The sequence below is a fragment of the Rana temporaria genome, chromosome 9 (genome assembly GCF_905171775.1).
Source record: "Rana temporaria chromosome 9, aRanTem1.1, whole genome shotgun sequence".
Lineage (NCBI taxonomy): Eukaryota > Metazoa > Chordata > Amphibia > Anura > Ranidae > Rana > Rana temporaria.
This window is the reverse complement of record NC_053497.1, coordinates 109,011,443-109,136,530: the sequence shown is the minus strand read 5'-3', so window position 1 is coordinate 109,136,530 and position 125,088 is coordinate 109,011,443. Positions and strand designations below refer to the sequence as shown.

At 44.8% G+C, this 125,088-nt stretch overlaps 4 protein-coding genes across 6 annotated transcripts; 2 read left to right on the top strand and 2 right to left on the bottom strand.

The window, feature by feature from the left end:
- The first annotated feature begins 13,337 nt into the window (after positions 1 to 13,337).
- On the top strand, positions 13,338 to 15,271 carry LOC120914576 (E3 SUMO-protein ligase ZBED1-like). Its single transcript, XM_040325255.1, has 2 exons — positions 13,338 to 14,576; positions 14,784 to 15,271. Exons 1-2 carry the CDS (start codon positions 13,338 to 13,340, stop codon positions 14,841 to 14,843), a joined length of 1,299 nt encoding a protein of 432 aa, XP_040181189.1. The 3' UTR covers positions 14,844 to 15,271.
- A 7,158-nt stretch (positions 15,272 to 22,429) lies between these two features.
- MRPS2 (mitochondrial ribosomal protein S2) lies at positions 22,430 to 30,436 on the bottom strand. Its single transcript, XM_040324099.1, has 4 exons — positions 30,305 to 30,436; positions 28,198 to 28,314; positions 24,868 to 24,997; positions 22,430 to 23,130 (listed from the first exon to the last, which is right to left on the bottom strand). Exons 1-4 carry the CDS (start codon positions 30,339 to 30,341, stop codon positions 22,587 to 22,589), a joined length of 828 nt encoding a protein of 275 aa, XP_040180033.1. The 5' UTR covers positions 30,342 to 30,436; the 3' UTR covers positions 22,430 to 22,586.
- Positions 30,437 to 31,266: 830 nt separating this feature from the next.
- On the top strand, positions 31,267 to 37,397 carry C9H9orf116 (chromosome 9 C9orf116 homolog). The gene is made up of 3 exons (XM_040324098.1): positions 31,267 to 31,553; positions 33,586 to 33,664; positions 37,141 to 37,397. Exons 1-3 carry the CDS (start codon positions 31,414 to 31,416, stop codon positions 37,327 to 37,329), a joined length of 408 nt encoding a protein of 135 aa, XP_040180032.1. The 5' UTR covers positions 31,267 to 31,413; the 3' UTR covers positions 37,330 to 37,397.
- Positions 37,398 to 46,128: 8,731 nt separating this feature from the next.
- Positions 46,129 to 114,462, bottom strand: PPP1R26 (protein phosphatase 1 regulatory subunit 26). Of its 3 annotated transcripts, XM_040324096.1 has the most exons (5): positions 114,322 to 114,462; positions 108,268 to 111,679; positions 90,645 to 90,753; positions 81,171 to 81,271; positions 46,164 to 46,246 (listed from the first exon to the last, which is right to left on the bottom strand). In XM_040324096.1, the coding sequence occupies exons 2-4, from the start codon at positions 111,621 to 111,623 to the stop codon at positions 81,206 to 81,208; spliced, it is 3,531 nt and encodes a 1,176-aa protein (XP_040180030.1). In that variant the 5' UTR covers positions 111,624 to 111,679; positions 114,322 to 114,462; the 3' UTR covers positions 46,164 to 46,246; positions 81,171 to 81,205. The 3 variants fall into 3 exon arrangements, with proteins under 3 accessions (XP_040180029.1, XP_040180030.1, XP_040180031.1); XM_040324095.1 differs by lacking the exon at positions 81,171 to 81,271 and having other exon boundaries at positions 46,129 to 46,246; XM_040324097.1 differs by lacking the exon at positions 46,164 to 46,246 and having other exon boundaries at positions 81,220 to 81,271; positions 90,593 to 90,753.
- Between the last annotated feature and the right edge of the window lie 10,626 nt (positions 114,463 to 125,088).

The window sequence follows — 125,088 nt, the reverse complement described above, 5'->3', positions numbered from 1 at the left end:
CTCTTCCTCATCTGTTTCACAGAGTAGAGGCCGAGGGGATTATGAGAATTCTAATTGCCCCAGATTGGCTTTGTCGTCCCTGGTACGCCGCTTTAATACGACTGGTGGTGGATGTTCTTTGTGTACTGCCAATGCGGGAGGACCTTCTATCGCAAGGTCATACATTTCATCCTGCTTATAGTCACTGGCCTTAATGACATGGCTGTTGACAGTCGGATACTAAGTGACCGAAACCTGTCGGTTTTGGTGATTTCCACCATGTTGAGGGCACGGAAGCCATCTTTTCGGAAGATTTACCATCGCACATGGAGGGCCTACATCTCTATGTGTGGAGATGGGGTGGCGTTCACGTACATATTCAGGTCCCAGGATCCTGCTGTTTTTACAGCGTGGAGTTGATCAAAGTCTTGCTTTTAGCTCCATTTAGCAGATATCAGCTTTGGTTGTTTTCTTTCAGCGACCCTTGGCGGCTCATTCACTGGTCAGTACGTTTGTCCAAGGGGTTCGACATGTGGCCCCTCTGGTTCAATCACTTCTCCTTTCGGGGGATTGAATCTGGTACCTTTGGTGTTTCAGAAACCACCATTTGAAAAAATTAGAGATATTCCCCTGGTGACACTCTCTTGGAAAGTAGCTTTTCGGTGGCTGTTACCCCAACCAGAGGGTTTCTGAGTTGGCTGCCTTGTTTTGCAAGTCTCCCTACTTACTCCTCCACAAGGATAAGGCGGTTCTGCGCCCGCAGCCTTTGATTCTTCCTAAAAGTTTTTCGGCCTTTTATCCAAATGAGGACATTGTGCTTTCATCCTTGTGTCCTCGGCAGTCGCATTCCAAGAGGTTGCTTGCTTTCCTTGAGCTTGGTACGAGCTCTGCGGGTGTATCTGTCTGCTACGCCTCTGTTTCGGAGGTCTGACCCCCTTTTTTTGTGTCGGTGGTTGGCCCACAGAAGGGCCTAGCGGTCTTGTCGGCCACCGTTTTTTTTTATTATGCCCGGACAGGGTGGGCGCCTTCCTTTCCTGTCACGGCGCATTCAGCCAGGGCAATAGGTGCCTCTTGTGCTTTCGGCAACAAATCTGTTTCCTAGGTGTGTAGGCGGCGACCAGGTCGTTCGTTCACACTTTCACTAAAAATTATAAGGTGGATCAGAGTGTATCGGCGGATGCTTACTTCTTAAATATTCTTTATTTATATTTTCAGAATAGAGGGGTGTACAGGTAATTCATTACAAAGTTTTCTGTTACATATATATATATATATATATATATATATATATACACATACATACATACATACATGTAGAGCATTCCCATCAACTCTCACATTTACATATCCCTGCCCTGCCTATATCCTCCAGGACCCGGCTGGCTGGGTCCTATGCCCTCCTTATCTTATCTTCAAATATCCCTCTGTATCCACATGATCGTATACTTTGATTGTAAATGTACCTCCTACTCATCCCCCTTGTTTTTTTTCCCCCTACCCCAGGCCAAGGTCTTAAACAGCCTCAGTCTAACAAAACAAACCCAAAGAAATTACCCCCAACAGAACAAAAAAAAAAATCCCACCTCCCCCATCCTTGCCTCCTCCCCAGGCCCCCCCACTCCTTGAAGGAACAGGGCCTCCAAATTATAGTAAGTCAGGCGGACTTATTCCTCATTTATATTCCCCAACAGTCTCTTCCCCTCCTCTGAGCATACGAATACATTCCATGATGTCCAAGTTTCATTGTATTGCTCTTTTCTATCTTGGGCCGAGAGCACCAAGTCTTCTATGGCCCCCACATTTCTAACCCTATTAAGCCATTCTGCAATCAACGGTGGCCTTGGGTTTTTCCAGTTTCGAGCAATACCTGCTTTAGCCTCATTAATTAAATGACAAATAACCAAATTTTTATATATCTTTGTTGGTATTTCTGAGAGATGTAACAAATGCAAGGCAGGGTCATACAATACTGGATAAACTCTAAATTTTTGGTAAACCCTTTGTACTTCCAGTCAGTATTGTCTGATCCTAGGACATGTCCAAAATATATGGAACAATGTTCCCTGTTCCTTGTTAGTCAAGAAAAGAAGAGAGATCCCCTGGTGGACTTTAAAGGCACAAAAGATATATATATATATATATATATATATATATATATATATATATATATATATATATATATATAAACAATAAGTTCAAAAAAAAATATTTTTTTAGGTATAAATATAATTTATTCTGCATATACCAAAAAGTATGTTAATACATTAAAATTAAGTCATATATGGAAGTTATAAAACAACATGAGAACAATAACCTAATACAAGTATACGGGAAATGATTGTCCAAATAGAACGTTTCTGAGAATTATCTCTCTTTCCTCAGGGGTAAAGGGACGGATCGGCCCGTGATCTACAGAATGTATAATAATGCATTAGCATGTATAAAATGTAATAAGATTGGTTATTGCAGCAGAATTAATCATCGCAATACTCACAGCTTGGTAAATGTTCTTCATATGTAACATTCCATATATATATTTAAAAACAAAGAAATAAGCAATGAAGCGCCCTGAAGTTGATGGTATATTCAGAGAATGGGTCAATATGGCTGAATTAGCGCTAGATGCCTGCAGACGTTCCCATACACCAATGTTGGAGTCGACACAACTAGACCCTGAAATTTAATAAAATAAATGAATGTATGGTTCACCAACCTTCTGATGAAAAAGTATTAAGTATGGAGGGAGACTACCTGCAACTTAATAAGATTAGATATATATTTCTAGCTGCAAGCCACTGCAACCTGAAATAGCATATGCGGTGTAGTGGTTTGCTTAATGCCATAGCAAATATGCTATGGAAAGCTTTTACGCCAGAGGAACTACAGGCCCTTGACCATTTGAATTTCCTCCTGCAGGAAAATGAAACAGGCAACCTTAGGGATCCTATGGATCTCTCTCCAAAATCTAAAAATGGAAATTAACTTATTTCCTTGTCAAAGATCGACGGCACTAAACTCAAGAAAAAATCTGATCTTTGTCCGGCACCAGGTACGAATCCCAATGCAGCCGCCTTTCTCAGATTGGTTAACCAAGATATTGCCACGCTTAGACCAAAAAATAATTCTCAGAAAAATCTTAATATTGAAGAAAAACAGGCACTTGACAAGTTAGCCTCTAACCATTCAATTACCATCAAACAGGCTGACAAAGGCGGCAATATTGTGATTCTTGATAACGAACAATACATGGCAATGTGTAACAAAATACTCAAAAAACAGTTCTGGTATAGACGAATAACTTCTGACATAATAGAGAAATACAACAGAGAATTCTATACACTTGTCGATGTTGCCTATGCGACTCACACAATTAACAAAACCACATGGGATTTTTTTCGGACCAAATTTCCCATCATCCCCACCTTTTATGCACTTCCTAAAGTGCATAAGAACATGACGAATCCTCCAGGCAGACCGATTGTCTCCGGTAGAGAAGCGCTTAGTGACAATGCCAGTAAACTGGTTGATGAATTCTTGAAACCACTGGTTAGTGAATTACCCTCCACTTCCTGCAAATAATTGAAACTCTTTTCATCCCAGAGCATGCAGTACTCGTGACGATTGATGTAGAGGCCCTCTACAGTTCAATTCCCCATAATAAAGGGATTGCAGTTATCAAACATACTGTAGAAGCACTAGCACAAGGTGTTCCATCTTACCAAGAATCCATCATTTCCCTTCTTGAGTTCATTTTGACTCATAATGTTTTTTCTTTTTCCGGCGCCCACTACCTCCAGATACAGGGGGATGCGATGGGGACTTTGTGTGCCCCATCGTATGCCAACCTGTATCTGGGGGAGTGGGAGAAAGCGCTTTACAAGGATGAGTCGTTGGCTATGTATACAGACCATATTACATCCTGGTTCCCTTACATAGATGACGTTTTCTTGATATGGGATGGTCCTACAGACCTCTTACAGTTAATTAATTAATTCAATTTGAATTTCACCATGAATTTTGAAACACAACGAATTGCATTCCTGGATGTTGAAATATATAGAGATGAGGGTCACAAACTAGGCAGCAACCGGTATAGGAAACCTACTGCAGGAAACAACGTTCTACACGCTGCCAGTTTTCACCCTCAGGCACTCAGTCAACTTAATCCCCTACGGACAATATTTGCGTAGTTGACGCAATTGTTCAGGTGATATAGACTTCAAGGAACAGGCCTCCAAACTGCCAGAGAGGCTTCTACGCAGGGGCTACTCACACTCTTTTTTTAACAGAGCGTACCAGCGGGTAGCCATACAAGACAGAAATACAATCCTATATTCTAAGAAGACCAAAAATGTTAGTGTAATGGATGTAACGGGAGTCACTTTTGGGCACAGGGTGAATGAGAACCCCACTATGGTCTGTGCTAGTCACATTTAATGCGCTATAGATATTGTATATATTGTATATATATTATGTGTTGGCTGATGTGTACTTTAAAGCTTGCTGTGGTAATTAAGTCTGCTACTGTGATGTAAATGAATCTAGAATGGCTTCTAAGGATCTTCCATTGTGTTGTGCTAATTGACCCTGTATTGTGTGAAGGTCTATTGATGATAATGTGTGTATTGCAAGTTAACAGACAGTCTAAAGGTCAGGTGTCTGAGACATCAGCTGTAGTTAATTAGCTCATGTAAATTATGTCAGAGCTGGTGCCAGAATGTCTACTAAAAGAATGTGTATTGTATAGCAGGTGAGAGGAACCGGGATGTCTACCTTGAAAGGTCATATCTCAGAGTCACCTAGTCTGGGTAAATGATTAGTTATTTAACTCAGGTTAATTTATGTTCTGGTTACCTCCTCTAACTGTATATAATAGCCTGATTTTCTCATTAAAGAGCCTATTCGTGTGGAACCTCAAACAGAGCTGTGTCTCGTTATTGAGGTTTGTTTGCCTGACTGTGGAGTGTCGATAGCTGTCTTGGGTTCGGAATGGAATATCTTAAATGGCTTTAACCCCTGTCCCATTTGGGGTTCCGTTACAGTTAGTAACCCAGTTAGAATTATAACTCATTATAATAGCCAACAGAGTACTGTGAACAATATCATTAACAAATACTGACATCTTTTACTCTTGGATTCAATCTTAGGTCAGTTTGTACCCAAGCGTCCCCTGTTCTCATTGAGGAGGGTTAAATCCATCAAAGATCAATTGATCACAAGCGAGTACAAGGGAGAATTACGGGCAGATCCTTGCAAAGCTCGAGGGACTTTCATGTGTGGGGCTTGTAAATATTGTTGATACATGTATACGGACAAAAACCCTCTCTTACCAAACGGACAGATTTTTCGCCCACAACATTTTGCAAATTGCAAAACCATTGGCATTGTGTATATGCTTTGCTGCGACTGTGGTTGCTTTTATATTTGCAAAACCAAACTACCACTCTGGCAGCGGGCATACAGACACATTAAAAGCATGAAAACAAATGATGTAGACCTCCCTTTAGGACGACATACACAGCTATTGCATGGAGGTAAATTTCCCACTGTGAAATTTCTTATCTTGGATCGTATCCATCCGAATCCCAGAGGAGGAGATTGGAACAAAAGTCTCCTCCAACTGGAATTACGGTGGATTTATACATTACAGGCAACCTTGCCCCCAGGGTTGAATGAAGCAATTTGCTTCAAACCATTCCTGGATGGATTTTCCTCTGGAGGAATGGAAAAATAAAAGCATTTACTTTATGTTTTGACTACCTATCCTAGTTTCCTGGTTTAAATAAATGTTGAGTTTTGCCCTCTGAATAATGTCCTTAAACTCCCATTTTTCCTTTCTTCCGGATGTATACAATTTTGTGGCTAGACCAATATGAACATCACTCCCTAGATAGCGAATAAAAGTGTGAGGTTACTCAGCTTGTTACGTATCTCTAGGGTTTTATATGTAATTAAATAATTTTATTATCTTTATGACTCTTTGGGGGTTTGAATATACCATGTCACCTGTTTTTTTCAAAATATGTTGTATTTATTTCTATTTAGAATGTTGTCACCCACTATCATCCTTGTTTAAAATCCAAACATGTGACTGTTTGCTGTCTACGTATTTAATTTATGCTTAATTTTTGTGCTGTTATGTTTCATTTGTTAGATTTGCAAGATGCTCTGCTATTCTATGTCACTGTGCGGTGAGTAATGAATGCGCCCTATCGCCGTTATGGCGATATTTAACCACTAGGAGGCATTGCAGGCTAGCAATTCCCTTAGTGACACTATACATATTTCCCTTTTGGGTTTATTTTTTGCCATCTAGCTCTGCTGCTTAGTTCCTTCATTTGCACCCATGCCCGGCACACCCCACCGCCCGGATTGCCATTCCGTGGCGGCACTCTGTGGCGATTCTGGCACAGACTTTTTGTCCGCTCCGGCCGCCATCTTGCTTCACCCCCGCACATACTCAGTGCGGGGATGAAGTCTCTATGTTGGTGGGAGGCGGGTGCAGGCCGTCACTCCGCCGCGAGGAGGCGCGCATGAGCGGTGCGGCAGGGGATGTGCACCTGCGGCTCAGGGAGTCAATTGACACTGAAGACTCGGTTCCTCCCCCTTGCCAAGCGGTCACAGCTGCAGTTCATTGCGCTGTGCTTGCTGAATGGCTGGGGGAGGTATTTAAGGCATACAGTAGGGTGACCACATTTCCAAACTACCATTCATGGACACCCCCCTCCCAAAAATCAGCTTGTGCTGTAACGAATCACAGAACAGTAATTGGACACAAGAGGTGGGATTTATGATTTCTCCAATCACAAGCAGGGGGGCAGGGATTGTGCTCCTCCAGGCATTCCCAGCCAGGGCAAGTACTGTCTGAGTAAAGCAATGATGTGGCAGCCTTTTTTGGGGGCATCAGATTGGCCCGGGGGGGGGGTAGCTGTGTCAGTTTCATTCCGGGACACTGTATTGTCCTGGAATGAAGGTGCCCGGGACAGACCTGCAAAATGCGGGACTGTCCCGGGCAATCCGGGACATGTGGTAACCCTACTGATGACAGGTAACCGGAAGGAAGACCTGGTCGCTTCCATCTTCACCGGGACCCACAGGATTGACCACACTGCAGCATGGAGGGCTTGTTTGCCATTTGCCATAATGTGCTAAATATCCTGTGCATACTAGCACTTTATGGCATATACCTGCAGGGTCTCTGTCTCAGCTTGGCTGTGGGCTTATTCTGCTGTACTGGGGTGTTCTTCCAGCCCCGGTGCTGCAGGTGGTAGCAGTGGAGTGGAGGTTTGGTTGCTCTTTCCCAGCAGCCAATCAGGAGGGTTTGACCTCGCTGTGCATGCTGAGAGGGGTATTTATGAGGCAGACGCCATTAGTTCTGGGTCTTCTTCGTCGAGTGTGGCACCCACCTTTAGGGTGACCACATCACGGCGCCCCAGCGTTATGGCCTTCCTGGCCGGGGGGTGCGTGCCATACGGTGTTCCTTGTTCCGGGGCCATCCTGGCCCGGAACATCTGAACAGCGATGGGGACCCAGTGAGTGACTGGGTTCCCACCTTTGAGGATCCCAAGCTTTACTGCTGTTCGGGGTGGAGTCTGTCTGAGGAGCGACGTTGAGAGGCTGGCAATCCAAAAGGGTCTCGACAAACCACTGGGGATCGAGGTGAAGGAGATCCAGGCTTAATTCATCTAAGGAGGGATATCTCCGGAATTTCAATCCAAAGAGGGCCTGTGGCGGAGGTATCTTTCTGGGGCTCACCGGGGAGGGTCTGTGGCAGAGACTTTTCCTCAAGTTCAAGTTCACCAAGGAGGGTCTGTGGCAGAGACTTTTTTCATTTCTGTTTTTCTCTTATGCAGGATAAGACATTGAGCATTAGCTCATGGAATATACGAGGTTTGGGGGATCCCATTAAGCGAGCCTTGGGTCTGTCAGCAATGGAGGGGAGGGGGCCGAGGATTCTCTGTCTGCAGGAGACACACTTAGGCCGCGTACACACGATCGGTCAAAACCGATGAAAACAGACTGAAGGACCGTTTCATCGGTCCAAACCGATCGTGTGTAGGTCCCATCGGTCAGCACGTCGTGTGTTTTACGTCACCGCGTTCTTACACAATCGTTTTTTTAACCGATGGTGTGTAGGCACATCAGACCATCAGTCAGCTTCATCGGTTAACCGATAAAAACGGTCCTTTAGAGACACGGCGACCCAGTTGGGTTCCCTGAAGTTTCAGACCCGCTACCATTCGGTTCGCTCCTCAAATTCAAGGGGGTAAGCAGAATGGTGGGGAAAGGGGTGGTGTTCTCCTGTAGGGAGAGTTGTATCGATGAACATGGGCACTATATATTCTGTTTTGTCTTATCGAAAATAAACCATATGTTCCTCCTAATATCTATATTCCTCGCCCATTTAATTTTGAAGTCCTACATAGACTGTTAGAATTTATGCTGGACAAGACGGGTATTCCTTTAATAGCTGTGGCTGATTACAACAAAGTTCTAGATAGAATTCTAAATAGATTGCCCCCAGGACCCGAATCGAGTACATTACGAGGGGGTCGATTGGCCCAGTTCTTGGAGGAAATGGGGTTGAGGGATATCTGGCGTACTCACTATCCTCAGTCTCACCAATATGCCTGTTTCTCCAGCACCCATTCTACTCTTTCTAGAATCAACATTGATTTAGGGAATGAAGAAGCGCTGAATATGGTGAAGAAGATATAATATGGCCCGAGAGGGGTCTCAGACCTCTCACCGGTAGAGCTGACAATTAAAACAGGGGATATAGTTTATCAAAGAGAGTGGAAAATCAGCCCATGTTGGCTTGAGTTGATTGGCGAACCAAAGGAATTAATGGATGGTTTGCAAGATTATGTACAAATCAATGCAGGTTCGGCCCCCGCGGGAGTGGTCTGGGACTCGTTGAAGGCTTATTTAAGGGGTCTGTTGATCCAACAGGTAGTAAGGGTAAAGAGAGAATCTGGAGAGCAGGAGGGAGATCTTAGAACTGAGGTGATGCTAGCAGAAAAGTGTTATATTGAGAATCCATCTTTGACTAGGCAAAGAGAACGGTTGGATAAACAGCAAGGGTACATAATGGTTACTATGAGAAAGGCAAAAAAAATTAAATCGCCAAATTTTTCAGAGACAAAGTCAATTTGGAGAAGGTGACAAAGTAGGACGAGTGCTGTCTCTCTTGGTTAGGGCCAATACTCCCCCCTCTAATGTCCTGCCAATCAGGACATCAATAGGGGAAATTTCCACTGATGGACCAGAGATAATGCACACGTTTCATGATTTCTACAAATCTTTGTATAAATCCAAGAGAGGCAAAGAGAATGGAGGCATGGATGCCTTTTTCCAGGGTATCAAAGTACCGATGTTGTCAGAGAAGGATAAAATAAATCTAGAATCCCCTGTTACGCTGGAGGAACTACAGCAGGCAGTGGCGGGGGTGGCTAGTCATAAATCGCCTGGCACAGACGGGCTCCCAATAGAAATATATAAAAGGTACAGTGAAATATTGCTTCCAGAACTACTGAAGACATTGGAATGGGCATTAACTGAGGGTAGGCTCCCCGCCTCTATGATGGAAGCGACTGTCATTGTGATTCATAAAGAGGGAAAAGACCAATTCGATCCTTCTTACTGTCCAATTTCACTGCTTTGTACTGATGTAAAAATTCGACTAAAGTGCCGGCAACTCGTTTAAATGGGTGCATTAACAATCTTATCCACCCTGACCAGTCGGGTTTTATCCCAAATAGGTCAACAAGCATCAACATTAGAAGGGTATTTTTAAATATGCAGATTCCAACGGATAATGAGGGCCCTAGAGCGCTGTTAGCCTTGATGCCGCAAAGGCATTCGATAGCCTTGAATGGCCATACTTGTGGAAGGTACTAGAGTTTTGGATTTGGCCCATCCTTTATTAGGTGGGTCAAACTATTATATAGGGAGCCAAGAGCAAAAAGGTAAATAAATAATGAACTCTCAGAAGTGTTTAAGCTGGAGAGGGGAACGAGGCAGGGTTGTCCCCTGTCCACCCTGTTGTTTGCGCTTGCTATGGAGCCCCTGGCAATCAAGACCAGGGGAGATATCCTGGGGTTTACAAGATTGCACTATTTGCAGATTATGTTTTGTTCTTTTTAGGCGATGTTGATGCTTCACTAGCTATAGTGATCCAAATGGTCAGGGAATTTGGACAATTCTCGGGCCTGGCCATTAACTGGGAAAAATCGGCCTTGCTACCAATAGACCCATTAGGGGCTCAGCTACCACCTGGAGCCTTCCAGTTAAATGTTGTTACAAAACTAAAATATTTGGGGGTTTGGATTATGAATGACATCAAGAAATATGTGGACAATAATATAGCCCCACTAATCCTCAAGTTAATACAAAAAAAAGGACATCTGGAACCGCCTCCCCCTCTCTGTAGGTGGGCGGTGTAACCTAATAAAAATGATATGGCTACTAGGGCTGTCGAATATAATCGATGCAGCGATGCATCGCGATTCGACCCCCGGCGATTCTGCATCGATGCGGTTGCTTTAAATAATCGATGCATGTTGATGACGTCAGCGTCGCGTCCGCCGTGCAGAGCCGAGTCGGAAAAAAAAGTTTTTTGGCGCCTTCTTTCCCGCCTCCCGCCTCCCGCTGACGTGACGACAGTGACACCCCCCTCCCCCTGTGTCGCACGCGTGAGTCGACTCGTGAGGAGGACTGGAGAGGAGACGGACGTGCTTCCAGCAGCACTGAGCACAGCGGACCCGTCCTCGTACCCCCAAGAGCGCTCAGAGTGCACAAAAGAAAAAAAACAGGCTGTCTTGCAGGGGGACAGAGGAGGAGGAGACCGCAGGACTGGAGTGAAGGAGACGAGTGAGACCCGAGCTAGGCCGCAGCCACCGCCTGACAGTGCCACACACTCAGACACAGTGAGCAGCAGTGGCAGGCAGCACATGCCACATGGGAGCACAAACTGGCTGTCTGAGAGCCGAGGAGACCTTACCTGGCTCACAAGACTGGAGTGGGCTCACTGGGCTGGAGAGTGACCCGAGCTAGGCCGCAATCGCCAGTGCCACACAGACAACAGCAGCACGCAGTGACTGCAGCAGCACACAGTAAGTTAGTAAGTTACCCTTTCTGCATTTTTTTGGGGGATTTTTATTATTTTTGGGGGGGAGATGATGATCTGCTTCTGCACAATTGCACACTGTCTGAGTGACTGTCTGGCATATCTTTGTATTACTGTGATGCATGTGATCACTCACTAAGACCTCTAACTTAGTTTACAGCATTGCAAAAAGCTGCAAGTCAAATACACTATGTGTATTGAATACACTACAGTCAGTGGCAGCTTTTTGCAATGCTGTAAAGTTAGAGGTCTTAGTGAGTGATCACTGATCACATCATTTACAAAGATATGCCAGACAACACTGTCTGCAACTGTGCAATACTGCTGTTCTTGGGATTGTCATGTGGTTTAAAGCACAACTATTTAACAATATAACATGCCTGCCTGCCTGTTTGGTTACTTAAAAAATAAAACATTTTGACTGTTCTTTGTTCTGTCCCATACATCTTGAACTGGGTATTTTACAATTTTTAATTTTACCCCCCTTTTCACTTTCCAGTTTCGTGATGCAATCAATCAATCAATTGCTATCTTTTTTTTTAGGAGAGGGAGACCAGCCCATCCGTTACCCGGCTCGCAGGACAGGGAGCTAGGCCGCAGCTGCCAGTGCCACACACTCCGAGTCCCTTCATCATCACAGGCAGCAGGAGAGGAGACCCGCAGGTGCCACGTGCCAGCCAGACTCTGCCACCTTGTTGTGACAGGTAGGTGACCATCACACAGATACACCACTCACAGAGACTGCAGCTGCTCACTGCCTGTTACCGTACCTAAAAAAAAAAATTGTCACTTGTGTCACCTCACCTGTCCGTTTTTCCTCACTCGTCCTCAGGCTCAGTCCAGTCCACCACAGGCAGGAGGAGAATCGCTCCACCACCAGCAGCCAGCAGTGCCACCACCACCACCAGCACCACCGTCGTCGTTATCATCGTATCATCATTAATCAGGTAGGAAAACTAATAAACATCATCTTTCACATTATATTAAATAACTATGTCCTGAAAGGTTTAATGAGTTTAAGTGACAATCACCAGACCATACCATTGCCATTTAATTAATTATGGTTATGTTTATGACTGTAGGTCTGCAGTGCTGGTGCTGGTCTAGGTCTATATATCTCTATCTCTAATCCATTGAAATGAATGTTCTGTCCTGACCATTTGTCCACTTGTCCAGTGTGACTGTCTTGTTATAGTGATGAATGATGATTGTTTGATCACAACTTTATTGATACTTTTTGATTTATGGTTTTGCTCATCACTGCCCCAGCCCCACACATGCTGCAGCTGCACTGCAAGGCAAGTGCATTGTGTGTGGGGCAGTAATGATGAGCAAAACCAAAAAGCATCATATTACAATACAAACAAGGTAAGTATGAACTTGTGAATTGTGAATCAATCACCAAGACAAGACATTGAAATGATGCATAAAACCAGAATTAATGAAATGGGTGGCACTGGCATTATGTCATTGGGGGGGGGGATGTTGGCGGGACATGTTGTTGTTGTGTTGTAGCAGCCAGTTTGTGATCTCAAATAATGCCAGTGTACCAGATTGGAGAAGGAGAGAGAGTGCGATATAACGTGACCGGCTGTCGCTGACTCTCTGAGACTGTGACCATTGCAATGCCAATGCATTGACCAATGACCATGACCACACCAGTTGAGTTGACCAACCACCGGCGGCAGACGAGATGAGGGGCCAGGGCGCATTTTTTCTTTTACACATGATGAATAATGATAGTTGACACTTGACAGCGACTGCGACTAACTGCGTGTGTGGGGGGTAGAATAATAAATGAGGATTTTACATATCATACAATTACATACATACTAGGAAGAAACGTGTTACTTTTTCTGTTGATCTCGTGGCAGGCTTTAGGCTTAGTCACTCAAATTTTTTTTTTTTTTTTTAAACTGACAGAGTTTGACAACATCATCGTCACGTCAAGACTTGTGTCATCCCTACTCACAAATTCACATAGATGCCTGGCATGCATTGCATTTGCTAGTAAATAAAAATGGCAGAAGTAGAACAAAAGGAACGAGAGATAAAAAATGCACCTAGTTTTTTAAAAGCAAACATCTGGGAACATTTTGGCTTTTATGAAAAAAGTGGGAAGCACGAATTGGACAAGTAATACGCTGTGTGTAAAATCTGTCACACAAAAATTAAATATCTAGGGAATACTACTAATCTGAGAAACCACGTCAGCCGTTTTCACCCAGAAATGCTAAAACCTACCACCACCACCACCAAGGAAATGAACCCAGATCAGCCAAGAATTGATGCAATGTTACAGTCAATTTTGCCGCCCAACTCTGAAAAGGTAAAGAGAATAACAAAAGCTGTGGCAGCTTTCATAGCGAAGGACCTGCGCCCTTACTCTGTTGTGGAAAACAGTGGGTTTCGCTACCTTTTGAAGACGATAGAGCCGCGTTACAAGAACCCGTCACGAAGTCACTTTACAGAAAACGTCATACCTGCACTCTACCACGAAACCAAAGCTAAGATAATTGCATCAATGAGCCAAGCAAGTCGAGTCGCAATAACGTGTGATTCCTGGACTTCAGTCACGACAGAGTCTTATGTTACAATAACAGCACATTACGTTAGTAAGGACTGGCAGATTTTGTCGCATGTACTGCAAACGAGAGCCATTTATGAGTCTCACACGGGTGCTCATCTGGCAGAGCTACTTTCTCATGTTGTGGAAGAATGGCAGCTGTCCGATAAATCTGTAGTGCTTGTGACCGACAACGCGTCAAACATGATAGTTGCAGCTCAAGTTGGAAAATTCCCCCATGTGAAATGCTTCGCCCATACACTGAATCTTGCATCCCAGCGAGCGTTGAAAGTGGCCACTCTCTCTAGGCTTCTTGGCAGAGTACGTCGGATATCCACATTCTTTCACCGCAGCACTAGAGCAAGCCACTGTCTAAAAGAGAAACAGAAATGTCTTGGCCTGAAGAATCATAAGCTGATAACTGATGTGGCAACAAGATGGAACAGTGCATACGACATGGTCGAGAGGTTCTTGGAACAACAACCTGCAGTCTGTGCCACCTTGCTGTCTCCAGAAGTCAGAAGAGGAGAGTCCGATCTCTGCACTCTAAACGAAACAGATGTGTCAAATGCAGAGGACGCCGTGAGTGCATTAAAGCCAATGAAGGATGCAACCATGCTGATGTCAGAAGAGCGCAATCCAACAGTTTCTCTCATTGCCCCTATAAATGCACAACTTCTCCAGAGCATGACAGACACGATGGGAGACACACCCATGATCCATGAGATCAAGAATTCTATTAGAACAGATCTCCAGAAGAGGTACAGCAGTGAGGCCGAGAAGAAGATCCTTCATACAGCCTCTGCACTGGATCCTCGCTTTAAGGGACTGCCTTTCATCCTCACAGATGAAGAAAGATTGGAGATATTTAAAGGAGTCACTGAGGAAGCTGCATCCTTGGAGGTAATTAAATTAATTTGAAGAATTCCATCATGTTTCTTCTTGAAACGACAGTAGCACTACCACGCTTCTGAATCTGATGCGGTGCGGGAAGCGGGAACTGTACTGTCCGTTTCCTGTGCTTTTTCATCACCCCATCAGAATCAAAGGCATTGACATTTGTGTTTTTACTTATTGTTTTTTTTCCGTTTCTTTTTTGTTCAAACACAGATTACATCAGATGAGAGTGAGAGGACACAAGAGGATCATCAAGTGCCTAGAAGAAATTGAACTCTGGAAGAAGAGGACAGTTCACCCATCGAAGACAACCATTCTCCATCTCCACCATCTCCTCCCAAAAAGGCCAGATCGCTGCTCGTGAGTTTGCTGGGACAGTCTTTCACTGACACTGAAGGTACAATAGAACCCAAAAAGACCCCCTATGCCAAGGCTGAAGAGGAAATGGAAAACTATTGTAAAGCCCCACCTCTGCCTCTCACTGAGGACCCTTTGAACTGGTGGCGTGAGCATGAGGTCATATTTCCCCTCCTTTCTCGGCTGTCAAAGCAATACTTGTGTATCCCAGGTACAAGCGTGTCTGCAGAGCGGGTTTTCTCCACTGCAGGAGATGTGGTAACTGCAAAAAGAAGCGCCCTCAAACCAGACCATGTAGATCAATTGGTGTTCTTACAGAAAAATCTACATGTTCCCAAATGCTGAGCAGTTTTTTTTAATTTTATAGATTTTGTTTATAGCATTGTCTCTGCCACTGAAATTTTTTATTTCTCCGTCTCCCCTGCCAGACTCCCCTTTTCCCTTCCCCTCCCCTTCCCTTTCCCTCCCCTTTTCCCTTTCCCTCCGCTTTTCCCTTTCCCTCCCCTTTTCCCTTTCCCTCCCCTTTTCCCTCTCCCTCCCCTTTTTCCCTCTCTCTCCTCCTTTCCTTTTTTTTCCCTCTCTCCTCCCTCTCTCCTCATTCTTTCCTTCCTCCCTCTCTCCTCATTCTTTCTTTCCTTCCTCCCTCTCTCCTCATTCTTTCTTTCTTTCCTTCCTCCCTCTCTCCTCATTCTTTCCTTCCTCCCTCTCCCTCATTCTTTCCTTCCTCCCTCATTCTTTCCTTCCTCCCTCTCCCTCTTTCCTTCTCCAAGAGAAGGAAAGAAGGGGAGATAGAGAGAGAGAAGGAAAGGGGAGAGACTAGAGGAGGAAAGGAGGACAACTTTTCCTCTCCTCCGGCTCCTAGTCCTACTAGTCCTTTCCTCAATTTTACCTCATTCTTTCTCTCCTTTTTTCTGTCTTTCTCTATCTCTCTTTCCGTCTCCCTATCTCTCGTTCTGTCTCCCTCTCAGTCTCTCTATCTCTTTTTCCGTTCTCTGTGTCTGTGTGTATTGTCTGTGTCTTGTCTGTCTGTGTCTCTGTCTGTCTGTGTCTCTGTGTCTGTCTGTCTGTGTCTCTGTCTGACTCTGTGTCTGTCTCTGTGAGTGTCTGTCTCTGTGTCTTTCTTTCTTTCTCCCACCCTTTCCCTCCCCCCCTTTCCCTTTTTCCTCCCCTTTCCCTTTTTCCTCCCCACCCCTCCCTCACGACGAGTTACTCCAACTCCATCCCTGTCATTGTCAACAAGACCAGTTACTTAACGGTTAACGCCAGTTATGCCACTCTCGTCCTCAACGGAACGCACTCAGTCACTGTGACTGACTGACTGGTGGGGTGCCGTCGTGGCACTGGCAGTCAGACTGGCAGTGACCGCCTGCAGGTGACTGGCAGTGGTCGACAGGTCGTGGCAATTGCAAACGATCAATGAATGTAACATTTTGTTATAATATGTATATTTGTAATTGTATAATATCATATATTCTAAGTTCACTGTGATGATTAATCAGAATATATGATATTATTCTAGCTTTTAGCAGCACTGGAGTGGAGAGGAGATGGAGAATGGTTTTCTATTATGCGACTGTCCGTCCGATCCATTTTGTATTTTTACACTGACGTGTTTTCCCAATGTGTCTGTCATGCTCTGTGAATTTCTGACTCTGTTTAGGGGTTTAACCTTCAACCAAAAGAATTCTGTATTTAATTCCAGACAACTGACGCCCGCCAAGCCACCAGAGGAAGGCAAATCCTTGAAAGAATAAATTGAAACTTAAAACCTGGAGTAAATCTTTATTGGATCACACGAACCAAAAAAAAAAAAACCACACCTACCTGACCTCATGTTGTCTGTGGCTGTGCCACATTGCCCGCTTGTCTGTCTGACCTGCTGTGGCCTGCCCTTTACCAATCATTATTCAGTGTCATGTGTGTGTTTTCTTTTTGGTATTCTGTGGTGACTGTTTGTGATCCCATAAAGATTTGTCCAAGGTTTTCAGATTCAGTTGCCAATTTTTTCGGTCAAGGATTTTCCAGCTTCCTCTAATGGTGGCGTGGCTTGGCTTCAGTTGGTGTATGCGACTATGCGTGGTAGAGTGCAGGTAAAATTTTCTGTTAAGTCACTGTGTGACGACAAGCTTTTCAATTTCTAGCACTGGGGAGAATGGTATTATTTTTTAAGATTGTGTTGGACACAATCTTCAAAAATGTGTCCATTCCATTGAATTTTCTAACTTGATGTACTGTCTATCTTTTGAATGTCAATTTTTAGGGGGGCTCAACTTAAAACCTCAGCCAAATATTCTAAAAGTGTATTTATTTGATTAAAGACAACTGACGCCCGCCAAGCCACCAGAGGAAGGCAAATCATTGAAAGAATAAATTGAAACTTAAAACCTGGAGTAAATCTTTATTGGATCACACAAATACACATTCACACAAACCAAAAAAACACACACCGACCTTCTGACATCATTGTCTGACTATGGTGGCTGTGCCACATTGCCCGTCCTGTGGCCTGCCCTTTACCATTATGATTCAGTGAGGAGGATGTGTGTTTATTTTTTTTCTGGTATTCTGTGGTGTGTGTTTGTGATCCCATAAAGATTTGTCCAAGGTTTTCAGATTCAGTTGAAAATGTATTCTGTCAAGGATTTTCCAGCTTCCTCTAATGGTGGCATGGCTTGGCTTTAGTTGATGTATCGTGGTAGAGTGCTCGCTGAGTGCTCAGTGCAGGTAACGTTTTCTGTAAAGTGACAACTCTGAGAGCTTATAGCACTGATCTAGACGTACTACCCATCTGGTGCTGGTGGTGGTGCTGGTGGTGGTGGTGCTGCTGCTCCTGCTGCCAAAACAATCACGGTGAACCAGGAAGTTCTGCAACACAGACAACTTGAACACACTGTGTGACAGACAGTTCCTGACTGGCAAACTTTACAGTGAGTGAACCTATAACACAGTCACTGACTGTGTTATAGGTTCACTGACTCACTGTGATGTTTTACAGTCAGGAACTGAAGTGCTCCTTTTTTTGTAGGTACTGTTTAATATTATATAATATATATTATATGGTAAAACTATTGTAAAACTTATAAACTAACTGCACCAGCCAGGCCAGCACAACAGTTTAATGTTACAGAGACACTGACAGTACTGTTTTAAATAAATACTGTTGTCTGCTGCACTGTTGTTCATTCAGACTTTGCTATATGATATGCAGGGAACTTGGTATGATTTGTTTAAATAGCAGATACAAATAAATATTTTTGTGCAATTTCTGACTGATTGAATTAATTTTTTGATGTAAAATTGAAAAAAAAGGGGACTTGGGTAATAATCTTGATGCATCGTGATGCATCGCCGAATCGAATCGTGGACTTGATAATCGTAATCGCATCGAATCGTGAGACGAGTGAAGATGCGCAGCCCTAATGGCTACCTCAGATATTATACCTGTTCCATAACTCACAGGTCGGGATAGGCCAGACATGGTTTAAGAGAATAGAATCACTTTTTAGGGAGCCAATGTGGAAGGGGGGACAAGCCAGGATTAGTTTGCATACCATGCAACTGCCAAAAAAAGAGGGGGGGTATGGCGGTTCCACACCCGAGAATATATTTTTTGGCATCCCAGCTACAACATCTAGTGGGGTGTGGAACCCAAACCCGAGGGAATTCTAGCGGTAGATGAATGGTAGCAGGGGCTCCACATGATAAACTTGAAGAGGCCCTAGAGGTGGACTCTTATCTTTAGATGCCGACCATAAAATTGGTCAGCAAAGTATGGAAGACATCAAAGGCCCTCTTGGGGTATATCGGGGTAACAGAGTTTGCCCCTCTTTGGGACAATAAGAACTTATCGGAAGTAATAGGCATAGAGAAATCCCTAGAATGGGAGAGGCACGGAATCAAATCGGATAATCCATTTGTATGAGGGCAACCTCATGAAAACACTCAGATTTGAGATACGAATTCAACATATCAAATAAGACAGGGTGGGTTAGGGTAAATTAACTTAATGATGGCACTGCTATAATACACTGTATGAATTTGAATATTTGATAAATCCTTTGTATAATATGTGTTTTTGCATCTGTTGGGGAAAAAAATAAGTAAAAAGAATTCAATAATAATAATAAAAAAAAAAGTATAACCTGTGAAGAAGGAAATATAGGGAAGCAACTGGCGAGTTGCCTTTGGCAGACTGGCCGCCATTGCCAACTGCCTCCTGAAACTGCCAGTTGTCTGGCTGTCAAGATGATCCTCTGGGTTTTATCATTTCAAAATGACATAGGACAAAGAAATTTACTTCATTAACTACAAGCTTGTTCCATGCCAGGGACTCGGTGTGCGATAAAGAAAGAATGAGGATGGGAGGCCAAAAGGGGAGAAATTAACTCCTATATCAGTGATATGCAATTGGCAGACCTTCAGCTGTAGCAGAACTACAAGTCCCATGAGGCATAGAAAGACTGACAGCCACAAGCATGACACCCAGAGGCATGATGGGACATGTAGTTTTGCAACAGATGGTCCGCTAATTGCATATCCCTGCCCTATATAAACCATGCTAGTTTTATACAATTACTAGATTATAACTGCTTACCCAAAACCATTCTGTGTCAATTACACACCCATAAGGCGTTTCCAGCTTCTGAAGGAGACACAGAGGATTTCTGATCTTTGCACTTGTGCTATACAAATTAGTGGGAGTTTGTGTCTGTTTAAATGTATGTATAGCCAAATCTTTTTTTAGTTTCAGATAGAGTAGGGAATGGTTAAAATTGTATTTTTTTTTTTGCTGTATCCTACAGGAGAGATTTACCCTCACTTCCCGTGTCAGGAAATTACTACTATAGACAGTTGTTGCTGGAACATTTGTGCACATTGTATAAATCATAGGACTCATGCTCTGGTGACACCTCGAAAATGTGGGATCTTTTTTTCTTACTTTCTGTCTGGTGACAGGAAAAATATAAGGTCTAAGCTAGCCCTACCCTAGCCAAACCTAAAACAAAACGTTTGGCCTTTAACCGGTTAAGCCCCGGACCTTTAGGCAGCTAAATGCCCAAGCCAGGTTTTGCGATTCGGCACTGCGTCGCTTTAACAGATAATTGCGTGGTCGCGCGACGTGGCTCCCAAACAAAATTGGCGTCCTTTTTTCCCCACAAATAGAGCTTTCTTTTGGTGGTATTTGATCACCTCTGCGGTTTTTATTTTTTGCGCTATAAACAAAAATAGAGCGACAATTTTGAAAAAAAATGCAATATTTTTTGCTATAATAAATATCCCCCAAAAACATATATAACATTTTTTCCCCCTCAGTTTAGGCCGATACGTATTCTTCTACATATTTTTGGTAAAAAAAAAAAAATTAAAAAAAAAAATCGCAATAAGTGTTTATCGATTGGTTTGCACAAAATTTATAGCGTTTACAAAATAGGGGATAGTTTTATTGCATTTTTATTCATTTTTTTTTTTACTACTATTGGCGGCGATCAGCGATTTTTTTCGTGACTGCGACATTATGGCGGACACTTCGGACAATTTTGACACATTTTTGGGACCATTGTCATTTTCACAGCAAAAAATGCATTTAAAATGCATTCTTTATTGTGAAAATGACAGTTGCAGTTTGGGAGTTAACCACAGGGGGCGCTGTAGGAGTTAGGGTTCACCTAGTGTGTGTTTACAACTGTAGGGGGGTGTGGCTGTAGGATTGATGTCATCGATCGAGTCTCCCTATAAAAGGGACGACTCGATCGATGCAGCCGCCACAGTGAAGCACGGGGAAGCCGTGTTTACATACGGCTCTCTCCGTTCTTCAGCTCCGGGGAGCGATCGCGACGGAGCGGCTATAAACGAATAGCCGCGCTGTCGTCCCGGATCGCTCCCCAAGGTAAGCCGCCCGCAGCGGGGGGGTCCCGATCTGACCCCCAACCTGCTAGAAGGCAGGGACGTATATATACGCCCATCTGCCTGTACGTGCCATTCTGTGGACGTAAAAAGGCGTGCGTTAAATACACTTTAATAAACAATACTACAAATAGTTTGGATAGAGCAAGAGAAGGTTATTAACCCTGTAAGGTTAATTTTTGTCATGTTCACCCATTGGGGAGATTTATCTTCACTTCCTGTCCCATAACCAAACAGGAAGTGATCTGCAATCCTTGCAAAGTAATAATACCTCTTGAGGACCCCTAGGTAACCAGAACCCATTGGAAGATTTCCCTTCTAATACTTTTCTGAGGGCCAACCCAAAATTTGGGATTTTCTTTAACTTTCAATGATAATGGTAAACAAATAGAGGGGGAAATCTCCTGAACCGGGGCATAGACAGCAATAAAAACCAACAAGTATTCTAATCTATCTCCACCCTATCCGAAACAAAAAAAATAAAAATGTTGCCTTTAGATGTACTTTAACCATTGGAACTTCCCTTCTTTCCTTGTAATTGGGTTTGTTACGGGAAGACTGATGCATTCAGATTTGGTAGCCCATGAAGTCTATGAATGTGTAAGGAGGAACCCAATTTTTCTGGTATCCACTACATCAGAAGAATAGCCTTGTTAATTATTTTTCAACTAGGAGGCCACAAAGCACTTCAAGACTTTCTTAAAAAGTAAGAGGTTGAAATATTGCCTCTTCCCCAATGGTGGATGTCACATAAAGATGTTTTATAGTGAATGGTGGACCAAACTTTAGAACTGCCACTACTTTAGTGGACATTTGGGTAAATGCTATGGGAACATTTATTGTCAAGACTTTTTGTGACACTCCACTGGACATATGAACTATTTATTATTAGGATTTTTTTGTAATTGTTAAATATATTGTTACTTTGTTTATGTATATTTGACAGCCCCTATAAATCTATCTCGACAGGTTCCCCTTAAAACATAGGGCTGTCCAAATTTCAGCAGGCTTGATTTTCAATAAGCTTCTCCCCTGTGTGGGCGCTTCTTGACATTTCCCCAGCAGGGGGCACTGCAAATGAAATTTGTACCCACAGGTCCTGGTCTGGCTGGGACTCCAGAACTACAGGAGGACTGAAATATCCTAAATGTTTTTATCCTAAATGGAGACCCCCCTTTAGAAGAAACCTATACCAAGAGAAATATAAAATGTTGCCAATAAATGTTGCCATTAGAGTTTCTAAAAATGCCTGGCTTGAGTAATGCTCAGTTTCTGTATTAAACATCAATGACTAATGCAGCGTACATACGATTGGAAATTCCGACAAGAAAAGTCAGTGTGTAGGCTCCATCTGACCTTTTCAGGTCGGAATTTCCGACAGCAAAAATTTGAGAGCTGGTTCTCAAATTTTCTGACGGGAAAAGTTCTTGTCTGACATTCCGATCGCCTGTATGCAATTTCGACGGGCAAAATCAATCAATTCAAAGCATGCTCAGAATCGGTGAACTTTATTTTTCTCGGCTCATCGTAGTGTTGTACATCACCGTGTTCTTGACGGTCGGAATTTGGTGCGACAGTGTGTATGCAACACAAGTTTTGAGCCAAAATTCAGTCGGAAAAAAATTCAAGTTTTTCTTGTCGGAAATTCTGATCGTGAGTACGCGGCATTAGAAGTACTAAAGCAACTGGATCAATATGACAGCTAGCCATTTTCAGAATGAGAATACAGCAGGGGTAACCTGCACAGGAATCAATCTAGGAAGAGGCCATCTTCTCTCTCAGTCCATAGAGAATTTCCATCTGTTTCCGTTTGTCCTTGGCACGGGTGATGACTGTTTTCAGGAGGTGGCAGTACAGGTCCAAGGAGGCCGGGCTGTCGTCATTTCCAGGCACAGGGTAGGTGATCAGGCTGGGGTTGCAGTTGGTGTCCACTATACCAGCCGTTGGGATGTTCATCTTGGCGGCATCACGTATGGCCACATGCTGCTCAAACACGCTGTTCAGGGTGTTGAGAAAGATGATGAGGTCCGGCAGCCGCACTCCGCTCCCATACTGGATGTTGGCATTGGTCAGCAGGCCGCCCTGCCAGAAACGTGTATGGGCGTATTCCCCGCACTCGTTGGCTAACCTCTCCACTATGTGTGTGAACTGACGGCGGCGGCTCACAAACAGAATGATGCCCTTGCGGTAAGCGACATGAGCGGTAAAATTCAGCATCAGCCAGAGATGCTCCAGCGTCTGGTCCAGATGGATGATATCCTGGTCCAGACGGCATCCAAAGATGTATGGCTCCATCAGCCTGAAATCAACCAGACAGAGGTTAGTGAAAACAAAGATTATATGGCTGTATTACCATGTCACAAAATACTAATTCTTTCTGTGAAAAGCATGTACAATCTATGGTGTCCTCTGACTGCAGGATGTGCTGAGATTTAAAAGAAGAATTCTAGGCAAAGAAAGAAAATGGTCCTGTTTAATTCATTCTTATTTTAGTCATTAACTCTTTTTTTAAATAGTGCTTAAAATTCTCTTTCTACAACTCCGGGCACACCAAAAATCTGACTTAAGCCAACCATACACCGATAGAAACTTGGTTTGTCCAACAGGAACTTTGATGCGTGTGTGGCCTCCTCCACTTTACAGAAGTTGATTTAAAGCGGGAGTTCACCCAATTCGGTTTTTTTTCTATTTTCCCCTTAGCTTCCTGCTCGTTTTGTCTAGGGGAATCGGCTATTTGTTTTAAAATATGATCCGTACTTACCCGTTTTCGAGATGCATCCTCTCCGTCGCTTCCGGGTATGGGTCTTCGGGAGCGGGCGTTCCTTCTTGATTGACAGGCTTCCGACGGTCGCATCCATTGCGTCATTCGGAGCCGAAAGAAGCCGAACGTCGGTGCGGCTCTATACTGCGCCTGCGCACCGACGTTCGGCTTCTTTCGGAAAATCGTGACGCGATGGATGCGACCGTCGGAAGCCTCTCGGAAGACTGTCAATCAAGAAGGAACGCCCAGTCCCGCAGCCCATACCCGGAAGCAGCGGAGAAGATGCATCTCGTAAACGGGTAAGTACGGATCATATTTTAAAACAAATAGCCGATTCCCCTAGACAAAACGAGCAGGAAGCTAAGGGGAAAATGTGTTCGCTATGGGTGAACCTCCGCTTTAACGTACCTCTGTCAAAGGGGAATGTTGGAAGATTTCTGTGTTAGGAGCGTGCGCTCTCAGCACAGTATCCAAGCCGTTACAGACGGCTACTAGTCTCTATTGAACCCCTTTACGCCAACAGGTGGATGAGCTGCCCTATGTGTGATAATGCTACAAACCCCCCCCCCCCCCCCCCCCCCCGCAAAAAAAACAAAAAAGGCACGTGGGGATTCAAGTTCCCATTATGCAGAGATGTGAACGGGGCTTGACAGCCGAGTGTTTCTGTCCACTCCCTTCTATGTACTTGTATAAAGATGGCCATACACTGTGCAATCTGATTGAATATTGTGTATTTAGTGAGAAGTGTGATCACTGATTGATTACATCTCATTGGAGCTGGAAATGGGTGGGTAGGTAGGAGGGTGAGAATGCAGAGTGTGTGCTAATGAGGTCAGCTGGTCAACACCTTTCTGTTTCATGACCTAAAGTCTGATCAGGGAGTAAGACAGAAGCAATAGATATGTTTGGAAACATGGATGAGCACAGTAAGGTAAGAGTCTGTAGATTTTATGGAAAGCTTTTGCAAAAAAAGTACAAGAATGCTATATTGGTGCATAGGGGAGCTGGGATTTAGAAAAAAAAAAAAAAAAAAAAAAAGGTGAACTTATCCTTTAACATTTGTTTTACCCTTAGGCGGGAAGGGGGTTAAAATTGGGAGACAGCATGACAGGTTCCCAATCACGTGACCACTGTGCCAGCCTCCCAGTGTTAAGACCCACATAAAAGGGCAGCTGGGAGTTGGAGGGTTTTTAAATACATTTCATGATATTTTTAGTTCTGTCCCAAATTCAGCTTTGTTCTCCACTTTTGAGGTTAATATGTTTCAAAGCACACCTGTGACGGCATCCTTTCTTGTGACCGAGATGGACGTGGGAATCAAACAGTGACTTCACCGAGAGGAGCTCCTTCACGTTAAAGAAGTCGGGGTGCTTTAGGGGCTCAGAGATGAGCCACTTGTCAAAATCTAGAATCCAGGAAACAAAGACAGAAAAATAAAGACATTAAGCAATATTCTGCAGGAGGTAACATTGGGGGAATTGTACTGAAGAACTGGAGTTTGGGGTTCAGTTCCTCATTGAAATTTGTGTACTTCTTCCAGGTGCCTCGGTTTCCTGTACCAACCTAAAAAAAAATTGTTGGGGGGTAATCAGCTACCTCCCAAACTGAACCCATTGTCTTTAACCACGTGGCAACCGCACGCCGTCAAATGACGGCGGGCGAAATACCCTATTGTTCTGACAGGACGTCATATGACGTCCTGTCATTTAAAGCCGATAGGGGGCGCGCACGTACCCGTCGCGTTACTGGGAACACAATGCGCGTGCCCGGCAGCAGCGATGGCCGCCGGGCAGCCGCGATTGCCCAGTAACTGAACAGGATCGTGGATCTCTGTGTGTAAACACGGAGATCCATGTCCTGTCCGGGAGAGGAGGCCGATGCTGTGTCCCTTGTACATAGGGACACAGATCAGTCACCTCCCCCTACAGTTAGAACACTCACTAGGCTACACATTTAACCCCTTCCCCGCCCCCTAGTGGTAAACCCCTTCCCTGCCAGTCACATTTATACAGTAATCAATTCATATTTATAGCACTGTTCACTATAAATGTGAATGGTCCCAAAAATGTGTCAAAAGTGTCCGCTATAATGTCGCAGATCACCGCCATTCATAGTAAAAAAAAAAAAAATAATAAAAAAAAAAAATCATAATTATGTCCCCTATTTTGTAGGCAATATAACTTGTGCGCAAACCAGTCACTATACGGTTATTGCGATTTAATTTTTTTACCAAAAATATGTAGAAGAATACATACCGGCCTAAACTGAGATACATTTTTTTTAAATGGGATATTTATTATAGCAAAAAGTAAAAAGGTGTATTTTTCCCCCCAAAATTTACGCTCTTTTTTTGTTTATAGCCCAAAAAATAAAAACCGCACAGGCGATCAAATACCACCAAAAGAAAAAAAAATAGATGACGACTCCTTACTTTCAGACCCGGTGGAGATTAATGCCCAGTTCCAGACCTTCTATGCTAGACTCTACTCCTCCCGGGTGACGTACACTACAGATAGCTTACTGACTTTTCTGGAGACGGTTGACTTTCCGGAGCTCACCCTTGACAGTCGCAAAAGACTGGGTGCCCCCTTTACTTTGAAAGAAGTGCAGACTGCAGTTGCGTCTCTCCAGACGGCAAAGACGCCGGGTCCGGATGGACTCCCGGCGGAATTCTACAAAGAACATGGTGATGTTCTAACTTCCCATCTTCACTCCCTTTTTCTAACTGTGTTGGAGGCTGATCAAGTTCCGCAATCTATGTCAGAGGCGATTATTGTTGTTGTGAACAAAAAAAGGGGGGGGGGTCTAAAGCGCTAGCCAATAGTGAAAATGGGAAGTTGAGAGTGAATAAATCAAACAAAATGCTGCTCAAATCTAAATTGTGCTAACAACAAAAATTAGTGGTATGAATAAACGAGTGATGAGTGCAAATTGCAATGAATGGTGAAAATCAATATATAACAAAAGTGCAAACAAATGAACCATAAATAGCTAGGACCAATGTGCGCCACTTGGCTACTATGTACTGTGAATACACCCAATAATTGCCCCGACTACCACAAGTGCAACCAAACTGAATTCAAATGTGACAAAAAGTGTCCAAAATAAGTATAAATATGCATCCATAAACCGGTATAGTGATGATGTAGATGAATCCTCACAACAGCTGGACTCACAGAGCGCTTACCTCCCTGACATGGGAAAACCACTTTGAATGGATCCTCAGATGGAGTGTATATCAGGTAAACCGTCCTAACCGCTGGATGTGCAGTGCTGGTCTCCTACCTGCATTCCCTGTGGAGTCTCCATCTTTGTGAAGACCAGCACTGCACACCCACTTGTGGTAGTCGGGACAATTATTAGGTGTATTCACAGTACACAGTATCCAAGTGGCGCACATTGGTCCTAGCCATTTATGGTTCATTTGTTTGCACATTTGTTATATATTGATTTTCACCATTCATTGCAATTTGCGCTCATCACTCGTTTATTCATACTGATTATTGTTGTTGTGCCCAAGCCGGGTAAGAATCCAGAACTATGTGGGTCTTATCGCCCTATTTCCCTACTTAATGTGGAAGCAAAAATTTTCACGAAGGTTCTTGCTAATCGTCTAAATTCAGTGATCTTGTCCCTGGTCCACGAAGATCAAATCGGGCTTTATGCCTGGGAAGGGCACGGACATTAATGTCCGACGCCTGTACACCAACATTGAGCGGTCGAGGGACGTCGCCCCCTCCGGAGTGGTGGCGTCTCTTGATGCGGAAAAGGCCTTCGACTCGGTTGAGTGGCCCTTCCTTTGGCGAGTTTTGACCAAGTTTGGATTTGGCCCGAATTTTGTCTCCTGGATACAACTACTGTATAGATCCCCTATGGCCAGGGTTCGAACTAACGGGATCCTCTCCTCATCCTTCCCCCTCGGCCGAGGCACTAGGCAAGGTTGCCTGTTGTCCCCGGCCCTTTTTGGTTTGGCCATGGAGCCTCTGGCTCTCCTGATTAGGGCATCCCCATTGATACCTGGTATTCGAGGGGGGCCTGTTTGTGAGAAGATTTCTCTGTATGCAGATGACGCCCTGTTGTATCTGCCTGATGCCCTGGAGTCCCTTGATGCGGCTCTGACATTGATAGACCTCTTTGGGGTGTTCTCGGGCATCAAGGTCAACTGGTCGAAATCCCTTCTTTTCTCTCTCTATCCCCCTTCTCCCCAGCCCCCCGCTCGTACTGGGTCCCAGCTGTCATGGGTTCCCAGGTTTCGGTACCTGGGTATAGAAAAACAGGCCAATCCCTCCTCCTATCTGGTGGACAATGTATATCCAATCCTACAACACCTGACACTCAAATGTCAGCATTGGAAAACACTGCCCCTTTCCCTAGTAGGTAGAGTTAACCTCATAAAAATGACCTTTCTCCCTAAATTCCTTTATGTATTCCGGAACACACCAGTTCCTATTCCTAATGCCTTTTTTGTTAAAGTGGATCGAGTGGTTAGCAACTTCATCTGTGCGGGCGGCTCCCCTAGAATAGTCAAATCCAAGCTTCAGCTGCCGTTGATGAGGGGGGGGGGGGGGAGTTATAAAGAACTGACACCTTTGATGCTGCGCTCACCTTTGATGCTTGTCTCCTGCGTCTGTTCCACTGCAGTGGACTGGGCCGTTGCATACAACCTGCTGCATGGCAGTAGAGAAATCCGAGCTGGAAACTTCCAACATAGTCTTGGCAACCCTGACAACAAAAAACACATATACTGAAATGCAGAACGAAGGATAAAAAGTATATTGTTCAAGGAACAGAGGGTGTGGGATTTCAGCAAACTTTAAAATCATAAAAAACACACAAAACTTAAAGCGGAGGTTCACCCTAAAACAATGATATATCATTTCATCCAGCATACTGCCGACATGTGCAGTATGCTGTTTTTTTTCCCCCGCTGTACTTAACGTTTTATCGTTGTCTTTCTTTTCTGCCTCCCGCGGGGAATAGGCGTTCCTATGAAGAGGCGTAGATGATTGACGTGCGGCTAAGGCGCGTCACGCGTTCCGAAAATAGCCGAGCTGGGACTCGGCTATATACAGCGCCTGCGCAGTCAGCTCCTAGTCTGTGTGCAGGAGCCGTATAGCCCCAAATCCCAGTTCGGCTATTTTCGGAAAGCGTGACGCGCCTTAGCCGCACGTCAATCATCTACGCCTCTTCATAGGAACGCCTATTCCCCGCGGGAGGCAGAAAAGAAAGACAACGATAAAACGTTAAGTACAGCAAAAAAAAAACAAAAAAACAGCATACTGTACATGTTGGCAGTATGCTGGATGGAACGATATATAATTGTTTTAGGATGAACCTCCGCTTTAAGCCCCCTTGCACAGCTTGTCCCATCTCAGATGATTACTGAACATTCTGTACTGATAAGGACACCGCAATCATCGATCACTTACTACATAGGATCGGAAAAGACCTTTATCTGGTTCAGGCTAATTAAAATGTATGTAAACCCTAACTATGAACTTTTCTTGTTTGTTATGTGTTTGGCCTATTAATATACCATTGGAAGTGTTTTATTATATATGTTCAATAAATAAAAACAAACTGAGCTCCCCTGTGTCCTCTCTTGTGCTATGTCAAGGGGTCTAATTTGCCCTCCTACTTCTTATATTGGACAAGAGAATAATTAGTGTCCCTGTTGTAGAGATAATGAGTGGAAGGCTACTTTCACACTGGGGGCGTCGGCGCTATTTTAAGCTGTGCTTTACCATTGTTTTTGCGGCGCTTGCGGCCGGAAAGGGGTTAAAATTGCCTGCAAATCGCCGCTGCAGCGGCACTTTGCCAGCGGAGTTCATTTATAAGGCTGGGTTCACGTTATTGTGAATTGGATGCGGTTTCTCCACATCCAATTTGCGAAAGCCGAAGATTTTGACCGTCTCTCTATGGAGCCAGTTCACATATCTCTGCTGCGGCTCCGGTGCGAATTGCACAGGAGTCCTGTGCGTCTTTTGGTCCATTTCAGATATGAATTCAGCCAAAAATTCCGAATGAAATCGGACCTGAAACGGTAAACGCACCGGAACTCCTGCTGTGAGCCGCATGCGACTATAGTGTGAAGCCAGCCGTAATGTTTCGCACAAATTTCACCCAAGATTCAGGCATGGTTCACAGCGATGCCAATTGGATGCAAATTTAAAGCAGCCCACACTGCAATTTTTTTTTACATCTTAATGCAAATTCTACATAGAATTTGCAATTTCCATGCTAATTTAGTGTGAATTTGTGAGGGGAGTGGTCGCATCTGTAGTTTTATTTTCTATAAAATCTAGGCAAAAAAAAAAAAATATATATGTAAAATTTGCAGTGATGTGAGCCCTGGACGGCACCCACCCTACACTTAAAAATATCCACTTTAAGCAGCCCTTGTCCTATGATGAGGTCTTGTCAGTCCTTGTAGGAAAGCTCCTCTGCACCCTGTCAGGGTATGTGAACTGAACTGTGCAGTGAAGCCAATATGAATACATAAATAGAATATTACAAGCTGCAGCCTGACACTGATTGCTGTCACACTATTGGGGAAGATGACAAGGAGGATCATTGCTAGAGACATGATGCATGCACACAGCCCAGCACAGATTACACCCCCTGATAGGAGATGTGTGTGCGCAGCACTGAGGATGGCACTCACTACCAGGGACAGGAGCAGCTGTGGGTCACCATTAGCCGCTACACTCACCAGCCTTCAGCAGCCCAGACACTGCACAGGAAGCCATGCTGTCTCCTGGAAGGTCAGTCTACAGCTTCCTCTGTGTACTGTTTCCTGTCCCAGCCGCAGAGAGCTTCGGTGTCTAGTCAAATTCGGCCCCCCGTCACAAATTGCTCCGGAAGTGACGTCACGTCGCCGCCATCTTGGTGTGAAGGGGCAAGCGGACATCTTGTTACACCCACCGGAGTTTTACATTTCACAGTTATTTTCAACACAAAACTGAGTTTATATGCTTAAATATAGTGTTTGGAAATCCGACGGACTGTTTTCATGTTAACAGAAACCCGCTGACCTTACATGGTTGCTAATGTGACACAGCACCTCTGAATTTAAACAGTCCGTCGGATTTCCAAACACTGTATTTAAGCATATAAGCTCAGTTTTGTGCTGAAAATAACTGAAATCTAAACTCCGGTGGGTGTAACAAGATGTCCGCTTGCCCCTTTCTCACTCTATCATTACTGTGCAAGGGTGTGGGGTGTAGCAAGATGGCGGCGACGGAACGTCACTTCCGGAGCAATCTGTGATGGGGAGCCGAATGTGACAATACACCGGCGCCACCTGCTGGATAATCTGCATATTGCTAGCTGACACATTTAACTGATAGATAGCCATTATTCCATTCAAAATAATGATTTTAGAATTAAGCCGTAACTATTATATTAAAATAACTGAACCTACAATGAAAACATTGTCAGGAATTATTAATATTCACACAGATGACTTTTCATTGACTGCTTTATGTTTATCTGATTGGATTGAATTTGTTCATAAAGTCCTCGACTGCCATCATCAAATTGCTGGTTTCATAATCAGAAATCAGGTTGTAAGTGCAAAACATATAAAATAAAAAAAATGCTGATAATAATAGAAATCTGAAATCAGACGATCAGGTTGATCAGTATTAGTGTCAGTCCTGTAGGAAGCATTGCAATGAAAGCTGACACGTTGTTGCCCTCTAGTGGTTTCCTGGTAACGGTTTCCAGGGATTCCTAGTTGGCAACAACAAGAGGCTTTAGGTGTTGTGTGTGCTGGGCCTCAGTCTTCTCATTGCTCCACTTCTGTTTCCATAGAGAAAGATGGCTGACAATCCCCCTCCACACATCTCACCAGAAGAAGGGCAGGAGACAACCTACCCCCAAACCAGCGACTTTTATCGAGTGGAGCCTGACTTACCTGCCAAGTTTAATCACCCGGAGACATGGAGACCAGGATATAGGTATGTGGAATACATCCACACTGAAAGCATAATTAATTTATTATGAGTATACCTGCGACTTTCAAAATGAATAATGTTCCTAAATATGTGAGTAATTTAAAGTGACTAATCTGGCGTAGACAGTAATTATTCGTTTTGTTTCATAGCCAGTATTTGATCACTCCACCTAGAAATGATATTTTAGTTTCTGGTGGATGCCCAGTAGTAAGCCTACTTGGGGGTGACTTTGGAGCAGGTTTCTTGGACTTCTATTACATAAGTTGTTTGCAAGCCACACTGAAGTCGCGCTGTACAGGGCGGCTTCAGAGTTGCGCAACTTTGAAGCCGCCCCAGTGTGAACCGGCACTCCAAGTTTCTTGTTTTATTATTTATTTTTCTGGAAATGATAAACATGTTTTAATTACCTGCACTGTGCAATGGTTTTGCACAGAATGGCCCCAGACCTCCTATTCTGGGGTCCTCCACTGGTGATCTTGGCTCCTGCTCTTCTCCCAGTGCCCCCATAGCAAGCCGCTTGCTATGGGGGCACCTGTGTGGGTTCAAGCTCAATCCAGGCTGTGTATGTCTATTGACACACATAGTGCGGCTTGGTCCTGCCCCCCACTCTCTGCTCACAGGATCTGACGGACAGCAGCGTTAGCCAAAGCTGCTGCCGAGTCTTCTTTGAAAAGGGACAGAGGTGAAAATGGCGGTTGCAGATGAGCACAGCATTGGATCAAAATCAGGCTCAGGTAAGCCTAGGTTTACACATGTGGTATGGGAAACGCAGCGCTCCCTGCATGCAACATCCCCCCACTGTGTTTGCAATTCGATGCAGGTGTCAATACAAATTTAACAACACCCCCAAACGCAGTGGGGTTTGCCTGCACTGGATCGTATGGTACAAAATAACCATGCAATTCATTTGCGGTGCGGCTCCAAAAAAGGAAAACCCACATCCACATCACACTAGTGTGAACCCAGCCTGATTCAGCACATCACACACAGCTCCCTTTTTTTGTATTTGTTTGATCTTTATTTGAGTTATATAAAAGTATACTTCATTCATGGCACTGTGCTGCTGTATAGTGCAATGCAACTATATACAGTCTGCTGCGATAGAATGCAGCTCTGGGCTTGCAGTGTGAATGGGACACACAGGAAACAATTGTGACAGGCGTTTTACATTGTGACCGCACATAGTGTGAAATCACCCTAAACAGTCTGAAAAAAAACCTTCTCCACATTGCTATACGTCCTTTCCAGCAATCTTTGAACAAAACAGGGTTTTTAGTTCACATACAGTATATTGCAATCCATATTTAAAGCGAGAGTTCACCCTAAAAAAATGTTTTAACCTTAGATTGATGCTCATTTTGTCTAGGGGAATCGGCTAGTTTTTTTAAAATCGAAGTTGTACTTACCGTTTTAGAGAGCGATCTTCTCCGCCGCTTCCGGGTATGGTCTTCCGGACTGGGCGTTCCTATTTTGATTGACAGTCTTCCGACGGTCGCATCCATCGCGTCACGAGTAGCCGAAAGAAGCCGAACGCCGGTGACGCGATGGATGCGACCGTCGGAAGCCTGTCAGAAGACTGTCAATCAAATAGGAACGCCTAGTCCCGCAGCCCATACCCGGAAGCGGCAGAGAAGATCGCTCTCTAAAACGCTTGGATTTTAAAAAAACTAGCCGATTCCCCTAGACAAAATGAGCATCAATCTAAGGGTAAAAATTAACATTTGTGGGTGAACCTCCACTTTAAAACATAAGTTCACGTTTTTCTTTTAAATGCACATTTTTTTTGCAGGTAAAAAAATATACATTTATTTATTTATTTTATCTTTTCTAAAGAGTCTGCCGAGCATTGCACCCGCGATCATCAGATCGCATGTGCAATCTCATGCTCCTGCAGACTCTCAGGATAGTTGTCTACCTGTACATTGTATTAGCAGTAATGCCACTTAAGCTTAGCTTGCTACCCAGCACTATGTTTTATAAAGATCTCCATCTACAACTAATGTGACCTGATCTAATGGTTGTTTATGTTTTTCAGAACCAAGCCTGGCAACCCTCTGTACAGGACCACAAATCAAACATATGGTAGTAGGCCACCTACTGTGCACGAGATGCCGGTAAGATGCAGATTATTTTGCTTGTATGCGTCTGGTGGACTGTAACCATGTTGGACCACCTTTAACTAATAGCAGTTGCATACCACAGAAGGGACTCTACTAAGGGACATGTATGGTTCCCAAGAAATCCTCTCCAGAGAGAAATATGAAGGCTGCCATTGCTGACCTCCTTCTAAAAATGCTATTTTTCCAATCTGTCTCTGGCTTTAGTGCTTTGAGACACTGACCTGGGAAAGGCATGCAGATAAAGAAATTAGGAGTCCACATCTGCATATGTTTATTGGTTGAGAGATTCAGAAAGTACCAGAGCCATTAGACCAGCACTTCTGGAAGAGTAACAATGGCAGCCTACATGTTTTCGCTTCAACTTACCTTTTCTATAGTTCACTTATACCAGCTGCGGTGGGACTGTGTTGGGCAGATATTCCAGCACACCCCCACCGCAAGACAAGTCAGAATTCAGTGTCTACTCTGTGCTCAGTTCACACCATTGCATTTCTGGAGTGTGCACCGAAAAAAAGTACAACAGTCCTTACTGTTCAGTACAGCATGAGGCAATCCATGGCCTCACACTTATGTCACTGACACTTCAATCGTTTGTTAAAAAAAAAAAAAAAAAGTGAATAGTGTGATGCGCCCACATTTGGCACAGTGATCCCACCAAGCCACTGTGTTGTAATGCAGCAGCTGGAGTGGATAGTCCCTAAATGCAGTCATCACTGTGTTTCAGCAATGGCGCACCTTTCTATGGACGCGTAAAAAACCATCCGAAGTTTGCCATTGCACTGGTGAAGTTGGAGCTGTAAATCAGTGGAGGTGGCTTATTTCCAACCACCATCACCCCAGCCCTGCATGAATGTGTTCTCTGGTGTATCATGGAGGGGAGAGGTGCATTGCTTTGTGGTCAGCTATTAATCTCTTTGTACAGTCAAGAGGAGAATGCTATAACCTGGCTCCAATATATTGTGATGTTAATTGATGTGCTTGCTGTGAACTGGCAATCTGCCATTATAGCTGAAGTCCCCCAACATCTCTCCCTACATAGTAAACACTTTGATTGGAGTTTATGTTATTGGAAGTTCTAGCAATTCAATAGCCACAGAGATGCTTACACCCCTCTGAGCCTTCTCATGGTCTGTTGTTTCATTGAAATCTATTCTCTGTCATCTGTTCACATACAAAGTAAGGCCCCTTTCACACTGGGGCGGGAGGTGCGGTGGCGGTATATAGCCGCTAAACTGTCGGATTTGCCGGGGGTTCGGCCGCTAGCGGTGCGGTATTAACCCCCGCTAGCGGCCGATAAAGGGTTAATACCGCCCGCAATGCATGGTTTCCCATTGTTTTAAATGGAAAGGAGCGGTAAACATACCGCTCCAAAGATGCTACTGACAGATTTTTTTCTCTCCTGCCAGCGCATCGCCTTAGGACCACTTTCAGAGGACATGTTCGGTCGTCTGTACGTCCGACCGGACAATTTTCCGGCGGATCGGACAGGTTTCCAGCGGACAAATGTTTCTTAGCATACTAAGAAACATGTCCACTGGAAGCCTGTCCGTCGGACATGTTCGGTCGTCTGTACAGACTCACCGGACACGTCCGCTCGGCCGAAAGCCCTTGCATGCGTCGAAGTGATTCGACGCATGCCTGGAAGCATTGAACTTCCAGGGCCGCGCACGTCGCCGCGGCCACGTCACCGCGTATCGTGTCCGCGCGGATTTCTGTTTGATGATGTGTACAACCATCAGACAGAAATCTCCGAGCGGACATGTCCGCTGAAAACGCTGTTAGGGTGTTGTATAATAGCTGCTCTCCTATTGAAAGGACACAAAAAAAAACAACATAAAGACAGTACGTATAACCAATCCACTACCAGCAAAATATTTTAGAACGATCCAGTTTTATGTTCATGCTTATGAAGTTCAGTTTCTCAATGTACTATTCGAATTTTGATTCATTGGTCCATAAGACCCATATTTTGGGTTTGCCAGACCTGTTCCTGCCAGAGTGCCTTTTGTTGGTGTAGGAAACTGTACTTGCTGACACCTTGGCTTTCCACTAATAATGGTGTGTTGTTTTCCTTCCTGCCCATGATTTGTTCATTATACAGCCTCACAGACATTTTTTAGTTCTGGGAGGGCATCCTTGCATGTTCTCCTGTGTGCACACTTCCCACACGCCCCCTGGGGTGCTCATCGGGAACTCTGGGACCTTTGTGTGCCTTGGACACAGCACATCATAGAGGGTAAAAGGTCAATCACAATGCCCCTTTACCATGTGATCACTATGTTCAATCACAAGTGATCACAGATATAAACATAACCGTTTTTTGCCTGTTAATGGCTGTCTTTCCCTCACACAGGGACCTCCGCATGTGAGGGAAAGAGAGCCAGATCTGTGGGGAGCAGTGAGTAGTGTTTTACAGTGGTAAACAGTGCCTTATCATCAGTGAGGAAGAAAAATTACTTATTTGCTATTATAACAGATACTAAAAAAAAAAAAAAGTATTTTTTTTCAAAATGTTTGGTCTTTTTTTGTTTATTTAGCAAAAAATTCAATCCCCAGTTAAATACCACAAAAAAAAGCTCTATCTGTCTCACCAAATGAAAAAAAATGTCATTGGGTGCAGTTACTTGAGTAATTGTTGTTCAAAGTGTAACAATGTTAAAATCTAAAAATTGTCTTGGGCAGGAAAGAGGGGTGAAAGTGTCAAATATTGAAGTGGTTAAAGATGAAGCATGGGATTTTAAAAAATTTAAATATATACAGTAAATTCACCTGCATGCTGCTACATCGATGTGATGCTGCAGCTGTCTCTTGCCAGCCATACACCCAAGAAATTGAGAATTAAGCGGTCACAAGACCACTGATCACTCGGTTCTCGTTCTTCCTGGAGCAGAGCGATGACTGTCAGTGACCAGTCTCTGCCCTGCCCCTCCAGTGCTCACTGGAGCTCCAGGCTGGAGAGGGGATGGGAGCAGCTGGCCTAAGCTCTCAACAGTGCACTGAGAAGTTGAGCCAGCTGGGTGAATCCAATCAATATGGTCGAGGATCCTTCCAAATTCTGGAGTGGCCCTGTGATGTCGGCTGATTCTGGCTCTCAGGAAAACAAAAGTAAGTGCGCTCCTGTGACCCAGAAGAGAAGTAAGAAGTAGAATTTCTGATTGCCCCTTTTCTCTGTATTATAAGAGCTACTACTTTCTGAAGTGCAATAGTAACCAAAGTTGAGGATGTAGTAAACAGTTTGTTCACACATTGCCCTATACAGGGGATTTGTAACTCATTAAACGTTGTAGAACCTGTAGGAATTATTTGTATAAACATTGCTGCAAAAAAGCTCAAAGTTGTGAACCCTTACTGCTAACCTTACTGAAATTTACATTCTTTTTTAGTATTTGGTCACCTAATTTTTTTATGTTTGCTATGACGAAGCTGCAAAAAAAATGTTGTTTATTGGATATTTTTCTCTCTACTTACAGACAAAGTTTAAAGGAGTTTCTGACAAGTTTTCAGAAGCTGCTACAAAATGCGGCAATTATAGAAACAACGGACTCAACACACACACAGAGAAAAGTTTTGTGACGGGACCAGACAATCTAATCACCTTCCATGACAGGCTGAATTTTCACCGGAGCTACAACATCAGTGGGCCATCACAATCAGCTTGATTACCATTGATTTGACATAACTTTACTACCTGAGCTGGGAACTGAATAACTTAATATACAGATTCCTGCATTTGTGAAGGACCATTTCCTGTGTGTTAGATGGTGGTTCATAAAGGGTCAGTCTATCTAGTGATATTTCAGTTATATGTGGAGTCTAAAGGCGGCCATACACGGTTCGAATTTCGAAAATCGTATCAAAGAATTTTCGTACGAATTTCGCACCGTTAGTGGGCTGCAGCAACAGCCGGTTTTCGTGCGGCAAACAAATTTGAGAAATCCGACATGTTGTAAATTTTTTGAAAAACTAACGATTTTCTGATCAATGATGGGAGAATCATGCGAGAAATGTAATAGAAAAAAAAAATACGTGCATGTGCAAAAAAAGAATATTCCCAGAGAGAAAAGAATATTCCCGGAGAGAAACGAATATTCCCGGCAACATGAAGGTTTGGTCGGCCGAATTTCGAAAATCAATGGTGGCATCATCAGATCACAAAAAAAAAAAAAACTTTCTGATTTTGAAAAGAAACTTTGTTCGAAATTCGACCGTGTATGGCCTGCTTTAGTCTTTCTTTGATTTCTTTCTTTTGGGAAATTCAAAAGCATTCTTGTCCACCTTGTGATGTTGCCATTATTTTTATAATATAAAAGAAATAAAAATACAAACAAAGGGTCCCAAAGTGTGGAGCGCTCATCAATGGGGCCCCCAAAAGATGAAAGAAATGGTCACAGGGTTTACTTTCCAGAAATATCAGATCTGGTTGGATAAATATTGACCTATAAAAAAAAAAAAAAGGAAGAACACAAAATTACTACCTCAATATTAAATATCCATGGGTTTGATTACAGTACTAAAAGTAAATAGACTGTCCACTTTGCAAATGTAGTTGCACTCATTTTCCCCAGAACATAGTATATGTGGCAAAGCTCTACTGATTTCCATCATCCAATCACGTGCAAGCAAAAAATGCTGTTTTAAAAAAAAAATTGCACCTGATTGGGTATTGTTTATAAAGTGAAGCTTCACCACCTCACTAAGGCAAATGGGGAAAATGAGTGCAAATGCACTTGCAAAGTGCGCAGTCTATTTACCTTTAGTAAATCAAACCCTATGAGTTCACAAAAAGGAATGTCCTTAAAGCGGAGGTCCGCCCAAAAAAATAATCCAGCGATGTCGGCACCGCAGCTGATGTTCCATCAGCTGTCAAGTGCTGCCACCGCCAATGCAAGTAAGGGAACCTGGCAGTGTAGCCTTACTGCGCATGCGTGAGGCTCCACTCCTCTCTTCTACTCCTACAGGAGGAGGGAGCCCTGCAGTGACGTCATGGGCCACGGCGTGGAGTCCCGGAAGTGGGAACAGGATAAAGTACCTGTGGAGACAAATGAGTGGAAGTTCCAATTTTGGGTGGAACTCCGCTTTAAAGTGGTTCTAAAGCCTAATTGTGTTCTTTTTTTATTTTACCTTAATGCATTCCCTGCATTAGGGTAAAAAACACCCCACTAACTGTCCCCCATCCTTAAATACTTACCTGACTCCTCCACCAATCCAGCACTGTCCCATCTGCAGCAGCGCTGCTCTCACTTGCTGGTCTCACAGGAGACTCTGAGCCAGCCAAATCCTGTGAGAAGAGAGCGGGGTCATGGCTGAGCTGTGTGTGTCTATGGACACACACAGCCTTGCTAGAGTGCACATCCACATAGGTGCCCACTCAGCACATGGCTTGTTGAGGATGGACTCGGAGGAGAGAGAGGGAGCAGACAGTGCTGCCAGGCGACTCCAGAAGTAGAAGTAATGGACCTCTGTGCAATGCCATTACACGGAGCAGGTAAGTTTAGCATCTTTTTTTATTTCATTGAAAAAAAAATATTTACAATTACTTTATTTAATGTGATAAACTCGAGTTATTAACTTGCAGTCTCTGGCAAATGGATCTATTAAAACTCATGAAGTAAACCTCCTGCTGCTCCTTTGGTGAGATCCAGCTTGAACACTCATAAAACAAGGAAGAGAAGGGGGGCAGAAGAGCAAATAATATTGGTACAAATGTATTCAGTTAGATAGGTGCTGGTAAGGTCTGAGAAGCTTCCTTATCAACAGTGCAGTTGTCAGTGTGTGAGCCGATCCTGGTCTGCTAAGGCAGTGTTTCTCAACTCCGGCAGTCTTCAAGGCACCCCAACAGGTCATATTTTCAGGATTTCCCTTAAGATGAAAAGGCTGCGGTAATTACTAAGGCCCCTTTCACACAGGGCGGATCAGTAATGATCCGCCCCGTGAACCTCCGCACCGTTAATCCCCGCTGAGCCGGCGGATGACAGGGCGGTCCCTGCACACTGTGCAGGGCCCACCCAGTCTTTTCTCCGCTCTCCCCTATGGGGGAATCGGATGAACACGGACCATCTGTGTTCACCCGATCCGATCCGCCAGACGGACGCAAAAGTAGGTTTTTCCTCCGTCACACTTTGGCGGATCGGAGCGGGTCGAATGTCAGCCGGCATGTCACCGCTGACATCCGTGGCTCCATAGAGGAGCACGAAGCGGCCGTTCAGGTCCGCAAAAAAAACTGATCAAATTACCTGTGCTAAATAATGGAATGCCTGTAAACATGGCCTGTTGGAGCGCATTTAGGACTGGAGTTCAGTAACACTGCACTAAGGAACTGACAGGTGGAGCAGAGAGTTTTTCATGCTTTCCCAGCACCTGCTCTGCTGAAGTGTTTTTTTTTTCACTGGACGATTGCTTTACTAATTTTAATCACTCCTGTACCCTTCTCTTAATTGTTTTATAAATATTAACCTAAATAAACAATAATAAAAAGGATTTGCATCTCTGCTTTTGGTAACAATATAAAACATGCATTTTACCATGCTACCACAGCAAATGGTAAGACGCGATACAAGGTGTGCTGCAGTACTACTCCAATGTGAATCATCTGTATGTGGTGCACTATTTTGAAAATAAATAAATAAAAAGGGTAGGTCTGTTAAAAGCTGTGTTGCCAGTCTATTTAAAACAAATGGGCTGCTTTTTTGAAAGACATGTTAACGCGTGTGGCAATATATCCCACCAGTATTAATTCAGCTTTAAGTGATCAAGAAAATCTACTTGCTTGCAGTTTTGGTGGTGCTTATTTTTCGTTTTTTTTGTGGTGATGTACGGTAAATTAGTGAATACAAATTTCCACCAGCTGTTATTTATTTATTTTTCTTCACAACGTTCCCAGCACCATGTTCTGTCACAGCTGTGAAGAGGAGGGGCACTGCCTTTCTAGGCACCAAAGGGGTTACAATCTAATGTCCCTACTATACTAATACATTTATATACTGTATAATCTGCTCATATAAAACACCCATATGCTGTCACACTAGTGAAAATTGAATGACACAACAAGGCAATTACTAAATTCTGAATAAACCAACTTTATTATGCAAAACATGAAAATACAGAGAAGAGGACACGGTATACACACTACAATGTGAGACATGGATTTCTTGGTCCATAAACGGTTCTCATGTTTACAACGCATCCAACTAGCAGACTAGAAATGAAGGGCCAGATGAATTGTAATATCACCCTGAGTATCCAGTCCGATACTTCCATTTACCATGGGCAATATTTCTACTTGTCTTTTACATCATTTGCAAGAGACCTCAATGGAAATGACATTACCTTAACAAATGAACATAAGCTACTCAAGTGATTGTTGGTTGCATCTATTGTGCAGTAAATTACGGCAATCACTTACTATGTGTAAAAACTAACAGGCTTAACTCCAAACAACAGAGATGCCAATGATCCATAATCAGGTTCAGCTATTGAAGTGTCCAGTGTAAGAAGTGTGGTGTCTAATGTCAGCCGAAAGCTTTCACCAGCATCACAGAACCATGATTTATCACCGACGGGATGTTAAAGAAGAAGCTGCTCCCATTGGTTGATTCCCAGAAGTGGTGCTAGTTTCAGGCAGGGTGTGTCATTGTGCATGATGCTATGGGAGTGCTCTATGCTTGATACTATCACTGGATGCAATAGTAGTTGGGCAATGGCAGCCACAGTGCTTGATAGGAGTTTCACCTGCACCAGGTAACAGCTGTGCTGATAGGTTCTCTTTAACATGTCTGGGATAAGTACTTCTTACACAGACAGCCTCACAGCAACCATTTTCAAACCAGTTACAGCTGACAGCTAAAAACTTACAACTTACTATAGAGGCAACAGTACTGTTCTGATCAATGAATTCCAATATTAAAGCAGAAATACACCCTAAACTCCTTTACAGCCGATCTGATTGATCGGCAGTTGCCATGGTGCTGCAAGTGATCAGTTATGACACCGGCCATTTGATGGTTTTGTAGTTCAGTTGACAGCACTAGCAACTGTGACAGTTTTCATTCATGGCTTGCCTAGAATGTAACTGTTTTGGGGGAAAGTTAAAGTGGAAAAGTTCTATACAAATGTTTCAAACAGGTAAGCTTTTAATACTTAAGAGACAGACTATGAGGGGATTTACTAAAACTGGTGCACACACAATATGGTGCAGCTCTGCATAGTAACCAATCCGCTTCCAACTTCAGCTTGTTCTATTAAGCTTTGACGACGAGCCCCCGTTCACACCAGTGCAATTTGTCATGCAATTTAACAGTTCCAAATCGCATGACAAGTTGCACCCCATTGCTGGCAATAAAAAACTTTCATATCTTCACAGCTCATGTTTCAGCGATTATGAAAAAGGTTCCTGCACTACTTTTTTCCCCCGATTTCATTGCGACTTGCATAGGCTTCTGTTAAAGTCACAAGCAGCAATGAAATCGGCAGTGCAAATCTCACTGATCTGCGGCATTGGAATCACGCTAAAGTAGTGCGATTTCAAAGCCAAACCAGTGTGAACCAGGGCTAAAACCCAGAAGCTGATTGGTTACTATGCACAGCTGCATTAGATTCTGTGTACACCAGTTGTAGTAAATCTCCCCCATGTCTATTGAAGTATTGTTACCTGCCTGTTTGCAGTGTACGCAAACGCAGATTAGCGTATTTCAGCACCTGCAAAATAAATGCACTCCCACTCATATTTTGGAGTGACGTCATCTTGGCCCAGCCAATGGAAATGACCAGATTGAAACTCGAAAGACCAGTGACAGATGTCTATGGCCAGTAAGAGGTCAGGGATGAGTATATTTTCACTTGAAAGACAGCTCTAATATTCAGGATAGCTTGTTAGAAGATAATCTTCAATGAATGCTCTGATTGAGATCGCACCTTTCCTGTCACATGATACTAGTGAAGAGCATGCACATGCAGATTTTCCACCTCTCACATTTGTATGACAGGAGAATGAGGTCCTTTCATTTCTAAATGGAAGCAGCTCTATATGGGGGGCTGAAATCTTTCACCACTTATAAAGCAGAGAACCAGATTATTGTCTAACAGTTTTTGACCAATATCTGCAAGGGAAATTGCATGAAAGTCCCCTTAAATCTATGTTAACAATTACTAGTAACCCAGGACACACGTTTCTTTACAGTGTAACATATGAACACAACACTGACAAACTCATCTAAAAATAGATAAACAGTAATAACGGCTCCAACACTGGCATTATACACTGCAGCTCATAAAGCATTAGTAGAGATCTCTGGAAATAATTATTCAAGGTAATAAACTTCTTGGACATCAACAGTTGTAAATAGTTTCTCTTTTTGTTCAGGAGGTAAAATATATCAAAAGACAAAACTTGTTTTCAAGGAACCTCTGTCTGTGTCTCCACTGGCAAGATTAAAGTGGTAGTAAACTTTTTCATCTTGTACCTGCAGGTAAGCCTGTTATAAGGTTTACCTGTAGGTACAGGTAATATCTCCTAAACTTGCATTGTTTAGGAGATATTCTCACTGCAGTCGGTCACGTCACCGGCGCACATGCTCAGAAGGTCCGACATACCGTGCCAGACCTTCAGAGCCTGTGCGGTAGCCGAGGGCTCGCATGCGTGGAAGTGACATCATTGCGAGCCCTGGCCACTCATGTAGCCTTAGGCCGCAAACCCAGAAGGAAGATACTACCACATTATGACATTGCCTTGCAGGGGCGTTTTTCATATTATTATTTTTTTTGTAAGAAGCTAAGTAAAATCTACCAGTGAAGGAACAGATTCCTAAGAGGAATTAGTTGACTTGAAAATATTTCCTGCAGTCATTGGAAAAATCAACATTTAACTTTTGTCACAAGGAAAGGAAGAGAAGGGAAAACAGAACACAGACAGAAAACAAGCAAAAAAAAAAAACCCAATTCCATCCAAAACTAAAATAAAAATGTTCTCTCTAGATACTCTGAGAACATGGGAATACAGAGAAAGGTGTTGAACAAGTTTATCTCCTTCACAAGAAAAAAATAAAAACATTTCACTTAAAGCAGTGTTAACCCCAAACCACAAATGTAATATAGAACACCTTACCAATCCTTAAAGGGGTTGTAAAGGTAAAAAATGTTTCCCCTAAATAGCTTCCTTTACCTTGGTGCAGTCCTCCTTCACTTACCTCATCCTTCAATTTTGCTTTTAAATGTCCTTATTTCTTCTGAGAAATCCTCACTTCCTGTTCTTCTGTCTGTAACTCCACACAGTAATGCAAGGCTTTCTCCCTGGTGTGGAGAAAGCCTCTTGAGGGGGCGAGCAGGATAGTCAGGATGCCCACTAACACATAGCTCCTTTCTCTATCTGCAAAGTAGAGAGCGTCCTGACCCTCCTGCTCGCCCCTTCAAGAGGATTTTTCCACACCAGGGAGAAAGTGTCACATTACTGTGTGGAGTTACAGACAGAAGAACAGGAAGTGAGGAATTCTCAGAAGAAATAAGGACATTTAAAAGCAAAATGGAAGGATGAGGTAAGTGAAGGAGGACTGCACTAAGGTAAAGGAAGCTATTTAGGGAAAAAAATTGTACCTTTACAACCCCTTTAAATATGAAAATTGTATTAGTTTTCCATTTTAGGCTTTTTTTCCCCCTTTAATTTCACCTGGTGATCCACCCAGTAATACACTTAGGGGGTTATTTACGAAAGGCAAATCCACTTTGCACTTTCAAGTGCAGTCGCTGTAGATCTGGGGGACATGCAAGGAAAATAAAAAAACAGCATATTTGCTTGCGCATGATTTGCTGCTATAATCAGCAGAGCTTCCTCTCATTTCAGAGCTTCCCCCCAGATCTACAGCGATCTACAACGACTGCACTTACAAGTACACTTTCAAAGGCACTTGCAGTGCACTTGTAGAGCCGAGTGGATTTGCCTTTAGTAAATCAACCCTTTACTGTCTTAGATTGTCTCCTCTCTGAATAGAGGAGCAATGGAGACACCTTTGGACAGCAGCATTGCGAATCTGAGGAGAGGGTGTTGTTGGATGCACCAGAAGATTTAGATGGACATAACTATCAAATTAAAGCTAAACTCCAGCTAACACTTATAAGCAGCTAAATAGTTTGTCTCAACCCTCTGATGCTTCTGGTCTATTAAAGATTCCTGCTCGTTATTACTAGGGGAATCGGCTATTTATTTTAAAATATGTGCAGTACTTACCCGTTTACGAGACGCATCCTCTCCGTCGCTTCCGGGTATGGGCTTCGGGAATGGGCGTTCCTTCTTGATTGACAGGTTTCCGAGAGGCTTCCGACGGTCGCATCCATCGCGTCACGATTTTCCGAAAGAAGCCGAACGTCGGTGCGCAGGCGCAGTATAGAGCCGCACCGACGTTCGGCTTCTTTCGGCTACGAGTGACGCGATGGATGCGACCGTCGGAAGCCTCTCGGAAGACTGTCAATCAAGAAGGAACGCCCGCTCCCGAAGACCCATACCCGGAAGCGACGGAAGAAGATGCAGCTCGAAAACGGGTAAGTACTGCTCATATTTTAATATAAATAGCCGATTCCCCTAGACCGAACGAGCAGGAAGCTAAGGGGAGATTTTTTTTTTTTTTTTAAATGGGTGAACTCCCGCTTTAAAGGAAGATGAAGAATAAAAGACTTACTGGTCAAAAGACCAGATGAGAATAGAGAAAAAAAAAGCCTTGTAAAAAAGCTAATGCAGTCACCACATCTAAAAATAAATCAGTAAGCTGCACTATTAAACATTTTTGCTTTTGGGTTTAACGGCTTTAATGATGATCCTATTATGCAGTTTATAGACCTACGTGGACATATATGCAATTCTGCCATCAACACCTTGCAACACAAAATAAACAATTATTTCAATTTTTATCCGCTGATCTTCTCAGCACTGAGGTCCCCATACAAATAAGGCCGGGTACACACGGACAAACATGTATGGTGAAAGCGGTCCGTCGGACCGTTTCCACCATACATGTCTGCCAGAGGGCTTCTGTACGATGGTTGTACACACCATCGTACAGAAGTCCGCGCGTAAACAATACGCGGGGCGTGTCCGCGGTGTCGCCGCGTCGATGACGCGGTGTCGCCGCGACAATGACGCGGCGACGTGGGCGGCCCGCCTTTAAAATGCTTCCACGCATGCGTCGAAGTCATTCGACGCATGCGAGGGACGGCGGGCGCCTGGACATGTACGGTAGGTCTGTACTGACGACCGTACATGTCCGAGCGGGCTGAATTCCAGCGGACTGTTTTAAAACAAGTCCAGGAATATTTGTCTGCTGGGAAAAGGCCCGGCGGGCAAATGTTTGCTGGAATTCGGCCCGCTCGCGCCCACACACGACCAAACATGTCTGCTGAAACTGGCCTGCGGGCCAGTTTCAGCAGACATGTTTGCTCGTGAGTATGGGGCCTAAGAGGAACCGTTCTTACTTATTACTATTACTGATAATTATATAATACAGAAAACTTGCATCGGATTTTCATAGTCAGTGCCTTTAAGGAACGAGTGGAAAGAGAGTCATTTGGATGCAGCTGCGATGTAAACGGATTCTCCTGTAATAAAGAACAAAATGACATAGCACTCAGTATGACATCTACAGGATCACACCCAGTGTTATAGAGCCTGCTGCTGTTGTGGAGCTTTGAACTGGGAATTTCCTTCTTTAAGCACCAACACAGGTCAGTAATACATTTTCAGATACCTAACAAAAAGAACATAAAATTACACCTATTTTATATTGTATAGTTTAGAACAGTGGTCTCCAAACTGCTGGCCTTTATGGCAATATATTTTCCAATGACATCAACAATGGGGCACTATGCCTCCTACTAAAACCAATGATGGGGCACAATTTCTCCCACTCACTCCAATGATGGGGAACTATTCCTCCCACTGATACCAATGATGGGACACTACTCCCCCATTAATACCAAACACGGAGCACTATTACTCCAACTAATACCAATGATGGGACACTATTCATCCCGCTGATACTAATTATGGGACACTATTCCTTCCACTGATACAATGATGGGACACTATTTCTCCAACTGACATCGATGATGGGACACTAATTCTCCCACTAATACTAATGATGGGGTACTATTCCTCCCACTGATACCAATGATGGGACACTACTCCTCCATTAATACTAAACATGGAGCACTATTACTCCAACTGATACAAATGATGGGACACTATTCCTCCCACTGACATCGATGATGGGACACTATTCCTCCCACTGATACAATGATGGGACACTATTCCTTCCACTGATACTAATTATGGGACACTATTCCTCCCACTGATACAATGATGGGACACTATTTCTCCCACTGACATCGATGATGGGACACTAATTCTCCCACTAATACTAATGATGGGGTACTATTCCTCCCACTGATACCAATGATGGGACACTACTCCTCCATTAATACTAAACATGGAGCACTATTACTCCAACTGATACAAATGATGGGACACTATTCCTCCCACTGACATCGATGATGGGACACTATTCCTCCCACTGATACAATGATGGGACACTATTTCTTCCACTGATACTAATTATGGGACACTATTCCTCCCACTGATACAATGATGGGACACTATTCCTCCCACTGATACCAATGATGGGATACTACTCCTCCCCTAACACTAAACATTTCTTTGGGAAGTTTGGGAATCACTACAGAATTCTCCGGATCCATTACCTGGTTTATTTTTCTGGCTATGAGATCATCCATCTCCCTCTGTAGTGGTAATTATCAGTGTTTCTATATAAATCAACTTGATGTATAATTTGATATGTCTTTAGTTGTAAAATTGTCCCATGTATATATATTTACCCTGCACTATTGAATATCATGTTGTAAGATATAGCCAGCATTTTCTGTTTTCAATATGACATCGTCATTACATTAATAAAGAACTACTTACTGAATTTATCGGGGTATAGCGCGCACCCCAAGTTTAGAAGGGAAGTTTAAGGAAAAAACGTACATTTTGGATGTCTTGCCCGGCATCCATCAGCGGCCTTGTCCGGCGTCCGTCTGCGGCCTTGCGCGGGGTCCGTCCAGCATTGTCGGTGTCTGTCTGCTGTCTTGCCCGGCGTCCATTGGCGGCCTTGTCCGGCGTCCGTCTGCGGCCTTGCGCAGGGTCCGTCCAGCATTGTCGGTGTCCGTCTGCTGTCTTGCCCGGCGTCCATCGGCGGCCTTGTCAGGCGTCCGTCTGCGGCCTTGCGTGGGGTCCGTCCAGCCTTGTCGGTGTCCGTCTGCTGTCTTTCCCGGCGTCCATCGGCAGCCTTGTCCGGCGTCCGTCTGTTTGAGTTTGGCGCCTCGGTCGAGCTGTGCAGAGCTGGATTTCCGCCTCTCGCGTGACTGCAGGCGAAGCCGAGCGTGGCCAAGCCTAGCCGAGTGCCCAGTACACTCGGCTCGGTCTTTGTCGGCGGCGCTCTGAGACAGCCGACAAAGACAGGATCGGCATATAACGCGCACCCACGATTTCCCCCTGATTTTAAGGGGAAAAGGTGTGCGTTATACGCTGATAAATACGGTATCTATTTTTAAACAATTGTTCATCAGTGTTTCTATATAAATCAACTTGATGTATAATTTGTAGGGCTGTGCAAATTAACTTTTAATTAATCGATTAATCTTTAATTATTTTGATCGATTAAAATTCTTTTGATTGGTACTCACCTCTCCCAAGGCTTCTGGGCCTTCAGGGAGTTCCCGTCGGAGATCCAGTAACGTCACGGACACCGGCAGGGCTTGCCGTGTCCATCTGAAGGGCTCCTTTGCTGTGCCTTCATATCTGCATGCCAGCTGGACCTCACTATCTGCCACACGCAAGGGCTGTTACACTTCCCTCTATCACTTCCCTCTATCAACCTGGGATTCTACAGCCATCCACTGGGAGTTTTGATAGTTCCCTTCATGGGACATCTACATGCCGACGGACTGATGTTAACCTCTCCTCATCTGGATTCAGCAGTGGCATCGTTGTACACATTTTTATACCAGTATCATACTTAGCTACATGTTTTTATGACTGCTTTTTGTACCGTTTGGTATTACTCGCACCATCTTTACAGTTTATGTAGCTACATCGATTTTATCTCCAGTGCAATATTTATTTGGTTACCTACTTGAAGACTATAAAAGTTTTAATGCTATTCCCATCGAGCGCTGCCTTTCTGTGTTTTTTGTATCTGCTATCCATTTTTCCAGTTGTTGGTAGCTGAACTGGGAATCAGCCTGCAAGGAGATCAGCTAAAATTAGTTGGATCTGTATGTGCGTTATAATTAATCGAAATTAGTCGATTAAAAAAAAAAACGATTAATCGAACAGAAATTTTTTGATCAGTAACAGCCCTAATAATTTGATATGTCTTTAGTTGTAAAATTGTCCCATGTATATATATTTACCCTGCACTATTGAATATCATGTTGTAAGATATAGCCAGCATTTTCTGTTTTCAATATGACATCGTCATTACATTAATAAAGAACTACTTACTGTATTTATCGGGGTATAGCGCGCTCCGGCGTATAACGCGCACCCCAAGTTTAGAAGGGAAGTTTAAGGAAAAAAACTTACATTTTGGATGTCTTGCCCGGCATCCATCAGCGGCTGCGGCCTTGCGCGGGGTCCGTCCAGCCTTGTCGGTGTCCGTCTGCTGTCTTGCCCGGCGTCCATCGGCGGCCTTGTCCGGGGTCCGTCTGTTTGAGTTTGGCGCCTCGGTCGAGCTGTGCAGAGCTGGATTTCCGGTGTGTTCGGCTCCTCTCGCGTGACTGCAGGCGGAGCCGAGCGTGGCCGAGCCTAGCCGAGTGCCCAGTACACTCGGCTCGGGTCTTTGTCGGCGGCGCTCTGAGACAGCCGACAAAGACAGGATCGGCGTACAACGCGCACCCACGATTTCCCCCTGATTTTAAGGGGCAAAATTGTGCGTTATACGCCGATAAATACGGTACATATTTTTAATCAATTGTTCATCTATTATATCGCTGTTGCAAAGCCCCCTGGGGAAATTTTCCTATATAATACTAAACATGGGGCACTATTACTCCCACTGATGCCAGGAAATGTTCTACTCACACTGGCCACAGTCCAGCCCCCCTAAGGTATAACTGACAGTAAAGTGGCCCCTTGTTTAGAAATTTTGGAGACCCCTGGCTTATAACTTACAAGGGGTGCTGACAATAAAGCTTTAAAAATGTCTGTCAAATATTTAAAACACCAAATGTTTTCATAAACTCATAAAAATGTGCTCATTAATATTATGGGATTATATAGTACTAACAGTTTGTGCAGCGATTTACAAAATGGAGGGAATCAGTAAAGTTACAATTTTATTCAAAACAAATGGATTAGGAGGGCCCTGCTTGTAACAGCTTGCAATCAAATAAGGAGGATAATGTAAGAGTTCAGTTGTTAGTTTGGAGGTGGGATAACTCTTCAATGGACAGTTACGTTTCTGGGGATTGCCTAAAAGCAGACAGGGTAAAGCACCGTACACACGGGCGAATGTCAGAAATGTCAATAAAAAACATTCGAATGTCAGCAAAAAACAGCCAACATTCGGCCCATCTGTCAAACGAGCATACTGAAATACCAGCAGCCGACCGTCTCGCGATCAGTGCTCAGCCAACAGCTTAGCGGGGGAGATCGATGTACTAACTTTGGATGGTTAGTACAGCGTCTCTGATCGGAGTATTGTAACAATACGCCAAATTGGGTCTATGGATCGCAACTGCGGAGACTTCTCAGGTTCGAACCCAGGTTTCACTCTTAACTTTGTTGAGAGTTAGGGTTCTATCATCACAGCCTCAGTAAGGTATATGGCGCTTATTCCGTCATAGGCGACATTTAAAATAAAACTTGTATTTAGAGACATCAAAGGTGAAGGGAATTTACGTAGTTGCAGTACCAGGACGGTACACTAGGGGTCTCTCTGACCAGGGTGAGAGAGATCAGTGGTGTTTGTATAGTTTAGACTGATATGGAGTCCCTGTGGACTGCTTGGTCTGAGTATCACAGTTCATGGGTAGGTAGACAGTACCTGGTTGACTTGATTGGTTGCAAGTAGTATTTGACACCATTAGCACAGATTAATGAGATGCGCAATACTGAGGAGGAGTTAGGTGCAGTACAGTATTAATAGCATGTAAGGTACTGAACTGGCATGAGATGTGATCAGCAATACTTGTTGATATTAGCAGTGATCATATGCATGAGAGCAAGCGAACTGGCATAGGGAGAGCTCCATAATACTTGGTAACATTAGCAGTGAAGACAGACATGAGAGCTATAGATCAGGCTAGAGTAAAGCTCCATAATACTTGGTATCATTAGCAATGAAGACAGACATGAGAGCTATAGATCAGGCTTGAGTAGAGCTCCATACTTGGTAACATTAGCAGTGAACACAGACATGAGAGCAAACAATCAGGCATGGGGAGAGCTCCATAATACTTGGTATCATTAGCAGTGAAGACAGACATGAGAGCTATAGATCAGGCTTGAGGAGAGCTCCATAATACTTGGTATCATTAGCAATGAAGACAGACATGAGAGCTATAGATCAGGCTTGAGGAGAGCTCCATAATACTTGGTATCATTAGCAATGAAGACAGACATGAGAGCTATAGATCAGGCTTGAGTAGAGCTCCATAATACTTGGTATCATTAGCAGTGATCACAGGCATGAGAGCAAACGATCAGGCATGGGGAGAGCTGCACAATACTTGGTGGTATCAGCAGAGTACTTGCGGTTATAGGCTGCTGGGATCGGAGGGACGTTCTGAAGATCCAGTCCTGGCTGATGTGAGCACTTGAACCCAGCAAGAAGTCCTGGTGGTCCGGTACAGGGTGCTGTAGGTCAGAGCGGGTAGGTGTGGATCCCCAGCTGACAGTGGCGTCCTGACAGAATAAAGGAACCCCATACTGTCAGTGCTGGGGGTTTAAATAGGCCGCGCTGGAGCGCATCAGGAAGTACAGCTAGGTGGCGCACTTCCGCAAACCAGCGTGGAGCGCACGGGCGAAGAGGAAGTGAAAGGAAATTCAAAGAGACAGATCGCTGCTGTCAGAGAAAGAACCAGCTGTGGATGTGCTTAGAGCAAAGTTAGTAGTGTGGCGTTACAAGTATTAGCTGTCAGTTCTTTTTCATTCAACACAGAAAAAACTTGTAGTGTGTACCAGGCATAAGGCTCCATTCACATGGCGTTCTGTTTTGCGGGTGGAATCCCTGCGATTCTGCCCACAATTCTGAATCGCTGCAAATCGTGGTATGCCTTAGAGATCCCCGTTACTTTCAATGGCACCCAAGTCGTGGCGCGATTTTGACGTGGCTGTCGCCTGACAAATCACAGTAAAATTGCGCAAATAGAATCACAGGATGCCTGTCGCCCAAAAGAAGTTCCAGAACTTGGAATATGGATATATGGCAAGAACCCATACTCTGGAGTCCGTCCAAATTCTTTATTCGACATTCACCAAGTACAAAGTAACTGCTAACATGTTTCGGTGAAGAGCCTTGTTCACAGAATAGTTACCCACATAACCAGCACCAACATATTGTATATACAAAAAGAGAATAGAGCCACTCCCATTCAATAGTCAATGCCCCCCTTTTTGATCCCGAACTATCTTTACTTTCTAAAGGTCTCTCTTTTTCTCCCTCAATACACTTAGATATCTTTAACACTCTATTAGATGTCAATCGTTTTGTGAAAAATATAGTTTTGAAAAAACATTTTTCTTTTGCATCTGACCCCCCTATGGTCTCATCTGAAGGTGGCCAGAGCGACATACAGGACACATCACATAGAGATGAGTTTAATTTTTCAAGATGTAATGATAAGGTCAGCTTTGAAGAGCCTTCATGGGTGGGTCTCATGGGATAAATGAAAATTATGTTGTAGGAGGTAGGGGTGCAATGGATCAAAAAACTCACGGTTCGGATCGTTCCTCGGATCAGGAGTCACGGATCGGATCATTTTTCGGATCGGCAAATAAAAAAATAAAAAATCTCCTCCACTGTAATATACACATCTCCCCCCCCCCACTGTAATATACACATCCCCCCACTGTAATATACACATCTCCCCCCCACTGTAATATACACATCTTCCCCCCACTGTTCACCTCCCCCCCACCAACTATAGTACCCCCTCGGTGCAAACACCCCCCCTCCTCTCAGTACAAGAGACCCCCCCTCCTCTCAGTACAAGAGACCCCCCCCTCCTCTTGGGGCAAGAGACCCCCCCTCCTCTCGGGGCAAGAGACCCCCCTCCTCTCGGGGCAAGAGACCCCCCTCCTCTAGAGGCAAGAGACCCCCCTCCTCTAGGGGCAAGAGACCCCCCCTCCTCTCGGGGCAAGAGACCCCCCCTCGGGCAGAACAGACACTCCCAGCGTGTGCTTCTTCCCCATGAGTGCGGGCTCCTCCTCTGTGGGTGTAAACAGAGGAGGGCCGCCACCGGGTGTACCAAGATGGCCACGGCCCCGGAGCTAGGCCGAAGCCGCGGCCTTTCCTAATGTTATTCCTGCGGCTCCGGAGCTAGGCCGAAGCCGCGGACTTTCCTAGCGTTATGGCCGTGGCTCCGGAGGTAGGCCGAAGCCGCGGCCATAACGTTAGGAAAGACAACGGCTTCGGCCTAGCTCCGGAGCCGCGGACATAACATTAGAAAAGGCCGCGGCTTCGGCCTAGCTCTGGAGCCGCGGCAATCCGCGGATCACAGTGTGTTCCGATCCGTAGGGGGTGACCCGTTCGGATCATGGATCAACTGTGATCCGTTGCACCCCTAGTAGGAGGTGACAAATACTTCTATCCATTGCATACACATAGCAATGCAGTATAAATGTTCCAACTACTTGTAGAACAAGATCTTGTAGCCCTTAATGAGAGGGTATGGAGAACTTCTTATTTTCAATCACATAACTTAACTAAAGCAGAAAGGCTGGCATTGAAAACCCTCAAAAATCATAAAGGAATAGTGATCAGGCAAGCAGACATGGGTCAGTAGTGATCATGAGTGCCGAGGATTATAGGAAAGAGGCTTTACGCCAATTAATAGATTTAACAACCTATTGCACCCTGACTGCCAATCCGACCCCCCTTTTTCAAACAGCATTTATCTCACCTGCTAGATACAAATGTAGAAATGGGAGTTATGTCCCCCAAGACAGCAGGGTATTTGTTTTTACCTACCTAAATTGCAAAAAATACCCCTACCATCCAGGGACGGTCCCATTGTTGCCGGGATTGGTTCACTTTTTGAGAAGCTGGGCCAGTGGTTCAACCAAAATTTACAACCGCTCGTCTTAAGCCTCGTACACACGATCGGTCCATCCGATGAGGGACCGATAGAACGTTTTCATCGGTTAACCGATGAAGCTGACTGATGGTCCTTCTGGCCTACATACCATCGGTTAAAAAACTGATCGTGTCAGAACGCGGTGATGTAAAACAAAACGACGTGCTGAAAAAAAGGTAGTTCAATGCTTCCAAGCATGCGTCGACTTGATTCTGAGCATGCATGGATTTTTAACCGATGGTTGTGCCTACTAACGATCATTTTTTTTCCCATCGGTTAGGAATCCATCAGTTAAATTTAAAACAAGATTGCTTTTTTTTAACCTATGGATAAAGAACCGATGGGGCCCACACACGATCGGTTTTGACCGATGAAAACGGTCCATCAGACCATTCTTATCGGTTTAACCGATGTGTGTACGAGGCCTGAAGGTACATTAAAGACACTACAGCTATTTTAGCTAGCACTGAAAGTATGACATGGAATGACACTTCCATTTGGATCACAATGGATGTGAAATCATTATATTCCGGTATTCCCCACAAATTAGCTCTTGATTTCCTCAGATTTCATCTCCAATGCTATAGTTCCTATAGTAGGGAACTCAGAGAGTTTATCATAATGACGGTGGATTTCCTGTTAAAGCACCTACATCCTATACACACGATTAGATCAGTTCCACTTGGTGAATGCATAAGAGCAATTGTTCCACTGAAATAAGCTTTGTCTGAGGTCAATAGTGTGTTGCCCTATTAGAAACCGGTTCTACTCTCATATTGGGTGCCCCTCAAAGTACAATAAGATATGGGACAGGTGGCTCAGGGAGGCTGCAACATGTATTTGATCGAGACTGACTGTGGTATGGCCTTCGAGATTTCTGGGATCCCCTGGGATCTATCTACACCAGGAAGGGGGTTGTACGCCACGGTGCAACATGTATACTGTATAGAAAAAATGTGTAGAGGGCGCTAAACCACTCAGTGCTGCTGAATAATAAACCAACGTGCTGGGTGAGAAATCAAATAAAATAATATATAATAAAAATAATAAACCTCTATATTATAAAATTTTAATATAATATTGAATTCCAAAAGTGTCTCTGTGTCCAAAAAAAGACCCCTCAGAATCTGTAAAAAAAAGTCCCAATAAGTGTTCAATCAATGCATACACATGTAAATGAAAAAACAAATCTTCTTTCTTGAGTATTCTTTATGTGCAAAAAGGAAAAGGAAAGCCGTCACCAACAAATCCAATCTTCTTAATCACCCTCTAATTGGTGTTGAAGCAAACAATTGTGCTTACCAGAATTAGTGGACTATTATGGTTAAACAATAGTCAGCTAGACATATGCAGGATTGTGCCTGCATGCACATCGGACAGGAAATCAATAATGAGCCTCAATGCCAGGGATTCCAGATAGGATATAAAATAAAACAAGAAAGGCAATGGAGATGCCAATAGTGTATTATCGCTTTAAAATTTATTGTATAAAAAAATAGAAAAAACAAAAAACAAATGGCCCAGATGGCCTCTTACTTCTAAAAGTGCCTACCCGGCACTGGGGCTGCAGGCGAATCACCGCTACCTTGCGGTGCGGTAAGAGGCAGGGTCGTCTGGTCCGGTGCTAGCTCCGTAGCACGGCTCGGCGTCCCAGCTGACAGCTCGTACGGGCAGGGAGGCACGTCACGTGATCGGGTCCGCCTCCGACATACGTTTCGTCAGGTACAACGTCTTCAGGGGGGCGTGCCCGATCACTATTGCATGACGGTATATGTAGTCTCAAAGAGACTGCTGATTGGTCCAAATTAGAAAGGTGAAATGAAAGCAGCCGCGGTGCCGTTTAAGCTATATACCAAAGTATGACAATCAAGTTGTAAAATAGATCATTACATTATAGTTTTACAGCAACGGATGCTTTAATAATTTGCTAGATAGACCCAAAAAACACAAAAACAACTGAGTCACAAAAAAAGCCTAGCAAATAACAAAAAGCCGGGGGATTCTGAAAAATACTGCACTCGCATCCCTCCGGGTGTGCACACTAAAATCCATCATGAACACCAATGTATATTAAAGAACCATCTCGCAGGCCAAAAAGCTACATAGAAGTGACTTATTAATAGAAATAGGGCATAACAAAATGTCATAGACATTAGATGAAAGATCCACAACATTAACAACATAAATTGGGATAACTGGATACCTTTGCATCCCTCCGGGCGTGCAAATCGCCAATCAACCCAATTGTATATTAAAAAATAGTAATAAAAATGCTAAAAAAATGCACGAATGTGCACCTAAGTTTCTAGAAAAAGATTCTGTATCTAATAATCATGGATAGGAAATTTAGAAAACGGGCAAGTGGAGAGGAACTAATACAGAAACTCTCTACCCTAAAACCAATGAAAAACGGGTTATTAATGGGAAGCTGAGTGGAATATAGTGCCGATTGAATGGACTTTGAGGGTTGATTGGCGATTTGCACGCCCGGAGGGATGCAAAGGTATCCAGTTATCCCAATTTATGTTGTTAATGTTGTGGATCTTTCATCTAATGTCTATGACATTTTGTTATGCCCTATTTCTATTAATAAGTCACTTCTATGTAGCTGTTTGGCCTGCAAGATGGTTCTTTAATATACATTGGTGTTCATGATGGATTTTAGTGTGCACACCCGGAGGGATGCGAGTGCAGTATTTTTCAGAATCCCCCGGCTTTTTGTTATTTGCTAGGCTTTTTTTGTGACTCAGTTGTTTTTGTGTTTTTTGGGTCTATCTAGCAAATTATTAAAGCATCCGTTGCTGTAAAACTATAATGTAATGATCTATTTTACAACTTGATTGTCATACTTTGGTATATAGCTTAAACGGCACCGCGGCTGCTTTCATTTCACCTTTCTAATTTGGACCAATCAGCAGTCTCTTTGAGACTACATATACCGTCATGCAATAGTGATCGGGCACGCCCCCTGAAGACGTTGTACCTGACGAAACGTACGTCGGAGGCGGACCCGATCACGTGACGTGCCTCCCTGCCCGTACGAGCTGTCAGCTGGGACGCCGAGCTACGGAGCTAGCACCGGACCAGACGACCCTGCCTCTTACCGCACCGCAAGGTAGCGGTGATTCGCCTGCAGCCCCAGTGCCGGGTAGGCACTTTTAGAAGTAAGAGGCCATCTGGGCCATTTGTTTTTTGTTTTTTCTATTTTTTTTATACAATAAATTTTAAAGCGATAATACACTATTGGCATCTCCATTGCCTTTCTTGTTTTATTTTATATCCTATCTGGAATCCCTGGCATTGAGGCTCATTATTGGTTTCCTGTCCGATGTGCATGCAGGCACAATCCTGCATATGTCTAGCTGACTATTGTTTAACCATAATAGTCCACTAATTCTGGTAAGCACAATTGTTTGCTTCAACACCAATTAGAGGGTGATTAAGAAGATTGGATTTGTTGGTGACGGCTTTCCTTTTCCTTTTTGCACATAAAGAATACTCAAGAAAGAAGATTTGTTTTTTCATTTACATGTGTATGCATTGATTGAACACTTATTGGGACTTTTTTTTACAGATTCTGAGGGGTCTTTTTTTGGACACAGAGACACTTTTGGAATTCAATATTATATTCAAATTTTATAATATAGAGGTTTATTATTTTTATTATATATTATTTTATTTAATTTCTCACCCAGCACGTTGGTTTATTATTCAGCAGCACTGAGTGGTTTAGCGCCCTCTACACATTTTTTCAATTATCACAATCAGTATTGTTTTTGAGGTGCAGCTTCTATTTTAATTTCTAATATCTAATTTAATTTAAATTATTTTTGGCGCTGAATGGTAATTTTTCAATGTATACTGTATAGAACTGTCCAATTGCTCACGGTACCAACGACTACGTTTTTTTTTTAATTAATGTATGCACTAATGGAGGATGTTGTTCTATGCCTTTATTGAGAGATACTGGGGCAGATTCAGGTACCTGCGCGCCTAGTTACGGTGGCGCAGCGTATTGTATTTACGCTACGCCGACGCAACTTACAGGAGCAAGTGCAGTATTCACAAAGCACTTGCTCCGTAAGTTGCGGCGGCGTAGCGTAAATGGGGCCGGCGTAAGCCCGCGTAATTCAAATGTGAAAGGGGGGGGGGGGCGTGTTTTATGCTAATGTGTGATGACCTGACATGATTGACGTGTTTTACGAACGCCGCATGCGCCGTCCGTGTACATATCCCAGTGTGCATTGCTCTCAAGTACGCCGCAACGACGTATTGGTTTCAATGTGAACGTAAATTGCGTCCAGCCCTTTTCGCGAACGACTTACGCAAACAACGTAAAAAATTCAAATTTCGAAGCGGGAACGACGTCCATACTTAACATTGGCTGCGCCTCCTAATAGCAGGAGCAATGTTACGCCGAAAAAGCCTTACGCAAACAACATAAAAAACTACCGCCGGGCGCACGTACATTCGTAAATCGACGTAACTAGGTAATTTGCATATTCTACACCGAAAACAACGGAAGCGCCCCTAGCGGTCAACCTAATATTGCACACAATTATACGCCGCCGCATTCAAGTTACGTCGGCAGAGGAAGCCTACACACGGTCATTCCAAACCGATGAGAATGGTCCGATGGGCCATTTCCATCGGTTCACCGCTGAAGTGGCCTGATGGTCTGATGTGCGTACACACCATCATTCCGAAAACCGATCGGGTCAGAACGCGGTCAAACACACGACGTGCTGAATAAAACGAAGTTCAATGCTTCCAAGCATGCGTCGACTTGATTCTGAGCATGCGCGGGTTTTGAACCGATGCTTTCTGTACTAACCATCGGTTTGGACCGATCGGGCAACGGTCCATCGGTTCGATTTTGAAGCATGTTTTACAATTTTGGACCGAAGGAAAACAGACCGATGTGCTATACACATGGTCGGTTTGGACCGATGAAACTGAACCTCCGTCCATTCTCATCGGTTTTGTCCGACCGTGTGTACGCGGCCTAACCAGCTTGCCTGTCCCTGCTGAAGAAAAGCATCCCCACAACATGATGCTGCCATCACAATGTTTCACGGTGGGGATGGTGTGTTCAGAGTGATGTACAGTGTGTCAGGAATCAGCGGCTAAGGAGACCAGACACGTAACTACACAAGGAAACTGAGACCAAACAATGTATTTATCATTAAAGTGATATTTATTTACAGTGAACACACACCAATAAACATAAACCACTCCAGCAAATAAGAACAAAAATAACTAATGAACCTAACTACTGTATATACAATATCTACAATGTAAGGGACAGAGGTAACAGAGATGCAAGGAAGGGAAACATGACTGGGTACAAGAGCAGGAAGCAAGGCAGAGGGGTGCATGACGGTTCAGGACACAGGAAGGTTCAGGCACAATCTGCTAACAAGGAGGCAGACAGGATAGTGATGCCCTGAGGGAAGGAAGGAGTAGCCTTAGATATCCACCTGGCAGCTGGAGCAAGGTGTGGCTGATCAGAACCTGCTGGCCTCTGGGAGACACCTGCTGGTAGACACTGGAACTGCAGCCATCTGCCCAGTGAACCCCAGTTCCACTAGCAGGTGAACTCAACCCTGACAGATTCCCCCCTTTAAAGAGTGGCCTCTGGAAGCTCTATAAGGCCCTACCACCGGGGTCTGCAAGCCGACTGAAGACCCCACTACCAACATCTGACGGCTTGGTGAGAACCCTGCCGCCGGGGTCCCAAAACTGGCTGGGTTTTCTGCCTAGGTCTCTCTGAGGCACTGGTTACCCGACCGAGGTCCCCTAGTACACCTGGAGCTGTGGCAATTGCGGATCATGGCAAGGCACAGATCGTACGTTGCCATTCCCCAGGAGCTTACCATGACCAGGGCCACAAAAGCAGATGCAGCTACCAGTTACCATGGGTATGTCCGAAACACCAGGCTTTGGCACCATAGGAGCAATACACTGCCAGAGGGACTCAATTGAGGCAACCGTCAAATGAATATCAGGCCCAGCAGATGACCCATTAGCAGTTGGACCCTCAGCTTTTGCATAACAATCCAACTGAGCAGCTGGCATAAATTCAATAGAACCCGGCTGGGTGATATCTAAGACCATTCGTAGACTTGTCATCGGACATCAGACCCTCAGAAGCAGGCAGGTTGTTGGGCACTGGATCAGCAGGCTGGGCAACAGGCAGAGGCACATCAGACTGGGCAGCGGCACAGGTATCGGCATAGTCCAGCTAGGAAGCAGCACAGGTATCGGCATAGTCCAGCTGGGCAGCAGCCCTGGAATCAGTAGTCTGGCCGGGCGGAAGCCCCGGAAGCAGCACAGTCCGGCCGGGCAACAGACCCAGAATCAGCACAGTTCGGCCGGGCGACAGCCTCCGGAATCAGCACAGTCCGGCCGGGCGACAGCCTGGAATCAGCACAGTCCGGCCGGGCGGCAGCTCTGGAATCAGCACAGTCCGGCCAGGCAGCAGGCTTGGCAGCAGATGGTAGGTCACCACGGCAGGCAGCAGCATCGTTGAGGAATGGACCCCATGGGCAAATGGCAGGATGGAGTTGGAATGGACCCCATCGGCAAGCAGCAGCATGGAGTTGGAATGGACTCCTTCGGCAAGCAGCAGCATGGAGGAGGAATGGACCCCATCGGAAAGCGGCAACATGGAGGAGGACTGGACCCCATCGGCAAAGCGGCAGCATGGGGGAGGAATGGACTCCATCGGCAGGCGGCATCAGCATGGGAGAGGCATGGATCCCATCGGCAGGTGGCAGCAGCATGTAAGAGGCATGGACCCCATCGGCTGGCCACATCAGCATGGACCCCATGGGCAGGCAGCATGGAGGAGACATGGACCCCAATGGCAGGCGGCATCAGCATGGACCCTATCGGCAGGTGGCATCATCATGGAGGAGGCATGGACACCATCAGCAGGCAGCAACATGAAGGAGGCATGGACAACATCAGCATGCTACAACATGGAGGAGGACTGGATTACATCGGCAGCAGTCATCAGTATGGAGGAGGACTGGATCCCACCGGCAGCAGTCATCAGCATGGAGGACTGGACCGCACCAGTAGCAGTCATCAGCTTGGGGAATAACTGGATCACATCGGCAGCAGTCATTAGCATGGATGAGGACTGGGCACCATCAGCAGGAAACATGGATAGGGGCAGAGTTGCAAGAGCAGGAGAAAAGTTGTTTATTTTTGGGCTTGGATAATGGAGTCCTGCACGTAGTTGCATTGTGCTGACCAGAGTGTACTGCTGATGGAAAGTTAGTAACAGTACTGGGGGAAATAGAGGGAAGAGTAGCAGAAGTACAGGAAGAGGCCTGAGACGTTGCTATGGGATACAGTACTGCAGGGAGAGCTTCCAATGGATTACATACAGAGGGAGTGTGGTTACTGGTGACAGGGTACTTATCTACAGGAGGTAAGGAACGCTCAGTAGCAGCAGAGGTTGTTAGGGTAACAGAGGAACAGATTCTTGATTTTTTGTTTGCTGTGTCCCCCACATTGCTTCTCCCAAATTGCAAATGGAACTTTTTTTGGTGTTCTTTCAACAATTACTTTCTTCTTGCCACTCTTTCATAAAGGTCAAATTTGTGGAGTGCACAACTAGCTGTGGATCTCTGCAGCTCCTCCAAAGTTACCACATGCCTCTTGGCTGCTTCTCTGATTGATGCTCTTTTTGCCCGGCCTGTCAGTTTTAGGAGGACAGCCATGTCTTGGTAGGTTTACAGTTGTGCCATACTCTTTCCATTTTTGGATGATGGATTGAACAGTGCTCTGTGAGATGTTCAAAGCTTGAAATTTTTTTTATAACCTAACCCTGCTTTAAACTTCTCGACAACTTTATCCCTGACCTGTCTGATGTATTCCTTGGCCTTCATGCTGTTGTTTGTTCACCAAGGATCTCTAACAAACCTCTGAGGGCTTCACAGAACAGCTGCATTTATACCGAGATTCAATTACACACAGGAGGAGTGAGGTGAGTTCTGAAGGCAATTGGTTCCACTAGATTTTAGCTAGGGGTATCAGAGTAAAGGGGGCTGAATACAAATGCACGCGGCACTTTTCATATATTTGTCTGTAAAAAGAATTGAAAACCATTTATCATTTTTCTTTCTACTTCACAATTATGTGCCACTTTGTGTTTTTGTGTTGGTTTATAACATAAAATTCCAATAAAATACATTTACGTTTTTGGTTGTAACATGACAAAATGTGGAAAATTTCAAGGGGTATGAATACTTTTTCAAGGCACTGTAGCTGACGTTCAAGAAAATGGCTGCCGAAGGCATGGGAAACCTGGAGGTATCAAAAGTAATACTAGGAAGGAACAATACATTTACAACAAAGAGCTTAGAAAGGGAGCAGGTGATGCTCGCCAACTATATGCTCCGATGTCTCCGGTGTCAATCTCTAAAGGAATCCATTACGGTGCTGACCGGTCCGCAACAACAGGGTTAACGGACAATGGTCAGATAGACGAGCAGGAAGATAGTAGGCCTCCTGAACATCAGCAAAGAGGAATGGGTTAGTGAATGCCAGGTCTATGCAGGAAGAGGTTTTGTGAGTTGTGAAGAAACAAGAGTAGGTCCTAGTAGTAGGGTTCCAACAATCGAAAACTTCCAAAAGATTGGTCACCAAGGCGCATGTAGACAGATCTCCTGTGTAATTCTCTTGCGGGGTTGAGTCTATCAAGGTTAGAAGACATCGTGGCATTAAAATCGCCCATAATCAGGCGTTTACCTGGGCAATGTGGGGCCACCTTCTTCTAAATAAACAGTCAGGTTTATATGGATATGGTAAATAAACATTAGTTATGATATACTTTTGATTCCACCGGGTCAGCACAAGTATTATAAATTTACTGTTAGGATCCATAAGCACATCCTCAACTACACATGGAAGAAATGTGTTTATCATGATCAAACCCCCTAGAAAAGAAGTAGTATGTTGCATGAAACACTTTCTGTACCCAAGGCCTCCTCAAGGTCATGAGTTTGCTGCCCTGGTGCGTCTCTATTAATAACAAAATATAGGGGTACACAGATTGATATACTGAAACATCAGTATCCTCTTGTATTTAGAATTAAGGCCTCTGGCCTATTTTAAAATTATGACATCCTTACTGCAGAAGAAGAGGAAGCCATATTTCCTATAAAACAATGAGTAGATCTAAGGATAAATCGGGGGGTGTTCCTCCCAGATCTACAGAAATAACACACGGCAGCAGTATTGAGGAGAATTATAGACTGGGCTCATAATGTTCCACATAAAGAATGGGTATCACTGGAAGACAACATGAGTAAAGTCGCCCTAGGCCAGATTATCTGGATTCCAAGGGAATATAAAGGTCTCCCTAGAGAAATGGCCACAATTACAACAGAAACATTAAGAGCATGGGATATGGGTATTCAAGGGTATGACAGGACAATACAATAGCCCCCTGATGCCCTTGACGGGAAATAACTATTTCCCCCCCAGGGAAAGATAAACTATATTTAAAATGGACCCACTCGGATCGATTGAGATTAAGAGACGTCCTAAAAGCAAAGGCCTTTTGTTCATTAGTGGAGTTATGAGAAAAATACGGTACAACACCATGGGATGGCTGGAGATATAGACAGCTCCAGCACTTCATAGAATCCCTTCCAAAACCCCTTCGCTCGGCTAGTAGGTTAAATCCATGGGAAAGATTAGTTGACCAAGGGGGGGTTAACAGACAGGGGATCTCTAGAATATACAGGATGCTGATAACTTCTATGGATGATGGGTCAATGTGTCCCTTGGGGAGGGTGGAAATAAAACTGAGCCAATCAGTACCGGAGAAGCTGAAAAGAAAGGTTATGGACTATGTCCACTCCACCTCAAGGGACACAAGGATAAAATAAATGAATTATAAACTATTGACTAAGTGGTACTACGTTCCATCCTAAATGCATAAAATGAACCATGATTTGTCACCTTTATGTTGGAGGGAATGTGGAAAGGAAGGAACCCATGCTTATATATGGTGGCACTGTAGTTCGATCCAGCTATACTGGGTGGAAGTCATGGATTTAATTAAAAAGATTGACAGGACGGAAAAAGAATTAGACCCCTGGAAATGCCTGTTCCATGCGATCGGGGACTCTAGGAAGAAGTATAGAGCAGCACTTACTCCATATCTGCTGAATGCAGCGAAAGCACTAATCCCGAAACATTGGAAAACAAAGGAAAGACCAATGATAAAGGATTGGTTTAGAGAAATAGATAGAACGAGGATAATAGAAGAATTATGTTTCCAAAGGGACGCAGAAACAAGACTTCAGGGTACATGGAAAAAATGGCTAGAATTTAAACAGTCCCCGATTTATCTGGGAATTATGGGGAGCGGAAGGAGTACTTAGGAGCTCGTCCCCCGAATGCACTCCCTCTGTGCCCCCCCCCCATCCACATGAAGGAATGGGGAATAGATTTGGGGTAACGTTACTCCCACAAACATATATATGTATATGTGTATATATGTATACACATATATGTATATGATTTTTTTTCTTCTTCACCTTTTTTTGAGGGGTGGGGATAGGGGAATGGGCTTGCTCCCATGTTTCTCTTTTTTCTTTTATCTTGTTTGTTATCTAGATGGCCCAGGACAATTAAGAGTATATTCTGTGGTATAGATTTATTTTTGTATTTAAGTGCATGTTAGAGGATAGATCCATTTGTGTACCTTTATGTATTTTTTATGTATTCATGTGTATTTTGTGAATGTTTTGTATTTTTATGAATGACTTGCAAATTGTTTTGCAAAGTATGTAAGATTTTTATCTGTAAAAACAAGAATTAAGGCCTCTGACGTTCCATGACAGGACTTTAAAGTGGATGTAAACCCTTTCCTATACCTATTGAAGTGAACAGTCTCACAGGGATGAAACAAATCTCCCTACATAAGTTTTACATGCATATCTGCTGTCTTCAGCTTGCTATATTCTTTCAAATTTTTACATTGTGTTGGAATTTTTACTTCCTCATTTTGCAGTAGGAGTGGTGTCTGGGCTTACACTGTGTGACAGCTGATTGGAAGAAAGGCACACAACCCCACTCCACATAGGTAGAGCAAGGAAGATAATTTCAGAGCTGTGCTGTGACAAGACAATCACTCTACTAATGCTAATCTATTTATAGCACCCACCCTGACACAAATATCAGGCTGGTTTTATCTCCCTGCTCGGAGATAAGTAAACACTACAGATATATGTGCCTAGGTCAAATTTCATTAATCAGGTTTACATCCACTTTAAGGCACTCAAATCGTTTACTAGCCATTTGAAGTGGTAAGACGGGGCTGAATAAAGTTATTCACGGTAAGGGAGAGCCTGAGGGGCAGTAAAATGTGTGAGAGCCAATGAACTAATTTACCTAAAAAAATAAACAAACACTAGAGGTCGACCGATATGGGTTTTTCTCTGGCCGATACCGATGCCGATATTTAGAATTTGGGGCGGCCGATGGCCGATATATGATGCCGATTTTTGCGGCCGATATTTTAGGCTGATTTTTATTTTTTGGCAGGTGCCGCTAATTGGCACTGGCAGGTTGCACTGGATGGAACCAATTGGCAATAGCAGATGGCACTGATTGGCAGATGGCACTGATTGGCAGGTGGCACTGGCAGGTGGCACTGAATGGCACTGGCAGGTGGCACTGGTTGGCACGTGGCACTAAGGTGACACTGGCAGGTGGCACTAATTGGCATGTGGCACTGGATGGCATTGGCAGGTGAAACTGGTTGGTACTGGCAGGTGGCACTAATTGGCAATAGTTAGCACTGGCAGGTGGCACTAATTGGCAGGTGGCACTGGATGGCAATAGTTAGCACTGGCAGGTGGCACTGGATGGCACTAGTTGGCACTGGATGGCACTAGTTGGCACTGGATGGCATTGGCAGGTGGCACTGGATGGCATTGGCACTGCCAGGTGGCACTGGATGGCACTAGATGGCATTGGCAGGTGGCACTGGATGGTATTGGTAGGTGGCACTGGATGGCGTTGCCACTGGCAGGTGGCACTGGATGGCATTGACAGATGGCACTGGATGGCATTGGCAGGTGGCACTGGATGGCATTGGCAGGTGGCACTGGATGGCATTGGCAGGTGGCACTAGTTGGCATGGCATTGGCAGGTGGCACTGGATGGCATTGGCAGGTGGCACTGGATGGCACTGGCTGGTTGGCATTAGCAGATGGCACTGGCAGGTTTCACAGCACATAATGTAGCTGATAATGTGTGAAACTCTCTCTATACAGTTTCACATGGTGCTGCAGAGAGCAGAGCTCAGATTCATTGTGATGTTGAAGGTGGGCGGGACCCGGGTTGGGCGGGACTCGGCTGTCCAACACCAGCCAATGGGATGAGATCATTGGCTGGATAGCTGTCCCACCCACCTTCAACATCACGATGAATCTGAGCTCCTCTCTCTCTGCAGCACCATGTGAAACTGTATGGAGAGAGAGTTTCACACATTATCAGCTACATTATGTGCTGTGAAACTGTGAGAGCAGAGAGACAGAGGAGGAGCTCAGATTCATCGTGATGTTGGAGGTGGGCGGGACCCAGGGTGGGCAGCTATCCAGCCAATGATCTCATCCCATTGGCTGGTGTTGGACAGTTGAGTCCCGCCCACCCCGACATCAGTCCGACAGCTCCATTCTCCTTAGTGTTTCACACACACACGGCACTGCTCTGCAGACAGTGTGGAGAAGGGAGGGGGAACCCCATGTTCCTCCTTCCTTCTCCACACTCTGCTGATGCAGATCTGCTAAATATCGGCCACATTTGCCGATGCCGATTTCTCCAAAATGACTGAATATCGGCCCGATATATCAGTCGACCTCTAATCAGGTCATGACCACCTTGAGCCATTGCTTAAAAGGCAAAGGAAGAAAGGTCAATGGGTGTCCTGTCAACTCACGGCTGCAGCCAGAGTGTCAAAAATATGAACAGAGCCTCCATCCTGGACTCACTGCCAACTAGGGTACTACATCTATATTTAAGTCCTTCGCCACAAAGACGTTTGCAGATTTCAGTGAAGCAGTGTCTGCATCGTTGAATTTCTTTAGAATAACCTGGACATAGGGAGATCTCAGCATTTTTTTTTAGACAAGCTCCTGTGAATTCCTAGCAGCCGATAGAAGCATGTCACAGTCATAGTTGAGAGATTTAATGAAAAAAGGCAGCAGTAGGGCATCTGGGAAAGCTGGGTGTAGGAGGTACTAATGCGCATGCTCCACCACAAATGTAGGTGGAAGATAACATAAGCCCAATAGCTTATGGATTAGGATTCAGCAAATTCTGCAGGTTCAGATCCCTCTACCCAACACCTGTAAATTGTTGTGGCGCAGCTGATTCTCTGTGTTAATAGATTTCTCCTTAAAAAGCCTTAACCCGCCATTATAGTGCAAGTAGCTCTGTAGCATCAATCTGGATAGTGTCTTTGATTTAAATATAAGAGGGTCAGGGTACATCTGGAGAAACAGCGCTGTATAGGATGAAATAAAGATAGAATCGGAACGGAGTTCAACTGATGCACATCCGGCTTGTCTCACATCACGACCACACCACCTGTAGTGATTTAGTTTTACGCCACACTCGCATAAAAGCATGGCTATGTCTTTTGAGACTTCTGTTTGTAGCAGTTGGGGCCTAATTTTGTGTGTAGTGAAGTGAGCAAGTGTTTCCTGGGAGGATGGCAGCCAGCTGTTCTTGACAGAAGTGGTCAGTTTAGGGTGGGACATGGGTAAGTTAGTCAGTAGAAGAATAAGGAACAGGCAGTTTTGAGGCTTCATGTACACTGGCATCTTCCAAACTTCCTGCAGCAGCGGCCATTGTTTTCTGTCTGGAGGGATAGGAGAGTTGAAGAAAGGGTGAGTGCAAAAGCTGATAGGGTTGTAAACACATAAAGAAAAAGGGAGAGGTTGCAAGGACTGCAGAGATGGAGGAATATAAGGTCAAGGGTGTTGCCATCAGGGTTAGTAGGAGTGTGTATTCAGGTTAAAAGGTTAGGTTGAGAAATTGTAAGATGGCTGGAGTGTGTTAACATTAACAGGGATATTAAAGTCACCAAGAATAATAGTGGATATTTCAGAGGGGAAAAAATAGGATTTTTGTACTCACCGTAAAATCATTTTCTCTGAAGTTCGTGGACGGACACAGCTCCTCTTTTCTTGACCTTAGCTCCTCTTTTCTTGACCTTAGGGTTTATATGCCGTTTATCAGGAGAGGACTAGGCACACATGTTAAACAGTTAAGACATGTAACAACAGCAAAGCTGAACAGTACCGCCCAGTATCGACACAGGGTCACTGGACGCAGGAAGAATCCCGCCTGCCGATCAATGTGCTGGAACTCCGGGCGATCAGGCTGTGCCTCTCCACATGGTCACAGAGGCTACAGGGACGTCCAGTCAGGATCCAGTCGGACAACGCCACGGCGGTGGCATATGTCAACCATTAAGGAGGAACAAGAAGCTCGGCAGCAGCTGTGGAGGTCGCTCACATCCTGCGGTGGGCAGAGCAGAGCGTGCCGGCACTATTGGCCGTATACATTCTGGGCATAGAAAACTGGCAAGCGGACTACCTAAGTCTCCAGATGCTGGACCAAGGCGAATGGTCACTACACCCGGATATGTTTCGACTCATTTGCCTGAGATGGGGCACGCCAGACGTGAATCTCCTGACTTCTCTATGTAATCGGAAGGTATTGAGGAGCTGTGTCCGTCCATGAACGAAAGAGAAAGTAGGGCAGCCAGACGGAGAAGTCACCAAGGGATTCCAGGAAACCGATAAATTACAGCAATCCTCAGAAGAACTGGAGAAAAAAAAATACATTGTGCTTCAAAAGAACAGAGATATAGAGGGAAGTGTAGGAAGAACCTGAGAGGTCCTTTGTGGGAACAGAAGGATTTCAGCTCCAGCTCCCTGTCGACCATTGTATCTGATCCAGCAGAGGAAGGAACAGCTGGAGAATAGTCAGAGCCCTGAAACCAGATTTCAGTAACAGCTAGTGGGTTAAAGGCATGAACAGAGATGAGCTTATTACAGACAAAAGGGGCATTCCAGTGGGAATGCCAAATATGCCTGTCCAATTAATGATGTACAGGGCAAATGATGCTAGCGAATATTATATTTATGCTCTGAACACACACAGAGAGGAAGCCAGGAAAAGCCAACTTCAACCAAACCCTTTTTTTTTTTTTGACAGAGCAGGAAAGTTGTAAAACCTTTGGGAGAGTTGTATTCATAATGTTTTCCAGACCCTAGCTGTGCCGTCTTATCATAAGCCACAGTTCACAGCTGTCATCAGATGGCAAATCTTGGTATTGTCACATGGTCCACTGGTAGACAGCTGGGAACCGCACCAAAAAATTTAATAAAAATAAATAGTTTTGAGTAATCGAATAGACGGATGCTAAAGTAATAATAGCAACACGTAGCTCTCAGATCACCATGTGGTAGATGAGTTAGGACAGATAATCTAAGGCAAAAAAGAATTGTTTAGCCTTAAATATAATAAGAAATGTAACATAATGCATTTTCATCTGCTATTTCCAGAGGTATTTCCCAATGTACTCTTAACATGACTGCTAGATTCAGAGGAATCTAGCAATAACACTGAAATATTAAAGGATTCGTAGCCTCTAAGAAACTAAAACATACTTAAAGGGCTTGTAAGGCTTAGTTTTTCACAGAGTGGCCCAGATCCTCTTCTTCTGGGGTCCCTCGGCGGCTGTCTCGGCTCCTCCCTGCAATAGCTAACCCCCACCGTGGGAAGCTCTCTCCCAAAAGGGTTAGCTTGCGGGCACGCTCCCGTGATACAGCCGGCCGCTATAGCTGCCGACTGTATCACTTGGCCCCGCCCCTCGGCATGCCACATCATTTGATGTGATTGACAGCTGCTATCAATCTATCCAATCAATGGCCAGACTCCGTTTAGAAGAGGACGTCGGGGGACACGCACAGCAGGTGAACGGGCTCGGGTAAGGAAATACGTCATTGCCAGGTGTTTTTTCACCTTAAAGCGGTTGTATACCCAAATTTTACTACAGATAAGCCTATAATAAGGTTTATCTGTAGGTAAAATGAATATCTCCTAAACCTGTACGTTTAGGATATTCCCTATGCATGCAGCCGCTGATGTCAGTGGTGCATGCCCCAGCTTAAGGTCTGGCAGCGTTGCCGGACCTTGTCGGGAAGAAAACTCCCGCGCGCATGCACGGGAGTGACGTCATCATGGCTCCAGCCACTCACATCGCCGGAGCCGCGAACCCGGAAGACACGCTGAGGGCAAGATGTCAGCTCCCTCGGCGTGGACCGATACTGGGACTTTGTTCTGAGGTAAGTATTTCATAATGAGCTAGTATGCGCTGCATACTAGTTGTTTTCATTTTTTTTCGTTTGGCCAGGAAAACCGGCCGTGTGTATGCTCCTTAGCAGTTTTCCCGACAGGAAAACTGCGGTTTAAAAAATGAGAACATGTTGTCCTATAGAAAAACACTGCGAGGGAGTTTTCCTGTCGGGAAAACCAGCCAGGTGTACTGGGAAAAAGGGACCGAGACGGTTCTCGGTTTTCGCGGTGGTCTTTTGACCGTCGGGAAAACCGATTGTATGTACTAGGCATAACTCTAAGCATACATGATATAAATATCAAAAAGTCCCCCCAGCTAAAGCAGAGAATGTTAATTTACCTAGGCAATAATGTAATACAAGGATTAATTATCTTAATCTACAGTCCAGCCACAGCTCGTTAATCCACTCAAGAAACAGAATATAAGCAGACACTTCTACATCATCACATACAATGCAGAGCAAACAGTGGCTGCTGTTCGTGTACATGAAGAAAGTTGGCAAGAGTGGTGGTGACAAGAGCAGCTTCAGTCGACGCAACCAGAACCCTCAGCAAGGAGGACTGCAGGGCTTTGGATGAAAGCCTGCATACTACATCATGCCTTGGTAAAAAGCTGGATTTTGACCTACCTGTAAATTTCATATCTTGGAGCACAGTACAGGACACAGGCTGATTATTTTTAGACCCTGGGGTTTAGGCTCGTACCTTTGGGTGACTGGACACTGGCAAGCTTTTGAGGACATGCTGCATAGACCCTGGGACATTCCCAAGCAATAAATTAGAAGGATGGGTAACAAATAGGCAAACAGAAATGTGCCAACAGGCCCAACAACAAGGATCAACAGACCCAAAGTCAGAGTGCCGCTGCAAGAACCTTGCGACCAAAAGATGAATCTGCACAAAACTGGACATCCACCTGGTATAACTATAAATAGGTATTAGAGGACTCGGCTGGTGCCAGAATTACCAGGAAACTCCGATCAACCTGGTCTTGTAAGACTAACTTGTCATTGTGAAGAATGAGCAAGGGCACCTAACAAGAGAGAGCTGCTGTGTCCTAAATGTAATAGTAGGTGATAATACCAAGATTACATTAAGAACATAGAAATGGGGTGATATTGGAAATAGCTGTGATATCAGCTCACGTCTATATTTTAAAGGAGCGAGCTCTACTATTTTTAATGCCAGTAATCAAAAGAAGACAGATGTTCCCAAATTAGAATTTGAAAGGGAAGACCAGGCCTGTAGGCCAAAAATGACACCTAGATGCCAATGACATGCTGATATCCTTGTAGCTATACATAAGGATAAATTAAGTGTCACCTCATTGAGTTTTAGTTGAAAGCTCTAGCTGTTTTGTCTACAAGCCTAGCAGGGGAAAAGGCACTATACACATAAAAGATTACGAACCATCTACCAACAATTGACCTTATGTCAGAGATCAGAGGAATATATTTTTTCTCTCATAAAATAAAATATTAGTTGCAGAGGGATAAAATAATTCCTTCTGATTGTCACATACCTTGACGTGCAGAGAGAGACCTCCCGTACAACCCCGGCTCAGAGACATCGGTGGTAGGAGCGCAGTGAGGTAAGGGTGCCTGCTCGGTCCTCTCGGCTGGGTGTAGCAATGCTAAGTGGGAGCTGGAACAGCTGGTGCCAGGAGCAGCTGATGCAGGTCAGCGGGTGCAGGTATACAGAGCAGCGGATACAGGTCAGCAGGTGCAGGTATTCAGAGCAGTGGATGCAGGTCAGCAAATGCAGGTCAGCAGGTGTGCAGAGCCGCGGATGCAGGTCAGCAGGTGCAAGAGGAGTCAGACAAGCCAGGTCATACACATCAAGGTAAATAGCATAAACGACAGGCAAAGAGTAGTCAGAGTCCAGGCTGGGTCTTGGCAACAGGCGATCAGACAGGTAACTGAGCAGGGTCAAACAAGCCAGGGTCAGGACTGGAGACAGGAGCGAGGTCAGGGAGCCGGGTCAAACACATGAACAAGATACAGGCACAGAATCAGGAACACGGGGAACAGTACCCCTGGAATGTCTTTTATAGGCTGTTGGGCGCCAAAGCGTGTTTAATATGCACACATTCGCGCGCAAAGTCTGTGACTCGTGCATGCGTATAGGCGCACGCCTTCTGAAGCGGGCAGTATGTCCCTGACAGTGCCCCCCCCCCTTAAGGACAACCTCCGGGTGCCTAAGAAATTTCTTCTGGGGGTGACTACGGAAGAAGGCCTGGATTAATTCTTGGGCATGAATGTCCTGTTGAGGTTTCCAGGAGTTCTTCTTCTAGACCGTACCCTTTCCACTTGATCAGGAATTGAAGTTGGTTCCTTCTTCTTCTACAGTACAAGACGGCCTCCACCTCAAACTCATCATCTCTGTCAACCATTGCAGGTTCTTTTTTTCCGATCTCCTGTTTGGGAAGGGGTCTGGCACTGCAGGTTTCAGTAGTGACACGTGTAACACTGGGTGAATCTTCACAAATATGGTAAGGAAAGTTCATAGGAGACTTCATTTAATTTCCGTCTCACTGGGAAGGGGCCGATGAACTTGAGTGCCAGTTTCCTTGCAGGGCAGGTCATCCTAAGGTTGGTGGTAGACAGCCATACTTAATCGCCCTGTTGAAGGCATAATTCCCCTCTCCTCTCTCTGTCAAACATCCTTTTATCGGTTGCTTGTGCCTTGATCAAGACTTCCTGTAATATTTTCTTGTTACAGTTCAAGAAATCAAGAGTACTCTGGACTGCTGGAACTGTTGAATCAGGAATGAGATTGGTTAGGAAGGTTGGGTGGAACTCGCAGTTGGAGAAAAACGGAGACTGACCTGTAGCTGAGTGACTGGCATTATTAAAGCCAAACTCTGCCAGGGGTAGTAGCGCTACCCAGTCATCTTGAACAAAGGTGGTAAAGCATCGGAGATATTGCTCGAGCGTCTGATTCGTCCTCTCGGTTTGCCCATTGGTCTGAGGGTGATAGGCAGAGACATGGACAGTTCAATCTTCAGGACCTTGCACAAAGCGTCCAGAAGCAAGAGGTGAACTGCACCCCTCGATCCGAAATAATATCTGTTGGGACCCCATATACCCTCACTATCTCCTTTATGAAGACCTGGGCAGTTTCCATAGCAGAGGGCGTGTTCTTTAGTGGCATTAAGTGGGCCCTCTTAGACAAACGGTCAACCACTAGAAAAATGGCTGAGCAACCTTCTGACGGAGGAAGTTCCACTATGAAGTCCGTGGCAATCATTTTACAGGGTCAGTCAGGGACTGGTAAGGGTCTGAGCAAACCCCAGGCCTTGCTTCTAGCGGTCTTACTACGGGTGCAGGTGGCACATGAACTTACATACTCCATGCAGTTCCTTTCAAAACGTGCGTTGAATTCGTTCTGGGGTCTTATGCATTCCGAAGTGGCCAGCCAGGGGATGATCATGGCACAGATTTAATACTGTTACTCAGACTTCTTTTGGTACAAAGATCTTGTTGTCCTTCCATTGTAACCCATCCTTGGGTAACAGGGTAATTTCAGGAGGCCCAGATATATTTTCTGAAGCTTGCTTTAAGCCAGACATTAGATTTGTTTGCAAAAGTAGAAAGTTACCTTCTGACAGGATGGTATCTGGAGCTGACACTTCTTTCAGATCATCGAACATGCAGGAGAGGACGTCTAGTTTGGTGTTCTTTGAGCCCGGCCAGTAAGTAATGTGGAATGAAAACCTAGAGAAGAATAAAGCCCATCGCGCCTGGCGTGGTCTCAATCGCTTGGCAGCTCTCAGATACTCCGGGTTTTTATGGCCTGTATAAATGAGTATGGGATGCGCCGCTCCTTCCAACAGATACCTCCATTCTTCAAGGGTGGACTTGATGGCCAGGAGCTCCCGGTCCCCCACGTCATAGTTCTTCTCGGCTGGTGAAAGCTTATGAGAGAAGAATGTTATTGGGTGCATTAAGTCCTTGAGACCCTGACATTGAAAGATAACGGCTCCTACTGCTGTCTCTGAGGCGTCTACCTCGAGTAGGTAAGGTAAAGTAGGATCAGGGTGACTCAAAATAGGAGCTGACGTGAAAAGTCCTTTTAAGTTTGTGAAGGTGCCTCGGAGTCCAATGAAACCGGACATTCTGCTTCGTTAGCTGCGTAATCGGGGAAATAATAGCAAAAAAAAATCCCTTTATGAATCTCCGGTAGAAGTCTACAAAGCCAACAAAGCGCTGCACCCCCTTCTTGTCTGAAGGTGCAGGCCAATCCAGAATAGCTGAAACCTTTTGTGGATCCATCTTGAACCCCTCTGTTGAAATGACTAGGCCGAGGAACTGAATACTCTGTCGCTCGCACTTTTCTGGTTTTGTGTACAGTCCATGTTGACGGAGTCGACAGAGCAAGTTATTGACATGTTCCCAATGCTGCTCAAGTGATGTGGAAAAAATCGAAATATCGTCTAGATAAACAATTACGTAAATGTCCAGGCAGTCCCTAAAAATGTCATTGACTAAATGTTGAAAAGTAGCAATGGCATTACTAAATATTCGTAATGGCCGAACCTGGTACAAAAAGCAGTTTTCCATTCATCCCCTGCGCGGATGCAGACCAGGTTGTACACCCCCCGCAGGTCTAGTTTGGTAAACACAGAAGAAGTCCTGAGTCTTTGAAAAAGTTCAGGTACCAGGGGCAGAGGGTACCGGTTCTTGACCGTAATTTTATTTAATTCCCGAAGAGAAAGGTCTTTTTTTCCTCAAAAAAGATTCCCGCCCCTGCTAAAGAAGTGGAAGGGCGGATGAACCCCCTGTTGAGATTTTCGTCAACATACTCTTTCAGTACCTCTAGCTCCCATTCAGATAAGGGGAAGATCCATCCAAAAGGAATTTCAGCCCCAGGGAGAAGCTTGATTGGGCAATCGTATGGACGATGAGGCGGAAGGGTCTCAGCCACCCGTTTGCTGAAAACATCCAAGAATTCATGGTATTGTTTGGCAACAGATGCACGTACCTCTGAGTCTGGTTCCAGACATAACAGGGGACCAGAGGCGCTGGGACACGGAGGCATGCAGTGATGCTGGCAGTAAGGCGACTGGAACTTAATAATCCCGGACCACCAATCGATCTGTGGATTGTGGGCCTGAAGCCAGGGAAGGCCCAAGATGAATGGAAACAGAGGGGATGCAATGGCATTCAAGCTTAATAGTTCCTTATGATCTGTAGAGGTGGTTACAAGCAAAGGAGGGGTTTCTTGAGTCACTACTCTGGACTTGATATGAGACCCATCTGCCAAGAAGATGGAAAGTCCCTGAGTCTTTGGCTAGAGTGGGATATGTTGTGCTGCAGTTCAGGTCAATTAAACAATTACATGCCCCCGAGTCAATTATCGCGGAAACTGGTATTGTTCTTCCTGGCAGTTGGAACAAGCTAGGTAGGGCCAGGTGAGTGGCATTGGCAGAAGGAGGTGAACAATGTGGAGAAGAGGTAGCTAGGACCTTGCGCAGCTTAGCAGGACAAGAGGAAACATAAAGGCCGGCTTCTCCACAATACAAACAAAGATTATGCTGTGGCCGGCGGAGTCGTTCTTCGGCTGACAGGGAAGGTCTCATCAGTCCAAGCTGTCTCGGCTTGGTGGTAACAAAAGTCTGGTTAACAGGTAAGGAATTAACTGGAACTGGACTGGCAATGGCAGGAGATACACGGGGTAGCATCCAAGCTGGGCAGAGCTACTGAGTAGTCCTCTCTGCTCTGCACTCCCAGAGTAGTCGGTCTATCTGAATAGACAGGGTGATTAAAGTCTCTAGGGCATCAGGGACACCGACCCGGGCTAACTCATCTTTCACTCCTCCAGAGAGACCGAGACGAAACTGGTGCCGTAGGACTGCATCATTCCACTGGGTATCCACGCTGCAGCGTCTGAAATCAGTCACATAGTCCTCGACCACTCTGCAGCCTTGCTGGAGCGCAGCCTTGGCAGTGGAAGTCCATTGAGGGCTGTCATAAAGTCAAGCCATGGCATCAAGGAAGGATGACAGAGAGTCCAGAGTCTCATGGCGGACTTCCAGCAGATGGTGGGCCCATGCCTGAGGTTTTCCCTGCAGTAGAGCAATAACGAACCCTACTTTGTTCACATGCGTTGCGAAACACCCGGAATTTCTCACCCACTCCACTCCTTCCTGCTTACTCCTGTCACTCTAGCACAGACTTGATGTCCTCAGTACAGATGGCACTGATTGGCACTAGCAGGTGGCACTGGTTTGGAACTGACAGATGGCACTGGTTTGGAACTGACAGATGGCACTGGCAGGTGGCACTGGTTTGGAACTGACAGATGGAACTATTGGCACTGACAGGTGGCACTGATTGGCACTAGCAGGTAGCACTAGTTTGGGACAGATGGCACTGATTGGCAGTGGCACTGGCAATTGGAACTGGTTGGCCGTGGCACTGACAGATGGCACTGGCTGGTGGCACTGATTGGCGGTGGCACTAACAGATGGCACTGGCTGTTGGCACTGATTTGCGGTGGCACTGGCAGGTTTCACACTAAGCCGAGTGTAACTTTAACTGTGTGAAACTAACAGAGAGGAGAGGAGAGAGAGAGAGAGAGGGGAGCTGTCAGCTCGATGTCGGAGGTGGGCGGCATAAAATCCCTTTATGAATCTCCGGTAGAAGTCTACAAAGCCAACAAAGCGCTGCACCCCCTTCTTGTCTGAAGGTGCAGGCCAATCCAGAATAGCTGAAACCTTTTGTGGATCCATCTTGAACCCCTCTGTTGAAATGACTAGGCCGAGGAACTGAATACTCTGTCGCTCGCACTTTTCTGGTTTTGTGTACAGTCCATGTTGACGGAGTCGACAGAGCAAGTTATTGACATGTTCCCAATGCTGCTCAAGTGATGTGGAAAAAATCGAAATATCGTCTAGATAAACAATTACGTAAATGTCCAGGCAGTCCCTAAAAATGTCATTGACTAAATGTTGAAAAGTAGCAATGGCATTACTAAATATTCGTAATGGCCGAACCTGGTACAAAAAGCAGTTTTCCATTCATCCCCTGCGCGGATGCAGACCAGGTTGTACACCCCCCGCAGGTCTAGTTTGGTAAACACAGAAGAAGTCCTGAGTCTTTGAAAAAGTTCAGGTACCAGGGGCAGAGGGTACCGGTTCTTGACCGTAATTTTATTAAATTCCCGAAGAGAAAGGTCTTTTTTTCCTCAAAAAAGATTCCCGCCCCTGCTAAAGAAGTGGAAGGGCGGATGAACCCCCTGTTGAGATTTTCGTCAACATACTCTTTCAGTACCTCTAGCTCCCATTCAGATAAGGGGAAGATCCATCCAAAAGGAATTTCAGCCCCAGGGAGAAGCTTGATTGGGCAATCGTATGGACGATGAGGCGGAAGGGTCTCAGCCACCCGTTTGCTGAAAACATCCAAGAATTCATGGTATTGTTTGGCAACAGATGCACGTACCTCTGAGTCTGGTTCCAGACATAACAGGGGACCAGAGGCGCTGGGACACAGAGGCATGCAGTGATGCTGGCAGTAAGGCGACTGGAACTTAATAATCCCGGACCACCAATCGATCTGTGGATTGTGGGCCTGAAGCCAGGGAAGGCCCAAGATGAATGGAAACAGAGGGGATGCAATGGCATTCAAGCTTAATAGTTCCTTATGATCTGTAGAGGTGGTTACAAGCAAAGGAGGGGTTTCTTGAGTCACTACTCTGGACTTGATATGAGACCCATCTGCCAAGAAGATGGAAAGTCCCTGAGTCTTTGGCTAGAGTGGGATATGTTGTGCTGCAGTTCAGGTCAATTAAACAATTACATGCCCCCGAGTCAATTATCGCGGAAACTGGTATTGTTCTTCCTGGCAGTTGGAACAAGCTAGGTAGGGCCAGGTGAGTGGCATTGGCAGAAGGAGGTGAACAATGTGGAGAAGAGGTAGCTAGGACCTTGCGCAGCTTAGCAGGACAAGAGGAAACATAAAGGCCGGCTTCTCCACAATACAAACAAAGATTATGCTGTGGCCGGCGGAGTCGTTCTTCGGCTGACAGGGAAGGTCTCATCAGTCCAAGCTGTCTCGGCTTGGTGGTAACAAAAGTCTGGTTAACAGGTAAGGAATTAACTGGAACTGGACTGGCAATGGCAGGAGATACACGGGGTAGCATCCAAGCTGGGCAGAGCTACTGAGTAGTCCTCTCTGCTCTGCACTCCCAGAGTAGTCGGTCTATCTGAATAGACAGGGTGATTAAAGTCTCTAGGGCATCAGGGACACCGACCCGGGCTAACTCATCTTTCACTCCTCCAGAGAGACCGAGACGAAACTGGTGTAGGACTGCATCATTCCACTGGGTATCCACGCTGCAGCGTCTGAAATCAGTCACATAGTCCTCGACCACTCTGCAGCCTTGCTGGAGCGCAGCCTTGGCAGTGGAAGTCCATTGAGGGCTGTCATAAAGTCAAGCCATGGCATCAAGGAAGGATGACAGAGAGTCCAGAGTCTCATGGCGGACTTCCAGCAGATGGTGGGCCCATGCCTGAGGTTTTCCCTGCAGTAGAGCAATAACGAACCCTACTTTGTTCACATGCGTTGCGAAACACCCGGAATTTCTCACCCACTCCACTCCTTCCTGCTTACTCCTGTCACTCTAGCACAGACTTGATGTCCTCAGTACAGATGGCACTGATTGGCACTAGCAGGTGGCACTGGTTTGGAACTGACAGATGGCACTGGTTTGGAACTGACAGATGGCACTGGCAGGTGGCACTGGTTTGGAACTGACAGATGGAACTATTGGCACTGACAGGTGGCACTGATTGGCACTAGCAGGTAGCACTAGTTTGGGACAGATGGCACTGATTGGCAGTGGCACTGGCAATTGGAACTGGTTGGCCGTGGCACTGACAGATGGCACTGGCTGGTGGCACTGATTGGCGGTGGCACTAACAGATGGCACTGGCTGTTGGCACTGATTTGCGGTGGCACTGGCAGGTTTCACACTAAGCCGAGTGTAACTTTAACTGTGTGAAACTAACAGAGAGGAGAGGAGAGAGAGAGAGAGAAAGAGAGGGGAGCTGTCAGCTCGATGTCGGAGGTGGGCGGGACCCAGCAGCTAAATTACACCAACCAATGATTGGGCTGCTTTAGAAAGGGGGCGGCGCCACATACATGTAGCGGCCCGCCCAGATACCATTCCATTGGATGGTGTAATATAGCTGCTGGGTCCCGCCCACCCCCGACATCGAGCTAAGTGCTCCTCTCTCTCTCCTCTCTGTTACTTGTCAGTTTCACACTCAGCACGGCGCTTGATGCTGCCAAAGCCGCTGAGTGTGGAGAAGGGAGGAGGAACGGTGGTCAGTGTAAAATATCGGCCTAATTTTGATAATAATCGGCCGATGCCGATTTATCAAAAATAGCCAAAAATTGTCCGGCCGATATATCGGTCTACCTCTACACAAGCAGATCCCAATACCTGAAGGTTACATCACAGGCAGGCCCTGCATCTTCATTATAACTAGGGCTGCAACTAACGATTATTTTCCTAATCGATTAGTTGGCCGATTATTGTTTTGATTAATCGATTAATCGGATAATAGCCTTAAAAAGAAAATTAGCATTTTTACATTTTTTTTGGCCAATTTGTTGGGCAGATTACAAAACACAAATTGCCGCAAAAACACATTACATGCTTTTTTGCAGCTTCTCCATTGAAGTATATTGAACCAAAAAAAAAAATAGCACCGTTTTGCTTTAAAAAGTCCTTGCCCTTTCCAAATACGCAGCAGCTGAAAAAAAATCACGGATGTTAACTTGTCCCATAGGAAAACATGTAAATTAACTGTAGTGTGTTTCTGCAAAAAACAGAGGTGTGACCCAGTCCTGATATGTTTAGTAACATAATGGGGTTAAAAAAACGAAAATAAGTACAAAAAGAGCAAATAATCGCTACTGTAAGGGGTTCATTTTTTTTACTGTGGGACAGTGAAAGTAATATTTACAGTAGCGATTTGCTTTTTTGTACTATAAAGGGCTAATTTTAGTTTTTTTAACCCCATTATGTCACTGGCCGATTAATCGATTATGAAAATTGTAATCGAATAAAATTTCATAATCGATTAATCAAACAATTAGTTGTTTCTGCCCTAATTATAACAGGGTTAAAGTACAGCCTTCTAGGCTGTCCTGCGGATCAGCTGATCCAGAAAACTGCAAAAGGATCTCTGCTAGCTCTGCAGTTAACAAAGAATCTTTATATAAAATAAATAAATAAAAAAAATGTTAAGTAAATTTGGTTTGCTTTTTTCTGAGGAGAAAAGATGTCCATTCTAACACAACACTAGCAAGAAACTGAAGAATCATGGGATTGTTAACAGCTTTTTTTTATCTCCTGCAGCCATATAACCTAGCTGTTTCAGAGATCCTTCTGGGACAGTGGGGCAGTTCAATAACAATTATTAAATGCAATATTTGGGTATTTTTAGACAAATTGCATGCAATAAAAATGTCAATTCATCAAAGTACGATATTAAATTTGAGATAAATACTGCAAATTTGGTAAATAAGTGAGGTAAATACTGCTAAAAGATAAATCATTAAAATCAATTTAGTAAAAACACATGTTATTTATTGCATGATGCAGGAATGTATAAATGTACAAAATAATTAGGGGAAGGCCGTGTTCACATGGGGCGTACTAAGGCACATTTAGACATTTCTGTAGTTCTGAAAAATAAGCGGTCTATACTGGCACTCCTTAGTGTTGCAAAGACTGCTTATAGTCTCACCTGCCTGAAGGAAGCTTCTGCCCCTACAGCATAATTTAGAATCGCAGTTTCTTCACCAGCAGCTCGGCGGTCTTCTTGTGTATAGCATCTGCTTTCTTATCCTAACAATAGAAAATATTCAAATCTGTAATCACATGCCCAGTGGACCGTGCACACAACTGTCACAGGTGTAATTATTTCCTGTACATGTCTGGCTAACGAGTCACAAGGGTGTTCCAGCTGCAGCATTTATTACTGTATACCAACGTCTAAACTGGGCAGAGAACAAGACATTTAAAGAAACACTACCAGTCAATCAGATTAGTTTTAATCATTCATTTATTTCAATTTATTACTTGACCCAAAAGGGGAAGTTAAATTTTTTTCGCATTCCCCCCCCCCCTCCTCTTTACCAATTGGCGCTTTGAGGGGAGGGATAATAGGATTTTTTGTACTCACCGTAAAATCCTTTTCTCTGAAGTCCATGGACGGACACAGCTCCTTAAATCTTGACAAGTGGGTTATGTTCCCTGTTTACAGGAGAGGACTAGGCAGAAACATGTTAAATAGTTAAATACATGTTACATTAACAGAGTTGAACAGCCCCGCCCAGGGGGCGGTCCCTCCAGACATAACCCTCCTCACTGCAGCTTGCAGCCTCAGTTCGTAACAAGCAGTACAAACCTAAAAAGGAGGGGTGGGAGCTGTGTCCGTCCATGGACTTCAGAGAAAAGGATTTTACGGTGAGTACAAAAAATCCTATTTTCTCTTATCGTCCATGGACGGACACAGCTCCTTAAATCTTGACAAGTGGGACGTCCCCAAGCAGTGTCAAAAAACGAGGGGTGGGAAATATATCAGTAAAAACAATTTTAACTTCACCCCAAAACAAGCAGAGCTCCTCAACGGAGGAGGTGCAACTTTAAACAGCCGCCGGCAAAAACTAGCGGCTGAAAAAAACATCATAAGATGCACTCACAGCAACCATGTAAATTCTGGAAAAAGCGTGAACGGACGAGCAAATCGCCGCCTCGCACACCTGTGAGACCGACGCATGATGTCGGGAAAAAAAAAAAAAAAAAAACCCAGGAAGCACCAATTGCCCTGGTCGAAAGTGCCGGGACCGGAAAGGGGGGCCCGCCCTTAGGAGCATAGGCCTGTATGACGGCCTGCCCGATCCACCGAGAAATGGTGGTCGACGAGACCGCCAGGCCCTTTTGTGGACCAGACACCGACACAAAAGAGAGTCAGAAGCTCCGAAATGGAGCCGTAGTAGGCTGGTATACCCGCAAAGCGCGTACCACGCCTAAAGTATGAAAGGCCGAAACCTCCTTCGGAAGAAGGGAAGGTCGCGGGCGCACCATCACCTAATCCTTATGGGGGATCAAGCATGGCGGCTTGCAAGACAAGACCGCCAACTCAGAAACCCCTCTAACAGAGGTAAAGGCCACTAAAGGGGCCACCTTCTGAGATAGTGTCAAGAGAAAATCTCTCTGATGTTTCCAAAAGGAAGGTTCCTGAAGAACCGAGAGCACCAGAGTCAAAACTCATGGGGGAAGAGATGGGCCAAGAGGGGAAAGTATATGACAAACCCCTTGCACACAAAAAAAGGGGACCCACCAGGGAACGGGCCGCAAAAAGGCCACTAAAAGAACACAGCCAAGGCTGAAATCTGCCCCCAAACGGTGCTTTAAGCAATTTTTAGATCCAATCCAAGCTTTAAAAACAGCAGGACCCTGGACATTGAAAGTACGCCCGTGGACGTCACTCCATCCCTTCGCACCAAGAGAGGTGCGACGGTAGATCCTCCGGAAGAAGACTACGGTGCCCTGTTGAGATGACCGAGTCAGACAGACCCTGGTCACCTAAAGTCTGGCTTCCAATAACCATGTTAAGCAAGTCAGTGACTGTACAACAGGAGGAAGTATGGGACCTTGAGACAGGAACCTCCTGCCCTGGCAATGGCCAGGGTGCCTCCGCTACCAGGCGCCCGATATCAGCGTACCAAGGACGCCGAGATTAATCTGGAGCGATTAGAATCATCGGGATCTCCTCAGCATCCACTCTGTGGAGCGGCCAAGGAAGCAACTACCATGGAGGAATGGCAAAAAATCACCGATACAGACAACACAGGGCCACCAGCGCGACTGACGCGTCTGTACAAGATCACTAGACCTGGCCACTAACTGACACCCTTGCGGCGGAGACAAGCTGCCAGGAGATCCATGCCATGTGAGGCTCACCTCCTGCAAGGGAGCCGAAACACCCCAAGCACAAAGACCAGTCGCCCTGGTCCAGCATCTGGCGACTCCAGTAGTCTGCCTGCCGGCATACCTGATGGTAGACTGAAGCCACGGCCGTGGCGTTGTCCGGCTGAAACCAGATTGGTCGACCACAAGGAGAAGCATAGCCTGATCGCCTAAAATAGTAGGACAATGAACAGTAGACAGCACCTGGTATTCCCAGGCGGTCTTCCACCAGGCACTAGCCAGGCCCGACCCTGGGTAGCTACCGAGACCAGACACATTCAAGGAGGTGTGGTCATAGGTCCACGCAAGTCCAGCGACTCAGGGCCGACTGGACCCCCCGGTTTTGTGAACCTCCAGGTTCACAACCCGTGAGCTGGCATTCATCGTAAACACCGACCACTGGAAGGAAGGAACAACTTCCCGGACCGAAGAGTCGGGAATCTCTGTCACCAACTCAGAGAGACTCTGACTAGGTGGCGCACAGGAATCTAATGATTTCAGAGACAAGAGATTTTTACCACCTGGACAGTAGTTCCACTGGAAAACCAGGGTGTGGAACTGGGCATACAGTACCACCTTGAAGGAGGCTACCCACAGACCCTGAACCAGCAGGCGCCCGGAGAGAAGACCGATTGCGTGATGCCAATACCTTCTCCGCAGACTGAAGAGTCTGCAATTTCTCCAGGGGAAGAAGGACCTTTGCCACTGAGGAGTCTGGATCAACACTAGATACTCCTACGCTGAGTCGGAACCTAGCATGCCCATAATTTGAACCCTGGGTCGCACACATGTAGGGCAGGCTTGCTGCCACTGAGCTACACTTTCTGGCCTAAACGTTTAACATCCACCCGAATCTTCGGAGGGTCTGAATGGGAATAACCCATCCACTAGGTCGGAGACAGAAGCTGCTCTCAGAAGAAAGTCGTCAAAGTAGCCAATGAGGCAAAGCCTCGCTGTCCCAACAAAATTCAAATAAGTGCGAGCTCCTAGCTGAAAACCCATGGTGCTGACGCCAGATCAAAAGGGAGGGCCACAGGCTGACAGAGACCCTTCTCTCATCACGAAGCACAGAAAAAAACACTGTGACATGTGCAAAACGGGACATGCATGTATGCGTCCCTGATGTCCGAGGACGTCAGGACATCCCCCGGATGAAGCGCAGCTACCACCGAACAAATGGATTCCATGCGGAACTACCCGACGTTCACAAAGGTATTTAGGGCCTGAGGCCCATAGAAAACCCCAAAACTCTCGTCCTGCAGGAAAGGTAAAATTACCTTGCAGCTTAGCAAATCCCACACTGCCCAAGGCAGACCGACGTGCCGGGAGGGGAAGACACAAGGACAGAACTTTGTTCTGTGGATAGGAGGAAACCCTATCTAGTACTCCGAAGAGACCACCTCGCAGACCCACTAGTCGGAGAGCAGGGAGGTTTCACTGAATTGTGAACCTGCAAGCCGCCCCTCCCACCTAGAGACAGGGAGGGAAGGCTATATACATTGGCAGGATTTGGGTGCCGGCGTGATCGGCTTATGCACCCAGGGACAGATTAGTCCCCCAGCTGGGCCTTTGACGGCCTGGGAGGGTTGCCCCTAAATAATACACACACATAGTGTGTATGTATATTATGTAGGTGTATGCACACATGTCTTTGGAGGAAACCGGAGTACCCGGAGGAAACCCACACAGACACAGGGAGCGACAATGCAAGCTCCAGGCAGATTGGCGTCAGTGTGCAGATTCGAACCAATGACTCTTTTGCTGCCAAGTAATGGAGTTAAGCACTACACCACCGTTTGCATAAAACCATTCTGAAACAGACGCCCAGGATAACAAGGGCGCAGCATTCAATGAAGCATCACAGACCTATATGAGATGAGGCCCTGGACCAGCTGGTCCGCTAGGCTAATAACCTCAGGAGAGAGTCGGTGCTCCTCCACTGTCTGGTGCAAAATGCTCACTCTGTGAGTTGTATACAGCACTAGGGGTCAGGACTACTCCAAGATGGCCGCCGAGCGTTCAGAACGCGGCCACAGGAAAAAGGCCAGCACAATGTAAGCTGCGCAATAGCGTGGCTACGACAAAATGGGCGCCAATGGGAGTTTTCAATGTAATTGAAAAATCTCCCAAAAAATAGCGCCAGCGACCACTGAGACCCCAGTGTAGTGGCCACAATAGGCCGCAAGCCAGACCCCAGCATGGTAAACATGGAACGGGTCAGTACTTCGGATCTTCTATCAGTCAGATCCAGACAAGTAGGGGTTCCCGCCCGGCGGTGAGGGACTACAAAAGCCCTTAGTGGCTTTTCTCATTCCGCATCTCAGAAATTATCAAAGAAGGGCACAGAAGGAAAAACCTACACAGCGGTCTGATTTGTGTGATCCAAAAAAGACCGAGCCCTCAGCGGAAACCCAGCTGCACTATGCAGCTTAGGAGAGTCCCTTGCAGCAGTAAAAAGCGCACCCATAAATGCCTTATTCTGCCTTTTTTTTTTTTTTTTTTTTTTTTTTTTTTTTTTTTAAACTAGGTACCTAGTCCATGGCTCCATAACAGAGCATTCCCCAGGGGATAACGGGGGAAGGGGGCACTCTTTTACCGCCCGCCCGCAGTCCACCCCCACCCTGGCACAAACTGTGTCCAGGACTAACAATAAAAACTCTGTGGGAATCACAGGTGCCAACACCTGCTGCCACCACCAGCATGTGGGGAAGGACCCAGATACTGACTCCAATATTTACATATAGTGTGTATTATAATATGCACACCTGTCCATACAAATAGACAAAAGCTCCTAGAGCCCTATTCAGGGCCTCTCACCCACTTGCTGCGCTGACCAGGTGTAACCAGGGGACTAGGAGGAGACTGCACAGCGCTGCCTGTGAGGAAAAGAACCGTGAGGTAACTTTTGCAGGGACCTGTGTTTAAACAGGAAAAGCCTCATAGGGCTGTTTTATTTAAGGACAAGTCACAGATACAGCATAAAAAGCAAAACCATTACAGGTGTCACCAATCAGTCAGCGTCTGCTGAAGTATAATCATAAACATCTGTGCTCATCACAGGGCTTTTTACCTCACAGGAAAGCCCAATACAAAAAAGAAAAAACACAGGCCAGATAACACAGTCCCCTCAGGAAGGCCCCCTCCCCCCTGACAGCGGCAATGTTAGCAATGCAGCAAGGGAAAGGAGCAGGGAAGTAAGGGGAAGGGACCCCCGAACCCCAGGAATGCCCAGCTGTACCAACCCACCGAAGCAGGAGGGACTGTACTTACCCGTCCGAGCGAGGACTCGCTGACGCATTCCTGACAGACCTACAACCGCAATGGAGGTAGCTGTCGGCCCGGTCCACTGTGATTGAGGCAACACCACAGCTCAGTCATATGTGGACCTCGGAGCAAAGCTCACCGGCCACCTCAGGAGTCATGAGGTATGGCGTGGCAGACCAAGCCTCTTTGCAAAGGTGTGCCCACGCTTGCTGGTCGGACTGAGTAGACTACAAGGATCTATAATATCCAGCCTGTCTCTCAGCCAACAGTTGAAAGAAGATTCTTCAAGAAAAAGTAAAGTAAAATAAAATAAAATTTCTCCTCAGGGCGCTGGGCCCAAAGGGAGCCATACGTCCTTCTCCTTTGCTAGGCAGAACGAAACTGAGGCTGCAAGCTGCAGTGAGGAGGGTTATGTCTGGAGGGACCGCCCCCTGGGCGGGGCTGTTCAACTCTGTTAATGTAACATGTATTTAACTATTTAACATGTTTCTGCCTAGTCCTCTCCTGTAAACAGGGAACATAACCCACTTGTCAAGATTTAAGGAGCTGTGTCCGTCCATGGACGATAAGAGAAATATGGTTTTGACAGATACCCGCTCCCACTTCCAGGGATCCAAAGCAGAAGTTTGACCCCCTTCCCCCTGCAGCCTTCTGAGATACATCACAGGTCCCAGAAGACTGAGGGACCATTCCCAAAGCATAGCATTGGTTTGCGTATAAGCAGTGGGAAGCTGACTGTGAAGCTTCAAGGCTTCACTGCCAGTTTCCTTTAGTTTAGATGCCGGGGCCTGGACCCGAAGCCAACTGAAGAATCGGCTCGTGTGAGGACAACACTAGATCCCTGGACAGGTCCTTATATTAAAAGTCAACAGTTACTTGTATTTGTAGCTGCTGACGTTTAATCTTTTGGTTTTACTGTACAACACAGGACAATAGACTGACACCACTAATGCTGCAAAAAAAAAAATCACACTCTCTATCATTACGTCAGCGATCCCCAAACTTTTTCCACCCCTTGAAAGCCCAAATCCATACATTTTACTCCCTCCAAAATAAGTACTGGGCTCACGCTGCAGAAACATGTCCAATACAACCAGTACCATGCTGAGTGTGTCATAAAACAAGTCAACAGATATGCAACCGTCATATCTGGGAACGTCTGAAAATCAGAGGGTGGAGTAGCGGGTGGAGCTAATAGGTGAATATTTTTCCATGGCATTATATATTAAAATAAAGGTAATGTTTGTTTTTTGTTTTTTAACATAATGTTGATATTAATGATATATAATGCTAATCCAACGTCAGTGATGCAAGAGAATTGCTAAGCAAGTTTGTCCTTCAGCAGAATAGTAACTAGACCTGGTGATATTTAAAGATAATGGTGTCCTTTTGACTAAAACTTACTTCAAAGGCACGGACAGGAATGTTATTACCTCTCTTTGGGTTGTGTTTTGTTTAACCACTTCATTACTGGGCACTTAAACCCCCTTCGTGCCCAGACCAATTTTCAGCTTTCAGCCCTGACGCATTTTGAATGACAATTGCGCGGTCATACAACACTGTACCCAAATTATATTTTTATTGTTTTTTTCCCACAAATAGAACTTTCTTTTGGTGGTATTTGATCACCTCTGCGGTTTTTATTTTTTGCGCTATATACAAAAAAAAGACAGAAGATTTTTAAAAAAAAAAACAAATTTTTTACTTTTTGTTATAATAATATCCCACTTTTTTCTTTTTTAAAAAAAAAAAAAATTTCCTCGGTTTGGGCCAAAGCGTATTTTTCTACATATTTTTGTTAAAAAAATCGCAATAAGCGTATATTGATTGGTTTTTGCGCAAAAGTTATAGCGCCTAAAAAATAGGGGATAGATTTATGATTTATTTTTTAGTAGTAATGGCGGCGATCTGCGTTTTTTTTGTCAGGCCTGCGATATTGCGGCTGACATATCGGACACTTTTGACACAATTTTGGGAACATTCACATTTATACAGCGATCAGTGCTATAAAAATGCACTAATTACTGTATAACTGTGACTGGCAGGGAAGGGGTTAACACTAGGGGGTGATGAATGGGGTTAAATGTATTCCCTGGGTGTGTTCTAACTGTGTGTGGAGGGGGACTGACTGGGGGAGGTGACCGATGCTGTGTCCCTATGTACAAGGGACAGAGATCGGTCTCCTCTCTCCCTGACAGGACGTGGAGCTGTGTTTACACACAGAGCTCCACGTCCCTGCTGTCACCGCCGATCGCGTGTACCTGGCGGACATCGCGGCTGCCAGGCACTCGCATCGGCTTCCCAGCGATGCGCCGGGCACAGTGTTTCCCCGCTGCGCGCCGCTGTAACAGGACATCCAGGGACGTCCAACCGACACTTGAGAGACTGCTCAGCTGCTGAGCTCTGATGAAGAGGCCCCTGACGCCTCGAAACGCGTCAGCCGGCAGTGACACACCTCTACATCCCCCCTATTTTGGAGTGCGGTTTGAGGGGTATCCACCACAACGTTGCTGATAAGCTTTCCATTTCAGTTTTCTTGTGAGTAGTTTTCTACTATCATTTTATTTTATTAAACCTGCCAACGATACTAGCTCATTATGCCTTTCTTTTGCAGGGTTTTGGTTTTTTTAAATGGAAGGGATTACTTCCTCTTTAAATCCTCAACTACCATGGTAAAAGTACTGTCCGAAGTCTGGTGGTAAGAAATGTTTAATCCATGGTTTTTATAGATTATTAAACTTTTCTAGACTGTTTTTATCTAAAGCTTTGCATGTAACAGAGTTCGGTTCATTCTATGTTTGGTTTCGGCTAACAGAGTAGGTGTTTTCCAAGCTTTAGCTATAGTTTGTTAAGCAGCTGTTAAGAGCTGTATTAGAAATTTAAACTGTTTTCGTTGTAGAAATTCCGGTCTTAAGTTTAGAAAGGCTAATGCCGGGTCAGGAGTGTCATGGATCTTGAGATATTAAAGTGTTTCTACTTGACATCTGTTACACAGGAGAGGGACATTCAATGCAAGGACACCGGCTTTTGAAATGCTAAGTGGAACCAGCTTGTGAAATACCTTTTATTGTGTTCTGCAGGTTAAGAGCGGGTGTCGGAGACAGTCCGTCTGGCTAGAATTAGGGATTGAAGGTTAATTGAATCTATTATGTATGTTTGAAGATGCATGTGTTTACGCTAAGGGACTTTGTATTGTTCTAAAGGTCAGAAGCCTGTCAGCTGTATTGAATTAGCACTCTATTGTCTAAAAGGAATGTAACCTCTCAGAGGTAGTAATTAAGTAGACCGGGTTATTGTGTACATTGATTACCCCCTGGGGCTTCTGTCTCAATACACAAGTCTTTCTATCCAAGCTATTGGACCAATCCCTGTTGACTATTTCAAGTCCTCATTTGCATGGTCAAGGAGGACCTGAGTGAAGACTGCATACTTTACAATTGACCAATAGGAAAGCGGTTGTTGGGAGTGGGATGTTCCAAATTCTGTATAAAAGTGTGATGTGTACTTGAAAATAAAGAGTCCTGTTGGAACTTACATACAGCCTGCCTGGTGTTTGTTCTTAATGGGTCCGAATGGCACATAGCTGTAATTCGGATCCCGGAACCTTGGATGACTGGACCATCAGACGTTGCAATCTGCAAGCTGACTCAATGGTAGCAGAGGAGTGTCGGGAGAGCAGAACCGGGCGAGAAAGGATCTCGTCACAAGGAGCAATAGTGCTTTCGAACATTGCTAAGGCAAGCATGAAAATAGATTTCCAAAAGCTATGTGGGGAGCATAGGAATATCATCTGCAAACAAGCACACATTATTACGATACCCACGTAATTCTATACCTTATTTTATTTTTAAACCTGGATTGCAAATAAAACATTTTAGAGGCTGCTTGCTATGAGCAAGCAAAATAAGTACTTATTAGCATGTTTCCTACCTCAAGACCATAAAGAGGCAAAGACACATGACTATCACAACCCGGGAAGTACCTGAGACATCCTCTTACAAAATGTTCTGCCGGCATTTCTACAAATTTCCTCAGGGGACAGCATAATATAAGGTTCCAGTTTCCAACCTGGATCAATGGGTGACCTGCAACTGCAAAGAACAAAGCAGCAGGTCACAAGTGAGCTGAAAAGTACAATCAGGGCCTTCAGACCCAGAGAGACTGAATAGAAGGTAATGGTAGATACACATTTTTACAAAATATTGATTTCAAAATCTAGCAACTAAAGCAGTGTCCAAATAAGAGAGTCAGTATCTTGCTATAAAAACAATCAAGTGATCAAACATATTTTCTTTAGTAAAGGCCTTATAATAATGTTCCAGAGCCACAATTTCCCCAAAATGCAACCATATTGATTGGAGGGTCATTTTTAGTCCAGTGACTGAAAACTGACAAACATTAACTGCTTTTTTCCCAGAGGCTGTATATATACAGTACAGTCTCAGCTGCAAGTGGTTATACCAGTGATCGGCTTTCCAGTAAAAGTGATCAAGCGGCTTTAAAGCCACTTGATCACTTTTACAATGCTCAGGAGAGACAGAACATATGTAAACAGTTATATGGAAATTCCCCCAATGGGCTTTGTAACAGCAGTATACTGAGTAAACAAATAAAGTAAATATGTAAAAAAGAAAAACAATCTTTATTAGTCTAATTACAATGTCATATCGGGAAATTTTAAAAGATATACTGGCTATATAATATGAACATATATTCAATAGTGCAATATGCAAACGCAATTTTTCACAGCGTTACATTAAAAAAGAAAACTCCGACGCCTTTCGACCTAAACAGTATTGGTCTTCTTCTGGGGGAAGGTTTGCTGTAGAGAAATGCATAGAACAATTTATACAACTTTGAACATATTAAGAAATACATCAAGTTGATTGTATATGATAGTGGCAATATCTACCACTAAAGAATGAAGTGGGTGATTTCATAGCCAGTAAAATTGTAAAACCAGGCAAATGATATGGAGGGCTCTGTGATTGTCTCCAAACTCCCCAAAGGAAAGGAACCCAGCAGATGGAGGGCTTGCAGGAAGCCACACATTGTATGCACCTGGAAGAAAGGGAGGGGATGGATGGCACCTGCAGAAAAATCCCAAATAGTGGAAATATATATTTTAAGAATCAGAATCAAATCAGTAAAGTAGTTAAATAGGCTAATGACGAGATCTATATAATTATGGGTTAAAAGGTTGTTATTAAAGTGTCTAAATGTCCTGTTTCTAGTAAATAAATGAAACTAATTTAATGGGTGTTGGCGTGTTGCATAGTATATATGGTATGTTTATTTGGTCATCAAAAGTGAAACTGAGTGTAATATTATATATAAAGATTAGGGATGCACCGAAATGGAAATTTCAGAACCGAAACGAAACCGAAATAAAAAAAAAATTCAGTCCGAAACCGAAACTTACTTTTCTTTGTTTTCCCCCTATTTAAATTTTTTTTTCAATAATTGTATGTATTACATGATGGTCACAGTGGCTGCGTGTGATGGGCACAGTGGCAACGTGTGTTGGCACAGTGGCTGCGTTGGATGGGCACAGTGGCTGCGTTGGATGGGCATAGTGGTGACGTGAGTTGGCACAGTGGTGACGTGTAATGGGCAGTGGCTGCGTTTGATGGGCACAGTGGGGACGTGTGTTGGCACAGTTGCTGCATGTGATGGGCACAGTGGCTGCGTTTGATGGGCACAGTGGCTGCGTTGGATGGGCACAGTGGTGACGTGCGTTGGCACAGTGGTGACGTGTGATGGGCAGTGGCTGCGTTTGATGGGCACAGTGGGGACGTGTGTTGGCACAGTTGCTGCATGTGATGGGCACAGTGGCTGCGTTTGATGGGCACAGGGGCTGCGTTGGATGGGCACAGTGGTGACGTGTGATGGGCAGTGGCTGTGTTTGATGGGCACAGTGGGGACGTGTTGGCACAGTGGCTGCGTTTGATGGGCACAGTGGCTGCGTTTGATGGGCACAGTGGCTGCATGTGATGGCACAGTGAGGCTGCAATTGATGTTTTTTTTGGTAGTCAGAGAAGGCAAGCATGGCTCAATAACACAAAAACGTTTTTTAAAAAAAAAAACGTTTGTGTGTTATTGAGCCATGCTTGCCTTCTCTGACTACCAAAAAAACATCAATTGCAGCCTCACTGAGCCACTGTGAAAAAATGGCAGATAACATTTTTTTTTTTTATCTGCCATTTTTTCATTAAGAAAGTGCTGGTCAGTATTAAGTTAACCACTCCCCCCCAATCCAGCCATTTCGTTTGTTAACTTTTAACAGGTTCTGTTCTGCTTACTTGTTTTAGCAGCACAGCTCCCTCCCTGCCCACATGCAGCGCTCCGAGTTCTCCATCGCCTCCGGGCGTGACGTCAGCGCGGCTCACGCCGCTGGACTGAACCAAGAGACTCCCCCATAGGAGGGGGAGTGAAGAGGGGAGTAAAAAAAACTGAAAATTGGGCTAGGAAGAGCGCTCGCGGCAGTCGGCACACAATATGTACAGTGCCACTGCCGCTGCCCGCGCTCTGTACTGCTCTGGCGGCCGCGGCTACATTTTTACAAGAACCTGCCACCCCTCCTATACGCAATGGTACCGCCCACGGAGGGCGGTCATTATCGGCAATTTTAAATGTATTTCGGCATGTCCCCCAAATTGCTATTTTCGGCCGATATGTATCGGCCACCGATATATCGGTGCATCCCTAATAAAGATACTAGGAGGTGAAAAAGAAAAAGAAAAAGAAAAGGGGGGGGTGATAAAATGGAGAGAAGTGATGTGTGAAAAAGCTTGCGGATGGAGTGATATAAAAGTGAAATTCAAAGACTGCCTAGGATTAAATGTTAGGGTGCTAAGGTTAAATAGAGTGAAATGTTCGGCTCATGTGATAGTGCCCAGCTATGATTGAGCTGGGAGAGTGAAGACTTTACAGGCGAGAATGTCAAAGGAAACATTGTATAAAATAAAGAAATGTGGATATATATAAAAATATTAAAGATAAAAAGGTTTTAGTTGTAGTTTGGGTTGGATCAAATCCACCAAAGCAATGTTGACATGACCCAGCCCAAAGAGTGGCTTACATAACAAACTGGTCGATCTATTCTAGTTCAATTTATTACTCACATAGAGCTGTGTGTGTGTATACTGACTGTCCATCCTGACCTGCATGGGATCATGGAACAATCCTCTTGCTGCCATATATTTATATAAAGTGCCAATGAATTGGTAAATGGGTGCTTGGATGCAGGCGCCGCCCCCTCCCCCCATCCCTACAGGTGTCGCATTGGGGCCACAGATAAGCAGTTGGGTCAGCTGTGCACAGAAGACAAAGAGGAACATCCACTCCCTGATCTCCTCTGTGACTAATGAACCAGAAGCAACAAGTATTTTGTCACTTACCGTTTTAGTGCTGCGTTTCCCTGGCTGGTACAACCAGGGAAGCATCTAATCAAACCAATCTGTGTTTGAGCAGATGCTTTGAAAGGCAGAGGAGACATTAAGGGTCTAATACAGCAGTCCCCAACCTTTTTGGTACCAGGGACCAGTTTCGTAGCAGACAAACTACAGAATCCCATCCGGAACTGGCAAAACCTGGAGAAAACTGACAGAGCAATTTTCTCCATTTAAACTCTACATTCTGTCTGAGAGTCATGGGTGGGACGGGATCTCCAACCCTGTGTCCAGGTCAAATAACGAGGGGCTGGTGAGAGCAGAGAGTGGAGGAAGGTGGAGTGTGTGCAGCTTGTTACTGCTGCTGCATCAAGACAGACCTGCGTCCGGAAAGCTGTCTGCCCTGTGTGAGACTACATCCCTATGAGGGTGGACTTCGTGTTTGACAGACTGGGAAGGTTGGGATAGCTACAAGGGCCTGTGAGACCAGAGAAGGGTCTGGGAGAGCCGAGGTGACTAGCAAGTCCAAGGGGGCTGAAGAAAGTCCTGAAGTCTGGGAGACAGTGAGCTAACCCAGGGGCTGGAGAATCCTTTTTTAATATTATAACTATTTCTTTATTTTTTAATTGAGACTATACCTATACATACATGTTGTGGTCTGATTTTGAGAAACTTTATAAGTAATTTTATGGGTATTTCTATTTTTTTTTTATTTCCATTGTCATTTCATTTTGATTTTCATTTATACACAGGTTTTTCACAAGTCAATATGTGTTTTTCACGCTTTCTCCCTTTTTTACAAAGGGACACACTTGAGGGAGGTTTGACCCATATTTCAGCTGTTTAAGTGCCGTTTGATTTACTGCTTGATTAACTTAATTGATTCCTCCCTGCTGTAGGCAGGGCTTTTCATCACATGATTGTATGTTTTGTGTATATATTTCATTTGTAGTGTGAACCTTGCTAGCCATGACTAAGCACTGACGCCAGTGCGAAACGTTGGCCATACTGATTTTTGTGGGCTTGCAGTGACTGTATGCACAGTTGAAAATAAAGACATCTCTTTTAAAGAAAATTTTGGAGTGCGGCTGTCCAGCTTTTGTTCTTTTGTTTTTGGCTGGAGAATCCTGTTGAGACCAGGAGTAGGCAGGTTTAGCAGGGAACGGCAAGGCAAAGTAAGCCTAGGAGCCAGGAGGCTTGGCATTTTCTGTTGTGCGAGTTTACTGGAGAAGAACTTCTGTGTGGGAAATCCTGTGTATAAACTTTTATTTTGTTCCTGGTTATAAAAATGGGCTGCCATGCCCTGAAACCTGATAACTGACTGCTGTGGACTCGCTGAAAAAACGCATCTACCACTGAGCTAAACAACTCCCAATGTCAAAGGATAGAAGCAGTTTTCATCCATGTGTCTTCTCCCGGGTCTCCCCCCAGCGCCAATGTCAACCTGTCGACAGAGGGTGGGAGCTGCCAGAACATATCATGTTAACCACTTGTTAATATAAAAGACTCCTGCTCTCTAGAGCAGATTTCCAGCTCCAGTTCCGCCTGCTACTAGGATGACATTGGCAGCAGAGATAACACACAGGCTCAGTGACACAGCAGGAGGTGAGCGGCAATTGCAGTCTATGATAGTCTTGCTAATTTTTATCTACAGGGAGTAGAAAAAAAAATCTAAACCGGATTTCCTTTGCCAGGAATAAAAAGTTTTCCAAACTTTCCCATAGATTCTTCTAGTTACCAACTTGCGGCTGTCCAAGATAGTTTGAATAACTTTCTCTGAACACCCTTTCAACTGTAAGATGCACCACTCAGCCTCCAGGCCGTCAAATGGAAGGTCTGAGGGTTTGAACGCAATACTGGTCCCTGATGGAGTAGATCCTTCCGATCTGGTGGGGGCCAGGGAAGATCCACAGAGAGGGTCTTCAGAGAGGAAAACCAACTCCTCCTGGGCCACCAGGGGGCAATCAGAACCACTTATGCGTGATTCTGAATAATTTTCCGAAATACATGAGGTAGGAGGGGAAAAGGAGGGAAGGCATAGGTCAGAGCAAAATCCCATGGGAAGGCGAGAGCATCCGTCCCCAAGGACCCTGTCTCTCTCTCTAGTGAGAAAAAAGCCAGCAGTTTTCCGTTGAGATTGAAGGGAAAAAGATCCACTGCAGGAAGGCCCCATCTTAGCACAATCTCCTGGAACGTGCCTTGATGTAACTCCCAACAGCCGGAACTGACGCTCACTCTGCTCAGATAGTCCGCTAGCGTGTTCTCTGAATCCCTGATGTGGGCTGCTCTAATTGAGGTTACATTGATTTCTGCACAGGACAGAATCTGCTGTGATAGCGTTAGAAGAGACTCCTAACAGTGCCCCCTTGCTTGTTCAGGTATGCCACCGCTGTGGTATTGTCTGAAAATACCAACAGGTCTTTCAAACTGAGCCTCTCGCAGAGCCAAGAGAGCTTTCCCTACAGCTAGCAGTTGCCTGAAATTTGAGGAGCGTCCTGCCTCCTCTGGTAACCAAGCTCCCTGGGCCTGCCAGCACTGAGAGTGCACACCCAAGCCCCACAGACTGGCGTCTGTAGTAACTTTTACTGGAGCATGTTGCACCCAGTTCTTCCCTCCCTGCAGGTGTTACCGCTGCTCCCACCAGGAGAGATTGAGAGAATCCGCTCTTGGAAGTTGAACTAGCTAATCCAGAGAATCCTTCCGGCGATCCCAATGGTGCAAGAGAAACGCCTGAAGGGGTCTGGAGTGTAATTGGGCCCAGGGTACCCCTGAGATGGCTGCAGTCATTAAACCCAATAACTGCATGATCCGCCGAAGCGAGGTCTGTGGGAGCAATTTGAAGGACAAGTTTCAAAATGTTCTCTTCGGGAAGAAAAATCTTCTGAGCAACAGAGTCTATTAGATAACCCAGAAAAAGTATGCTCTGGGAGGATACCAGACAAGACTTCCGTTGGTTGACTTTCCACCCTAGATTCTGAAAGGTCTGCAAAACCAACTGCAGATCCCAGATAAGGGACTCTATGTCACGGGCAAAGATCAGAAAATCCTCCAGATATGGGACAATCGATACACTCTGTATACGAAAAAAGGCCATCACTTCGGCCATGATCTTTGTAAAAATTCTGGGCGCTACCGAGAGACCGAAAGGGAGGGCATTGAACTGCCAATGACTCGGCCCGTTGTCCATGAGAATCACAAAACTGAGGAACTTCCAGTGGTTCTGGCAGATTGGAACATGAAGATAAGTGTCCTGAAGATCCAGGGTAACCATGAATACCTCTGGTCACAAGATTCCTTACAGAGTAAATGTTTTCCATCCAGAACCGTCTGTAGAGAATACATTTTTCAGGATGCTTAAATTGATTACCATCCGGAAGCCGCTGGAGGCTTTCTGAACCAGAAAGACGTGGAAATAAAATTCCAGGAATTTTTGATTTTACGGAACAGGGGAAATGACCCCTTCTGTTTCCCACATGGAGACTAGATTCAACATGGCTTGTCGCATTTCTTGGTTTCTCGGCAGATGAGTAAGAAAGAAATCTTGGGGGGGGGGGGGGGGGGGCTAAGATTTTTTAATTCCAACCTGTAACCCCTTTTCAATGTTTGAAGGATAAAAGAATTGTCAGAAATCTTTGCCCATTCCTTGACAAAATGGGACAACCTTACCCCTATCCTGGCATCACTGGGGATTTTTGGAAGGGGCCGAAGCAGTAAAGAGAGTCCCCTTCTTTTGCTTATCTTTGTTAAAAGACCACTTTTTCTTCGCCTGTTGGTTTCCAAAACAAAGCTAATTTTGGAACTAAGAAAATGCTTCTTATTCTGTGGCTTATTCTTTTGAGAAGAAGGGAACCGTTTATTCTACTCAGAGGAACGAGCTAGGACCTTCACCAAGGAGGAACCGAATAAGAGCTTACCTTCAAAGGGAATGCCCCAGAGCTTGTTCTTGGAGACCAGGTCCCCCTCCCAAGACTTAGGCTGGATTCACACCTATGCAGTTTTAGTGCTTTTTGCACTACAAATGCATAGGTGTAAATCTAGCCTCAAGCCAGATTGCTCATCTGGCTGAATTAATGAGAGCAGAAGACCTAGCTGCTGCTTTCACAGAGGATGCAGCTGCATCAGCCAAGAAGGCTACTGATTTGGCAATGAGTGGGAGATACTCCCTAATCTCATCTTTAGGGGGTGTCAGACAAAAGGAGATCATTCAGATGCTGAACCCATACATCCAAATTCCTAGCCACACAGGTGGATACTACAGCTGGACCCAAAGACAAAGCTGAGGCATCCCAGGCCTTACGCAGCAAAGAATCGGCCTTCCTATCCATTTGCTCTTTAAGGACCCCCGAGTCTTCAAAGGACAGGTCTGACTTTTTAGAAACCTGTGACACAGGAGCATCTAGCTTAGGACATTTAAAGAAAGTCTCTTCAATTTCAGATATCCTCTGCTGAAAAAAACGTAGGGTTACCCGCCTCCCCCACCGATGCAGAAACCCCATCAGATGAGGAGCTTGGGTTCTTCCCTTCTTCCAGATCTGAGGTATGTGAATCACTGATCTCAGAGGGGTCTAACTGAAGCTAAAGTTTCTTGAGTTCTGGGACCAGAGATAGATGGTCCCAGACCTGCTGCCCTGTCATTGAAAGACCAGAAGAAGGCTACCTCCTCCTTCATAGAAGACATTAACTTTTTAAAAGAGGTAGTCTCTGAACTAGCCCTAGATGGAATACAATCTTTACAAAAAAGCCTTTTATATCCATCAGGCAGCCTGGCTCTACGGTTTCCGCATTTCTTTTTCATCTGTTTATCCTAGAAAAAAAAAAAAAACAAAGAGAAACAAGAGCCATAAGAAAAGAAGGCCCATACAAAAAAAGGTCCCCTGCTGCATAATCACAGACAAGGGCTTACCTTGTGGGTAGTATGGGAACCAGAGGCTGCCGCTGGTTACATTTGAGCGGGTGCTCCCTCCTCAGGCCTATCCTCAAGCTCCATTGGCGAGTGGCGATCGGCCGGGGGAAATAGGCTGCTGTCCCAGGTAGCATGTCCTCAGTGTACTGCGCCATGTTCCTTATGAACACGGCACCGGAAAATGCGTCTCGTGACTTCCGGTTCCGGGGCCATCTTGCCGCGTCACTGAAAGTCCTCCGACATCATTTTGGTACACAGACAAGGCTTCCACCAGCAGAGCTGGGGAAAAACCTGAAGGAAGTTGCAGTCACCTTTACAGGTAAGCAAGTAACTCCAAAAACAGGGAACCCTTCTGTCCGAAAAAAACAGGGACTGAACACACCCAGGACTTGGCCACAACCAGTACTGGATGTTGCCAGAGCAGGAAGGTCCACCAACCACAGGAAAAACAAAAAATGTGCCAGTGCTCCTGGAGGGTCTGGAAACACAAAACAATCGAGGGTCAGAGGAAAGGAAGGGGCCTTTTAAATTGTATTTGTGTTTCCTGTAGAGGGCGGAGCCAATCATCTCTCAAGTAGCTGTCCTGGAAGGTGAGGGGGTAAATCACACTGTTATACAAGCTGTACACTCACTACTTTACATTGTAGCAAATTTTAATTTCTTCAGTGTTGTCACATAAAAAGAAAGAATAAAATATTTACAAAAATGCGAGGGGTGTTCTCACTTTTGTGAGATACTACAATTGCCTATAAAGTTCCTTAATAGAGGGGTTTTATCTTTCTTTGGATATCAAATATGGGGATGTTGGCAAACTCATTTGTTAGGCACTACCCATGTGAAATATCATCGCGAGAGTCAGAGCATGAACTATAATTTTAGGTAAAAGTATGTATAAGGGCACTCTTAGTAACAGACCAAGCAGATATCAGTCTGTGGAAATAAAAGAGGGTCTTCATGCACTTCCGGCAGCACTTGGAGACGCAAAAACTGGAAGGAAAATTAAAAGAAAAAAAAAAAAAACACCTCTTACTGCAGAACCTTATATTTCCCAAAAGGGTAAAAACACTTACAAAAGGGTGGATGGGTAGAAAGAAGTACATCATATATTAGTAATATGGCAGGTGGTCCAGCATACTAGTAGTCCCAAGGAGTCTCAGGGATATCCGGAGGTGTAATTCTATAGTAACATATTCTGAAGTGGCCAGATGATGGAAGTCACGCCTCTCCTGGATACTGGGAAGACAGCATAGAAGCTGAATCCAGGAAGTGACCTCAGCAAGAAGAGAACAACAACCAGCGTGGACAGCAAACCAGAAGTGTTCATCAACATACAATGCGTTTCGGAACAGCAAATTGGTTCCTTCTTCAAGCAACTGCAACTGCTCATTGCTTGAAAGAGGATCCAATTGGCTGTTTCAAAACGCGTCATATGTTGATGACATCACTTCCAATTTGCTGTCTACGCTGGTTGTTGGTCCTTTCCTACTGAAGTCACTTCAAGGATTCAGCTTCCATGCTGTCTCAGAAAGCCTAGCGGTTTTCCCAGTATCCAGGAGAGGCGTGGCTTCAATCTGCCGGCCACTTCAGAATATGCTGCTGTAGAATTACACCTCTGGATATCCCGAGACTCCTTGAGACTACCAGAATGCTGGACCACCTGCCATATTACTAATCCACCCTTTTGTAAGTGTTTTTAACCCTTTTGGGAAATAGAAGGTTCTACTTCTGCACTTAGAGGCGCCTTTTTTCTTTACAGAATAATTTTAGCCCAAGCCCTCATGTGCAACTCTAAACTGGTAACCTGTAAAGACTTTTAAAACTTCACCTAGGGATATTTTTTTTAGGTACCAGAGTTTGGCAATATTTCATGGGTGTACACAATTTTAAAAGGTCTACACGTTAGGCATATTTACTAGGCATAAACTCATTTGTATGTTACCAAAAAATTGGGTATTTTAGGTTTGTGTTACACAGCTCCCGCTTCACGCTCTGTAATGAGCGATCGCGGGTGCCCAGCAGTGATGGCGCCCACGTCAGGGGCGAGCGCCCCTATTGGCTGTTCGGCGAGATGACGTATAGCTACGTAATCTCGCCCAGCAGAGCCGACCTGCCGCCGTAAAACTGCGGCAGCTGGTCGGCAAGTGGTTAAAAGGCTTTTTATCTTAATGCAGAGAAACACCCTTTTACCTTTACAAGTAGTTTTAGTTCAATATTACCACCACCCCGCCCCCAAATACAAAACTGGAAAAAAAAAAAACTTTTGCTTCTGTCTGGAGTCCAGCCAGAAGGAAAGCGTATGCAAACCTTAGTAACAAATTACTTGCTCCCTTTTGGTCCTGTAAAAAATAAGCCATTGAAAGCATGTTATGAAAGCTATATTTTCTGCATTCATCAGCTCTCTGTGAACTATAAATACCTCTGTCCTAAATTACAGCCAAGGAGAGAAGGGGAAGGTCTTATGTAATCTGAACACTTCCTGTCCTAGGGTGACAACATTACTCATCCCTAGATACAGCATCGTAAGCGAGTGTTGTCACCCTAAAAGAAGGCGTGTTTTTGGCATGGAAAATCAAGTTGGGACTGAAGAAAAAGTTAACATAGTCACACCTAAACACAGGTAAGCTGCAACATATTACATTTTGGTTATTGGGTTTAGACACTTTAAAAAGAAAATTTAACAGACAGACACAAATCTGAAAGGTTTATTAGGTGTACAGGCTGCACACAATTGTAATTTTATCCGTTCGTTAACAAACATCTGAAAAAAAAAGTTCTGGGAACTGGCGATGCACAGCATAGTCAGTATATATGTACACAATAAGTTACAATCCTTCCGATGAAAGGGCTTCATTTTCCAATTTCTTTTGCAAAACAAGAAAGGGTTACAAACTGGAACAGGCAAGGCATTTGACTTCTCGGATCCCCTGTGTTTGGAAAGAAAAAGTCTACAGGACACAAAAGATGGCAGACTTGAGGTCACTAGTCTTCAAGATAAAGTCCTTACTGGTCAACCCTAAAGTGGGCTGGGGCTTCCAGTTACTCAAAAGCTGAAAGGAACTGAGGATTAACACAAAAGTTGGTCAACTGGCAGATTTTCAGCCACATGTGACCCCTCATGACATCAGAAAGTCAGTGAAGGGACAGCATGATTGCTGAAAGATATTTTTTTCTCCTCTACCCAATAGATACGGGCAGCTCCATGCAGGAGCCCCACTACCTGCCTGCACTTTGGCTACAGAAAGTCACCTAACACCGATATCATTGCACCAATATAAATTATTACTGAAGTATGACATTGAATCAGAAAATACAATCAGCAAACTGCTTACATGGTTTAGAACACACTAGTCGGTTTTATGACCAAGTCGTACTACCAACGTAAATTTAGAAAAAAATGGGGGCAATGTAATGTCTAGGAGGTACCATCATGTACAAACTGCAATATTTAAAGCCCAACTCCAGATAAAAAATAAAAATTACTTTGCAGTGGGGCTGCATCTGTACTGCAAGGTTTAACAGTTTAGGTCTAGGGGAAACTTACCTAACCCCTTCACACTCTCCAGCAGACAGCACTCAATCATGCTCTGGTGGTGGAAAGCCCTTTGGTGTCATTGCATACAATGCAGGGCTAGGGACCCTTGCAATGGGCTTGATGTCATCAGGATCTTATACCGCTGGAGAATGAGGTAGAATACACTAAGGGGGGTGAGCTAGTAGCACAGACATTCAGGTAAGTACATCTACTTTTTCATGCCCCCTAGACCTAAAACGAGCAGTTACTTTTCCTGGAGTTGGGTTTTAAGGATAAGTTCACACACACAAAAAAAAATGAATTTCTTGGAGTCTCAAGCTGTTTAAATTGGTTGTAAACCCTTCCATATAACAAGTGAAGTGACTAGCCTCAGGTGATACATACATGAAACAAATTCTTCCACCTAGGTTGTACTTGTTTATCTGCAATCTTCTCTTCATCTGTTCAAAGTCCAGTCCAGTCCAGTAAAGCTCCAAGAGGTGATGGGAGAAAAGGGACCCTCACCCCACAAAAGGAACAGAGCAGAGGCTGTCAATGTGCTAGATTATCTCCCGTTATTTTGTTTTTCTTTTGGAATCAGGAACACTAGTCAGATGTGACTCAGCCGATAGAAGAGGAATAAAAGCAGCAGACAGAAATTACACTTATTGCTCCGGACTTAAACAAGTACACACTAAAGAAGGATACGTTTTGTTCATATTTCATGGGGGAGGTTTACAACCACTTTAGGTTCCCAGCTCCGCTTACCAGGCATGCCAAATAATAAAAAGCACCTGCACATTTGCAGCCAAACCTGAATAAAACCCACTACATGTTCATGTGTTCTCATTCACCACATACTCAAGAATAATTAAAAACAAATAGTTATTGCCTTTCTGATCTTTTCTTTGGATCATGAATAAATACAGGCAGCTTATATTGTTCAGAATAACTTGCAATGTGCTATTTAAGGGACAACGCAGAGATAAACTGGAATGAATGTACACTAAAATCTAATGAAAGATTTATTTAAAAAAAAAAAAAAAAAAAAATGCATGAAGGTAAAGAACCTTGAGCCGTGGGGCACCACTTGTGCAATGCACAACCCAAACTGATATTTTTACCCTTTAGGACAGATAGTTTACAACTGAAGATCTGTCAGCACAGTACAGACAAGATTATGGTAAACACACCTCCCCCAAAGTCACTTTAAGATTAAAAGGAAGCATTTGTTTCAGTCTGGCAGTTCTCAGAAATAAGCAACAATTTTTAAAATATTTAAAGTTATGCTACATGAATAGGAACACAGGTCTAAAGTAGGCGTTATCCTAGTTTGGCTACAAAAGGTGGAAATTCACTTTAAACCCAAAAACTTACTCTTTTGGTTTAACATTACAGAAAACATACAACATAAGATGGAGTCTGGTGCAAAGACCAAGTTTTTTCAGTGCAAAAAACTGAATTTATAAATTGAAATATTATTGCTGGACAGACCTTGCCTTAAAAAAAAATTACATAATTTAACTAAATAATGGGACAAAACCATGTATTTGTACACACAAAGGCTATGCAAGAAATTTGCTGGTAGAGGTTAATCTTCGCTCCTATCAAGGTTGGCTATTAACAGGTAATGATCTCCCTGAAGCTATGGGCAGGAGACATCTACGCTCCACTTGCTGAAGATTGCTTAACTGACACTATTGACAGTGGAGCGTGGAGGCAGTACATGGTAAAACACATTGCATTTGCATTGAGTGTCTGTTCCACACAGTTGGAGAATTCCTATGTACCTTCAGTGATTGTGAGCATACTTAACCCCAGAGAAGCCCTATGTGGCCCGATTGTCATATCAGCCATCGAAATAGAAAAGGATTCATGTGGTCTATGGCAACCATTTAGGGCAATAAAACTCCCTCAAGTATAAGCAATAGACTTGAAAAAGCTTATCCTGCTGTGTAATATTTTTACATTCATTCTATAGGAGGTCCAATGTAGCACACGATACCCTATTGCATAAAGTGGACCCTTTCACAAGTGGCAACCAAGATGACAGAGCGGAGTTCCACCCAAAAGTGGAACTTTAGCTTTAAGCACTCCTCGCCCCCTTACATGCCACATTTGGCAAGTAATTTTTTTGTTGGGGGGGGGGGGGGGGGAGAGGCTTTGGTAGGAGTGGGACTTCCCGTCCTACCTCCACCAAGGTGGCGACTCCTCTTCCCCTAGGCAGCCCCTCCTCCCTCTAGGTGATCTCCTGGGACGTGTGACAGGTCGCAGGAGATCGCCTGTCCATTCCCGGAGCCCAGCGCCACTCGTGGATGTCCAACCGTGAAACCAAAAGCCATCAAGCCCGGATGGCCAGAATATGAATGGAGGCGCTGAGGAGTGACGGTCCGTGCGGCCGCATTGCTGGGCCGTGGAACAGGCAAGTGTGTTTATTAAAAGTCAGCAGCTGCAAAAAGTATAGCTGCTGACTTTTAATAAACATTAAAAGGTTGGAACTCCACTTTAATAAGGCATGGGTTACGACTTGCTATTTATTAACAGCAAAATCAAGGAACCATGCAATTAGCCAGCTACACCAATTAAAATCTGATTGTGCAGTGTCTGTATAGTCTCATTTAGAATTACCTATTGCAATGTGGTGTGACTGCTTACTTAATTTTTTTAATTCCACTTTAAGTCTTGCTAGATCTCTTCAGGCTGGCCCCTTTTGCAGGCCAAGTGTCTTTACTGTTTAAAATCCAGTAATACACCACCACGCCCTGCTTTGCACATGCTCAGTTGCTCTCCATTTTAAAAAGGTACTGTGTCAAATTGGGCTTCAGCAAAATGGCAGCCTACAGCAAGAAGAAACAGGAACAATGCTGCAGGCAATTTACAGCACAAACTAATTTTGATAGCTTACTGTGGAATGTATGTTCCTTGCTAAAGAGCATTATTTTCATCAAGTTATTATGGGTAAAGTTCCACTTGAAATAATTCATTCAATAGATATGCAATCAAGCAGGCCTTCAACTACACCGTTTCTGATAAGTCTAGAGGAAATCACAGTTTATAAAAGATGTGTGGCCCATTTACACAGATTGTCTATTAATAAATAGAATGAACTGTAGACAATTAAAATGATATGAAGCTAAAAAAATGATGCATAATAAAGTTACTTGAGTCAGCAACAAAAGAATACTTTGAAAAAATATTTCTGGAAAACAGCATTGCCCGCTAAAGGTAACTTAACATCAAAAGTTCTAGAATCCATAAAAGACAGTCCAGTCTATTACTACTTCAATATCTGATTTTGGGTTTAACTTAAAAAACAATCTTAAAATGTAAGGTGACTTAAAGGGCTTTTAAATATATAAGCATTTAAAAAAAAAGTTAAAATTATATTGTAAGGGCAAGTTCACACCAGACACAGTTCCATGTGCATTTTGTGCAGAAAAAATGCATGCAGTGTTTTCCATGTATTCCAATGGCTCTAGTTCACACCATCGTCATTTCTGCACCGAAAACTGACTGCATGGTGTGAACTAGAGCAATTGGAATACATGGAAAACACTGTGTGTGCATTTTTAGTGCAGAAAAAATGCACACAAACTGAACGGAACTGCATCTGGTGTGAACTGGCCCTAAGAGAAAGATTCTTACACTTACATCTTACAGAGATCATGTTATTAACCACATGAATTATAATGTCATCAGCCTTAAATTAATCCATTTTCTGTGGTTCTAAAAACCTCAATAGATTTTGAAACACACTTGGGATGAAAAGTGGCCGTGTAGCTCACAGCAATTAGATGTCAGGCTTTTCTGAAAGCCAGAAAAGGGAGGGGCTCATTCACACTATAGCGCATGTGATAACATGTGTTACAACTTTTTAATGCATATTCGCAAAACTCATGGAAATGCGCTGTAGATGTGCCGTTTATGCATAACTGCAACCTAGCTGCTTACCAGAGCTCATATGAGAATAGCCCGTGTGTTGCAGTGCACTGTGCTGCCATAAATTGGGCAGGTGGGAATTTTCTTGCCCTGAGAGACAATTTAGAACTGGATATGCTGGATCAGTGTGCATTACAATGTGAACCAGCCCTAAAAGTTATCTAATGGCCAGCAACAACAGGCACTTTACACCAGTTCATATTTGTAGTAGACTATTGGGCTTCAGAAGTGCTGCAAATAAAAAATAAATAAAAATTACAGAATTTGGAACCTTTCTTAATGTAAACCCTCTAAAACCCAAAAATTATTAAAATGAGTGCAAAATAAAACCTTCAAGTTGCAAAGAGGCAAAGAAAAAAAAAAAAAAAAAAAAAAAGGCAAAAGAATTAGAAAGATACCAAACTGTTCTATTTTACACGTTACTTAAAATTTACAAAAAAAAAATGTTTTCATTATGGAATGTTCGCCATCAGACACTTTCAAGAAACTGGCATGGAACAACTCACCGTGAAACTGAGCAACCTGAAATGATTTACTTCACATACAAGTAGCAAAGGAAAGCATGCTGCAGGATGAAGTGATAATCCCAATGTCCTGGGCTTACTGTTTGCCAGAGATCCAGACATGTTCTAAGACCGTGAAAGCCCAAGCATTATGTCTGCTTCTGCTGTATGAAAAGATTCACTTACAGAATACAATTTTATTGAAAATATATATTTTACTAGATTGAGGATTTTAGCTAATTAGGGGCCGGGTCAGGCTGGGCAACTAATTATAAAAAGGAATTTTCATACCCATATTACAAAGCTGAACTTATATGATAAAAGTACGCCAAGTACAATTTTAAAATATTACACAATTTTTTTACAGCGCTAGTTTTTTTAATAAGTAAAAATGGCCTCCTTTCGGATGTCAACAGCTTACCTGGCATTACGAGAACGACCTTAGCTCATGTAATAGCAAATAGCAAAGGTGCTGAATCCATGCAGCCCAGCAAAAGTACAAATGGGCATTGGAAAAAATGGCAAGCTTGCAAAGATTCTCCACTACCCACACTTGGGCACTGCCATGATAGAGTGGAATCAGCAGACCAGAAACTACAAAGGCTTGCAATGATCGGGAAGACTACATGTAGGTACAGGAAGCATCAGATGAAAAGCAAAAAAAAAAGGGGGTATCGATCTGCAATGTGCTGCTGACACCAGAAAGGCAGCCATTTATTTTAGCCTATAACCAACTGACCCACCCCCAATTCACTTTTGACATTGGCCTGCAGACGATACACCACCTATCTGTAAATTAACTGGTACCATTGCTCAACTTCAGTGGCTTAAACAAGTCCACTTTAAGCGGCACAATTTCCCTCCAATGAAATGTTTAATTACTCTACCATTTTGTGAAAAAATTAAAATTAAAAAAGGAAAAATATGCAAAATGTTCCTTCATTAACATGCAAGTTAAACTGAGCACAGGTATTACATGATGCATGTGACATTAATGTGCGCTGAACAGCGGAACGCATTACTAAAAAAATAACATCACATATTGCTTTAAAAATTAGCAATGCGTAATGGTGCAATTTATGCGACTGTCTTATGGACTAGGTTAGACGAGCCCTATTAAAAAACAGGGCTGTTATTTTTCTATGCCAGAGAATGACAAGCTGTGACCTTTTGAGTGTTGGATTACCGACAAGGCTAGCTTGCTGGGCATGCCAAGTCATGCAGTGTCCCCACAAGAGGGTAACAGTTTGGCCAACCTTGTACCCTAATTTATACCACTAATGCAGTGATAGAACTTTCTTCAATGCTCAAACTATTTACAGTGGTCCTATACAGCTCTAATTGACTAAAGTACTTACATGTTCTCTTTCTTAGCTGAGCTTCCACTGCTGTTCAAACTGACATCAGAGCCTGTCCCTATAGCCTCTGCCGATTTTTCTTTAAGATAAGATCTGCTGGCTATTCTTGTCACTGACTGACTCTCTTTCGCTTTGGTACCGAGAGGCAGTGCCTCTCCTGGTGTGCCTGGAATATTCACCACAATCTCACTGCCTCTATTTTGCTGAAAAGGGAAAGGTGTGGTACGCACAGGGGTATGAGCAGCTACCTGACCTTGACAGTACTGTATACTCATTAAATTAAGTCCAGCATCATAGGCAGCTGTATTTATCGGCAGACATAGTGCAGTAGGTGTATCCTTGACCACCTTCGTAGTCACAACATACAATGCAGGACGAACCACAGGGGTATTGAGAGAGAAAGCAGGAGCTTGGACAATTTTAGGCTGTTCCAAAATCAGTGTTTTTTTCTGGACTGGCTGACAAGTTCCCAATCTAGTGATATTTCCCCCAGGACTGTAAAGTTCTGTTGCCATTCTTGTAGAGCTGGCTTTTCCCATGTTTAGGAGGAGCTGCTGGTCTGTCCCCGAAATGTACTTTAGACCAGCAACAAAGTTTCCGGAAACAGGAGAACTGCCTTGTGATCCGTTGACTCCAGTTTTTACAATAACTCTTTCAGGAGCTGTTTGGAGGACCTTCTCAGCTGGTCTAACCACTCTGTTTTTGTCTATAAAACATTCCCTCTTTACAATGACACTATGTACAGGAGCAGATATTTTGGGCACTTCCGCAGGCGGTCGCTGAATCAATCTGACCTGTGGGACAACATCTTTATAGTCCGGCACTCGCTGTATTAACGTTGGCTGGGGAACAGGTGCAGTTGAGCGGTCCTTTTCCATTACTTTTTGAAGGATAGTCTCAGTCTCTGAAATGGACAAAACCCTGGGTTCTTGTTTTATTGGAGTGGGATTGCTCAGACTGGCTGGAGTCTGTGTGAAAACACTTAAGCTTGTGACAGATTGAGGGGCCTTTTGCACTGCGCAAAGTTCTGCAGACTCCCGTGCACGCTCCGCCAAAAATTTCCTTATCTCTTGCTCAATGCTATCATCACTGTCCACAGAACTACTGTCTTGTGTTTCAGGCAAGGCACTACTCAAACCCAAAGGCTTGTCTGAGGCACTGGCTGGTTTGCACTCAGGTTTATTTGGGGATATGTCCGAATTGCTTGCCACACTCCTCTTATCCTCGGTCACGTTGAAATTAGGCTTTAAAGTATTTTCTTGGGAGTTGCTGGAATATACAAGGCAGCTTTTAACAGCAGGTTTGAGCAAGCAATCCATTAAATCCCCTCCACTGCCAAGTGATTCTAGGGTCCTGGTAGTGGTTTCCCCAAACCTGACCCTTTTCTTATACTGTGGTCTTCCATCCTTTGGTCTTTTTTTGCATTTTCTCTTGGATCTGAGGAGATCCTTTATAGCAGAATCCAAATCCTCATCACTGTCCAAAGAACTGCTTGTATCAACGCTACAGTTATTCCTTATTTTGGTGTATGTCTTCCTTTTTCCTCCAGTTATTCGAGGGAGTGACACAAGACTTTCTGCTGTCTCCTGAACAATCTGCTTCACTTCTTCTGATTTGTAAGATGCCTTGGAGTGCTCCTTCATGCCAACATCTGTGTTTCTGGTCTGCAAGATTTCTGGAGAAAGAGACACTGTACTTGCAATACCGATAACATCTGTATTCCTCTTTTCACCCCTTCCAACCATGTCCTTCTGCACAGCTTTGCTCTCCATTACTTTTCCCTTCTGGGACAAGGTTTTATTATTGGAAAGGGAGTGTTGCTTACGTTGATCAAGTCTTTGCGGATTTGGAGAGGACTGTTTGATAGGAGACATGGCAAGGCTTTCTTCTTGCGCTTTACGGGCAAGAAATGTTTGTATCTCCTGCTCAATTCCGTCATCGCTGTCAACTGAGCTGTCACTAACACAAGGGGATTTTGGTTGTGTAGGTGGCCTTTCTTGTGAAATTACACAAGCAGTTTCTGGTTGAGAAGGTAAAATTGCTTTAGAAATGTCAAGTATTGCTTCAGCACACATTAGTTCGGCCGCTGTTTCAGCTCTGCGTGTCGCAATTTCACATTTTGCGTTAGCATCATCTCCAAAATAAAATGTCTTTTTAGTAGTGGGGGGATGATTGGTTGCAGTGTCTTGAGATGCTGCATGACTGCTGGAAGGAAGTTTTCTTTTTTTGTAGTCTGTGTTTGTATGGCAGGGAGATAAAGTTCCAGGATATGTAGTAGTGCTATTTGCCACCTTCTCTAAAGAGCACTTTTGAACCACAACAGGATTTCCTTCTAGCCTGCTCTTTTCTAACTGGTAGAGTTGAATTGCTTCCTCTATACCGTCATCACTGCTGGAGTCCGATAACTCTTCACATTGCCTTGAGGCAGCTTCATTCTTCTGGTCCCTTGGCTTAACCGAGCTAGACAAAGCTTTAGGATATATACTGGTTTTAAAATGGTCACCCTTCTGCTTGGGACTTTTAGGCTGCAGACTTTCAGAAGGCAACTTGTCAGGAAGCCCCTTGATCCCTTGCTTGGGACCTTGCTTCTCAGCAGCCTTAAATGGCTTTTGCTTTGGTTTAGCAGTTATGTTGCTCTGGGCAGGCTTCTTGGCAATGCTAGTGTCACTCAGAGTATTTTGCAGCTTCTTCTGATTCAGAAACTGTTCAATTTCATCCTTGATGCTTTGCTCAAAGGAATCGTCACTGCCCACACTTTCTGGAGAAGAGCAACGGGAACAGTCCAGAGTGGAAAAAGCATTGCAGGTGGTAGATGAAGTGACCATTTTAACAGGCGATTTGCGTGCAGGTGCATTACTGCAGGCTGTTTTTAGCTGGTCAGAATGATCACTGGAGCTTGGGTTCTTTGTGGCAGCAGTGGTAGATGAAGTATCTGCAGTGCTTCTGTTTTTTAGATATTCCTGAATAGCTTCTTCAATGCCTCTGTCAACAGAATCATCGCTGTCTGAATCCAGTGCTGGGGAACTTTCCTCTTCTTGGACTTTGAACTTTGTGGGAAGTGTGGAAGAAGCCTGTTCCCTTGTGTGCCCCTTAAACAGTGTGGCACTGGCTTTTAGTCCCCGGTCATTACTCAATTCCCCCTTTCTGTTCTTCTGCATAATACGCTCATATTCAACTTTCACTGCACAAGAAGATTCATTACTCTGCTGACTGTCTAGAATGCCCAGAAGGTTTGGCGCTTTGTGGATCTGTTCAGAGTGAACTACAGACAGGGGCACTTTATGGGTAGTTTTGGGTCCAAATGGCATCCATTGTGTCGGAAAAGCTACCACTGGAGGGGAATTCACTAAGAACATTCTAGCAGAAGGGGAAGAAGTCCGTAATCATCAGCAGCTCAGGAAGCTTTCACATCCTACAATCAAATAAAATAAAATAATTAGCTAGGTAACCAGAACAAGGCAAAAAAGTAACACAAGTTTGCAAGTCACTATAGATGGTTGCAAAATTAATAATAAAAAAAAAAAATTCTAGGCTGTGTTTTTGTCCATCTCTGCAGCAAAATGACTACTGGGGCCACTCACTAAGGGCTCATAGACACCACAATCCCCACGTGTACATGCATTTTCAGTGTTCATGTTGCCGTTTTGAGGCATGACTTTTTTTTTTTTTACACAAAATTGCATTTACAGTCGCAGTACAGTTATGTGCAAAAAAGATGCAGCATGCTGTACTTTTTATTTTAAAATGAACATGAAAGCGCCACAAGGACACTGAAATACACTAAATTATATTGCATCAGGGCAGGGGCTATGTACAGGGTGGGTAAACCCCCCCCCCCATGTCAGGTCTTCTTTACCATTACTTTCTTTTCAAACCTGTGCTCTGGAAACTAACCTTGCCCAGGAAAACAGCACTTGTCCTCATGTAAATTTTATATCATATCTGATAACTTTCTGCATGTGTACTCTGTTCGCAGCACCACCATTAAAGAGGGAGAAGTATTAGTACAATGACTTGTGTCTACCAATAGGAGGTTGCAGAAATGGTCTCAGAATTGCAAAGAGGAAGAAAAGCTGAGAACCTCAGACACGCATTTCAAAATTTTGCAACAAAAGTTCAGCGTCCCAAGAAGCGTGTAGTACAGTGTGCACAACTGTAGAGCAAAATACAGTAGTGTAAATACAGTATTGGCAGCTGCAAGTACTGCTTGGTAACAGTGTCAGTAGTAGTGGGAGCATAATGTATTGACCATAACATACAGCAGCAACGCAGTGGTAGAGGATATCCCATGTACAGCACAGCATGTGCAGTATATACACAGCAATAATATGTCTCTGGTGTTGATGATTAGGACCCACTGAGGGTTGATGTGTGTGAGCCTGCAGGATTGCATGCTATATTCCTTAAAGTTAATAAAGTATCACAAGAGCTACTGCTGGTGATGGCTATATTCATTTATTTATATGTGTTGGAGTTGGCAGGAGCATTATGTTGCACCACACTTGCAGACATGGATATCTGACACAGGTAATCAGCAGCCTGTTGAGTGCAGTGGTAGTGTGTATACAGAGTAGTGAGGCAGTGCATTCAGTGGCAATACATCCTGTATAGATTGTACAGAGCAGTGCATCCACTGTGCAGTATACAGCACTGTGCGACTGTTCAGTATGGGCTTTAAATAGCTACAAGTGGCAGTGTACAGAGCAATAAGTGGTAGTGTGTACAATATGGTATGAAGTGCACAAAGAAATGAGTGTGCGGGGCACTGAGAGGCATTGTGTATAATATGGAGTGTACAGAGCAGCAAGAAGCAGTGCGTATAGTGCAGTGGTTCTCAACCCTGTCCTCAAGTACCCACAACAGGACACTTTTGAAATTATTCTTTTATCTTGCACAGATGCTTTAAATCAGAGTCAATGGCTTGGCATTTTGGAAAGCTATCTTGTCTAAGAGAAATTCCCAACATGACCTGCTGGGGGTACTTTTAGGACAGGGTTGAGAACCACTGGTACCGTGTACAGAACAGGGAGAAGCAATGTGGATGGTGTGGAGCGCGCGGGGCACCGAGCAGCAACGTGTGTAGAACGAAGCGTGCGGGGCAGTGAGAAGCAATGTGTACAGTATGGAGCAGCAGTATGCATTGTACAGAGCAATGGGTTTGTGTGTAGTGTACAGAGCAGTAAGTACAGTATGGAGTGCAGTGTGCACAGTATGGGGGTTCATGGCATACAGGAAGCAGTACAGTCAGTATGCAGCGTATAAAGTAGTATGGGGTGTACATAGCAGTAGGAAGTGGTGCAGTCAGTATGGAGTGCAGTGTATGGTGTACAGAGCAGTAGAGTCAGTACGGAGAGCAGAGTGCGAAGAGTTGGGTGCAGAGAGAGTAAAAAGTAGGAAGAGTTGGGTGTAGAGAGAGTAAAAAGTAGGAAGAGTCGGGTGTAGAGAGAGCAGAGTGCGAAGAGTTGGGTGCAGAGAGAGCAGAAAGTACGATCAGGACAGAGTGTCGGGTGTAGAGAGCAGAGAGTTGGGTGTAGAGAGAGCAGAAAGTAGGAAGAGTTGGGTGCAGAGAGAGCAGAAAGTACGATCAGGACAGAGTGTCGGGTGTAGAGAGCAGAGAGTTGGGTGTAGAGAGAGCAGAAAGTAGGAAGAGTTGGGTGCAGAGAGAGCAGAAAGTACGATCAGGACAGAGTGTCGGGTGTAGAGAGCAGAGAGTTGGGTGTAGAGAGAGCAGAAAGTAGGAAGAGTTGGGTGCAGAGAGAGCAGAAAGTACGATCAGGACAGAGTGTCGGGTGTAGAGAGCAGAGAGGACGGAGCGGAGAGTGCACAGCAGATCCCCCTGCAGGCTGGAGGAGGCGGTGGAGCGGGGTGTACACTAGGCCAGCTCTGGCCGCGCAGTGTGGAGGTGGAGCTGGTCTCACACAGGAGGCTCGGGGCCGCACACAGCTCCGCTCTGTCTCACGCACACAGGCCGGAGAGGACTCTCATCCTCCAATCTCCCGCCTCCTCAGCTCTCTTCACTCCGGACTTCTACCTAAGCCTTCTCCGTTCACTCACCTGCCTCTCCGTCCGACCGGTTCCCATCCTCGTTCCTTCCACGGCTTGATACAACGGACAACCCGGCAGCGCTCCTTCCCCTCACCAACACGCTGCACGGGAGCGAGCACGTCCAGTCGTGGACGTACTGCGCGTAACCACTCCACACTAACCAATCGCGCGCCGTTCCAACTCCGCCCCCAGCTCACAACGCGTCACCCCAGCCCCTCCCCTATACCTTTACTACTGGTCATCAAACCCGCCTCCCACCTAAGTGTCGCATCCCCAATCCGTTTTTACGTAAATTTAGCCCCGCCTCCTCTACCTACACCCGGTTACCATGGAGACGAGTCCCGGTCTGTCGCCTGCCCATCGTTGATGTATAAATAAAACACAGGTTGCCCACCCCATCTCTCTTCTCTGCCCTGACCCACAAACAAATCTGTGAGGATAGAGGTATGACAATCACAGGTGGTCTATGGACCTGCTAAGCCAGACCTCCCAACTTTCTAACCCTCCGTGACTTGGAGTAATGTCCCTCTGTCCAGTGGCGGCCGGTGCTCAATTTTTTTTGGGGGGGGGGGGGGAGTGGGCGCGCAAACAAACTAAAAAAAAAAACATCAATTGCAGCCACTGTGCCTCATCAAGCGCAGCCACTGTACCCATAAATTGCCGCCACTGTGCCCATCAAGCGCAGCCACTGTACCCATAAATTGCCGCCACTGTGCCATCAAACACAGCTACTGTACCCATAAATTGCCGCCAATGTGCCATCAAACGCAGCCACTGTACCCATAAATTGCCACCACTGTGCCATCAAATGCAGCTACTGTACCCATCAATTGCCACCAGTGTGCCCCATCAATTGCTGCCAGTGTGCCCATCAATTGCTGCCAGTGTGCCCATCAATTGCTGCCAGTGTGACCCATCAATAACTGCCAGTGTGTCCCATCAATTGTCACCAGTGTGCCCCATCAATTGCCGCCAGTGTGCCCCATTAATTGCTGCTACTATGCCCAATCAAATGCCAGTGTGCATTCCCTGCCCGCCTGTCTCGGGTCACGGTGCTGTCCTCCACGCTCAGAGCTATCAATGTCTTCTCCCGTCCTCTGCTATGATTGGACGCCTGATAGGCGTCCAATCACAGTGCCTGTCGCTTCAGACAATCAGGTGACAGGTAACCAGACCCAAGCACCTGATTGGCTGAGAGGCGGGTCACTGTTAGGTAATCGATGTATTCGCTTCCCTAACACAACACTGAGTAAACAGCAAACGCACAGCATTGCGCCCGCTGTTTACCAATATGGAAGCCTATTAGAGACCACAGCTCTAATCAGACGCTTCCAAAAACACCCTCAGCGCTGTAATTCAGGCTCCAAGGGGCCAGACACCTGAATAGATAGATTCATGCATTGCATGAATCTATCTATTGGTGATAGACAGGTGCAGGAGAGAGGGATCTATATAGTTGTGTATCTTTCACAATGTGTATTCCAGTGCTAAACCTTTCATCCAATTGCTAAATTGCGGTATTTGTAAATGTCAAAAGCCAATAAAAAGGAATAGTAGTGGTAAAAAAGCACTTGTCTACTCTAATCATTTTTTTTGTACAATTCTCCTTTAACCGCTTGCCGACCAGCCGCCGCTCTGCTGGACGAGATCACGTAGATCTACGTCATCTCGCCGAGCAGCCAATAGGGGCGCGCGCGCCACCGGAGGCGCACACGCGTGCCCCCCGCTCGCCCCTGACGCTGGCCCTGGCGGGCGCGATCACCGCCGGGCACCTGCGATCGCTCGTTACAGAGCGAGAACCAAGAGTTGTGTGTGTAAACACACAGCTCCCGGTCCTGTCAATGTCCTGACAATGTATGAACAGCGATCAGTCATTTCCCCTAGTCAGTCCCACCCCCCCTTCAGTTAGAACACACACAGGGAACATACTTAACCCCTTCCTCGCCCCCTAGTGTTAACCCCTTCCCTGCCAGTGGCATTTTTATAGTAATCAATGCATTTTTAAAGCACTGATCGCTATAAAAATGCCAATGGTCCCAAAAATGTGTCAGAAGTGTCCGCCATTATGTCGCAGTACAGATAAAAATCGCTGATCGCCGATCTAAAAAATATTAATAAAAATGCCATAAAACTATCCCCTATTTTGTAAACGCTATAACTTTTGCGCAAACCAATCAATAAATGCTTATTGCGTTTTGTTTTTTTACGAAAAATATGTAGAAGAATACGTATCGGCCTAAACTGAGGAAAAAAATTTTTTTTTTATATATTTTTGAGGGATATTTATTACAGCAAAAAGTAAAAAATATTTTTTTTTTTTAAATTGTCGCTCTATTTTTGTTTATAGCGCAAAAACTAAAAACCGCAGAGGTGATCAAATACCACAAACATAAATCTCTATTTGTGGGGAAAAAAGGACGCCAATTTTGTTTGGGAACCACGTCGCACGACCGCGCAATTGTCAGTTAAAGCGACGCAGTGCCGAATCGCAAAAAGTGGCCTGGTCTTTGACCAGCAATATGGTCTGGGGCTGAAGTGGTTAAGGGGGTGTTGCAGGGGGTGTGTCCTACCTACGCCTGCACATATTTGCTAATAGGTGTCCCTCCTTCCCATCTCAGAAAGTAGGGAGGTATAGCAGAGCTCACATGCTGTCTGCTGCCACCCGGAGGTCACTATGTGACTTCTCATTTCTGATATACAAGCTGAAGGCTCAGGCCAAGTCAGGCAACATAATGGAAGATAGTTTTTTTAGAGCCTTGTTTTAGTAAGCATGTACAGTTATAATAACTGACTTTGTTCAGATTGCTGCCTAAGTCGGTCATGACAGGTTCTCTTTAAAGCCAAACTAAACCCATCAGTTAAAGCGGGAGTTCACCCGAATATTTTTTTTTAACCTTAGATTAATGCTCATTTTGTCTAGGGGAATCGGGTAGTTTTTTTAAAATCTAAGCAGTACTTACCGTTTTAGAGAGCGATCTTCTCCGCCGCTTCCGGGTATGGTCTTCGGGACTGGGCGTTCCTATTTGATTGACAGGCTTCCGACGGTCGCATACATCGAGTCACGAGTAGCCGAAAGAACCCGAACGTCGGTTCGGCTCTATACAGCGCCTGCGCACCAACGTTCGGCTACTTTCAGAAAATCGTGACGCGATGTATGCGACCGTCGGAAGCCTGTCGGAAGACTGTCAATCAAATAGGAACGCCCAGTCCCGCAGCCCATACCCGGAAGCGGCGGAGAAGATCGCTCTCTAAAACAGTAAGTACTGCTTCGATTTTAAAAAAACTAGCCGATTCCCCTCGACAAAATGAGCATTAATCTAAGGTTAAAAATTAGCTTTTCGGGTGAACCTCCACTTTAACCCATCATGCACAAAAACAAAACAAGTTACATTCATGACAGACGGGAATACTAACTGTCACATTGGCTGTGCTCTCAACTAAACTGTCAAACCATGAAATGGCCAGTGTACTAACTGATCACATGTGCAGCACCATGGCAGTTGCAGATTAAACAGATGTAGGCAGGTTGGGTACAGGTGTGCTGGTTTAGTTAGCCTTGCCCAGGCTGGGAGGGTAAGAGTTAGGCCTGGTTCACACTGCCACGACTTGAGAGTTCAAAGAAGCATTACAAGTCACGCCCCTTGAACGGCAATGGAACTATTCTAATCGGTGCGACTCAATTCGCTCCAACTTAGAAAAAGGTTCCTGCACTACTTTTGTTGCAACTTTAACACGACTTGCATTTACTTCTGTTAAAGAAGTCGTATGCAAGCCACGATAAAGTCACACAGGGATGTCGGATTTAAAGCGGAGCTCCACCAAGAAAATGTTTTTTTTTTTTAACCACTTACTCACCGCCCCATAGCCAAATTACGGCTACAAGGCGGTTCCTTAACCACCTAAGACCCGGACCTTTAGGCAGCTAAAGGACCTGGCCAGTTTTTGCGATTCGGCACTGTGTCGCTTTAACTGACAATTGCGCAGTTGTGCGACGTGGCTCCCAAACAAAATTGGCGTCCTTTTTTTCCTACAAATAGAGCTTTCTTTTGGTGGTATTTGATCACCCCTGCGGTTTTTATTTTTTGCTCTATAAACAAAAATATAGTGACAATTTTGAAAAAAAATTTTTTTTTTTTACTTTTTGCTATAATAAATATCCCCAAAAAATATATAAAACATTTTTTTTCTCTTCAGTTTAGGCCGATACGTATTCTTCTACCTATTTTTGGTAAAAAAAATCGCAATAAGCGTTTATCGGTTGGTTTGCGCAAAATTTATAGCATTTACAAAATAGGGGATAGTTTTATTGCATTTTTATAAAAAAAATTTTTTACTACTAATGGCGGCGATCAGCGTTTTTTTTTTCGTGACTGCAACATTATGGCAACATTATGGCGGACACTTCGGACCAGCAGTGCCCAATAGTGCCCAGCAGTGCCCAATAGTGCCACATCTCTGCCACATCTGTGCCCCACCAGTGCACACCAGTGCCGCCTGTGCCCATCAGTGCCGCCTGTGCCCATCAGTGCCACCTGTGCCCATCAGTGTTCATCTGCGCCACATCAGTGCCACCTGTGCCTACCAGTGCCGCCTGTGCCCACCAGTGGCACCTTTGCCCATAAGTTCCACCTGCGCCGCCTGTGCCCACCAGTGCCACCTCTGCCCACCAGTGCCTTCTGTGCCCACCAGTGCCACCTTTGCCCATCAGTTCCACATGCGCCACTGCTGTGCCACATCAGTGCCGCCTGTGCCCACCAGTGCCACCTGTGCCCACCAGTGCCACCTGTCTACTTTCCAAAAATGCGTCATTTGGGGGGTATTTGTACTTTATTGGCTTGTTAGGGTCTCAAGAAATGAGAGAGGCCGTCAGTACTTCAGGTATGATCAAATTGATCAATTTTCAGTAATTGGCACCATAGCTTGTAGACCCTATAACTTTCACCCAGACTAAATAATATACACCATTTTTTTTTACCAAAGATATGTAGCAGTATACATTGTTGGCCAAATTTATGAAGAAAAATTACTTTTTTGCAAAATGTTATAATAGAAATGAAGAAAAATAATTTTTTTTTACAAAATTTGCGTTCTTTTTTCATTTATGCCGTTTCATTTATGGTCGTTTTTCGGCATGAAAAAAAACGACATTTTTTATAACGTCATTTAAAATGATCGTGTGTGGGCTTCACATCGTTGTTCGGCTTCTGAAAAACGACAAAAAAAAAATTCTAACATGCTGCATTTTTCCATGTCGTTTTTGAAAATGTTGTTTTTCGTGTTGTACATAATGATCGTGTGTGGGCAAAAACAAGGTTTTAAACCCACGCATGCCCAGAAGCAAGTTATGAGACGGGAGCGCTCGTTCTGGTAAAACTACCATTCATAATGGAGTAAGCACATTCATCACACTGTAACAGACAAAAAAGCAGGAATCGTCTTTTACTAACAAGGAATCAGCTAAAAGAAGCCCAAAGGCGAATAGAACTTCCCCTTAAGAGTGCCGTCGTCTGTGTTTTGTACGTCACCGCGCTTTGTTCATAATTTTTCAAAAAGGATGGTGTGTGGGCAACATCGTTTTTAATGATGAAGTTGGAAAAACGTTGTTTTTTGGACATGCTGAAAAATGACATTTTTTTTCATGCCGAAAAACGACCGTGTGTACGTGGCATTATAGCGGAAAACATTAAAACCACAGAGGTGATCAAATACCACCAAAAGAAAGCTCTATTTGTGGGAAAAAAAGGACAAAAATGTAATTTGGTTACAGTGTTGTATGACTGAGTTATTGTCATTCAAAATGTGAGAGCACCGAAAGCAGAAAATTGGTCTGGTTATTAAGTGGGTTTAAGTGTCCAGTGGTCAAGTGGTTAATTGCTGCAAAAAAAAATTAAACATTTTTTTTTATATGTAGCGCTACCCCCTCAGGAGCCGCTGATTGATTTGGGATCGGCGTATTAAGTTACCTCTATGTAGTGTCTAGGGGTGATGGTAGTGAGTAGAGCAGTAATCGAATGTCCAATCTGTAGATTACATTTTCTGAATGCTTTATTTCTTGGTCCAACACGACCAACACATCAACTTGAGGTAGACAGGATAGGTTGATGAGAATAGAATAACCTTGCAGTATCAGGCTTTGGATAAGGAAAGCAGTCCTGCCTTCTGTAGTTGCATCAGTATGTCGCCACTCTAGTCGGAGTGGGTGAAGTGCCCCTGGACAGACCCCTGCCACAGGCCTGGCAGCCAGAGCGTCACTTGAGATTTCTGGGAGGAACAAGTCTCTGCCACAGACTTGGCTCTGATTAAATGTTGAGACCTCTGCCACAGGCCTAGTTCGAAGTTACGTTAGATGATAGAGCGAATCCTCCCAGTAAATCACGTTAGGGTCACGCGTGAGTGTACCTGTCAATGTCCGGTCACCAGATCCCCGATGGTTCGTTCAAGCCCTTTTGGATAACCTGCCTCCGGGTTCTCCTCAAGCCGATCCCCCACCGAACAGCATACAGCCTGGGATCTTCTCAAAAGAGGTGGGGACCCAGTAAGTCACTGGGGCCCCTTAGTAGCATCAGTCGCTCCAGACCAGGAGGGCCCAGAGTCGGGAACTCCGCGTAGCACGCGACCCCAGGCCAGGAAGGCCATAGTGATGGGGCCCGTGATGTGCACACACCCTAAAGTTGGGTGCCGCACCCGGAACCAGGAGCATGCGAAGAACCCAGAACAACGGCCTTCGCCACAGAAATACCCCTCCCCAGCATGCCCCGCGAGGGAAAACTCCTCCAATTAGCTGCTAAGAAGAAGCCGCTCCGCCTGGACCTCTCTGGCGCCACCTGCCGCCCAGAGATGAAACTGCATCCCTGGAACGCAGGCTGACCCACAGAACAATCCAGATTTGGCGACAGCCAAATTTAACAAAAAAATCAAGAATGAGAGCAACATAACTCTCTCATTCCCCACTAAATTTAACATAGCGTCCTTTCTGAAAGTAAAGGAGGGCTACATATAAATACCTGAAGTTCCTGTTGCTAGGCAGATCGTCCTAATCTGCCACTTCCTGATCCGCGTTTCGTCTTCTTTCTTCTGTTCCTCGGCTGCCTCCTGTTGAATGGGGGAGCGGTGTCTTCTGGGACCTTGTGTGTGTCCCAGGAGACATCATCCATTCACGTCGCGCCGTGCGGCTTGCGCATGTGCAGTAGGGAATCGCGTTTGCTCGGCTTCAGCTGCCGTCATCGCGGGCATCCTGGACAGGTAAGTCTCCTTATTAAAAGTCAGCAGCTACAGTGTTAGTAGCTGCTGACTTTTAATATTTTTTTTTTTTACCGGACCTCCGCTTTAAAGTCATGCAAAAGTAGCGTGACTTTGATGCCGAGGCAATGTGAACCCAGGCTTAATGTGTGTGCTGCTGTTACCAGGCTTTTTGGACCCAGCCTACCCATGATGACATAAATATGGGGGAAGGTTGGGTTTGAGGGAGTCCACAGCAGGACAAGACAATGGAGCGGTAAGAGGAGTGCCCCCTCCTGTGCCACCCACATTTACATCAATCCCGGCAGGGTTGGGAGGTATGCTGTTGTATAATTATAGCCAGAATGTGGAAAATTTCATGCTATGCATCGTTATCCCAATGTTTAGAGATTGTCTATGCCATGTGTAATGTAATGCAAAACCATAGCATTGACTCGTTTGTAATTATTATACAATTTAAGTTCATTTCAAAGAAACGCCAATTATGCCTTTTCCCTGCCTAAGTCTGGGAGTATAAGAAATGTGACTATGATACAGTAAGTTCAGCATCATTTGTGATAAAGTGTAAATGTTATTACTTGTGCAAACCTGATTGGCTCAGGAGCGGATGGTGATAAGGTGAAAGGAGTCACTCTCCTGGTAGTGGGAGCAAACCTCTCATAGAACATGTGCTAACTGACCTGGGATCCTATGTGACACAAGCTCCATGTGATTGGTTGGACTTCTAGCACCCTTATCTGAACCATGGTAAATCACAGGGCTCTGTGTGAGCAGGGGTCTGGATATTTGGAGTCAATATGGACTTTGATCAGGGGATGCTGTAAGGTGGTCCCTAATTTGCATCTTTGCATGTGATGTAAAGAAGTAAGTCTGTGTAGGCAGGGGCAGTGTACTATTGAAGCAGTCCTGGAAGCCTTGTTTTTAGGTGGTGCCCCAACTGCATGCATTGGCCAAGTGCGTCAAAGCTGGGCAGTCTGCATACAAGGGTGCCAATACCTGGAGCTGCTATTTCTATGTAGCACCCTGGTGTTTACGCAGGGTTGCTAACCAATTTAGTTTGCCAGGTAGTAATTGTCCTGGCTAATTGTTAGGAGATCCCCCTAATTGTAGAATTTGCTGCACTGCTCTCTTCTGTCACTAGGTGGCATTTAGCTGGAGATATTAGATAGACGAGGGACTAGCAAGAACAGATTTTGAATGGATGGGATGCCTCAGCCAATAGGCAAGGGTTTCTTTAAGCCCCTTAGCCTGCTGGGAGAGCCTATTTATTTGGGTGGAGTCAGGTGATCTGGTTTCTGTGCCACCTGGACGGCTGTCTGGGTGGACGTGTGATATGTCACCCCGGGCCAGGGCTCAAGTCCTGCGGGAACGCGTGGGAACGGAGGGCCAAATTCTCAAAAACGCCGCCTAACTTAACTTTCAGCAGTTAAGTTACACAGGCGTTAAATTTCTACCTAAGTGCCCGATCCACAAAGCACTTACCTAGAAATTTCAGGCTGTGTAACTTAAGTGCCTCCGTCGCAAGGCGGTCCTCCTCTCCGGGGGGCGATTACAATTTAAATGAGGCGCGCTCCCGTGCCGGCCGTACTGCGCATGCGTGTGACGTAATTTTCCCGACGTGCAGCGCGCGAACGTAATTTACGCCGGGCTTTGTGGATTGCGACGGGACAATAAAGTTGCGACGGGTGAAAAAAAAATACGCGCCGGGAAAAAAAATTCAAATTTAAAAAAAAATTGCGACGAACGAAAAAAAGGTCTGGTTTTACATGGTGTACTAACTTTACACATTGTAAAACCAGCCCTAATTTAACGCATGCAAATCGTAACTTATGCAGAAAACACAAAGCTTAAATGCTTTGTGGATCTGCTTAAGTACTCATTTGCATACGCTAGCCGGCATTTCGACTCGAAATGCCCCCAGCGGCGGATGCGGTACTGCATCCTAAAATCTGACCGTGTAAGTGTCTTACAGATGTCAGATCTTCTGCCTAACTTTGGAAAAATCCTTTTGAGGATCGTTTCCAAAGTTAGGCACAGAGATACGCAGGCTGAACAGCAGTTCCGCCTGCGTATCTCTTTTGAGAATTTGGCCCGGAGTTCCTGCACTTTTTTCACAGCAGGAACTCAGTTCCCTTTGCAGGACTAGAGCAGCCGAGCCACCCGAGCCAATCCTTCACTAAGCGGCGATGCCCAGCTCGAGTCACTGTCAGGGGCATGCGAACCTTAGTAATCCTTTATGTTACTGGCTTCTTCCTGTATCTGGATTCATCGAGTAGTGTGCGGGTATTCCGTCACTACCTCAATGCCGCAATGTCTCCTGGGAGCTTTTGTCATTGTTTCCAGGAGACATTGCGGAGGTCTGCCGCGAGTTATCGCGGGATCTAGAAAGAACTTGTAACATAAAGGATTACTAAGGTACAGTGGATTGAAAAAAAAAACATGCGGTTTAGCAATTATGCATATGAGCGTATCATTTTTTTTTTTTTTTGGTGGGGGAGTGGATCTTGGGTGGGAGTTCCCACACTTTTTTCCCCAGGACTTGACCCCTGCCCCGGGCTACTAGACCAGAAGCCTGAGGTCTCTCCTGGAGATACCTGGCTCAGAGTCTGTCAATTACCATTGCATCTACTCAAGGGTGTCCTGGCCCAAACCCTCTCTCCTACAGTTCTGTTAAGAGACAATACATCTTTTGTTTGCATTCATAAAGTGACTGGCGCCCACAATTCATTTTTTTTAAAGATATTTTTATTGCATTTCTGTAACATACATACATAAAAAACTCACAGACAGAACAATAACACAAAGTACAGAATGCTCCTATTCCAGCTTATAACAGAAAGACGATATTATCATATAGACATTATACTAGGCAGTGCAAAATATGCCCTATATGGGTGTCAATCAGTGTTGCCAACTGCCTGTTAATTTTTCGGGCAGCCTTTAAATATCAGCCCATTTTCGGGCTTCCCGTAAATGTCCGTTACGGGCAGCAATGCCCGTAAAAAACATGACTGCGGGCCGACAATTATACTACGCTGCTGCTCGAAAGCCTTTTTCGGCTGGGCGGGCGCATGCGCAGTATATCAGTATATCAATGGCCTGGCACCATTTTTGAATGGACGGCGGCATGTCTCCGTGGTATATCTGTGGACAGGAGACCGAAACCCGGCCTGCCACACTATGGCTGATAGAGCCTGTGGGGAGTCAGGGATTCCCACCACCACAACAATGTGCCCCTACCTGCACCTTCAGCCTAGTGGGTATATTGGAGACAGTAAGTGCCTGGCAGACAATTATGCTATGTGCGGGATGGAGTGAGACTGCCGGACCATCCACGGCAATTAACAGACCAGGCACACAAGCAAGGCAATCCTGCAGACTCAGAGCTCTCAGATGGTGACGCAGCACAAAACAAAGCCCTGGGCCGAGGTGGAGAGAGACTGTCACAGTGTCACTGTAGGAGGTGAGCTATTTATCATCTGTGCTGCCCGCTGCTAGTCAAATTCAACTTCATTGTGTGCTCATTCTTTCCCTCTT

Excerpts from the sequence above, each read along its gene's own strand:
- MRPS2 (XM_040324099.1), bottom strand. The coding sequence starts at position 30,341 with ATGGCTTCCTGTGCAGTGTCTGGGCTGCTGAAGGCTG. Across the intron at positions 28,315-30,304 it reads GTCTGGGCTGCTGAAGGCTG|GGTTGCCAAGACTATGTTGG; the intron begins GTGAGTGTAGCG and ends TTTTGTTGTCAG. Across the intron at positions 24,998-28,197 it reads GCAGGAGACAAGCATCAAAG|ATTTTGACAAGTGGCTCATC; the intron begins GTGAGCGCAGCA and ends CCTGGATTCTAG.
- PPP1R26 (XM_040324095.1), bottom strand. The coding sequence starts at position 111,623 with ATGTTCTTAGTGAATTCCCCTCCAGTGGTAGCTTTTCCGACACAATGG. Across the intron at positions 90,754-108,267 it reads TCAGCTAAGAAAGAGAACAT|TTGCAGGTCACCCATTGATC; the intron begins GTAAGTACTTTA and ends TGTTCTTTGCAG. Across the intron at positions 46,247-90,644 it reads TTTGTAAGAGGATGTCTCAG|GAGAATCCGTTTACATCGCA; the intron begins GTACTTCCCGGG and ends TCTTTATTACAG.
- LOC120914576 (XM_040325255.1), top strand. The coding sequence starts at position 13,338 with ATGCTAAAACCTACCACCACCACCACCAAGGAAATGAACCCAGATCAG. Across the intron at positions 14,577-14,783 it reads AGGAAGCTGCATCCTTGGAG|ATTACATCAGATGAGAGTGA; the intron begins GTAATTAAATTA and ends GTTCAAACACAG.
- C9H9orf116 (XM_040324098.1), top strand. The coding sequence starts at position 31,414 with ATGGCTGACAATCCCCCTCCACACATCTCACCAGAAGAAGGGCAGGAG. Across the intron at positions 31,554-33,585 it reads ACATGGAGACCAGGATATAG|AACCAAGCCTGGCAACCCTC; the intron begins GTATGTGGAATA and ends TATGTTTTTCAG. Across the intron at positions 33,665-37,140 it reads CTACTGTGCACGAGATGCCG|ACAAAGTTTAAAGGAGTTTC; the intron begins GTAAGATGCAGA and ends CTCTACTTACAG.